This window comes from Pelobates fuscus, chromosome 9, assembly GCF_036172605.1.
Source record: "Pelobates fuscus isolate aPelFus1 chromosome 9, aPelFus1.pri, whole genome shotgun sequence".
Lineage (NCBI taxonomy): Eukaryota > Metazoa > Chordata > Amphibia > Anura > Pelobatidae > Pelobates > Pelobates fuscus.
Genome location: NC_086325.1, coordinates 140,500,506 through 140,620,484, shown reverse-complemented (window position 1 = coordinate 140,620,484; position 119,979 = coordinate 140,500,506). Strand labels below are relative to the sequence as shown.

Here is a 119,979-nt window from a genome sequence, read left to right as displayed (position 1 = left end):
TCATTCCAATTAAGACGGGACAGTCACAATAAAGGGTCCTGGCCAGCCATCCTGTAGCCCCATGTAGCCAAAGCGCAGCTAAGCGGAAAAGGGCCTTGACAGGGGTTAGGAGGCGGGCATAGGAGGAGGATAGGAAGTATGGAGTTATGGGTAAGTGGGATGGGATATTTAAATAGGCAGCCATTTTGAGTGAATTCACTTTTAATTTCCTACCTGACCGAGTTTGTCCCACCCACCCTCCCTGTATTTTGTTTCTGGTGGGGGGTTATCCCGTTTTTTCACAGCGGCGGGATAGGGGGCTGAAGGAGAAGGAATAGGCTCCCTAGGATGAACGTGACAGAAACGGAAAACTGTGGTTATTGGTGGTTGGTAGGTTTCGAGTCCTGTCGGTGGCTCAGAACCTGGTGGGGTAGGGGTATCCGGGTATACCCCTGCCATGGTTAACTTATGTTTGGCACTTTAAGTTGGTATGTTGGAATAATGTTGGTATATGTTATATATATATGTTATTTGTATGGGGGTCAATGACTTATGATTATTATTATTATTTTATAATTAATATATTATTATTATTCAAGATTGTTTAATAAAGCTGTGGACACATTTTCCCATATACTAGAGTGTCAGTGCGTTATTGGGTTAGGTATGTGGGAGGGTTGTCCTGGAGTGTGACTGCCCATATGGCGACTATACACCGGTCATGGGTTTGTTCCCTGTTGTCCTGCTTTTGGGTCTCCAGTGAACTGTCCCCAAAAAGCGTAACGCAAATCCACGTAATACTACGCTAAGGGCTCTAGGACCCGGCAGAGAGCAGTGAAACTGATCCCTGCTTGGTTTGCCCTCAGTGGGCCAGTCTATGTGAAGGGCAGCCTGGACTGCATTCCTGCCCTGCTGACCTGCCAGTTGCTCAGGCAGACCCTGTAGGCCTTTTAACCTGTTTGAGTTATTCACTGAAATTGCGTCACTTACAGTACCTGACACCCATCTTTTAGGTAACTTTACCATAAAATCAGCTCAACAATTCAAGCTGTAAGTAATGTGTGTGTGTGTGGTCATGCTCTGTGTAGCCCCTCTCCTGTTTGGCTTCACTCCATTGGACAATCCCTAGTCGTCCAATGGATGGGTCATACTCCCTGGTGATCTAGTAGAGATTAACTCTGCCTGTTTCTCTATTGGGGGTCCTGAGTCCCTGATGGTTCAGCGCAGAAGTGTGAGGTTTGCACCACTGGTGGATGCAGACCTCAGTAATCGCTTCCTCACAGTACGGTATTTAGCGAGTCAGGACGCAAACTAAGAACGTCTGGCGGCTGCACTCTGACTCACTAGATAGCACTGGATCCCAAGGAAGCCATTAACAAGGTCTGCACCGGCAAATGTCATGTTGCCAGCTATAAAGCCCCCACAAAGCAGGCCTGCCACTTATCCATAGCAGGCTAAATAATAAAACTAACTGCCACCCAGACACTGCTCAGTGGCACAAAAGCCGGTTAAGGTTGCCCAGCAGGGTGTTAACCAGGGTGACAGATAGACCTGTGTGTGTGCATTTCTGACTCAGTGTGTCTCTGGCACGGTGTACCTGTGTATGGGAGCATATGTGTGTGAGGTAGCTGCTTGCGCTGTGCTGTTTGTAAGGGGAGCTGTTTGTGCGTTTTTTGTTGTATTTATGAAGTGGCAGATTTTGGGAGGTGAAGGTGACTGGGTTGGGTGAGTGAGTTTGACAGAGTAAGGGGGTGAATTGGCAGGGTGAGAGTGTGTGAGTGTTACAGGGTTAGTGTGGCAGGGTGTGTGGTAAAGCTGATGGTGTGGCATGGTGAGGGGTAGAGCTTTACCTTGAGGACCACCAAGGAGGGACCATTTTTAAAGGGCTGTGCAGGGAGAACTTTTGATCTCCCTGCTGACTCGAGGGTGTCTCACTCAGAGCCTAGATACGCCGCTGCATTCATCCCATGGGCAGGCCTTCCAACTGTCTCGAATCAGGCCAGACAGTTCCTATTTCAATGCCCTGTCCTAGCATCCTAAATTTATCTGGTGTCCTACAAGTGGTGTGACTGGCCTGCTCAACCACATACATCTTTTACAGGGTGCCAATGTTTGGGTTGTCCATGAGTAGAGTGCTTTAACAATGCTCTTTGCAAATGCTGCTCTAAATGGGGCTTGCCAGCACAATGGACAGGCACACCAGGCTGACATGCCCCTTCCTCATACAGGCCATGCCTGTTGTTTCACTGGCATTCACCCTATAGACTGCACACGCCATCCAAGGTTCATACTTCCCAAGATATGACATGGTAATAGTAAATTCTTTGCAAAAGTAACAAAGCTGGAAAAGTGGCTAGAGTTAGAAAATAAAAAAAAGTCACTGTTCATTATAACAACTCTGCAATTATTATTGTTCCTGGTATTTATTTATATAGCGCCAGCATATGCCATAGAGCTTTATAGTATTATCAAAGGGGGAGATTTAACAATTAAATTAGAAAATTACAAAAACCTTCAGGAACAAAAGGTTGAAGATGGCCCTGCTCAAGCGAGCTTACAGTCTATAGGAGGTGGGGCGTAAAGCACAACAGGACAGGAGGTAGCAATCAAGCAAGGTGGAGTGAAGCAGAGCTGGAGGAGAGAATAGAGTGCTTCCCTTTAGGAGAGAGCAAGGGACAGGTACCTGAGGTTACTCTGGGAGGCCACAAGCTTTCCTAAAGAGATGGGGTTTGAGGCACTTTTTAAATGATTGAAGACTAGGGGAGAGCTTGATGGTCATAGGCAGGCTATTCCAAAGGAAATGAGCCACCCGTGAGAAGTCCTGCAAGCGTGAGTTGGCCGTATGGGTCCGAGCAGCGGACAGGAGAAGGTCATGGGCAGAGCGGAGAGACCGAAAAGGGGCATACCTGCGGATCAGTGAAGAGATATAGGAAAGGCTAGAATTGGTCAGTGCTTTATAGGTGTGGATTAGTACCTTGAATGGACTCTTTTAGGATACAGAAAGACAATGTAAGGACTGACAAAGGGGAAAGGTGTGAGAGGAGCGACAGGAGAGGAAAATCAGTCTAGCTGCAGCATTCATTACAGACTGTAGCAATAAAACTTTCGGGAAGACTTATTAGGAGAGAGTTACAATAATCCATGCAAGAGATTACTGGAGCATGGACAAGCTCCTTAGTAGCATCCTGTGTAAGAAATGGGCTGATGCGGGCTATGTTTTTAAGGTGGAATCTACAGGATTTGGTAACAACCTGGATGTGAGGCTCAAAGGTGAGGCTGGAATCAAGTATGACACCAAGACAGCACGCTTGCAAGGATGGACTGATGTGGAACCACTAACTTGAAGAGAGCAAAAGAGGAGGGTCAGTATTAGGAGGAGGAAAGACAATGAGCTCAGTTTTAGAGAGATTGAGTTTCAAAAGCGGGAGGACATCCAGTCAGAGATGGAAGAAATGCAAGCAGTGACACATTGCAGGACGTCAGGGGAGAGGTCCGGGGAGGAGAGATATATCTGTGTGTCATCAGCGTACAGGTTGTAGTGGAATCCAAAATAAGTAATAAGTTTGCCAAGAGAGGCAGTATAAAGAGAAAATAGAAGGGGACCAAGTACAGAGCCTTGGAGGAATCCAACCTAGACAGGACGAGGGGAGGAGGTATCATTAGAAAAGGAGACACTGAATGAGCGTTGGGAGAGATAAGAGGAAAATCACGAGAGGACAGAGTCACAGAGACCGAGTGATTGAAGAGTTTGGAGAAGGAAAACATGGCCAACAGTGTCAAAGGCAGCAGAGAGGTCAAGAAGAATTAGTATGGAGTATTCCCCTTTTGATTTAGCTGTGATTAGGTCGTTAGTGACTTTAATAAGAGCAGCCTCAGTAAATTGGAGGGGGCAGAAGAGGGTCAAGAAAAGAGTTGGAATTGAGGAAACAAGTCAGATGGGTAAAGACAAGTCTTTCCAGAAGCTTTGAGGGAAAAGGGAGCAGGGATAGTGGACGATAGTTAGAAGGTGAGGACGGGTCAAGAGATTTTTTTTAAGATGGGTACTACAGTAGCATGTATAAGAGCAGCAGGGACAACACCAGAAGAGAGAGCAGTTGAAGATGTGTGTTACGGAAGGCACAAGACAAGAGGAGAGAAATCCGATAAGGTGAGATGGGACAGGATCAAGCGGGCAATGATGTGGTGGGGCAATGATGCCACATTGTAAAGAACATAATGACTCCCTATATAATACTGAGCTTAATCACAGTGCTAGGTATATTTCTGTACCCTATTGCTTAATGATGCAGGATACAGCAGTGTACCCGACACTGTAGGTTTAGGAGAACTTAGAGCTAGAGGGCCTTCGGTTTAAGGGAAGCTTTGGGTTAGAGGCATCTGCATTAAAGGTGAACTGTACCCCTTTCACTCCCAGTCAGTTTTCACTCTAGTTACCTCAGAAGAAGCAGTAGGTGGAGTTCTTTGACACCTGGAACCTATTGTCAGGTTTATTTCCAAAATCCGTTGAGAGTTACTCCTCCCTATTGTAGCAGTGTAGAATTAGTTTGTACTGAAATATATATTTTTTTAAATTGTGTTAATATTATTTCTAGCTATGAGGGCTCGTGTTTTAGTGTTGTAATGTGAATATTTTTGGGTGCTTTCCTGCTCACAATACCAAACTGCAAACATGCATGTGTTTTTTTGGCGGGGGGGGGGGGGGGGGGGGGGGGCGGAGTGAAAGTCAGTAGCATAAATACTGTAGCCCACTTTAAAGGGACACACTAGTCACCAAAAACAACTTTTAGCTTAATGAAACAGTTTTGGTTTATAGATCATGCTTATGAACAGGGCCGGTGCAAGGATTTTTGCCGCCCTAGGCAAAATAAAAATTTGCCGCCCCACCCATATGATCTGCCATATGAACTAACACCAGTGCTGCACACAGTGTGTGTTTACATTAAAAAGCCTGCAGGGACAGGCTATAGACACCAGAACCACTTCATTAAGCTGCAGTGGTTCTGGGGACTATAGTGTCCCTTTAATGTGAGGTAAATTATAGATTAGTGTCACTAATAATATACTAGATTGCCTACTTACAACCAGATGAGGATGATGAGGCAGTCTGGCTCCACTGGTCTGGTGTAGAACAGGATCTCTGGAGGCTGTTTGTAACTGTGGCCACAAAATTCAATGTTCTGGGAGAGCGAGAAGCAGCTCTATTTTTTGGGGCCCCTTGCACAGCTCAAGATCTGGGCCCCCAGGGTCTGACGGTGAGTATGCCCATAAGGCCCACCCATAAATCCACCTACATGTTCCACCCATGAATTCACTCACAGGGAGTGGAGTGTGTAGGGGATGTGTTATGTGTTATTGTAGATTATCTAATGTGTGTACCTATGGAATGTAGTGTATAGGGATACCAGTTTGTGTAGGTGATGCAGTGTGTTTGTGTTTTTGTGTAAGGGATAGAAAGCAGTGTGTGTTTGTGTATAAGGGATGTATTGTGTGTTTCTGGTTGTGTGTAAGGGATGCATTGTGTGAATCTGTGTTTGTATGCATAAGGGATGCAAGGTGTGTTTCTGTGTATGTAAGGGATGCAGTGTGTGTGTCTGTAAGGGGTGCATTAAGTGTGTGTAAGAGATGCATTGTGTTTCTGTGTGTGTGTAAGGGAAGCAGTGTGTGTTTGCATGTGTGTGTAAGGGATGCATTGTGTGTTTCTGTGTATGTGTGCAAAGGATGCATTGTTTTTATGTGTAAGGGTTGCATTGTGTGTGTGTGTGTGTGTGTGTGTGTAATGGATGCATTGTGTGTTTCTCTGTGTGTAAGGGAAGCATGTTGTGTTTCTGTGTGTGTAGGGATGCATTGTGTGTTTCTGTGTATGTATAGGGATGCATTGTGTGTGTGTGTGTGCGTAGTGTGAAAGGGCACCTTGTCCTGCCTCTTGTCCTATAGAGCTCTCCCGTCCCTTAGAGCTCTCCCCTGCCCCTTAGTGGTCTCTACTCTCCTCCCCCCTTTAGTGGTCTGTCCTTTTCTCCCCAACTTTCCATTAGTGGTCTCTTGTCTCCCCCTTAGTGGTCTCTGCTCTCCTCTGCCCCCCCTTTCCATTAGTGGTCTCTCGTCTCCCCCCCCATTTCCATTAGTGGTCTCTCCCCCCACTCTCCCCTAGTGGTCTCTTCTCACCCCCCTTTCCATAAGTGGTATCCCCCCCCTCACAGTGGTCTCTCCTCTCCCCCCACCCTCCCCTAGTGGTCCCTCCTCCACCCCCCTTGCTCCTTTAGTGGTCTCTCCTCTACCCCATCCACCCCTAGTGGTCTCTCCTCCACCCCCCTCCCTCCCTTAGTGGTCTCTGCTCTCCCCCCACCCTCCCTTAGTGATCGCTCCTCACCGCCCCTTCCCTAGTGGTCTCTCCACCACCCCCTCCCTCTTTTAGTCGTCTCAACCCCGACATTCTCCTTAACACCCCACGTTCTCCTCATCCTCCCCTCCCTCCCACTTTCTTCTCACCCCCCCCCCTTAGTAGATTCCACCCCCATTCTCCTCACCCTCCCTCCCTCCCACGTTCTCCTCACCACCCCCCTCCCTTAGTGGACTCTCCCCCCCCATTCTCCTCACCACCCCCCTCCTTTAGTGGACTCTCCCCCCCCTCCCTGTGTTCTCTTCATCCCCCCTCCCTATGTTTTCCTCACCTCCCTGCCTGTTTTCTTCCCACCTCCCCCTCCCTGTGTTCTCTTCACCCCTCCTCCCTGTTTTCTTCCCACCTCCCCGTGTTCTCCTCACCCCCCCTCCCTGTGTTCTCCTCACCTACCCTCCCTATGTTCTCCTCCCCCCCGTGTTCTTCTCACCTACCCCCCTGTGTTATTATTATTATGTTATTTATATAGCGCCATCAAATTCCGCAGCGCTTTACAATGGGTGGACGAACAGACATGTAGTTGTAACCAGACAAGTTGGACACACGGGAACAGAAGGGTTAAGGGCCCTGCTCAATGAGCTTACATGCTAGAGGGAGTGGGGTAAAGTGACATAAAAGGCAAGGATAGTATTAGACTAGTGACAGTTGCAGAAGAGGAAGCAGTCGGGAGCTATTAACAGTTTAATTGATACGCTTTTATGAAGAAGTGTGATTTTTAACGATTTTTGAAGGAGTGGAGACGGGGTGAGCATCTAACGGAGGAGGGAAGCGAGTTCCACAGGAACGGTGCAGCCCTCGAGAAGTCTTGAAGGCGAGCATCAGAGGTGAGAGTACGGACAGAAGATAGACGTAAGTCTTCAGCAGATCGTAAGAACCTAGACGGGACATATTTGTGTATTAGGGAGGATAGATAGGTGGGAGCCGCATTATGTAGAGATTTGAAAGCAAGAACCAGAATTTTAAATTGAGCCCTATATCTTACAGGAAGCCAATGTAGGGACTGACAGAAGGGTGAGGCGTGGGAGGTGCGGGCGGACTGGAAGATGAGCCTCGTCGCCGCATTCATTATGGACTGTAATGGCTCAAGTTGGGAGCACGTAAGACCACTGAGAAGCGGATTACAGTAGTCAAGGCGAAAAAGGACAGTGGAATGGACCAGCACCTTAGTCGCATCTGGCGTTAAGTAGGGTCGGATGCGTGCAATGTTTTTGAGATGGAAACGACAGGATTTGGCGATAGACTGAACATGAGGCTTGAAGGAGAGGTCGGAGTCAAAGAGAACAGTGGTGGAGCTGATGGTAGAATGGAGGGAGACAGACACAGGAGTAACAATACTTGAGGGAGGAAAGACCAGAATTTCAGTTTTGGTCAAGTTTAGTTTAAGAAAGAGGGCAGCCATCCAGTTAGAAATAGCACAGAGGCAGTCAGAGACACTAGTCAAGAGGGACGGGGAGAGATGAGGGGAGGACAGGTAGATTTGCGTGTCATCTGCATAGAAATTATATTGGAAGCTAAAGGAGCTAATGAGTTTGCCAAGGGAGGCAATACAGATGTAGAACAGAAGGGGACCAAGGACAGAACCTTGGGGGACACCAACAGGAGGAGGTGGGGAGAAGAAGCAGAGCCAAAGAAGGAAACACTGAAAGTGTGCTGGAAGAGGTAAGAGGAGCACCAGGAGAGAGCAATATCTTGTAAACTAATATTGTGGAGGATGAGAAGAAGCTGTTGATGATCAACAGTGTCAAAATCCGCAGACAAGTCAAGGAGAATTAGGATAGAGTAGTGACCACGAGATTTTGCAGCGAGTAGATCATTGGATACTTTGGTCAGTGTCGTTTCCACAGAGTGCTTAGCAGAGAGTTGGACTCGAGGAAGTCTGTCAATTTTGCATACACAATTCTTTGAAGGACCTTGATGCAAAAGGCAGTAGCGAGATAGGACGGTAGTTGGATGGGGGGGTTAGGGTCAAGGTTGGGCTTCTTTAGAATTGGGGTTACAGTTGCATGTTTGAAGGGTGATGGAAATATACCAGAGGAGAAAGAGAGATTGAGAATTTTAGTGAGAGGTGGAGAAAGAGAAGAAGACACAGTACGGATGAGATGCGAGGGAATTGGATCAAGGGGAGCAGGTGGTGGGGCAGGAGGACTGGAGCAGAGCAGAAACCTCTTCCAATGTAGCGGGTGCGCATGAACATAGAACAGCAGAGGGAGTGAAGTTAGGGCAAGTATTGTAAGGGGAAAAAGAAAGATGAGAGATCTCTTCCCTGATTGTAGAGATCTTGTCAGTGAAGTGAGTTGCAAAGTCTGAGGTGGTCAAGTTAGTAGGTGAAGGAGGAAGAGCAGGGTGAAGAAGAGAGTTCAATGTGTGAAATAGTCGTTTGGGTTCACGGGAGAGTGTGGTTATGAGGGTATTGAAGTAATTTACTTTTGCAGAGGAAAGAGCCAAGCTGGATGAGCTCAGCATAAATTTAAAGTGGAGAAAGTCAGACGCACAGTGACTTTCTCCAAAACATTCAGCAGTTCTGGAGCATTTATGGAGGTATCGAGTCAGCTTGGTGTGCCAAGGTTGTTGTTGGGGTTGCCTGCGGCGTTTAAATGTAAAAGGTACCATGATGTCTAGTTGAGAGGAGAGGGTGGAATTGTAGAAGGAGGTTGCAGAACTAGGACAGGTGAGGTTTGAGATAGCTAAAAGGAGAGTTTGGAGATTAGTGGAGAAATGCTCTAGGTCAAGACATTGGAGGTTTCTGTGAGATTGATGTTCAGACGGTGGTGTCAATTGGGTCTTAGGTATGACAATGTCAAAAGTCAGCAGATGGTGGTCAGATAGAGGAAAAGGAATATTGGAGAGACTAGAGGCAGTACATAGGTTGGTGAAGGCGAGATCAAGAGTGTTTCCCGCTGTATGGGTTGCTAAATTGGACCATTGTGTAAGGCCAAAGGAGGAGGTTACAGAGAGCAGACAAGAGGCATCAGTGCAATTGGGGTTGTTGATTGGGATATTGAAATTCTTCTCATCTACCCATCTCCTCACCTTCCATTCCTTGTGTAGCGTGGCCGAGTTCCTCTCTGTTCCGTGGTACAGGAGCTTCTGTTTCCTGTACCCGGCCAGACTGACAGAAAGTGCACACTGATTTTGGAGGAGTCAGCAGGTTCCAGTAGTTCCGTGGAGCTGCGTCTGGGGAGCTGCATGGCTTTCCTTAAAAGACTCAAGTGGCATATACTAACATTAGTTTAACATGTTTATCCCACGCCTTACTTTATTCAACCTTTTTCTTTTTTTTTTCTCTTAACCTGGGCACTGTTTAGCATACTATTGGACACTCTAGACACTGGCAATCGATTTATCTAGGAACTGTATCCTACATGTGTTTCCTATTTTAACTGGGTGACTGCCTAATATCCCAAGTATTGCTTACTGTTTATGGAGCTTCAGTCACCCACTTGACACTGCAGCACTGCTGCGCTCACAGACTGACCACAGTGGATTCACTTGATAATGGTTCACTGCTAACACAGTGTCTAACAGTAACGTAGGATAGAGTGCCAAAGTGGCATAAACTTACAACCTCACATCTCTAGTCTATACACCAGGCCCAAAAGTACAGTCACCTGTTAAACATAACCGTGCCTGTCTAGCCAGTTTAAAAGTTCTCTCAGCCTACTCTTTTTGTTTATTTGAGAAAAAAAAAAAAGTGCGACATTCTTGCCATCCCACATATTGTATTATTGAAATTTCTCTTGTAATGTCTACTCGTGTGTTAATGCCCACAAAAGCATGTTTGTCTCTTATTGCACTTCAAAAATAAAGAATGTAAAAAAAAAATCCAGTAAAGTGACAGTTTTCCTTTAAAGTTATTGAGTTATTTATGTTTGTGTGTTTTATTTCCCAACAATTTTTTTTGTATCAAATGTACCAAAACTCCATTCTTTACATCAATACGTTTATTTACACAGAAATCATTAAGACATTGCTCTGTACAATGAATGATCTAGGATACTGTACATCACAGAGAGAAATAAAGCTCTATTTACAGATAAATGCTCAGCTATTTACACCCTGGCAAAGGGTTTCCCTTTCAAATGAGAACAGACATTCGGAATTCCAATTTAAAAAAAAAAAAAATCATATTTCAACTAGTATATTCACTAAACAGTGTACTGACAACCTGAAAACACATTGAGGCCACAAAAGCAGTGTTTGAAAAGTTATCGATCTCTCCGGTTTTGGCTTTGTTTTTTTTTTTGCATCTCAACTTTCAATTCACAATTACTGTTACCATTTAGTGAATAAACCCCTCCATAAGCTGTTTAATGTACGCTGTGTTCTAGCAATTCACAAGTATATAAAACTGTGGCTCTTATGCTTTCTAACAACTCACAATGCCCCTTAATGTTACCACCTGTATAGTAGTGCAACATGGGGGAGAGTTGTAATTTGCCATCAGCAGAGCCACAAATGTATCTGCCTCAAACTTTGCCTTAAAGAAACATACTGCACACCATAACCACTTCAAGTCGACAGAGTCCCCGGGCGCCCCCACATTTTGGCTCTCTTCCATAAGTAATGGAGGCAGACCTCAGGTAGCAAGTCAAACCGTTCATAAACTGTTTGATCCCTTACATTGGGGGGGGCTATTGGTTACTTCTGGCATCATAACAACGACATCATGCAGTAGTGGTTATGGTGCCTTGTTTGTTCCTTTAACTTCTGGGCACAAACTGCTCTTTTCTTTCTACACCCTGTTAAAATATTTTTACAAAATTATTCACAGTTGTTTACTGACAACATCACAATTAACGTCTTCAGTGATGAAATGGCAAAATATATATTTATGTATATATACACATTTGTGCAAATAATTTGCTAGTTCATTCTCCCATGCCCAAAACACCCCTTTAATCTCCTTTATATATGTCCCACCCTCTCAGGATTCCTGCAGTCATTATATCCTTTGACACAAAGAGACATTTAATTTACATTTTTAATGTCTTATATCAAAATATGGTGATAACTGTATAAAATAAAAATAAAAACCATGCCTGGAATTATATTTGTCACATATCGAATGCAAACACAGCAAGTCACTTAGTGACAATGAAGGCAGAATGCACAGATGTCCCCCAGAAACATGAGGAATGATGTGTGAAAGCATGATTTTACAAAATGTATAGTACATCCATGGAACAGCCTTCCAGCAGAAGTGGTAGGCAGCTATCCTGAAATATAAGTACAATGTCTGCAGATTGGATAGGAAAAAAAGCCGAATGAATGGGCCTTGTCCAAATTGTCTGTTTGTTTTTTTCTGGTTACGGAAGGCATTTTTTGGGAGGCAATAAATATCCAGAAGAGCAGTGTACCTACCATAGAGGTTTCTCAATTCTGACACTTTGCAGGTATTTATGACTTAAAAAGGTTATTTCTAGAAGATCAATATTGTTAAACAGAATTTTGAATAAAAAAAGCATATCTCTTTCTGGGATTCCTTCCTGTGATCTGCAGTGATAAAGGCATACAGGGCTAGTCACTAGAGCAGGTAGATCCCCAGATGTTTTAAAACTACAGCTTCCATGATGCTTTGCCATTCTACTGGCATTCCAAAGGCATGCAAAGCATCATTGGAGTTGTAGTTCTCCAACATCTGGGGATCTACCTTTTGGGTACCCCTGCACTAGAGTGAGAATTATTTGGGAATTGGGATTCAAATTGAAATTAAAGTGAATTTCAAAGTTTAGGGGAAAAGTTGTCGTTTTTCAGCTATTTTGGCCAAAAATGTGAACTTCACCTTGAATTCCAGACAATTAAACCTTTATTAATTATCCCTGACAATTACAAAAATAAAATCAAGAGGGCTCTCCCTGTGCTATGCCTGCAGTTGCCTTTACATACACTAGATGGCGTTTATAATCCATGCTAATTGTTTACTTAGTGCCCCAGTTGGCCACATAATGAGGCAAAGAGAATATTGGTACATTTGTTTCTGACTAAGCACAGTTTTGACACATCCTAATTCATTTTCTCCTCCTCCCACAGCAGGGCATGCTTTGACTGGCTGCCACGGAGATGCCAATCTGTCTGTAGACTTAGCAGTTCACCCTCTTCATTGTTAGCAATCCCAGAATGCTCTGCTGGGCTTTTTGCAGCAATGGGTCCTAGAAAAGAGGGGATGTGTCGCTGTGATAACCCGTTGTCTGATATTATTCTTGGCCCTTGTCATGTCTCTCATGTCCTGCCTGTTCTTTCCTTGCTGGTCCCCAATCTTCACTGTGACACCTTTTGTTATAATTCGCTGAAGCGCACTGAGGGTTCCAGTTTGTGCGACAGAGCAGTGAGCACTTTATTAAACTTGTCGTATCTCTCCGCCTGACTCCCAGATGCCCCTTTGCTGCCCCACAGCATCCGCATCTGGAATTCTGTACTGGAGACCTCCAGAAGATCTGTCCTGGTGTGGAAGCCTGGAAAAAACATGGAGCTTTGTGAGTGAAAGGTGAATGCAGACAACATCGTGCATGTATTGTTTTAAGGTAGCACTGCACTAATTAAAGCAGTCGCTATTCACATTTTATTTTACCAGGACCCAAACAACACGTAACACTAGCTTGGTCACCAAGTTGTCCATTAGATAATTATCAGTGACCCATTCATTGTGCTTAATATATTATTTATTTAAGCTCATTAGACTATTTTTGAAGGGCTCTCCATTGCACTGGGAATGACATGTTCACTACAGTAAACCATAAATAATATTATGACCCAGTTTTGCCTTAAATGGCCCTTAGCACAAAACATTTAGAAACGGAAGTGGGATTTTGTTCCCCTCACTGGAGTGAATGGCTTGGGATTTTTACCTAAAGGTTCCACATGTCATTTAATGAGAGGGACATGACTGTGCTAAATTAGAACAGACAACTCCGATCCCCATGCCCTTACAAGAGCTGCAAATGCAAGTAATATATAAATCACTGGACTCATATCTGGGATTCATGTGTTTGGTTACATCGCACAGTTACCGGTTTGTCTATAATGAGATAATAGAATGCAAACAGCATTAGGTATCAGTAATCTACTGAAATAAATAGATTATCGTCTTCTTCCATTTTCTCTCTTTTCTTGCCGTACTACTACTACTTTCTTTTTTCCTCTATTTCATTAACTATCTTAGAAAACCAGACATGTTCTATCTACAATTTGAATTTTAAAACCTCTAGGTCCAACTTTTTATAATGGGCATCTCGCTGGTAAATTTAGGTAGCATGACATGCCATGTGCCCGATTCATATGCGTTACTGTATTTATTATCTCTTGATTGCTTTGACTTTTAAATATAATTACAAAATGTGTGAAAACTGAAGCTACAAATGTTATGTGAGATCCATCAAGCAATACTTCGCTTTTTGTGTTCTTGTGCAAGTGTACTCATTTTTTCCATACATATGTAATTATTTTGCTATCTATGATACTTGTCACATCAAAAATGTAAAAAAAACAAAAGAAAGGAATACATTCTACCAGTTAAGTATTCAGAATATCAATGATAGCCTTAATTAAACACATACTAATGTACACCTAGCTTTGTAAGAAATGTCCAAGGTTCGTGTAATATAGGCTGAAAACAAGATTAATATCCACCTAGAAGGTAAGGTCTCTAAAATGTAATGATATATTCCGAATAAGGGTTTGGAAAAGAACCCCCAAGGGGAATCCATGCTTTCCTCCTTCTGCTTACCCTGAAGCCTCATCTCAGCGTTGGTTCGGTAAAGTCCTCCATGATGTGCCACCATCCGTGCAGCCTCCAGATGTGCCATAACTACTTCTACTCCATTGTCAATGCTGTCCCAGGGTTCTCCCCCGTCAAGCAGAGGGGTGTCTCGCTCCAGGAGGGTAATGAGCGGGATGATATGTGGGAATGTGGTGTTGCTTAGAGGAAGGCTCTCTGCAAACAGAGTTACACATTATTAATTTTGGATGAAAAAAAAGTCCATCCAGCAAAAACCGTTCACACATCTCTGTACTTCTGTTTATAAGGTAACTTGTAAAAGGGGTGTGATGATGAATATCTCATCTAATAGGATTCTAAATAGAGCGTTGTTTTTACTTGTTTGCTCCTGCTAAGCGCTATATAGCTTTCGATTTACTAACCTAAAATCTATTCTTATCCAAATATTTAAAAACCTTATTCAATTTGTTTGATTTTTTAAGTGATTTGCCATCACTGTGCCCTTTTGACAGGATAAAAATATATAACATTATAAAATGTAATTGGCCAAAGCGGGTGGACAACAGGTTGAAGATTTAGTGTCACTAGCAGGAAAGTGGGGCAAAGTTCTAAAAGAGGACTGATCACCATGGCAACCAATGGAATCAGCAGGAACACTCCAGTGTTTACTATAGTGATTGCTCCACCTCCACTTTAGAACTATGCCCCACATTTCTGTTAGAGACACTTACGACACAGAAGAAGAAACACACGCAAACATTGTCAAAAATATGCTGGCAACATGAAACAAGTGTTGAAATTGTGTGGTTAATCCTACAAGAGCCTCAACTGAAATTTCTGTTTGAAAATGAACACAAAAGCAGGGGAATAGGCTAATGATGATAAAGTCAGACTGATCCTGGGGTAATCTTTAGAAATCTGTAGCCTTCAGCAATTAAAAAACCTCAAGATTCTTGTAGAAAAAGGTTGATGAGATTCAGGGCAGACGCTCACCGTTTCCTTCATTGACGCTCTTCAGAAATGGTTTTAGCTTTTTCTCATACAAGATGGCTCCTTCTGTGTGTCGCTGCCTCAGGCCTATCCATGTCTGTTCCAGTCTGGAGATCTGAGAGTGTGGGATAGACAGGCTACGTTACTTCATGCAGTGAGGATGCATTAATCTGGCTGTGTTAGACCAACTATTCCTTCAAGATTATAATGGACCAGGCAGGAGGTCTTGTGGAGCTTAATTATAGTGACCGAACCTCCCCCCATAAGCTTATTACTGTGACAGCAGGGTTACCAAATGAAATAGCTTAATTTGTATGAACTATATGAAAATAAATTCAACTTGCTGTCAAATCTGAGGCCTACTCACGGCTAATTAAGATCAAATATAGCCATTATATTCACAGTGATAAGACTGAAAAATTTACATGTACATGTACATTAATATATATATTTTTTTTAAAGGAATTGAACTATCTGGAGTTAAATATCTCTGGCAACAAAATAATCGGGATTGCTGAACAAACTGACAGGGTTATTCAGTGAAGGGTCAATGGTCGGCCATTTAATTTTTTTTAAATGTGTTTTGATCTTCTGACAATTCATATTTTAGTGAACAATCCCGGTATAATAATTAATTAGTTTGCCGCACCCAGCTCTGACAAGAACGTTGGTGTTTTACCTGTGCCATTTCCAAAGCGTTCATTACAGCGGCAAAGCTGAACATATTTCCCATGGTGCCTTTCAGCTCAGCCGCCAGCTGGATAGTCTTGTGGAGAAGAGCCGCCCTTTCCTCTGTGCTACCCGTGCACCCCAAAATATCGACAGCAATCATAATGGACATGGTGTGAAACCTGCAACGTGCGGAGAAACAAGGTGGTGAGCCTGTGTGACGACAGCAATGGCGGCGGTACAGAGGTAGACGTGCAGGACTCTCAAGGACTATTGATATCGTCTGCACACTATTATGAATAATGTGCTCAATTAATTCATGTGAAAATAAAACATGGAATTCTAGAAATAACTTCTATAACCCTGGCAGGATTGTTTACTAAGGTGAGAATTCAAAGGGACTTCAAATGGAATTTCACATTTAAGGTCAAAATAGCTGAACTAGGAAAAAAAAAAAATCTGTAAGTCAGCTATTCTGACCTTTAATTTATAATTCACCTTGAATTCTCTGTTTAGTGAATAGCGCCAACAATCTCTCGAGATTTATGGAGTGGTTAGATAAGGTCAATACAATGGATCGTGTGAGATACATGCATTGTACATATAGGTACATGCATTGATAAAGCATACACAGATTGAGCCACATACACAAATTACACATATATAGGGTATATGATCTGCACACTAATATTTATTTCACACACAAAAAATGTGTACCAGACCAGGCGTTTTTAGCATTAAATCAGCCTATAGAGCAGGTAATTCTATACAAAAGATGCCTGAACCCAAATTAAATTTGAAATGAGATAGAATTAGAGACAGAAGTTCTTGGTCACAATTTATTGTCCAGCTTAAAGTTGCCATTGTCTTAAAGCAGTGGTTTTCTTTTAAGTACAGGCTAAATCACTACATTGCACAGTCAGGGTTGGAGCTCAGCAGTCTAGCTGATATTTTCTGCATATTATCATTCCCAAGAATAACAGCCAAATAATTGAGCTACTCTTCACATACCTTTCCAGAAGGTCAAGTCGCAGTTGGCGGCCATGAGGCAATGTCAGTAGCTCCATGCCGGAGCTCACCCCCATGGTCCTCTGCATCTCCTTGGTAACTCCGAGTATCCTGGCAACCTGGGAATGATGCAGATGTAGAGATTAATGTCTCCTAATTGGAAACAGATTACAGTCTGACAACGAGGAAAGAGGGCCCCAAGGGGAATCTAATCAACACGTCAATGACATTTTAAAAACTTTCCTGTCCAAAAAAAAATATTGCTGGCCTGAAGGGGGGGAAAACAGTCACTGTTTTTTCTCGAGAAGTACTGGCAAAAGTAGAACATGACATCATCATGACATCACTGGAGTTACTAAAAATAAATTGATGTCATTAAATGGCTTAGTTTGAGCCCTCCTAGATAAGCACGGTTGTGGTAAATGGAGTTTAAAAGCTGAAGTGTTCTATGTACAATAGTCACTATCCTGTGGCTATATATGTTGTTGAGCCCCACAGAATAAAACTGCTAACTATTAATCAGCACTGGATTAAACTCCAGAGGCTGCCAAATTTCACTATAACTCCTACCCGTTCAAAAAGCAGGCACCTGTGTCCTCTAATCACACAATGATCGGTCCCAGCTACATAATGCACAGTGACGTGACACTAAGTAGATCGGTTCTTCTGCCAGGAGCATTGCTAGGGCTGTGGGGACATCGCTGGATGTTGGGTGTATGAATATAGCATGTCAGCATGTTTTGTGTATTTTCAAAGAGTTAAAGACAGGCCCCAATCCCTTGTACCTAACCTACTGAGTAAAGAAATTGGACAGGGACTCATAAAGACGGCAAAGTGTTTAAGGTCATAGGCTTAGAGCTGGATAGTTTTCTAAGATTTTGTGAACACTCGGCTTTTCAGTAAGGTTTTGTCCTGACATCATGCAAAAGGGGGGATTTAACACCCTGACAAATTACCGTCAGAATTATAACTGAAGGTACACCAGTGCCTACACTCATTACTAAATTAACCAAATGTTTTTACACAGATGCATTAAGTATAAAGATTATATATATATATATAGAAGCAAGAGCCGAGAACACCGTTTATATACATTTCCTTTCCCGGATGCTCTAACTTCCAGCCAAAAACTACAAATTCCAAAGAGAGGCTCACTCAGGGTATTGTAATCCAAATATGATTGCTTTAATTTAACTAGTGTTGTGTTAGCAGAACGGAAACCTTGACTTTTGGTTTTCTACACTGATGGAATAAAGAAGGAGTCATTTAAAGCCCTAGAATGCTGGCTATTTCTTCACTTTAGTTAATTAGTGTCATTCCAAGCACCGGGCAGCTGAGGATCATGGGAAGTTGAATGCGGGGCTCTATATATATTTTTATATATACCTTAGTCTGTGTATAGCAGTGTACCCCTAATCTATAAAACATAACTCTGTAAAACTAAAGCACTCCAGCACCTAACACGCTCAGCCTGCCATAGCATCTGTAAACAGGTAGGTCAGCATCAATATTGACTTTTATATTGACTTTTATTTTTGCCATATCTTCTAGTGGTTATCCACGCAATGTCTCTCCTGTGCCCTCTGACATGTGTGCATTCTGCCTAACAGGAAAATCAATCCTGCTCTAACCTAAGGGCAAATCCCTAACCAGTCAAGTGTGATTTCTACCCCTGCTTGTCAATATGAAATCACCCTGCCTATAAATAACTCACCTGCTCTCAAGAACAGTTCTATCCATTGTGTTCTACCTTTCCCAAAAATATAAGTAATGACATAGTGGCTGGATTTGCCCTAAAATACTAAAATGTTATATTTTGCTGTCATCACAATTGTGTCCTGAAAACCTTATGTCATTATGGAGGGCCTTTCTTTTTTTTTAAAAATAGCAGGTTTGTATAGAGTTGTACATACTATCTAGCCCTTACGGGGTTAAATAAGTGTATAGCAAAGATACTTTGATCTAATTACTAAAACATCTAATTTGGCACAAAGATGAATCATATATTAGTCTACCATTCCTCACATATAATTAATGCATGATATCTTACAGTGTGACAAAGTCTTTGGCCTGTTCAATAAGGGAAGCATTGATTGTGTGGTATTTAAACATTTATCACAGAGGTGGTGGGTCCCACATTTAATGTTTTGCGACTAACTGCTTATGAATCCAAGCACCCAGAACTCCTCCCTGTATCTTATTGTCTTAGAGCTCAGTCTCTTACCTCACAGTCAGTTTTGGTAATGTGCTTGGCTATGGTTTTGGCATCCACCTCGGAAAAGAGCTCCTTGACTTTTTTAAGGATGCACATCTCCAGGGGTTTGTTGTCCAAAGGGATAAGAGTGGACTTGAAAGTCGATGGGTTGAATGAAGATTTGGGCTCCATGTTGGGGATAGTGAAACTTCCCCTGTCTCTTTCTGCATCTTCCACCCCACGGCTGCCCACAACCCTGACCCCCTCGTCAACTTTTAACCTTTCCACATAGCTCTTGGGAGGAAGAGATTTGATAGGAGAGTCATGTGAAGGTGAGGCTGGGCGAAGCTGGCAGTAGTGCCCATTTTCCAGATCTGTGTAACTGTTCATGGAGGGTGAAGGAGAGATGTGTGGGTATCCGTGACTTGGCGTAGAATGGGAGCTGTCAGCCATGTTTAGTGCAGCTTTGTTATTTGCAGGGCAAACATAGGGTTCGCTGGATCTTCTCAAAACTGGAGAAGCAGGAGTGACACAATGGGGCTTTACTCGGACAACTGTACAATGATAAAAGCAGCGCATTAATTTAAAGTGTAATCAACATGCACTTCATATTTTCCAAGAAAATAGAAAAATATATTTTAGTCACCTGCAAACACAGATACTGCTTAAGGATGTATTCACACAAAAAATGAATGACCTAGGCCAGTGATGGTAAAAAGTAAATGGACAACAATGGCATCTCTTAGAGAGTGTTTTGTGAGTTAGAGCATCCACCTCAAAAGAAGAAGGACAGGACAGAGGAAGGTAGACACAGTCACTGGCTTAATAGAAATGCTACATAATTAACCCCTAAAAGACACGTTCCCCCAAATCCCCATGTGTACACATTTTAATATTACTTACTGCATGAGCTAGCAATTATCAGGTTCTTATCTGATAACATTCAATGAACATTAACTGAACACTAGTGAGTATAACCAAGCATCGCACATACCTGTACTATATGCAGGGGATCCAGGTGTCTCAGCGATTGGAGACATGGGAGCGTGCAGGTCCTGGATTTGGTCCACACTGACAGCACAACTTCTGACAATATCTCTGTGATGTGGGGAGGAAATGCTGAAAAACAAAAAAATAAACAGTGTCCATATCTTATATAGAAGTCCAAAATATACAAAACTTCCCATTTGCATTTAGAAAGATGTATGATAAAACACTATCTTGTTTGTAGAAGAGACGATTGGCAAATTGCAGGCCACTTGATAAGGCTAGTCAATAGCTTTTAAAAGTAGCCACAGTCCTTAAGAATACTTTAATATATATGAAAAAATATACAATGACCAAGCCATAAAACGTGGAAGCGCTGGGACTACACGACCTAGTAAGAATAGAATCTCTGCCAAATTACTTTTCGTCAAATTATTCCTGATACCTCCTGTGGTTAAATGTGAAATTGCGTGTGATAAATTAGAAAATATTAAATACAATTTAAGCATCCCCAGAGCTAATTGTCTTCCTTCCCTGCTAGCTTGTAAAGATGGCAAGAGGCCAGAAAAATCTCCTAGGATCAAAATACAGATTTAACAAACTCTATCCAAGAACACTTTAAACCAGTATTCAATCACCGATAGTAGAAAAGGGAAAAGCTTTTAAATAGCAGAAGTGCTTTGCTAGCTGCCATACGCTTAAAGGGTTAAATAGATTGATACCTGAGCTTTGGTATGCTCCATTGACTGAGCTTGGCTCCTTCTGAACTATTTGCTTCTGAAAAGTTTGACTCATGTTTTAGAGAGAGTGTTTTGTGAATATTAAAGGTCTAGGAATGTTCTAGCTATTTGTACCTGTTTGGACAACCGTTGCCTTTGGTAATTTTGTCTGCGGTCAGCCCATCTGTCATTGTGATGCTCCTTCTTTTCATGTGTCCTTTTTGGGGGCTGTGAGACCCTCCGTGCCTAGAAGGAGCGAGTCCATAACTGGCTTCCAGATATCGCAGTGGAAATGTCCGGTTGATTGGGCAGTAGATAAGGGCACCGCTTTGTTCTGACACTGCCCGTCGGCTTCCCACATAGAAGCGCACCAAGGAGGGAATGTTATCGAAGCTCTCCTGCTCAAACAGATACTGTATCCGTGTGTAGCTATCACTGGTCTTTACCATCACCTTGTTGATCTTGAAATGCAGAGGCTCATTTTTCCAGCGGCTGGTCAAAACATAGTCACCCAGACTGGTCAGCGAATCCCGAATGAGGAAGTCTCCATTTTTTAAGACCAAACTCTCTGATACCTAAGAAAATAGGATAATTATTAATATCAAAATCAAATGGTTTATCTAAATAAATTACACTGGGCATCAAGATGGATGGTAAGTGACTGGCTTAATGCACCCAGTTGAAATCTTGTAGAGATATAAAATCGACCATATTGCGCCCCCCCCCCACACACCCCCGCTCTCAATTAGAGATCCCACAAGCTTAAGTGACCTTCAATCAGTTCTTTCTTATGTATATCTTCCCGCTTCATCTTCTCAGCACTGCCTGTTGTCCTTTTAGTGCCTTTTTACTTTCCACAGCACTTCATTATTTTAAGACCACATCTGTTCTGTTCGGCCCTTACTTCCTGAGAACCCCATTCCTTATTGTTGCCCCCCATGCTACATTTCCTTCTCAGGTAAAACCCATAAAAGATACTGTGTTTTGTTATAAAATGCTACTAATGCACCCCCCATATCCATTGGAGGCTATCTCATTTCACAGAATTCTTGCATTTGGAAACATGAGAATTGCAGCACTCCACATTCCCTGCAGTAATGAAAGCATGTTGAGAAAGTTGTACAGACATTAGCACCAAATGTGTCCCTCAGCAGGTTTAGTTGGCATACTGGGGGAGATATATTAAAGTGTCATATTCTGAAAAGTGACCCAAAGTTCTAAAAGTGGAACAACCACAATGGGAACCAATTTAATAAGAAGGCACATTCCACTAGTGACTTTGATTACTCCACCTTCACAATTTTTGGAACTCAACACTTTAATGAATCTTCCCAATTGTATTTCTCATATAATGCTGTTGTCAAGGTATCTAATGTAAGTAGTGTTGTTTCTGAGACCTCTGAAAAATGTGTGGGCATTCCACAGCACGTAACGAAAGACCTGGCCTTTGCCGTCCTTACACAACTCCTTACTGGAGAGCCACCTATACCTCTTTAATGGTGGCCATGTGTTTTAAATTCTTTGTACTGGACTTGCTTGCTTATTGCTATTTCATTCAGTGTATGCAAAATATCGAGTGAAAAATACAAAGAAATACACAAATGCAAAATACAGTTATCGTAACTTACAAGAGGTTTTTGTTCACTATGTGTGCTTTTGTAATATGTAGAAGAAGAATCTTATACAGAGACCTTCTCATATCAACCATCTCTAGTCTGTGACAGAGACCTTCTCAAATCTACAGTCTATAGTCTGTGACAGAGACCTTCTCAAATCAACAGTCTCTAGTGAGTGCAAGAACATGGGACTAGAATCACACACACATGTATACACCAGATTTACATACAAATCATGTCTGTGACTTTGTAATGTCAACTGAAGATGAATTGAGTGTTTCTACAGCTATTGTTAATAACCTGTCGGCCACTGCAGTGTAACTTTGACTCAAACAACATCACAACAACATTGCGATTCCATGTCTCCATCCCCAACTTACCTCCCGTGGAATGCGTCCGTGGTACCAGGCGTGGCTGCGTAGATCTGAACTGTTGAGCTTTAATTCCTCCTCTAGTTCTTTGTGTAACTTCTCAGGCGGAGTATCCAAAATATATTTCTCCTTCGAGAACTGGAAGGTGATAATCCCAAAATTAACAAACATCACAAATACATTTACACAAACAAACATAATGGAAACAAAAAGCTGTAACATCTCGTTATTTGATCCTTAATATGTTAGAAGAATATCCAGAACACGTTCAGACGCAGTAATAAGCTCCAGCAGTTACTTTTTAAGGGGTAAGGGTTCACGTTTAAAAAGCAATAGTCACCTGACTAAGACTTACCCTGCATCCTATGTATAAGTTTGATGATTTTATGGTCACAGCAACATCCAAACACATTCTGAAAGCGGAGTACCACGGGATTCTAAGTACTTACGCAGTAAAATGCTAACATACAGAAATATTACATATGATACACCATCCATTTAACATATTGAGTGTTCTGGGGCAAAGTTATAAAAGTGTAGCAGTCAGTAGGAACATTCCATCGGTTACCATGGTGATTCCACCATTAGTAGAACTCGATCTTTAAATTGCTCTTTATAAAACCAGCATTGTTTAGTTGCTTGTTTGGTTTTTATTTTTTGCGGTGCTCCTAAATTACAATGTTACACAAGATTTGAGACTGAAACTGGTTTGTAATCCTTTGATGCCCAATACTGTAAATCCAGGGTAATATTCCTCGAAGACAAATTCTATGCTTGATAAAGGAGTTCAATTACCAAGCCGGACTTTAGGGAAAGTAGTTGTCACAATCAAGGTGATAGACATCCTTACAATATATACTGGGGTTATTTCTAACACCACTGGCCTGATCATAGCCCACTCATCCATCAATGGGTGGCAGGGAATTAAATGTAAATCATTTCTACATTTTGCAAACCCGATGATTCTAGAACAGGGGTGCCCAAAAGGTAGATCCCCAGATGTTGTAGAACTACAACTCCCATGATGCTTTGCGTGCCTTTAGAATGACAAAGCACTCTGGAAGCTGTCGTTTTGAATCATCTGGGGATCTACCGTTTGGCACCCCTATTCTAGAATAACATAAATACTGTTTCTATAGCAACCTGAGAACAACACATAATAGAATGACTTTGCGGTAGGTATAGATGAAGACGCACTGCATGCCTTTTGTGTGCCATGACTACCATCTAAGCATAGCAGACATTATAATACAACAGGGATTGAAAGTGCTTTAATACAATGTTTCACCGTATAAAGCTTTGGGCAGCTACACTGATGTTTTCAATGTCTCTTTGTGATTCTTTGTACCCACTGACTGAAAGCTAACCTCATGCATTTTTCTTTTTGCCTACTGCATTGGCTTCAGACAGACACATCATCTTCCCCTCCATCCTTTAGTTAATGAATATTTTTTTCCCCCAAGTCTCTGTCTAGTCTCCATTTAACAGGATCAGATTTAGCCATTTAAATCTGTCTGAGGGTTTGACCTCATGTATGGAGACAGAGGAGGACTTGAGGTTTCTACCGTGTCGATAGACTTCTCTAGCATTGAATGGGGTTAAGCACTACACCAAAAAAAAAACATTCTGCCTCCTCGCTCCAGGTGTCCGGTCTTAGAATCCCCCCCTTTTCACTCCAGCATGAGATAATCCCCTTCTGCACAAAATCGTATCAAAGCTGGACAGGGATCTTTAATAATACAGACGGTTTAGAGCCATCGTCTGCATTGTAATGAGATTTCATGGACGTGGAAACACCTGAGCCGAGCCCCCCCTTCTCGTCTTGCACACTGTAAGAGTGATGATGTAATGCTTTGAGTCATTAGGATCCCAACAGTACAATTCTAGAAGCTGTGCTCACCCATACAATTAGAAGGAACGCTCCTTGCTGCTTCTTTCTCCCTACTGTTCCACATTCTATTTTCCTCAAATTGTGCTATAGAAACAGAATGGTAATGAATAGAATGGCACTTGGCCTATTTCAGCAGGCTAATTGCCCTGCCTGTTGACAGGTTGCATTAACACTCTCGGAAATAAGCAGGAAAAAAAATAAAATACAAATAATATTATATATTTATTTATTTTTTGTCATTATAAGAAGAAGAAAAAAAACTAACAAAAAAAAAAAAAAACACCCAAAGCATAAATATCAGATGTATTCACTTTACTGGGAATTGTGGAGAATTGACAAGCAAATTGCTAAATTTTGTTTAAAATTGCTGAACTGGAAATATATACTTAATCATTTTTCCCCTTTAGTTCAATTATTTTTGTGTAAAATTTGCAATTAACGAGAATACAATTACCAATTAGCTGCATAACCTATAAATTAAATAGTTATATATATTTTTTAAATTTATTTATTTTTCTGAATTGCTTGTCAACTCATATGAACATATTAGATTGTGATTTTCAGAATTAATGATGAGGTCCCTGTAACACAGCTGTGTACACATAAGTACTCAGCATATTTGTCCATCAAATCTCTGCTGATGTTCTTTCTTCCTCACCAGCTCCCATAAAAAAAAGAAATATAATCACCCCAGTAAAAAAAACAACATAATTATCAAGATTATAATACTGTAGCTTAACACAACGAGAAAGTTTAGCAAACCCCAGCATTATATTTCGGTTTGTCTGGCCTTGCTTTCAGTAGGAGCCGAGAAAGGGAGGTGGTCTAATTACTGGAGGGGACATCAGCCTAAATATTCCCTAGAGGGGAAAGAAAGGTTTAAGTAGATGCCGTTGCCATGCCAACCTATGCTTATTCAAGCACTATGTCTTCACTACCGTCTGACAGTGAGACTTCCCCTTCCATGGTTGGTTGTCACCACAAAACCATCCAAGGTCCATACATTGATTTTTTCAGCTAGCCGATTAACAGCTAGAGAATAAAATATCTGCTTTAGGGAAAGGTTGGAAACACAAAGATATTCTGGCCTGTAACAAGAGTCTAACTGAGAACCAACAATTTTTTCAGATACAACATTGTCTAAGGTACTCAATTCCAAATCCATGAGTTCCACAAGCATGGCATGAGTGTGTGGTCTAACTTGAAGGAAGGTCTACGCATGCCCAGCTGTGCCAGACAAGGATTATCTTATAGAGTAAATTTTTAGCACAGTTATTTACTAAACTGTATATTTTCAGGAATTAAAAACTTTACGCCAAAGTTGTCAATCTGGTAACAAAGCGCACTACCACAATAGCCACTTTAAAATCCCCACAATTCAAATTTTTGCGAATAACCCTGTCAATGTTTACAAGAACCAGGCCTCTGGGTGGAACAACCTTGTCTTGAAGCTTTTTTTTTTCCGGCTGGAAAAGTTTAGGAAATTTTTTCCAAACCTGTGTATAGTAACAAAATGAATTAGATTATTCTCCAGGACTTAATACAATAGTTTTCTAGATCTCTAGGCCCCTAGCTACTGACTTGTCAAACATCCTACAAAAATAACACATTTCTATACATTTCGACTGACCATGGTAAAAGTGGGCCAAAGATCATGTACGATGTTCACTCACAGTACTGTTAAAAGTATTTGTGCACAAGAGGCTGGGAATAGGTACATGTCTGGGCTTGGATTACTAGTGGGTTTATATAGTCCATCGCTATAGAATCTTAGATTCTTAGAATCTTCGTTTAGAATCTTGCCATTTTTACAAAGATTTAGCAATAGTATAAATTTAGGTAGATAAACCCATCTGCTAATAACCACCAATCATGTAAATTAACAGAATACCTTGTTAAATGTGCAAATTGAATTGACTAATAACCTTGAAAATTACAGACGACAAATTAAAAAGTGGTATGCGGAATTGCACACAGTAAAGCTTCTTGTGGGCTAGATTATATTAGATAAAATAAGCTTATCTGGTGCAAATGAATAGCATTCTTTTCACATATAAAATTCTCAATTACAAGAGATTACAAGGCTTGTACCATCTAATAGAATTTGGCCTAGGTTTGGTATGATCCTTCCCATTTACCCAAACTAACAAACTATACATTTTGACAAAAATATTGTTGGATTAAATTTATATATATTTATAGGTTTTTCATCAAACTAATTTATTAAAGTGTCATTGATAAGAAAACAATATCGCTTGGGATAAATCTGAAAATTGCCTGAAACCTGATTTTTCTGTTTCATTTCACACTAAATGCCACTTTACTGCCTTGCCAGGCCTAAGGGCAAAAGCTCATGTCATGGGGGAGCGCAGCCTGTGAGCAGGGTTCTCATTGTAAAATTTCACACCCTGCTGGACAATGTACACACAACAAACAGATTACATAATCCTGTTTTCATTTAACTCTTTCGTCGATCACCGCCATTTATTAACCCGTACTTCAGCAGGAATTTTTTTTTTTAAATGAGCTAGACCACGTTTAACGATCTGCATCCTATCTCACCCTTTTTCCAATACCCTCCTTCCCTATTGCTGCTACTGATTCTAATGATGTAAGAAACTGGCGTTTTTATTCTGGGGTTCTAAGATTCTCCCCCTGTTCGGATGCTGCATCTTATTCCTCAGCTGCTATTGGCTAAAAATGATGTCATGTCTCCCAGAGCTAGGTAGGTTTCTATTGGTAGAGGTGCAGAGATGTTGCCGTCACCGGAGCAACACCCAGTCATTCATATATATCTTCATCACCCATCCTTCCTCAGTAACCATTAAGGTATCAGAGGGCAGCAAATGTCTTTCCTACAGATTACAATTGGCGTGTTTAATGCAATAGATATGAAATCAACAAGACTATATAATATATAATGCAAATATATTTTAATTTTCTTCCTTTTTTTTGCAATTGTTCTGTTTATAATGACCAGCTCTCAAACAATGACCAATGATGTACACACAAATATAAGCACTTACCCTTAAAAAGCATGCAATTTCACTGATATTAGTGTCAAAGCTATGTCATTAATTCATTATAACCCAAGTCACATACTCTTTTAACAGAGATCAAAACCTACAACTCTTGTTACAAGCACATGGAAAAGGGCCTCTTGCCAAGCAGATGGATCATCTTGCTGCCAAGAGGACCAGCATCGTATGGCATAAATGGGTTTACCAGTACAAAAGCCACTTGCTACTGAATGACAATTGCTCGTGTAAGATAGAAAACAGAAGTGGCCATGCGATGGGTCCCTCCACTCCACTACCACCCATCTTTCCCACACTGAAAGTGTTAAAGCACTCTGCAGAGGAGACAATTTAATGACCCGTCTGCAGGGTCAATCCAGAATCAGTGGTTATGGTGCACAGATGCCTCGTTGTACATACAGAAATGCATGTGTTAAGCATTACACAGGCTGGGTTTAAAAAAACTCATGGTCAGCATAGTCAAGGCGAGGCGAGCTGACCTCAGCATGGTCAATATTTACCCAGTACTCAAACCAATGCATTACCGCAGATCAGTGACAGCTAACCTTTGGTGCTCTAGCTGTGGTGGAGAGTTTCCTATGATCCTCAGCCAGCCATTCAAACAGCTAAGAATCAAGGGAAACAAGCTTAAAACAACTGGAGTGGCAAAGGGTGATCTAGGAAGCTCTGTTGAGATTCTGTCGATCATTTACCAGGTAACAAGCAGGTAACAGACAGGTAACAGACAGGTACCGGTCTAGGTCATCCGGAACACTGGAAAATTAGTATTGCTTGTAAATAAAATTTAAACATATCTTACTACTTCAACATAGAATACTTAGAAATATCTCACACAAAATCTGTTAAATATTGGGGACCACTTACAAAATATTATCAGCGTATATTAAAAACAAATCTGGTACCAAAACCCACTACAGTGTCAGCTTCTCTGAGGTTCTTAATAGTGATGGTCATAAGACAAGGGTTAGGCTTAACCTATGTATAGTCAGAGAACTTGAGTTAGCAATTCATCTAGACCTGTGTGGGTTAATCTCAGGTGTTGCATGGGTTACTAACAGATAGATTGTATACTGCTGATAGTATGTATAGTCCATTCTAACCATGCCTCCTGTACACTGCAGCTTACCTGCACCTGCATAAACGAGCCGCGGTAAAAGCAGCATGCGGCCGCAGAGAGGGCACTCCACAAACTGCACCTTTCAGTCATTGTATAAAGGTATCCTCCATCCACTTCCAGGGGAAAAATAAAAAATAAGGTAAAAGGAGAGAGAGTCTTTTTCTGCCGTCAGCCCTGTTCACTTTCCCCTCTTGCCTTAGACAGCCTTGTCTACCCTACAGAGCGAGATAAGGCACTGTAGCAGCCTGTTCTGAAGATGCTGACTACTGGTGCTGATGCTGCTGTTAAATTGCAGGCTGATGCTACTTGCATTACCTCATCCCTTGTCAAGAGAGCATCAGGGGAGGAGTCCAGTTACTCACAGAAAATCAGCCATAGCTAAAGCCTTATTCCTATCACCAACCCAGCCTCCCCCCACCCATTCCCACCCCTCCCTACACCAATCTCCCAATTCCCTCTCTGCCTCTCTAGCCTTACACCTCCCCCTATGCTTGCATTTAGGCAGGAACGGAGGGATATTAAGCATGTGTATGAATGAGGGGTCCTTAGCGCTAGGCTATGCAAGGTGGGAGGTAGGGTTCATACTAAAGGTTAGCATGACAAGTGAAGCTATATGGTGGGTGTTCCAGGTGTTGCAATAAAAGGGTCTGAGCATATTTGGCATGCATTACCTTCCATCGTTAGATAGTGTGTTTGTGGCGAGGATATAAATGGCATTTTTGCTTCTGAAATTCACTTTAACCCTAAAAGCCTAACAATAGCAATATAACAGCACACAGGGTTAAGTGTACTTTCTCTGTACCGTACCGTATTCAAGACAAATGGCAAGGTGAGAATTTGCATGAAATAGTTTAAGGCATAGCCTGTGTTCAGGCTCTAAATATTATGGAAAATGGAAAGGGGGCCTACATGAAGTATCACTATACACTTCCTGTGAATGGTGGAGTACTAGACATGGGGACCTGCCCATTCAAAGGTAAAGGGGGCCTCCATGAAGTATCTCCATATGACCATCGCCCCCAATCCCAAACCTAAATTTCATCACTAATATATGGATGTGAATGATAGCGTACTACTAGACATGGGAGTCAGCCCATGCCAAGGGAAAGGACAGACGTTCAGCAAACTGGCAACTTGCCAATTTAAAATCAGTAACAAGAGTGACAGGGATATGGGGTGCAACTGGAGGGGTGACACTTATTTACAAGTCTAAGTACAAAAGTAACTTCTTAGAATAGTGGAATAAAGAAAAAAGAGAAATGACCCTTGTTTAATGTTCACTTCTGCTTGCTGTAAAACCACTTAGAGAATGGTTTATATTAGGCCGTTTACTCATAAGAACACGCATAGAGTGGTCATTTAAAGGAATGACTATAGCTGGAAATGAAAGCCACTCAGACTCTAGATGTAAACGTAATATATGGATCCTATTTTTAAAATGTGAAGAAGCCTTGTTAGCTAACAAAATCTTTATTCGTTAACATTTTTTTTGCCTTTATTTAAAATGACACATTTGACAATGATGGTTCCTAAGAGGACAGAAGCCTTCTTTCAAAAGGAAACTAACCTAAAGCTATAGGTTTGTTGCAACAGCCATCTATTCAGATTTCCATTTCTGACACCATCAGGGGAAAACAGTTCTCTTTGATTTCCAAATGGCAATTATATTTCTCCTTGGATCAATGTGCAGTTCAATGATTTTGCAAAACAAAACCTTTAAAATGTGAAATGTACAAAAAAAAGAAAGAAGCATTGCTCTATTCTCTCAACCAAACAAATCCATGAGAAGTATTATTATTATTATTATTATTATTATTATTAATACAGAAGAAACTCATTTTTAATATGGCCTTCAGTTTAATCCATTCTTTAGCTGAGCTATTGACTCAGGCGCCCATTCTTCCCTATTAGTTAAGATCAGATTAAAGGAACACTAAAGCGTTAGGAATACAAACCTGTAGTGTCCCCATCCCTAGTTATATAGGTGCTCCCTCCCCCCCCCCCCCCACCCCTGTGTGTGGAATACAAATAATAAAATAAATGTTTTTACGTCCCTTTTTCCAGTGCTGAGGCTCCTGCGGTGCTGCTTACCTCTCCTCCTCCTGTGATGCAATGGTGGAGGCATGGCCTGCTCAGGCATGGTCCAATCATAGAGGAGCATTGGGGATATGTGAATCAAGCATTGCGCATGAGTTCAATGTTCCCTGTCACTTCTGCGTCACATAACCGAGTTTTGCTCAGCAAGGGCAGTGGAAGCGCCTCCAGTGGCTGTCAGTGTAACAGCCACTAGAGGTTTTTTTTAATCCTTCAAGGTCAACATTGCTGTTTTTAGAAAAACGGCAATGTTTTATCTTGAATGGATAAATTGACAGGACCACTGCACCCAGACCACTTTATTGAGATTATGTGGCCTGGAATTTAGTGGTCCTTTAGATTCTGAATAGTAGCTCACAATATGAATAGTATGTCCCCTATCAGAGGGGACCCATTAAAATGACATAGGAATCCATTTTTTTGGTCCTGACCCTTGGGCTAAGATCCACTGATGGAGACATGCTGGTACAAATGTAACAGTGAAGCTTAATTTCCTTTTGCATTCACAGCACTGTTTACAACGTGCTAACTAGCAGAAAGTGATGGTACTGAGCATTCTTCAGCAAGGTCCAAACTACAACCTTACCAAAAGTAAGTAAGTACCTAGGGCAGCACAAAACCAGGATACACCACTGCCCTAGGGACAGTGGCCACTCCTTAGATGGCTGCTAGACTGTGTACTGTACAATACTTAGTACAGTGCACTATACTGTGCAGCATTGCCGTTCAGCGTCTCCACATTGTGCATGGAGACATTGAATTTTCCTCATAGAGATGCATTGATTCAATAAATCTCTAAGAGGAGGTGCTGATAGGCCAAGCCAGCATTTGGCCCCCTCCCACATCCCACGTCCTGGCTGATTTCGTCCAATCCAATGCTCTACCTGTGGGATAGCATTGGATTGACTAAAAATCATAAATTTTGATGATGTCAACAAGGAGGCGGATCGGGGCAGGGGCGGGACCAGCGTCAGTTTCTTGATTGGCATTGGAAATAAGGTAAGTGTTATTACCTTTTAAACACTTATTTCAAATGTGGAAGTATCAGCCACAGAAAAACAAAATACAGAGAGCTAATCTAATACTGCAGAACACAGAAGCTCAGGAACAAGGTCCAAGTAAACTTGTAGTCAAGAAACACAGGAACACTGGCACACTGGAACAATGGTAAAAGGTGACGGGACAAAGTCAGAGTCAAATACAGGACGGGTCGGTACACAGGATACTGGAACAAGACAATGGGCTAAACAAAATACAAGGTCAGGTACACTGGAAATCACAACTAGGAGCAGAATATTGCACTTAGGAAAACACAAAAGGGCACTCTAGTAGGGCTGAAAAGCCTAAGCCCGTGCACTAAATTTGAATCAATTGTGTGCAATACCAAATTTAGAATTCAAACTTTAAAATCCTGCAAAAGATGTTTGGGTTGCGGATCATGTCATTGATTCTAGTTTGGAATCAGAATGTTTGGACCTTGTAAAAATGAGGCTGCTTTGGTTTTGGCTAGAAGAATTAGAAATTGACAGGGGGTGGGGGGTGCCAATTTGGTAAGGATGATTAGCAGTAGGAACAAGATTTGACCCAGCTGCTTCATTTTCAGCAAAGAAAATGTTAATTTTGAGTGACTATTAGCACAAGTTATTTTTGACATGGATGCATCAAAATCAGGAATTGACCTTACACTGAGAACAAATCGTTCCGGTTGGATAAATTCTGCTTTACTACGTCCGTGTTACAGGTTTTGGTTAAAGTTAATTGCGTGGGATAATTTATTGACAATCGCTGACACTTTGTGACGGCCTTGCACCTCAGGGACCATGAAAAAAAAAGGTTTCCCTACGTATATTTATTTCACAGCTCCTGTAAACATATTGCCGTCTTTACACACAGATTTTATGAACGTGTCTTTAGCCTTGAACAGTCCTATCAGTAATGGTTGGCAGATGATGACGTTACCATTTCTCATTTTCTTTAAATAGCTCAGTTGGTTAATATACTTTAAAATAACTTTAACGCTCAAAGATGTCTCAATGATTCACTTCTTCAAGGTTCATAGAGGGAGTACTTTTATGTTGTGCAATATTAACATGGTGACAATATGTAAAATAAGTGAATAAATGGGCTAAAGAAAAAAACCTTCAATAATACTATATTCTAACAACAGCAACCAAATAAAGCACAACAGCTCAAACACTAAATAAAAACAGTAATACACATTGTGTTTGTCTTAAATGCACAGCAAACCTTATATTTACTATAATAGACAGAATGCACCACAACATGCTTATAAATGACAAAAAAATATGCAAACTGTATCCTCCCTGGTAAAATGTTTTAATATCCTTACGAGATATTTATTGCCATTATCACCCAATTAGAATGGGTAAAAAATGAAGCTTGGTATAGGATCGAGACGTTTCTGTCTACATCCACAAAACTACATTCGCTGGGGCCAGCTTTTGGCTGACGAATCAGAAGGGTATTAAACATCCAGATAGGGGGTCTTTGGACAGCATTATAATTAATAATCTGTTTAAGATTTGGGATAAGTTTAAAGTTGATTGACATCTCAAAAATAAAATTATTGCTGAACTCCCTCTTACCTTTTTGCGCATAATATAGAAGACCTAAATATAAAGAATTGGATTTCTGCGGGTATTCTAAAAATTGACAATTTACTGAAATATAATAAAATCTGTGATTTCTCCATTTTAGTTGGAATTTATAACCTCCAGAAGAGTGAAATATTTAACTATCTTAGAATAAAGAGTTATCGTGAGGAATACCTGAGTACAGAAAAGGCATCAAAGATACTACTTTTGGAGAAAACTCTTAAAAAAATCACGACTTAAGGGCTTAGTAGCGGACTCCATAAAGATGTTAACTAGTGAAGAAGACCCACTTCTACGACCGGTGATAAAAAAAAAATGTGAACATGACCTAAACATCAGAAACGAGGGATTGGATTGAATCATTAAAATGGGTTAACAAAAATGTTAAAGGGAATCTCCAGTGCCAGGAAAACGATCCGTTTTCCTGGCACTGGAGGGTCCCTCTCCCTCCCACCCCCCAATCCCCGGTTACTGAAGCGGTGAAAACCCCTTCAGTCACTTACCTGAGGCAGCGGCAATGTCCCTCGTCGCTGCCTCCTCCTCCGCGCCGCTCCTCCTCTGCATTGCGTCGGCCGGTGGGCGAGACTGATCCTGCCCACTGGCCGAGGAGACCTAATGCACATGCGCGGCAATGCCACGCATGCACATTACGTCTCCCCATAGGAAAGCATTGAAAAATTATTTCAATGCTTTCCTATGGGGAAATGAGCGACGCTGGAGGTCCTCACACAGCGCGAGGACGTCCAGCGACACTCCAGCACAGATAATCTGTGCTATAGAGCAGGAAGTTCCCTCTAGTGGCTGTCTAGTAGGCAGCCACTAGAGGTGGAGTTAACCCTGTTATGTAATTATTGCAGTTTATAGAAAACTGCAATAATTACACTTGCAGGGTTAAGAGTAGTGGGAGTTGGCACCCAGACCACTCCAATGGGCAGAAGTGGTCTGGGTGCCTGGAGTGTTTAAATTTAACTGAAACTCATTTTAAAATCTTTAAATAGGTGGTATTTTGTTCCTAGCAGATTGTCAAAGATTTACCCCAGCTATCCGGATGTATGTTGGAGATGCCAACTTCAAAAAGGCTCATTTATCCATGTATGGTGGTCAACCGCTCCAACTATTTTGGAATATTATTTATATAAAAATTCAAAAACTAGTTACAAAATTCTTTCAATTCGATCCCAAGCTGTTTCCACTTCATATCAATGTATTTTCTGACAGCTGACTGCTGCTAAACTCCTGCAAGCCAGAGATTGTAAAACGGTCGTAGCACCGTGCTGGCTGACAGTTAGGGAGCAGTTCATATTTAAGATCAAAATGGAAATGGGTATAGACTGATTCAAGACGAACTTGAGCAGTGCATTAGCCGAATTGTGACGATTTAAAGGTGTTCTATCTGCATCGGATAATCTCAGCCATCTGATACCCAATTACCTTTATCTTTTATCAGCATAGTAAACCTAGGCTTCTTTTATCTCCCCTTGATCCATACTGCAGGGACATGTTTAATGTTGTATATGTTTAATGTTGTGCCTTATTTGTAATTATTTTCATTTATGTACATGAGAATACGGAGAATGGGCAGCAGCTGAAATAGCCTGCCCTTCGTTGGGTCCCCGCTCAGTTCTCAAGCTGGTTTTATCTCATCCTGTGCCATTACAGAGAGAACATCTCTGAAACATATCAGACTGGTCCCACCCATCTGGGCAGTCCATATCCGAAATGCCTGCAAGTTCCCTCTGCACGAGAGACACAGCAACCCCAGACGATCGTTTCAGCCTTGTAAGGCATCATCAGTGAGGCATAGCGGATATCTCTCTAGGCACCGTGAGCATTATGTATTACATCATGTAATGCATGTATGTTAAAAAAAATGAGAAGGGAAGGGAAGAGGAAATATAAAAAGGGGGTGGGGGGGCGGGCGAAGGGCAAACGTGTTACAGGTACTACGACTGATGATTATTGTTTTATTATTCTTACAAATGGATCTTCTGCTCTTTTAAGTGAAACAATCTTACTTGCAGTCTATGTGCTTGTGCATTTTCTCACATGGAATATGGTACATAATATAAGATGTAAATGCAACACATTATACCTTTTAATGTGTTGCATGTCATAGTACAATGTCGAATGTATGGAATATCTTTCCCCATGATGGTCATCATAAGTATCTACAAATACAGTATGCTATCTATTATAAGGCAACAATGTATGTACTCAAGCTTGTACTGTTTCCATGTGTCCAATTGTTATACCATGAAAAAATCTCATAAAAATAAAATATAAAAAAATAGATGTTTATTACATACTTCTCAACATATCATGTTGACTTTGCGAAAGAGTACATTGTTAGCATTACTGAATCTGATTAAAAGTATCCCCTGCGAGGGGGCGTGGCCTACAGAGCTAAACGAACGGACGTGTCTCCCTTGAGCTCGGTTAGGGCCTGGGAGAATACTGAAGAAAAAAGCCACAAAACCGACATTCACAGCGAACAACTCGACACACCCCACACACAGAGACAATGGGGCGCAAACACAAGAAGATTCACCATCCAGAGGCTCCCCGGCAACGAGATATCCGGCTATCCTTTGAGAGGCCGGCGGCACAGCACCAGCCCAAAATGGCGCCGGAGGAGCAGGGGACGCCGGAGCCATCAGAGGCCTCCCAGGAGGAGGATGATCCGCCAAGCTCTCCCCGATCAGGAGTGGAGTCTGGCATGTCGGAGTCCGACGATGACGAGACACCCTCCACAAAGGGAGATATTAGGAGGCTACTGACCGACCTTCGGAAGGTCTGGAAGGAAGACCTCCAGGCAGCCGAGGCAGAAATAGGGGAGATCCGCCACAGAGTACAAGAGATAGAAGAAAGGGAGGCCTCCAGTAAGAAACACACACAAATCACAGACAACAGACTGGACAGCCTCTCCTTCCAAGTGCAACAACTGACCCAAGCAGTGACTACCCTAGAAACACGCCACAGACAAAAAAATCTGCGCCTCAGAGGAGTCTCAGAAAAAATACCTGAAGAGTCGATACTTACCTTTGTAAGGGACCTGATAGACACCATGGGCATAAAGGGAACCCCTGCCCAACACACGATCACCTCGGCATTCAGGGTGAGGAAGTCTGCCACGGCCCCAAGTGCCGCGCCTAGAGACGTCATAGCAGCCATAACTAGAGATATATCGGTGAAAACAGCGATTATGAAATGCTCCAAAGAGCAGGGACCGGCACAACATAAGGGTCAGGTGGTCTCAATATTCGCGGATATACCGTTCTCTGTCCTAACAGAAAGGAGGAAGCTGGCCCCAACCACCAGAAAACTCAGAGACAACTCTATAAGGTACCGCTGGGGACTAGGGGTCGCACTAGTGGTGACCAGTGGTGACATGCCAATGACACTGACATCAGCGGAGGACCCAGAGCCACTACTGCAAAGGCTCGGGCTCACGGCTCACACACAAGCCACCGCTGCAGAGACACCCTTAGAGACACTTAAGAAAGACCGAGAGCCCACAACGAGCAGCACCCGTGAACCCCAGCAGCGGCTTCAATCACCGACCAAGAAAACACACCCTACACTAAGAGGCAAGGACACGGGCTCAACCAAGCCTCGACACTCGGAAGGGCACTTTCAAATTTAGAGACTCACCTAACGAGACTTGCACCATGTAGGCTCTCTACCAGGAGCCACAAAGCCCAAGCTTCCACAGTCGCCCTGGCTCATACCACATAAGCATGAAAGGCTCAGAGAGGGCGTTAGAGGAAAGCCCTAACGCAGAACCACCCTCAATGGCATAATAATACGTTTTAAGGCACTTGTAATACACCCTGTTTTAAATAGTTCACACATACTGTTTTCCTATGTAATAATGTTACCTATGACACATACAATCTTACAATGCATACTAGGCGAGAATGTTATCTAGAATATGCAAAGTCAATTATATCACTACTTAACTGTTTAATTGCTTTACCCAGAATATGGTAATAATGTCTACTGTGAAAAATTTAAATAAAACTTAAATAATTTTTTTTTTTTAAAAAGTATCCACTGCAATGTAAGTTTAATGAGATGAATAGTCTAAAAGCAATTAGCCATTCCTATCTGTCCATCTATGCATACACTATGTACACACACAGCAGAAGAGCATTATATGGGTTCTATGCAGACAATGTCATGTTTAAGAGTTCTATTTATCGCAGAACTAAGGTATAATTGCCAATTAGTGCAGAGGCAATGTTGACATTAGTTCTGCCTCCATAGTCAAATTTTAGCGGTTATCTGTTGTGTAAAGAATCTGCTATGATAGCAGCCAGGGTTACTAATACTACTATTTTATTAGATGTCAACATATTCCGTATCACTTTAAAATGCAAACAAGCAGTAATGAACCTTATTTACACATACAGATTACTTAGAAGCTGTCGAAGAAGAGGATTCTGCTAGTGGGCCTTAAAGGATCACTATAGGGTCAGGAACACAAACCTGTATTACTGACCCTATAGTGTTAAAACCACCATCTAGCCCCCCTGGGCTCCTCATGCCTCCATAAATATAGTAAAAATCTTACTGTATTCAAGCTAGAAGCTGTAACTCTGCATGCTGTTTGCCTAAAAAGAACAAGCAGTCTGCTGACATCATCAGAAGTGGTAGCCTGATCCAATCACAGTGCTTCCCCATAGGATTGGCTGAGACTAACAAAGAGGCAGATCAGGGGCAGAGTCAGTATGATTCAAACACAGCCCTGGCCAATCAGCCTCTCCTTGTAGAGATGAATTGAATCAATGAATCTCTATGAGGAAAGTTTAGTGTCTGCATGCAGAGGGTGGAGACACTGAATGTTTGGATGCATTTTAGGCAGCCATGACCCAGGAAGGATCTCTAACAGCCATCGAGGAGTGGCCAGTGAAGTTATCACTAGGCTGTAATGTAAACACTGCATTTTCTCTGAAAAGACAGTGTTTACAGCAAAAAGCCTGAAGGTAATGATTCTACTCACCAGAACAAATTCAATAAGCTGAAGTTGTTCTGGTGACTATAGTGTCCCTTTAAGGGGACACTCCATACCACTAAAGCACTTCAGCTTGCCGAAAAGCCTTATGTGTGAAGATTGTGCCCTCTGTTTTTCATTTTACAAAAAGTGCAGATTTCAATAAAAATTGGTACTTCTATAAATTAAAATTGTTACACCCCCTGGGTTGTCAGTCAGACAACCAGCCCTGTTACGTGTTACTGGTTTGGTTTGCTCAGTGGACAGAAACACAAGAGGTAGCAATTAACCAGAGCACCAGCTTTGCAAAGACTTCTCATTGAGTTCTACTGGGAAGTCCGTGATTGGACAGCCACAGAAAGTCTGGGCTGGGGAAGAAGGGAATGGCTTGCAAAGCTATGGCAACTTTATGGTAAGTTCTTGCTCCATAGCCGATAATAGTCCAGCTCATATACTTGCATACTACATGGTTAAGTCATTGAAGTAATTGAGACACAATATAAGGAAGGTGGGCTTACCTTTACATAATCACTTCCAGGATCGAGGGCACTACAGGTACTGCAAGAGAGAAAAAGTTGCAATTAGAGGTGAAGCCATTATTAAATGTACAAGGAATATTGTCAGCATACATTTTAAAGGCAAAGATGACCAGCTATATACTCAAAAATTACAGCTCCCATGATACTTTGCCAATCTTAAGGCTCTACAACAGCTGTGATACGTCAGTTCATATGGTCTGGCATGGACATTATAGCTCCGCAGATGGTGCGTTGAATCTCTGCATGAATGTAGGAGCCTCAAATAAAATGTTTCAGTAACACAATTAGAGCACTGATCCTACCATAAATTAAAACATCACTAGAGAGACAACAGCAGTTGCACTTACCACAGAGTTATCTCACTAGCTTCATGACAAGGTATAAAAGTGTAAAATGGGCCGCTCTACCACTTCTACCTAAGGAAATAGTGAGGCAAATCAAAATCTGTTCAGGAACTTTCGTTTCTGAGCAGATGTCAAACTAAAGCACTACCACATCATGTGTAATGAGGCTTCCTTGAAGGACATGGATTAAAAGGGACACTCCAGAGCCCTAAAGCACTTCAGCTAGCAGACGTGTTTTATGTGTCAAGACTGTGTCCTCTTGTTTTTATTTTGATAAAAAGTGCATACTTCAATAGAAATTGCCACTTTTACGATATGTTGTGCGCTCAGATCCAGGATATAAGACTTGAAGAGGTACATGGTTGTTTTATGTATGTTTTGGAGTGTTGTAAATATTGTAGATTTTTCTGTACCTGAGAGATAATTTAAATATATGTTTTTATCCCAGGTAATTATCTCTCAGGCACAGAGGATCATGGGAGGGATTACCCTGTTATTTTGCGTGGGAAACCCCATGTAAGGGCTTTTGCATAAAAGACAGTGTGTGGCCCTGAATAAAACAGTTCACTCCCAGCATTCAGTCTTGACTAATGTCTGTGGGGGAAATCTATACCTGCTTTGGATTATAACTACTTGAGGAATTCTACTCTTTATTGCTACTAGTATTGGAATTGCTGCAGCAGAGTTCTATAAGGAGGGAAAAAGACATCCTTAGCGGCGAAACCCGTGTTCCTACCCGGATGGCCGCCACAATGATTAACTCTCTTCATCGCTTTATAAGACATGTATAATAAACCCGTGGGAATGAAATGTTTTCCCCTTTAATATGATAGTTCTTTTTAAGGGGACACTATAGTCACCAGAACAACTATAGTATGTTCCTGCAGGCTTTTCAATGAACAGCTGCCTTTTAAAAAAAAAGTGCCTAGTAACACCTCTAGGTGCAGTCACTCAGATGGCCACTAGAAGGGCTTCCTGAGTAAATGCTGCAATATGTGCAGCACCTACGTTCTGCGTCTCCAAGCTCTGCATGGAGGCACTGAACGTTCCCCATGGAGATGCAGATTGGTGCAGCGTGGCCGTTAAACACCAGCACAGCATGGGAGAAAAGATGAGTAGAATCAACTTTTTAGAATGATCTTAAGGGGGTAAAAGGGAGCAACAGCCACAGAGGCACTATAGTGCCAGGAATACGTTTGTATACCTGTTACTACAGTGTTCCTTTATATTGAAATACTAATGGTATTTAAATAAGATAATAAGATAGGGGTTTTAACTCATTGGTAAACCTACAAAATACTTTGTTTTGGAAACTTTTTGAAGCGTTAAATTTACTTTATAATCCTAAAGAACAATAAACTAAAACATTGCAGTATTAAAAGAATACCTCTGTCATGAGTAATATGACTTGGTGTCACTTTAAAAGAGAATACAATTCTATTTTAACATTGTGATAGCCAATTTTGTAGCAAATGTATAAATCAAACTTTCACCTACACATTATATGATCGTATATTTATACATGATTATATAGCGGAAGAGTTTTAGCACTTGCCACCATCAAGTGCAGACATCTCTCGGTACAATTAAAGCAAAAAAATAAACTTTTTTTTAAATTGTTTCTGTTTAGCTCCCTGTGTCTGAATTTATTTTTCCCCGCGTTCTCTAATTTTTATAAAACAGAAAATGAAGCAGGGACTACTTTTACTTATGTATAGCAGTCAATTTGACAAAACTTGTCAATGGGGATAACTTATGGCAAAGTTCTATTTTAGTTGCCAATCATATTTACCCACAATACATCAGTAAAAACCAATCTAGGCCCAGGAGAACAAAATGGCTGCTCCCAGATATTGAGATCCAGCACAGGAAGAAAAGATAATCAATATAAAATAAAACGACAAAAGGGAGAATATAATCATTAAGACACAGAGGGCATTAGCGATGGAAAAATTTAAGGGAAAAAAACAATCATGACAGGGCCACTTTAAGGGATACCACTTTGAGGGTGGGACTTTTGGGGACACAGTCATTACTTTAATTTCATAACGTCATCTTGGTTAATCAAGGGGAACTGGATGTAAATTTATCTTTTAATCCACTTACAGGCTGGCAATTTCACCATCACACTGTAAAGACATCATATATCCATCTGAATGTAAACCTGTCAACCACCTGATTTGTGGACGACATGTCCACTTTACGAGCAGTCCTGGGGCAAAGTTCTAAATGTGTTGAAATCCATGGATTCCATGGGTTTCCATAGTGCCTGCTCGCTCCACTTGCCCGGCTTCCACCCAGAATTGTTCTTAACACAAAACCTTTTATTTGTCGCTATGTATCATCCCATTTTTTTTTGGCCATCCCCATGGATTCAGTCAGCTCTGGGCTTTACAGGACACTGTGTTCACTAAGGTTTCCTGGCTCGGGGTGAATCATGCGAATGAGAATAATGGGGTCAAGTGACAGGGTGGGACTCCGGTGGGAGGTAGAACTCAGGAAACAGACTTTTCTATCCCTGAGTTTGGACAATGCAAAGCTTCCTTTCACCTCTCCTTACATCCTCTTACTGCAAGCAGGGGAAAACCATGTGTATCTGCACACGCACACGGCATGCACACTGATCTGTGTCTTATCTGACTCATGACCGAGCACTGACGGACACACTAAAAAAAAAATGAATTCCGTACTTGTGTTATTTCCTTTTAACATGAAACCAAGCTTAATGTACCAGGGAATTGTGCTGGCAACCTGCTACATCAATTGTTTCCCTTCTCGCCCGTATCTTTCCAACCATTATTAATTTGACTATGTTCATGCACATGTTAGACAGAAAAGTACCCGTACGTCAATAGTGTGATCGACCTATGAAACATTATATTGTTAAGTGGCTTTTTCAAATAATGCAATCCATTTCGGTTTGTGTGTTCAGATAGTTGTGGAAGGATGAACGTATGCAGAATTAGTTTAGTAGAGTGCTGGCAACACAGAGACGCCAAACTACAGACTCCGCAATAATTTGTCTGATGCTTCCTATATATTATTTAGCCACAGTAGGAACACATACTACGACAGACAGGCTTGATGACATCACACTGCAAGTGCACCTGTATTTTTATTTTGGATATATCCAACAGGAATTTGAGATTTCACGTGGAAATTTCAACTTTTGGAGTAGAATAGCCTAGCTAGAAAACTTATTCAACTGCACATGACAATGTGCTGCAGTGGTTATGGTCATTAGAGTGGTATTGACCTTTCAATCTTCTATCATATGTCAGCAGTTCCTAGTTTAGGGCATGAACTCCAATGTGATGTCATGATCTGTGATACCTGTGTAGTATCTTTGCCTGTGTGTTTGAATATGAAAACCAATTGTTTTGCTGCAACAAAGTCAATAAACATGCAAAGTTACCCTGCTACATGCAACTGGGGAAAATATTTTAATTGTTCGTAAGAGCAATGTGACGTAGGTTGTGATGTCACCGCATGTTTCATCCAAATTGGGACACTTGGTAACCAGGCTATAACTGCATCTAAGCCAACCACTGACCTATGGAGTAATTGTATTGCCCTCGGCTACTTGGCAACCATTCATACGGGCCTGACACCCAAGCAGAAGTCCTGACAGACGCAATCCACCGCTACAAAGCGTAATAATGCTCGGTTGTTAAAAAGACTGCATACTGATAGTTAATGTCTCTGCATTATTACCCCAACTTGGCTACCCAAGTATGATTAAGTCTTTCCAGCATTGAGGTTTTTCTTTAATTATTGTTTATAATAATTCTCTTTAAGAAATGGTGTTTGGTTCTCTTCGAGGGGCACACATATTGTCATAGATAGCTGTGACAAACAAATAGCTCCAGATATTGATGCCCAGCTGGTGTACCCAGCCAAATGCTGGCTGAAGGTTCTACGAGATGGTGTTCAGTAGTTAGAGCAGTCAGTTGGCTCTGGACAGATCAGATTAGTTAATCTATTCCTACAGTACTCATTAAATCACAGTGTTTGACTCTGTTCTAAATCTCCACCTAGTAGAATGACTCGACCGTCTTAGCTTTCTTCACATTACTTATCGGTTTATAACCCTTGTGTGCTGTGCCCTATATATTGGAAGCAATCTGTGTTATTGTTGGCCTTTGTAAAATATCATAACCAATTATCTATTCCCACTTTGTTTTCAATCTTTTATTTTGTTGCGATTGTTGCTCCCTCTTGGTTTAGTGTTTGTTTTGTTTCTTACTGCGATCACGCGAATTGGCACAGATACAGAATTTGTCCCAAGGGCAAGTTTTTAGACACATACATAAAAACTACGATTTACAAACACAGACTGGAGTTTGGGCGAGTATTTTACCAATCTAAATAAATAAATATTAAATGGCCGTGTTGGGGCACTTAGTTCTGGCAAACTAATTTGAAACAATTGAATGTTTCTTAAAGTAAACAAAAATGATAAGGTTACACTTTAAGGACCAAAAAGAGGAGGGGCAAGTACTATTATCAAAGGATTTTTCTAAAAACAAAGTTATACATAACATAGAAGCATAGAATGTGACAGCAGATAAGAACCATTCGGCCCATCTAGTCTGCCCAATTTTCTAAATACTTTCATTAGTCCCTGACCTTATCTTATAGTTAGGATAGCCTTATGCCTATCCCACGCATGCTTAAACTCCTTCACTGTGTTAACCTCTACCACTTCAGCTGGAAGGCTATTCCATGCATCAACTACCCTCTCAGTAAAGTAATACTTCCTGATATTATTTTTAAAAACAATAATCTCAGGTTACATACCACAATAATATAAATTACACAGTTGATACATTTCAAAACTGTATAAGACATAAAAAAACACGTCATTCTTGAGAGATCATAACATTTCTGTTATTGAAAATCGTTGTCAAGTGATATCCTATTTGTATGACTATCAAATTCCCCAACAAACACGGGCGTTCGCAACATGGGACAAGAGGGGCAAGTGCCTCCCCCTGGAAGGCTGTGGACACCTCATCTATCATACGGTTATTATAGCTAACTATTGAGTGTTAATACAAACTCTGGAGTTTATTCACTATACAGTTAATCATGGTACGTTAGAAAAAGTAGTTGAGTATGAGATTTATTTTTTTCTACAGTTCAGCTATTTTGGGCTAAAATGTTTCCAGATCACTGCCAATTTGCGGTTTGTACATAAAAGATTGCTTTCTGCACTTTTGTATAGCCTGGATAGTTTATTGCTTCCTGATGGGTTTGTTTTACTTTGATTAACCGTTATAGTATTTGCATTTAGTTTAGCGTGTCTTGGCATTGCTATCCCTCTGTAATTGCTTAACAGCACAAGGGGTGTACTGATTGATTTAAATTTTTTTCCTGTAGTTAATGATACTTATTTTTTTTTTTTTTTACTTGTTACGTTCTAATACTTGTGTAATTATTGATAACCCCGTATGGCTGCTGTGTACCGTTGTATCAATATGCTGAACTTGGAAAACATGCAAGGTTTTCAAAGTTCCCAGAGTGCGTGCGGCCACACTGAACTTAAGATACACAAGCTGATGGTACTGTGCGGTATAAATCAAAACCCACATGCTGTGTAACTGCCCAGAATGTTCAGACAAGGGAATGGGGAAAAAGTGAGGTCATTGAGCTTCGGATGGGGGTGGAAGCAGGGTGACCTCTCTACAAAAAATAAGGATTCTAATTGTAAGCAGATGATATGGGAGAGAATGGGGAGGTAAAGCAAAGTAACATTAAATGCCAGACAAGATGCAGATCTGAGAAAGAGCAGGAATGGGTCAAGAAGAAGAAGAAAGGGATGCAGGGCAAAAAAGAATAAAAATGTTAAAAAAAAAAAAGGAATAAAAGTTAAGAAAGCATTTGATTTAATACGTGTGGTTGATAGGCAACAAAGTCAATGAGACGGGTAAAAGATCCCCATTAAGTCTACAAGGCTTGTAAAGGCTCTAATAACTATTTCATGAGCTGCGGGAAGCAATGTATTGAAAAATCTCACTCTTAACGTCTTAGAGAGATGAACACTGTAAGTATTAGCCCAAAGCAATATGCCACCCTGTAGGATGTTTCACTACGATCACTCAAACAATTATCTCATCCCCATTAGAACACTCAAACCACTTGTCCCTTTTACAGTCTCCTGTGACCTGCTACCTTACCAGAATGTGATCACCCCTAGCATTGTCCCACATTCTGTTACTAAAACAAGGGGACACATGTTTTATTATCAATTTATATGAACGGAATCAGCCCTGTCTGTTCAGATTAAAGCAGGATGCACCAGGACCCACTATAAAACCATTGTCTAAGCTAATATTTTATTAATGTAGTTTACCCCCATTGTACAGCGCTACGGAATATGATGGCGCTATATAAATAATAAAATAACAATAATAATATTTCACTAAACTACAGATTACAGAATAGAATAATACCTGGAGCTGTATATTTTAGGCTCTGTCTAGACTAATCTTGTTTAAGCAGGGTTCTCATCTGCCTATTGTTCCTGTAACATTTTGTAATTGTCTCATTGATTGTCCCACATCACCCTTTATAATATTGTAAAGGGTTTCGGAATAAGTTGCCGCCATATAAATGCAAATAATTCTAATAGGCCAAAGTAGCAAGGCTTAAAAAATTAAGAGTTACACATTATTTTCATCTAGTTCTGTTATTTTGGCAATTTGCAATTCCCTTGTAAATTCCTGACATGTCTCACTTTATTGAACAAATTTGTATTCCGTGGACACTTTGACAGATGAATAGGCATGAAAGTTCGTTCAATAAATGCTGTTAACACAATATCACTCTCTGCATTATATAAAGTTATACGTTGAATTATTCTCCCCTGCCCCTTGAGAAACGTGTTAGGTTATCGAGGTAGCTGTATGAGTTCTCTTACCGGTAGCCCATGGGGTACACGTGCCGCCCTACATCCGTCATGGGCCTGAAATCCAAACTCATCTCTACGAGTAGTCAGTGCAGTCTGAGAAACAACCGTTTGTGAACTTGGGAAAAAGATTCCCTGGACACCAGCAGCATGCCTCCTCCTTGCACTGTGTCCCTCCCTCCCACTGCCCTGTTTGGAATGTAGAGCAGAACAAGGGGAAGTCTCCTCTTGGCTCTAGGAACGATGGAATTCCAGGTCATTAGCATGCTCCTGGCATCTCAGGGCCTCCTCCAGCTCTCGTGAAACAGAGAGGGAAAGTACTCTTTGGGGATGTGTTTTCAAACTTTTTAGGACATGCAAAAGAAAGACAGAGCCATGTTAACGGACTGTTAAACATCCACACATCAATTAAAGATACAAGTTACTGAACAAAGGAACAGCTGAACTCCAAAACAAAGTCACAAAGTGGCATTTATATCAAATGTCACACTGACACATGTTCGCACATGTTGAGTAAATGTGTCAGAACTTGCCTTTTATTTCTTTGTATTACAGAGAAATTGCAAGGGGGGGAGGGGGGGAGGGGAAGGACGGACATATATTTGAAAAGCTTTTATTTTGATCTATGTATGTATTTCGTACATGAACAGAGTAAGTCTATGTGTGTTGATGCTAATTATAAATAAAAAGGTAACATTTGGTGTATTTGTTTATTTTACATTTACAGCAGCTTTCTATAATTTTTTTATTTAGCTTTATTTTTGAAAATACTAAATAAAAGTAACATAAAAAATTATTACCACTTTAAGAACCAAAAAAAAAAAAAACCTATGTCCCACCACATAGCCAGAGAATCATGGAATCCTGTCACCTACGTGATCATAGAACTGTGAGTTTTTCTGTAAGATTGTAAAGGGCTAAATATGCCTATCCCAACGGAAAAATGTCAGAAGATCATTTTTTTTCTGATGGGGACTCAAGTGGGAGGTTCTAGATTTTTGGATTTCACACAGCATCACCTATCTCAGGGATGTGAGTTTCCCTGTGTAGTCTAAATGAATTGCCAAGCTAAAAGTCAGGCACCTGTAAATCGATCCTTTTAACCAAGAAAGAGACACAAATAACTTCTGAAACAGAATAAAAGCTGGTAACTGTGATGAATCTAGATCTATGGGGTGAATCCAAATTTAAATATCTACGCCAAGCATCATAACTACTACAGACTGCTGTAGCAGGTATGATGATAGGAGCCCTGACCTTGGCCCTATTTCCTGGTAATGGCACAAACTGTTTTTGGGCCCAGACCCATTTCTGCACTGGTGAAATGTTTCTGTCAGAAGCCGATCCAGTCTCCATTCACTGGCTAAGAACGTCAGCTGACCACTCTCAGCCACTCAATGGCACACTGTGCATGAAAAACGGCAGAAGTCCATTTCGTCGGCCATTCCTTGGTGGAGTGTGCCTGCTGACTGCTTTCAGCCAAAGAATGGAACTCTAGTTACAAGATAAGCCCCCAAGATAAGCTGCCAGAACTGTATGTGCAGCGTTTCAAAGCAAATCACTGCAAATACAGAACTCCAAAAACCATAACCAATTCAAACCACAGAAAGTGGACATGTTGCTTAAAAGTAACCATTTAGGACAGGCTAGAAAAACAGCCTGTGACAAACGTTTGCCACGGACTCCTGGAGGAGTGTGGTAGATGGCCTCCTGCCCACCGACTATGGGCCTGGTCAGCGACTGTAAAGACCCATAATTTATTCCCCCTGGTTCCCTTGGTTCGGCACTTTCCATTTGTGCGCATAGAACTGAACGCCAGCTCCCTGGCGGCCGTTCGCATGGACTTCAGGGTGACTTAACCTTTTGCTTAACTTAGGAGCTCAGATCAGGGGTGTTTGAGGATGTATAATTTGTGTGGTTATTATGTATTTTTATTATGTTTTGGGGTGTTTTATGATTTTGTGTATATTTTCCTGTAACAGAGATAATCGTATTAAGGTCCTTTAGACTCAATTATCTCTCAGCTACAGGAATTAAGGGGAGGAGTTAACATGTGAACCTGAAGGGAGACTGTGTATTGTGGGTGTGTTCTACATAATGTAATTATTGCTGTGCATTGTGTATAAAAACAGGCCATCTGGCCAGATTAAACATATTCCAGTTTGTACTCCCAGAACTATGTGTCGTCTGGTTACTGGGAGGGGAAAGGGCTAATCACTGTTCCAGTGTGGAGAATTCAACGGGGAAAGTCCTTGTAAGGACTAGAGCAACCAGGGCTGAGTGTCGTCCAGTACCTGGGGGTGGATAGAGTGAGTTCCCCATTCGGCTCCAGGAGAGAGCGGTTCCAGGACCCCAGTCAAGCCACAGCAACTGTGGGCAAAAGTGCTACAGTTTGTCCCCTGTTCCAGCTAGGAAGTGGTTCTTTGCGGAGGTACCCATCCAGGGTTACAGGGAGCTCCGTTACACAGCCGAAATTGGAAAATGTGGGCAGTAGGGCAATAATCACAGTTTCTTCACGCCATTTTTTTTTTTACATGTAAGTGTGCACAGACTTATTTTTATACAATGCAACAATGTGTAGTCAAAATGCAACATTTAGATTGTGAACTAGAACATTTACTAAGCAGATGCGTTTTTTGCACAACTTGATAACTAACTAAACGTTAGCCCCTGGTAGTGCCATTTCCAAATAATTTAAGAACGTGTCACTGGAAATGACTTTGTTGAGATTTGTAATGGTTTGCAAAGTTTAAAATTATTTTGATCTTGGTGTAATCATTGGGGGGGGCATTGACATACAACAGGTGGAAATATCTGCACCTACATTACATAATGTTACGGAGTTTTGGGCCAATTCATGTGAGGCCAGTGGATCCACAGTCTAGTGATATCGGTGATCACGTCAGGTAGGTGCAAAAGTTTCTACAAATGTTTTCTTTTAAAAAGTACTTGTATGAACCATTGATAGTTTTGTCTTCAGCTGTTGGGATACTTGTTCTGTTTATGGAACACAGTGTTGTCATGTATTATCACAACTCCATTCAGAAAACAAAAAGTTACACGGTGAGCTGACAGCCAGCAAGATAAGACAAAAAAAAAACCAAACCATAATAAATAATAAGAAAATCAAACACAACTGTTAAATAGAGAGGGGGTAACAAACTTATAAAAAACATCAAAACTGGTTATTATGGATCTTCCAAGTCAGTGGTGGCCTTGCACAATTTACTTATTAATAAAAGAACACCAAAATTATCTTACCTTTCCGCACAACTTTCATTGTTATTGCTTTGTCCGCTGTCTGGCGTTTTCTCTCCATCCCTTCCTTCCAGTTTGGGAATTTCAGGTAGCAACTCGTGAGCTGTACAAGAGGGATCCGTATTAATCTGTGCATGTTCATCCTCTGGTTTATTTTCCTGAGATTGGGATTTGGAATTCTCTATATTATTCAGTTTAGAAGAATCTTTGTGGATCCTTTGAGATCCTAACTTGCCTGCAGCTCTTAGGGATGGAACGACTATAATATCGTTTGGGTCATCGTTTAGTAGGTCATCTTGTGATCTCATGTCAGCCGGTGGTATATTGCTACTGCCAACGTGGCTTGCTTTTTCCTTCTTGGCTTTAGATGCACGTGTGGTGCTTAATCTGGGCATTGTTCCCATGTGGCTATACATGTCACATGACCTCGCATATGTAGGGCTTTTTGGTATAGATACAAGGTCATCCTGAGTCTTTTCAAACATGCGGTCTGCTCGGACATGGTGCTGCCGTATGTCTGTGTCTCGGGATTCCCTTCTTCGAAATGCACGAGGTAAACTACTTAGGCTGCCAAAAACAGTTAATTTAAACAACTCTGCAAGTAAAAAAGGAGGGGATTAGTGAAATATTGCACTGATAAAAAAACAACATTTAATTAGTTACAGCGCAATACAGAAGATCTAGAACACGGTATGTTCAGCAGCTTAAATAATTAAAGTATTACTAATAGTATAAAGTACCTGCAAATCTCCAGTATTGCCCAATAGAACAAGTTTCAAGTAAGTTGATACAAAGTAAAACATGACTTTAACTAGAACACTATAGCCTAGATTAAATTAGAGCCAATACTCTTTATTGGCTCCCGATAAGCCTTTTATCAGCCTGGAGCAATTAATTTATCAAATATCAAAACCGATAACTACAGTTGAGATTGAAAATATGCCACGATACGTGAGGTTCCTCAGCAAGATACAAAGCAGCCATCCATACCTGGATTTTCCTTCCCAAAACAGTTCCATAGATTTGGGCTGTGTGGCAGTTCACTTAGAAAAAACTACTAAGTCCCATTTGAATGCACGAACGGGCCCCGTTCGTGCAAATAGCACAGTGTAACATGGCGTTCGAATTGTCAAACGCACTTCGACTTGAGCCGAAGCATCGAAGTGGAGGAGAAGGTAAGGGTCAGCGGTGTTCGTGCATTTGTGTAGCCGATTTTAGTTCCATGGATTTACTAGCACACACCGCTGACTGCGTTCGACTAAATTAAAATGGCCGCCGCCACGTGTTCGTTTGTCGAATGGTGGCCACTTCAACGACTTCGGCTGCATCCGAAGTGCCATATAAAAAGTACCAATCCTTCCCCATAGTATTTAAAAGGCCAGAAGTAGTGAAATACACTCCGGTATGGCTGAATAATGTTTTTAAACGGCCCAATCTCCCAGGGGCCATAATCATGCGGAAGGAGGCTGGCAATCAGGCTCCTCCAACAGCCAGGGGAAAAGGGCAGCTTGTCACCCAACAATCCAGTGACAAAAGGCGTTTTGTCACAAATAGGTCCCACCACCGCTTATTATAAGATATGCCCCAACCACTATTCATAGGAAGGGGCTGGGGGAGGACACTATGTCCACCTGTTTATTGTATAATATCACTCACCCAACACTCATAGTTGGCAGATTGGGGGGAAACTTGGTCCTGTCCATTTATTGTATGATAGCCCCCACCTCCCGCTCATGGGTGGCCAAAAATTATTTACCTAGCACTGGGAATGCCATGATTCTTTTTCAGCTGTAGTATCTTATGTATAGCCATCCCTGGACTGCAAACAGTCATGAGCAATGGTTCTTTTTAGAACAATAAGCATATCATATTAAGTCGTCACAGGCAACTGTTTACAAAATATTAACTGTAGAGATGGAGACTGCCAACCCAGATACTCCATAAAGTCCATCTATATCAATAAAAAAAAATTTAAACCGCCAATGAATTTTGCAGGATTTAATTATGTAAAGATACAGAGAATACAATATACACTTACCAGTTGAAAAGTAACAGAGGACCCTGCCTTAGAACTTAAATGTCATGTCCAAAACTATGTTTGCTCTTTTTACAATATTAACTGATAATCAAATTTTTAGAGTAGACTCTATGCTGAGAAATGTATTGATAAAAGCTGAGCAGAGGAGACCACACACAAGTTGTCCTTGTGCTTTACACCGATAACAACTACGGCACATACGCAGAGGTTGCTATGGAAACTCTCTAGCCAGTACAGGGAGTATAGGAATGGAGTGACTGACAGTGTTCACACGCTGGCATGCTGGCATGGAAGCCAGCATGTTGGCGTCATGGAGGAGATCCGCTCTGCTTGGAAAAAAAGCCTCCCCAAGCAGGGCAAATCAGTGATGAGACCAAACAGAGAGCAGGCAGACCGGACCACCTCTGAGATTAAATTGCGGTGGGGGCAGGGTCAGGTAAGTAGTGAGAATCCATTTAAATCTTACATTTTTTTTTAAAGGGCTTAGCAAGAAGACTAGCGAGCTTACAGTTTGAAGGCTATAATGGGGGATTTTATGACAAGAGACTGCAGAGGGACCATGAAGCAAATTGCTGGAGAGTTTGAGGGCAAATGTACAGACTATTTCGGTTCTGAGTGGTTAAGGAGGCAGTTAGTGAAGATTAGAAATGTCTGGGTTAGCATTCTAAATCTTACGATGAAAGAAGGATGGGTGGGCCAGTGGCTGCATATTTTAGGGATCAGTTATAGGAGAGATAGGATTCAGATATTTGGGAATCTATCCCACCCACGTCTCATTACATGATCACCCAATTAACTAACTTCAACCCAAACTTTGTCACAAGTGGCACTGTAGTCTTCCTTGATCCTCTGATGAAGTGATCCCTGGATCACGAAACGCGTAAGGCGGCATTCTATTCTGAGTCCCAGGAGAGCAAGCTGGAACGCAAACCGGAGCCGCAGTGGAACGCACGCGGCTGTCAGCAAGTCTGTCCACAACACGAGGAGGTCCACATCTGATTTCATCCGGCCGGTGAGAAAGATTTTTACATCTCTTTGGACACTCGTAATTTTAACCAGACAGCAGTTGCTCTCCATATTTGGGAACTTCCATGAACTTTTATTGTCTTTTATATTTTATGTGTTAGTCCTTGACAGTTAATTGTTGTTAAATAAAATCGTGCATATTTTAACCAATCTGTCGGCTGCACAGTATAATTGACATAATTCGTTTTCTACTACAGTGGGATTACATACAATTTTTTCCCTAATTTATTTATCTTCAAGTGTATTGGTTAACACATATTGTGGAACCTCTACTAGATTATTTATATTCAGCTGATTTTATTTATCTTTCTTGCCCTCATATGGGAAGAAAAGATACAAACAGCTGAAACATTTGTTATACAATTTGGTTATCTTGTTATTTTTGGAAACTATATTGCAACCATCTCCACAGAGTCCTGCAAATCACTATTGATTTTCAATAGATACCCCATATTCCTTGCATCACTCCCCGCATAGAAGAAGGAAAGACCGTAGAGACAAAATATTGGTTTTCTAACACTGTCTGACCCAAGGTGCAGCATGTATATGTCTGAAGGGTCCTGTCACATACTAAAGGTAGGGATGGGTTTCTATTTTTTTTAAACATTTTTTTACAAATACTTCATTAAAAACAAATGTTGGGGGCGGAGCCTAGCAGCTAAGCTGAGTGGTTGTGCTAAGCCTCAGCTCCTGCACAAAACGACACAAATCAGGGGAGAAACCCCAAAAGAACTGGCACAAAGCACACTAAAGTGGAGCCAGAGAGACGTGGACACCCCGGTGAACTCTCTGATACATGAAACAAACGTGTGACCCACCGGAACCCTGCTCTGCTAACCTGAGGCCCACCGGAGATCGAGCTATGGAGAGGCGGCCGCTATCCATGCTGACTGACCTGGGAATGGATCCCTCGGGGCTCCCTCCTCCTACCCCCCCCCCCCCTCTAGACCGATGGGGGTCATCTCTGTCCACAACATGCGATGGGAGTGGTGGACATGGACCGGTTCGGCTGCCTGGGGAGCAACAGCAACGGGGCGGCAAAGCACATGGCGCTCCCAAGATGGCGGCGGCAAGCCTATTAAGTGAACATCCTCACAGACCTGAACTGGAGGAAGGCAGCGACATACAGCAGCGCAAAAACACAACCTTTGCCCGATTCTGGACCAGCCTCAGAGAAAAGATGCAAATACCCCAGGCAAAACCGCAAACCCAACTACTCAAGGGCAAGCGGAGCCACGAGCACAAAGAGCGGAGAGATACTCCCTGGAAGCAGTGGGAGACGAAACGGCAACATGTAAGTGAGCCACGACCCGCAATACCTATTACAAGGTGCCCCAAGCACCAGCTAGCCGCACGGACAACCCACACACACACACAAGTACCCCAAGCAGACTCCCCGGGATCCCCACCCGTGCACAGGCGCCAAACACCTAACCCTACAGGACCAAGCTTGCAGTCGGGGGGCCCGGAAAAGCACTAAATTAACACTGTTTAAACAAGAGGGCCGAAAATCTACACAGCACGGGAAAATACACCTCAGAGCCAGTCCCGGAAAGACAGAGGACCCGACCTTAATCAACCTGTAACCCACAGTATGGCGGCACACACCCAGACGGAACCCAGGGTCTGGTATGGGGCACGGAACCGGCGAGAGGCCACAGCCACACATCTGGACATTTATGCTCAAATTCTTCCCAAGCTAAACACAGGGCAAGGAGAACTTACACAACCACAGGTTGCTGAGCCTCCGGTGAGGGGCATTGGCTGAAGGAGCCGACGGCATGACAGGAGCTTCTCCCCCAGCCATACCTAACTCTTTGAACTGCCAGTCTATGTTATCTTACTCCCTTTATTACTTACTCCCTTATATGTTTCACGTACAACTCGACCGCACTTAGACACAGAGCATGGGATGCCTGACTACACTCTACGATCCACACACACTGCGCCAGTCGTACTCATACATCATTACTACCACCGACCCACCACAACGACACAACGGCTCTGGCATCACAATAAATACACATAGCTGTAAGATATAGCGACACTGTGTACCTCTCCCAGCCACATGAAACGGCTATTAAGCAACATATCCCACTTCAATAACACAGTCAGTTGACAAACCTAATGACCGCACTAACCTACTCACTGACTATCAACACTATTTTGTTCATCGTCTGTTACTCAAACTATAAAAATGTGCATTGTATATCATGCCTTAACACTGTTTTAATAAGTCACTCGGAACGCTGACAGTTGTTGTTGGGGCACTGTGAGCAATTGTACCGTATTACCTTTGCACCAAAAATAAAGAATTTTAAAAAATGTTAAAAATATATATGTTTTCTTTCAAAACTTGAAGAAAGGATTATATTAAAATAGCTTTTAGGCGACAGTTCTCCTTTTAATTTCTATGGTTTATATACGTATAATGTATACCCAATTTTTTATTTGGGAGTTGGTTTCAATAATTTTGATCTGCAAAGCCAAGATCAGTGAGAAAGGTGTGGGTCTCCACTGGGACAGACGTTTTACTGGTGAATGGTACTACTGCCCATGCGAGCCTGACGTCACGGTATGTGAGCCGGGAAGTAACAGCATTGGCTTTCATACCGTGAGAGCAGCTATTTGAAACCTCCAAACTATTAAAATAAAATGTGTTTTTTTTTTGGGGGGGGGACGGAAGGCACTATAACAACTTTAATAAGATTGCGTTCTTATAGTGCCTAGAGGGTTCCTTTAAGAGTTGCTTATCAGCATGCATCTGGCAATGCAAAACAACATCTCGAGGGGTCGTGATAGGTGATGAGAAATTTAGTAATTTGATATACCCCATCAAAAGATAATTGTTTGGCTTCTCTTGTAGGAATGATTGATGTTACCATGCGCCTAATAATATGAAGAGAATTCGCAATTGGGAATTTTCTTTTTTTTTTTTTTAATCAAACTGTATTAATTTATAACATTTCAAAAGCGCGTTTGTTATTATTTTTATAAAGCGCCAACAAATTCCGTAGCGCTGTACAATGTGTGGACTAACATACATGTATTTGTAACCAGACAGGTTCGACGCACAGGAACAGAGGGATTAAGGGCCCTGGTCAATGAGCTTACATGTTAGAGAGAGTGGGGAACCATCTATTAAAAAGTGAAAAAATTAAGCAAAATAACTTAACTTCACCATATAATTTAAACTCCCAAGGTCACCTCTCAGTCAGGTACCTTTAACACTTCAAAATATATACAAAAATCTACATAAGAAAAGAAAAACAATACATAGTGCAATTTGCATATGACAATTATTACTGTGCATCAAATGGTTGCACTCACAAGAGAGTACTAATTAAATCATTCTATGAGTGCCTCCCCCGATGACAATGGTGGGCCAGAACCTCCTTGTCCATCAGGAATCACCCGATACAAGATTCAGGACTCCAGATGAAGTAAAAAATATAACCATATAACCAACATAAATAAAATACATTTGGTAAAACTTCCTGAGGGACAGGGAGGTTCTGACCCTCCATTGCCATCGGGTGACACAAAGAATGAGTTACTTTCTACTCTCTTGTGAGTGCAACCATTTGATGTATGTGTAGGTTCAAGCCCTTGGCTCGATGGCAGCGCCAGTAGAGTCCTAAGAAAGGTGGCTCGATAGCCCTCAGCCTTTGCGGGGTACGGTACCAAAGTGTCAGGAGGTTATACGCAGACTCCTGTATCTTGCTTGCTGGACAAAAAAAAAACAACCAATGCTGCACTAGGTCGCAAATCACTGAAAATGTCAATATGGATGGAGATCTGCATGGCGGCCGTTGCCTCTCTGAGGTCTGCTTTAGTTGGTAGTGCGTGGATCAGCGAGATCCAGTCTCGATTGGCATGTGGGATGACTTACGTCTGGTCCAACGATTAGAGAGGTGCGGAATGGCGGTGAGGTAGTCCACAACAAGGGCATGAGGTGCCCTCCCTTTTGGTCCACATTACTCTGGGAGCCTGTGGGTCTTTCCCGTTTTGGTATCGAAAGTATAGAAATTAATGCTAGGTTGTGGTGGAATCTCGGTAAAAATAAATTTAGTAGGCCGAGATTACCACGTGGCATGTGTACGTGCATATGCTGACGTATCGATCAGTTGGTTGCACGAGGCAAGATACGATCAGTAGTGTACGGAGCATGTGCAAGAATACAGGATGTAGTATTCCCCTCCTCCATTGTGCTGGACAAGCCATGCGGTCAAGCAGGAAGTTAATTCTTATTTGTATTGATTGGTCAAGAGAATGTGCGGGTGGAGCTTAATATGGGAGGAGTTATGTGCCTATATAAGGAGCCTGCACTATTGTCCGGGGCTCAGAACTTGTGGTATTTTGGTGACGTTAGTCCCTCTGAGTCCCGATCGGTGATCCAATAAAGAATCTCTTCCTTCCTGAAGAAACCTGTGTCCATCTCTCTGTGCTTCGCTTCCGTCAGTTTCTCCGGTATCATTTGGTGCATTGGCCGGGAAGCTCATCGTTCAACGGTAGCTGAGAGGCAGAGGCGTGAGACGGTCTATCTTTGCCCACGTTCTCTACGGCTGCACCCCTGAACTTCTGCGTGGACCTCCCTTCGTCTCGGCGCCACTGGTCTGTTGTCCAGGAGATCATCGGCCTCTACGTGAGAAGTGCTGGGGTATCCCCGTCGATGAGTGTGAACTCAGGTTCAGGAACGAGGAGGTAAGACAACTGCTGTTTTAGACGGCAGACCCACTAGGGGTATACCGATTGTGCGGTAGGCCCATAAGGGGTTATTTGTGTATGGAATCTGCCCCCTCTGTCGGAGGGAAGGAGCGAAGGCGCACCGCTCGATCGAACGCTCTTTAGTCAGACCGTTTGATTTTGTTAGTCAGGCGGGGCTCTGGTGTAAATAGCCCTAGCCGGACACCGGTGTCTTGTCTAGACTAGCGTTCTAGGGTGTATATTTTGTTCGCTAGGTCGGAGGGACCGGGAGACTAAGCGGCGTCTGTGTAAATTCGGTTCGCTAGCTCTCAACCTATCTTGGCTAAGTGGGAAGGCGTGTAAATTTGGAACCCACTAGATTTTTGATAGTAATCGACTAAGAGGCGTCTGTGTAAATTCGGTCCTCTAGCTCGCTATATGTGGTGCTTGGGCAGTGTGGCTAACCAAAACGTATGTAGATTGTTTTTGGTAGTCCATTCAAGGTACTGGCCAATAGTTTAGTTGGGAATTGTAAATGTGATAAAGATTGTTTAGTAAAGTGTATATCTTGTTAGATAGCGTGAGCTCAGCCGTCTAGCGAGAGTGTTAATAGTGTGTTGCTGTATCATAGTGCACGGTACCATAACCCTGTATATTTACTGACACTGTATATAAGTACTAATCATTGTCGTCCATTGCATGTTTAACACCATAACCACTAATAATTGTATTGTGACCTTAACTTGTGCTTTGACCTATGCTAACCGTACTGTAACCGCTATTTGTAAAAGACGATGTTACTGGGGTGTGTTATAGACGGGTAATTCGTATATAGAGAATTATAGCGTGGGTGACTGTATAGTTTCGCCAAAGGGCATAATATTGATTATCTAGTGACTGGTGTAACAGCTGTGTGTATACGGGAATTCCCTGAGTGTTTATTGTGTTATTGTATACGTTTCACTCGGTAACTGTACCACGTGGTGCTGTTGCCAGAGGAAACGGGTGTGACTGTTGAATAGTACGCGTGCATAGTATTCGTTGTCAACGACGTTCCATTGATAAGTATGGGCGCGTCGCAGTCAACGATTCCGGATCCCTTAGGTTGTATGGTGAAGAATTTTAAAAAGGGATTCAAAACTTGTGATTTTAGGGTTAAAATGTCTCCTGTACGTTTGGCCACTTTGTGTACTAGGGAGTGGCCTACTTTGGTTGCGGCATGGCCGCCACGTGGCAGTTTGGATCCAACTCTGGTACAGCGCTTACACGTGGCTGTATCGGGTAGGCCTGAACTTTACGGCCAGTTTCCTTATATTGATTGTTGGAGACAGGCCGTAAATGACTCGCCAAAATGGCTTCAGACATGCCACGAGGAGCAATGTCGCCTCATGGTAGCTAGGACTTGTTTGTCCACTAGGACTGGTGTTAGGCCCATTTTGGACACGCCCCCTGAGTCCGAGATCCCTTTGCCGCCCCCTTACTTTCCGTTAAGAGGAAGTGACGCAAATGCAGGAAGTCCTGCAACCCTTCCCTCATTGCCCTCATCCACTTCCGCTTCCTCCTCCAGTACAGAATCCACCCCCTCTCGTACTAAATCTCCCCTTCCGGAACCAGAGCCAATCCCCATTAGATCTGAATATCCTGATTTGGCGCCACTTCAGACTTCCGGTCAAGCTTCTTCTAGCTCGGCTCGAAGTGTTTTATTTACAACCTTTTCCCAAAACCAAGCTCCCACATCCTCATACCCTATTTCTCCCCGACTGGAACCCATAACTGACGCCCCTCCACGTAGCCCCATACAAACCCGACAACTGACCGGTACCCAACAATTAAAACATTATCAGATGCCTCTTCGTCTGAATCCCGGGTCAGCCTATATCGATGCCGCAGGCCAAATGGCACATGCTGACCCAGTCTTCGTATATGTCCCGTTCACGACAACCGATCTCTTAAATTGGAAGACCCACAATTCCTCGTATACTGAGAAACCACAAGCTATGACTGATCTGTTCACCTCAATAGTACAGACACATAACCCGACATGGGCTGATTGCCAGCAGTTATTAATGACTTTGTTCAACAATGAGGAAAGGACAAGAATTAATCAAGCGGCCATTAAAGCGCTAGAGGATAAAGCCCGTACTTTAAACCAAGCCAATCCATCAGCATGGGCCGCAACACATTATCCTAACACCGATCCCGATTGGAATGTAAATGGTGCTGATATGGTTCAACTCAGAGCCTATAGAGACGCTATAATTGCTGGCATGAAAGCCGGAGGAAAGAAAGCCATTAATATGTCGAAGACAGTTGAGGTGATTCAGAAAAGTGATGAAGCGCCCAGTGTCTTTTATGACCGATTATTGGAGGCATACCGCTTGTATACCCCCTTTAATCCGGAAGACGCAGATAATTCCCGAATGGTGAACTCCGCCTTTGTCAGCCAAGCTTACGGAGATATTAAGCGCAAGCTACAGAAGTTAGAAGGGTTTGCAGGTATGTCCATCACCCAACTAATGGAGGTAGCGAATAAGGTATACATGAACAGGGAAACAGAAAGTAAGAAAGAGGAAGAGCGCAAGATGCGTAGAAAGGCAGATATGCTAGCGGTAGCGATCGCAGGCGTAGATAGACGGGGCCCAGATAGAGGCGATAGTAAGTGGAATGAGGAACCTCTAAGTAGAAATCAGTGCGCATACTGTAGGGAAGAAGGGCATTGGAGAAATGAGTGTCCTCGAAGAGAACAGTGTGAGAGAGACAGACCTAGGACAGGTTATGGAAACTTTAGAGGCAGAGCGAGAGGTAGAGGAGGCCCCGGAGGGAGTAATGGTAATAGAGGGAGCAATGGGAACAGAGGAAGTGTTAGGGAAGATAGGTATTTCCCAGCAGCGCAAAGGTCCCGCGATAGAGAAGGCAGGGACTTTGTAGGATTGGCTGACACGGTCATGGAGGACTATTGATACCGACCGGGCTCCATCCCCCTTGGTCGAGCGGAGCCTATGGTCGATGTATCAATAGGGGGAAAAAGGAGTGCGTTCATGATCGACACTGGTGCTGAACATTCAGTGGTGACTAATCTAGTTGCTCCTCCATCTGGAAGGACTATTACTGTAATAGGAGCAACTGGAAGAAGTGCTGAAAAACCGGTTCTTAAAAGTCGACTCTGTACATTGGGAGGCCACGTAGTAAAACATCAATTCCTTTATATGCCTGAATGTCCAGTCCAATTGCTGGGACGTGATATGCTATCAAAATTACAAGCGCAGATTACGTTCCTACCAAATGGAACAACATCCTTAAAGTTTAATGGACCTTCAGGTATTATGACATTATCCGTACCAAAGGAAGAAGAGTGGCGACTTTATACAGCGTTGACTAACCAAAACCCTAGGAGTGATGAGTCCTTATTCAACATACCAGGAGTTTGGGCAGAGAACAACCCACCAGGACTGGCCCGCAATATTCCACCTATTAAAATTGAACTAAAACTTGGGGTTTATCCAGTAAGCCTAAGACAATACCACATCCCGCAGAAGGCTAAGAAGAACATCCAATCTTATCTGGATAAGTTCATACGGTATGGTATCCTAAAATTCTGTACTTCCCCCTGGAACACCCCATTGCTGCCTGTTCAAATGCCCGGTACAGATGAGTATCGACCTGTGCAGGACTTGAGAGCAGTCAATGATGCGGTTGTTAGTATACATCCAGTTGTACCCAATCCATATAACCTGCTTGCTTTAATTCCGGGCGGGGCTACTTACTTTACAGTCTTAGACCTCAAAGATGCTTTCTTTTGCCTCCGAATTGCCGCAGAAAGTCAATGTATTTTCGCTTTCCAATGGGAGAACGCTGTCACGGGCTCAAAACGCCAAATGACTTGGACAAGACTGCCCCAAGGGTTTAAAAATTCACCTACCCTATTTGGTTCAGCTCTAAGTCAAGATCTACTGGATTTCGAGTCCATCCCAGGAGAGTGTGTATTGTTACAGTATGTAGATGACTTGTTGATAGCAGCAGTTACAAAAGAAATATGTCAGCAAGCAACGCACGATCTACTACACATTCTCTGGAAGGCAGGATACAAGGTGTCTAGAAAGAAGGCTCAGTTGTGTTTGCCAACTGTCAAATATCTGGGATTCCATATCTCTGAAGGTCAAAGAATTATGGGGCCAGAGAGAAAAGAAGCTGTGTGCCAAATACCGATACCCAAGAATAGAAGACAAGTGCGAGAATTCTTGGGGGCAGCAGGCTTCTGTAGGATATGGATTCCCAGCTACGCGATACTGGCAAAACCTCTGTATGCAGCTATCAAAGGTACAGAGCACGACCCCTTCTTATGGACTCAAGAACAGCAAACGGCATTTGAAGATGTGAAGAAGGCTTTGATGAGTGCCCCAGCATTAGGTCTACCTGATCACACACGACCATTCTACCTGTATGTACATGAGCAAAGAAGAATGGCTGTGGGAGTATTGACACAGTACTTGGGATCATGGCAAAGACCTGTTGCCTACATGTCTAAGCAATTGGATGCAGTGGCCAGCGGACTTCCACCTTGTCTAAGAGCCGTAGCTGCAGCCGCCCTGCTAGTAGCTGAAGCCGATAAACTCACTCTGGGTCAAGAACTTTATGTACGAGTCCCACATGCAGTACAGACGTTGTTGGATTACAAAGGAAATCATTGGTTTAGTAACAGCCGTATGACCAAGTATCAAGCAATGTTGTGTGAAAACCCAAGAGTGCATTTAGAGACTGTAAACACCTTAAATCCAGCTACCCTTTTGCCACAACCTACTGAAAGTCAACATGATTGTTTGGAAGTAATGGATGAAGTGTTCTCAAGTAGACCAGATCTTCGTGATTTTCCCATCCAGAACCCCGATGTTCAATATTATACCGACGGCAGTAGTTATGTGAAAGAAGGGATCCGCTATGCAGGATATGCAGTAACAACAATAGACAAGGTGATAGAAGCTCGGCCACTGGCGAAAGGAACATCAGCACAAAAGGCAGAATTGATAGCACTGACACGAGCGTTACAATTGGCTGAAGGTTTAAGAGTGAACATCTACACGGACTCCAAATATGCGTTTTTAACCACTCATGCCCACGGAGCTTTGTAAAAAGAAAGAGGACTACTGAATTCAGAAGGCAAAGAAATCAAGTACGCAGCTGAAATCCTACAACTATTGGAAGCAGTGTGGGAGCCGAAAGAAGTCGGTATCATACATTGTCGAGCGCATCTGAGAGGAGATGGTGATGTAACCAAGGGAAATCGGATGGCAGATAGTGCAGCTAAGCGTGCTGCTGAATCAGGAAGACAGGAATATGTGGGGCATATAGCTGCTCTTATACCAACTCCACTGTCCCAATGGACTCCAGTTTATACAGCTCAAGAAGAGGAGTGGTTAAAGACTGAACCAGGAAAGTATTTGGAGAACAAGTGGTATCAGCTAGAAGATGGAAGAATAGTCATACCAGCATCACTAGCGGTAGAAATTGTCCAAAATTATCACAACGGGACACATTCTGGGACAGCACAGAAGAATCTCTCAGAAAACATTTCTACATACCAAGATTGTCCAACTTGACTAAGGTCATTGTACGAAGATGTGTAACGTGTGCTAAAAATAATGCAAGACAAGGACCAGTAAAGCCACCAGGAGTCCAGTTTATGGGGGGACTCCCCATGTCCGATTTACAAATTGACTTTACAGTGATGCCTAAATCGGGTGGACATCGTTACCTGCTGGTAATTGTGTGCACCTATTCAGGCTGGGTAGAAGCATGTCCTACTCGTACAGAGAAAGCAGGAGAAGTTGTGAGATTCCTGCTACGAGAAATAATACCCCGATATGGACTACCCTGCTCTATAGGATCGGACAATGGTCCAGCTTTTGTTCATCAGTGCCTACAACAACTGACTCATATGCTTGGTATAAAGTGGAGGCTTCATACAGCATATAGACCCCAGAGTTCTGGTAAGGTAGAGAGAATGAATAGAACTATTAAGAATCAGTTGGCTAAAATGTGTCAGGAAACCCAACTTAAGTGGAACGTTCTCTTACCCATAGCTTTATTGCGAATCCGCAGTACCCCTACCAGAAGGATGGGCCTCTCTCCTTTTGAAATCATGAATGGGCGACCACCTCCCGTACTTGGTAACTTAAGGGGGGACTTGAGTCAGTTGGGAGAAGGAATTACCCGGCAGCAGGTTGTAGAGTTGGGTAAGACTATGGAGGAGGTACAGAAATGGGTACAAGATAGATTACCTGTGAATATTTATCCCCCAGTTCATAGTTATCATCCAGGAGATCAAGTGTGGATTAAAGAGTGGAATAATGTACCGTTAGGGCCCAAGTGGAGAGGTCCTTATGTTGTTCTTTTGTCTACCCCTACAGCGATAAAAGTAGCCGAAGTGACTCCGTGGATACATCACTCCAGGGTTAAACCAGCAGCAGTCGATTCTTGGCAAGTTACAGCAGATCCAGAGAATCCCTGCAAGATCCGGTTAAAACGTACGACTCAGTCGGAGTAACGAGGAACTATTGTGGATTACAAAATTTTATTATTTTTGGGATTTGGTGCGTGAGTGAGAAGGCCATAATAAAGCCTGTCCGCCCACCGACGTATAGTATATAAGCCAGGGAAAGTCTCGAAGGGACTCCTGTGAAGACGAGCAGAACTCCATTCCCTGCAGCCCTTACATCCTGGAAGCTGAGGTGCCTTCGCACGGACGAAGACTGAGGATGACGGCGAAAGATGTGTTGATGATAATGTTTATTTATGTGTATTTTTATACTCAGGAAGGTAGAGGTACCGACACTCCTAGCTGTGAGGTATGCATTAAGACTACAAGAACAGGTAACCATATTTCCCAAACCCTAATTTGGCATTCACAATACGAGTGTAAAGGAGATGTATCGAGATGTAGATACCTAAATATAGACTATAGTGTGTGCCATTTAGGAATAGGAGAACCTAAGTGCTTCAGTCCAGAGTATCAACCCCGTACAATTTGGTTGACTCTCAGGAATGGAGATCCTCAGGGGACCCTAATTAATAAGACGGTGTTAGAATCCGTACATTCTTCGGGTGTTCTGCTATTTGATGCGTGTAAGGCGATATCAAGTGGTAGAAAGCCGTGGAATGTATGTGGGGATCTTAGATGGGAAAGGACGTATGGGTCTAATGATAAATATATTTGTCCCAGTAGTAAAAATAAATATGTGAGTCCTAGATGCCCAAATAGAGATTATAACTTTTGCCCATATTGGTCTTGTGTGGGGTGGGCAACTTGGGGACAGACAGTAGATAAGGACATGATAGTGACTAAGTTGCCTACCAACCCATATTGTAAGTCTATGGAATGCAACCCAGTCCATATACTTATAAATAACCCCGATAAGTTCTTAGACAAATATGGCAATTTATTTGGGTTTCAAATATACGGGACGGGTTTAGATCCTGGGACAGTATTGTTTATAACGATAGAGACTGATACGGTATCCTCCCAAACTCATCAAGTATACCATTCCTTTTATGAAGAGATGAGCATAGATAATAAGATCCCCCATAATGCTAAAAACCTGTTCATTGATTTAGCTGAAAGTATTGCCGGTAGTCTTAATGTTACCAACTGCTATGTGTGTGGAGGTACTAACATGGGAGACCAATGGCCTTGGGAAGCAAAGGAGGTAATGTCCGGTTCTGAGGCAGTTGACCAACTAATATCTACACAAGCCGATTATCATATGAGTGTTAGAGGTAAATCTGAGTGGAGATTAAAGACCTCCATCATAGGTTATGTTTGCATAGCAAGGAAAGGAATAATGTATAATACTTCTGTAGGAGAATTAACTTGTCTAGGGCAAAAAGCTTATGATGATGATACGAAGAATACAACTTGGTGGTCGGCTTCAAATGTCTCAGAACCATCTAACCCGTTTGCTAGATACGCCAATTTAAAGGATGTGTGGTTTGATTTATCCATCACATCTACCTGGAGAGCCCCAGCAAATTTGTACTGGATCTGTGGTAAGAAAGCCTATTCGGAGTTGCCACAGGACTGGGAAGGGGCATGTGTGTTGGGTATGCTCAAACCATCCTTCTTCTTGTTACCGATTGAAACAGGTGAGACTTTAGGTGTTAAAGTGTATGATGTGAATCATAGGAAGAAAAGGGGACCCATAGAGATAGGTGCCTGGGAAGATAATGAATGGCCTCCCCAGCGTATCATAGATTATTATGGGCCAGCCACGTGGGCAGAAGATGGTACCTTTGGTTATAGAACCCCTATTTATATGCTCAACCGTATTATACGACTACAGGCGGTGGTTGAGATTATTACTAACGAGACATCACAAGCGCTCAATCTTCTAGCGAAGCATAATACTAGGATGAGGACAGCAGTCTACCAAAATAGATTAGCCTTGGATTACCTTTTGGCAGTAGAGGGAGGTGTATGTGGGAAGTTTAACCTGAGCAATTGCTGTCTTCAAATAGATGACGAAGGGCAAGCAATAGCTGAGCTTACTAGCCATATGGTTAAACTAGCGCATGTGCCTACTCAGGTATGGAAAGGGTATAATCCAAGTAGTTGGTTTGGTAGCTGGTATGAGTGGTTTGGAGGGCTTAAGGCAGTGGTAGGTGGAGTCCTACTGATTTTAATGTTGTGTCTACTCCTGCCGTGTCTTATACCCTTAGTAGTTAGGTCTGTGCAAAGCCTGATAGAAAATATAGCAGAGAGGAAGGCTGCTGCACAGATAATGGCAATTTATAAATATGAGGCTCTAGATCAGGGAGAACCAATGCAGGAAGATGAGTGTTGAAGATTCACGTCATAAGTCTGGTCTGGTTCAAGGTAACTTGCGGGGTATGCAAACCAAGGTTAAGTGATGCCTCAAGTAATTGTGAAATATCAAGAGGCATCAAAGGGGGGAATGTGGTGGAATCTCGGTAAAAATAAATTTAGTAGGGCGAGATTACCACGTGGCATGTGTACGTGCATATGCTGACGTATCGATCAGTTGGTTGCACGAGGCAAGATACGATCAGTAGTGTACGGAGCATGTGCAAGAATACAGGATGTAGTATTCCCCTCCTCCATTGTGCTGGACAAGCCATGCGGTCAAGCAGGAAGTTAATTCTTATTTGTATTGATTGGTCAAGAGAATGTGCGGGTGGAGCTTAATATGGGAGGAGTTATGTGCCTATATAAGGAGCCTGCACTATTGTCCGGGGCTCAGAACTTGTGGTATTTTGATGACGTTAGTCCCTCTGAGTCCCGATCGGTGATCCAATAAAGAATCTCTTCCTTCCTGAAGAAACCTGTGTCCATCTCTCTGTGCTTCGCTTCCGTCAGTTTCTCCGGTATCAAGGTAGCAGGTAATGGCTCAAGATTTTGCAGATTTTGTTCATCGGCAGCTCAGCCACACACCCCTGCAGTGTAAGAATTATTAAACTCCCAGATTTTAATATTCTTTCTTCTGTGACCCCTTCACGCCCCCCAGCACCTCCATGTGCCCCATTCTCTCCCCACAGCCCCTCCATGTGTCTCATTTCCTCCCCCCATAGCTCAGTGTGCATCATTAACTCCCCACAGCCCCTCCATGTGTCTCATTTCCTCCCCCAACATCTCAGTGTGCTTCATTAACTCCCCCAGCTACTTCATGTGTCTCATTCATTCCCACACGGCCCCTTCATGTGTCCCATTCTGTCCCTCCCCAAACCCTGCGACCGTGGTAGGTGCGTCACTGCCTATAGCAGTAGACTATGGGAACTTTTAAGATCTATGTCCCATCTCTGAACCAGTGAGGGCACAAGGATCTGAGCCAGCAGGTTCGATTTAATCCACTCCGGTTGTCCACTGTTGGGTAGGCCCTGGAGTCCGTCGTCGAGTCTGAACACCCAGGAATAAAAATTAAAAAAATAAGGCATCCACTTGTACAGCACAGTACCCTAAAGGTAATGTCAGCTATCCCACAAGTGGATGGGGAAGAAATCCAGCATAAAATGCAAGATTCTACTTGGAAAGTCCAGACTTGTCCGTGCTGGTGCAGTGCAGCACTGCTAAGCACCGCTTCAAAATAATGTCATATATAATGTCCCTCAGAAAAAGGTTGAGAACTACTTATCTAGCAAGCCATGCTATTAGAGTGCCACACTAAGTTCCATAACCTCTACAGCTAATTGTATGGTGCTATCAGTCCATTTTAGGATTTTGTGTCATACACCGTTTTTGAGTGGTTTGAAATAATGCATACATCCCAACTGTCCTGATTTTCACAAGACAGTCCCAATTATTGGTCTCCTGTCTCAGTATATAACCATCATTGGCTCAGGATTCCATCCGGAATTTTAACAATATATTTGAAAAAAAACTAACTGGACAACAGTCATTAAAATATATATATATTAAAACAACAGAATATTGGGTTTCATTTCTTTCTTTGTCGCTGCGGTTAATGATTAGCGTTATTTACCAACTAGAAAATTTCACCAGTAGCAACAGGGAGTTACCAACTATAACTGCTAAAAAAAACCATTGCTAAGTAGCGGCTAATGGCTCCTATTATTCTATATAGTTAGCACTCATGTAAAATACTTAGTTTATTTTTCGGACTTTTTTTTCAAGTATTGGCAACTTTGCATTATCAGTACGGCTGCAGAGGAGGAAGGCGATGAGTGCTAATGAGAGTCTAAAGTTTTCTCAGCCATTTTCAATGCCTCATCCTTGCACAAATTAGATATATCTACTCTACAAGATCACAAACTCTTCACACCTTGAATTACCACCTCCAAACATCATGTAGCCACTTCCTGAATACAGCAAGTCTGTATTGTATGCACGTTGACCTTTTGTAGGTTTCATTTACACATGTGCTAATTAAAATGTTAATGGTTTCGCTTGATTTGCAAGACATGTTAGAATTGCGTATGCAAACTGCTCTTTTGCATGTTTCTATTTTGTCCTTCTGAATTACTACCTGCCATTCATCTGGTTTGTCTTTCAACAACCTACAGTTTAACCAATATCAATAAACGTCTGAATATAAGTTGTTGGAATACATCAACATAATTATAGGGTTGTGATGATTAGTGTTCAAATATTTGCCACTGAGGCCCCCTAATTTTGAATATGGGGATGATTTCTTTGGTGGTGCAAATAATATGTTTACATGTAAGAGTTAATGAAGACCCCCCCCCCTCCCACACCCGTTTTCATTTGAGATAGGTAGCATAATTCTTGCCAAAAGAAAGGGAATAAGCCCTCTTAATTTGGAGTACTATCTAAATCCAACAGGAACCAGGACAGCTGGTGTTCAGTTCATAATTAAGCTTTTTTATTTTTTTTTAAGCCAGACACAAGCGCTCCCAGAACTCCTTGCTTCATAGCAGATAGAGGGATAATGCAGATTAGGTAGAGCCAAGAGCCTTTTAAGTGCAAGCTGTCTGCCCAGAGCAGCATCTCAAGTGGATACAGTTGCTATTATGAATATGACGCATTTGTTTATGGAGGCACTAAATGTAGCATAAAAATAGAAAATTTAAACCATATTATTGGAGAACAGCAAAAAAGTATGAATTTGTGGCTTTTTTTAGTTATTAAACGTCACCAGGTTAGAATGGTGGTTAATTTGGATTGTCTGTTTTTAAACAGCATTTAATAAAAGAACACTAAGCACCAAAACCACTACGTCTTAACATGGTGGTTTGGGTGCCTGGATACTCCCCCATTTCTTGGGCAATGTAAACCACTGCTCATTAGTTCAGACAGGTAATGAGTTGTTCACTATAACTGATTCAATGCTATCATCACCTATAGAATGTAATAGTATGGGGGGGGGGGGGGGTGGAGCCTGACTGTCTTGCTGAGTGGACGCATGCTGCCCAAGCTCCTGGGATCCACATGGCAATCTACCTAATATTTTAAGCCAGTCAGCAGATTTCACCGCATACCACATAGCGAGGACCACGGGGTACCGATCAATACCAAAATCTGAACCTTTTTGGTCCATACTGCCACTCATTGCAGCCTACAAACCGCTCACCAGGTGCTGAATCTTGCTACGTAAGCTGACTTCTGCCCTTCACTCCTTCTCCTCCTCCTCCCTTGGACCAGCGGAGGTCATCCCGGTCCAAGTAGATTACCCACCGCTACTCCTAGCACCTACTGTTACTGTGTGCCACGTGGCTCCCAAGATGGCAGCAAGGCTCCCAACCGGGTCAGCAGAACTCTTCCTCAACACAGCGAATGCCAGAGGGACTGGATACTGTCGATCTCCTGAGATCCAAAAAGCTCGGACCTGAATATGCAGCACTAAGGAGCAAAGCCAGGGCACAAGGCTATGGGACTTTTCGTTCCACAGCCCCTCAAGATGTTAACTCTCACCACGTGGAGACTCAATGACACTCAGACACAGGGCTGCAACCCACACTTCTATAGCATTTATACCTACCAGCCGGAAAACTCCTTACAAGAGCTCAGCAGTCCTCACATAAATTGGGAATCGGGAGAAGGAGCAAGGGTGCCCTTGCTGCTTTTGGGGTCGCGAACGCGATCGTGCCGGCATAGACGTTATCCCAGCTCACATATTTTGCGTTGAACTCCTGTCCCATACCAAGCTCTGTAGTTCATACGTTGATCCAGCTTACTTTTAGCCTCCACGCAAAGCTCTACATTCTACAATCTAGCATGCTTAATAGCATTTCTCTCTTCCTACTTATTCTTGTTTAGTTTTCTTGATTATTATTGTTTAATTTATGGCAGGCTATATATTCTTACTTATATATTTTTTAAGCCTACCATGTCTGAAATGTAATCTTCGTATACCTTACCTAAGTATATATGCTGTTTGTTTTTTGTTTTACTATTTTCATAAAATAGTGCGAATTCTCTATGTGCTATGCCAATGTGTCACCCTATAACTGTTGTGGCCTAACAAGTATGTCTGTATTAACTAGCACTGCATAGATAAAGAATGTATAAAAGAAAGAAAATGTAAAAAATGAATGCTATAGTACAGAAGAAAAAAAATCCGAGTGCATATAAAGACTACATTTTGCTCATTTGAGCTAAACTTGCAGACATCTTTAAAGTCATCTAAAAGTGCCAGTTGCAGTAATGCAATAACATTTATGGCAGGCTGTGCATCATGTGAAATGAAATTCACAGACATTAAAAGCAAATACCCATCTTATAAAAGAGAGTTGCACTTTGGTCAATGGTAAAGAGGTATGAACTGTATAATGGCATAAACCATGGTACTGCAAATATGTGTGGACTACATAATCTGAGAAAGTGAGTCCTGGCTTAACATCAAGGGAACTGTAGTCAATAAACAGCTTATGTGTGCACTATATTTAAGGACACAATATCAGTTGTTGCTTAGCCAGTCAAAATTATTTTCAAATTATCGAATCTTTTCAATAACTACGAAAAAAAAAAAATTTATCCTAAAAAAAACTAACAAAAAAACACAAACTATAAAATAGTTTTAAAACAACATTATAACAATTCAAACAATGTTAGGGAGTATAGGTTTCTATCTTTACATCAAAAATTAAAACGCCAAATGTTTACAAAAGTAAAATAAAATAATTTCACACACAGTATAACAATTTATAAGCAAAAATGAGTACAACATTTACCTCATGCATAATCTTAGTATAAGGGGAAGATCAGTTCACAAACAAATAGGGGATAAATATTAAAAAAAGGTAGTTCCCGCTGGAGTTTTCAGATCCTTTTAAAACTTTTCATGTAACCATTTAATCACAAATATCTGCCAAAACTATTGGTCATATACCCTTTTTTTTTTTTTTTAAACCTATTCATGCAGAATTTCACGGTCCTTGTGTCCCACTACTGTAAAGACCCAAGATTTTAACACTGCTCATAAGTATAGCAACACCCATATGTAGTAGACCAGGGATAGGCAACCTTTGTACTCCAGATGTTGTGGACTACATCCCCCATAATGCTGGTAAAGCATCATTAGAGGTGTAATTACAGAAAAGCCCACTACATTTTAAACCAGTCATGGGATAACATTTGCCAAACAAGCAAATATGGGCAATTTAAAGGGGTACTGTCACTCTTATGGATTTAGTTTCTTGTCCTACGCTGTGATAAAAGGAAATGAAAGCACCTCTTCTATGCAAAACCAACAGCGTCTGTGACTATACATTGTGAAAACAGTGTAAATTCTGTGATAAACAGGCACTTAGAAAACAGTGGTGACAATTGTAATAAAGCTGCTTCCCGTGCAAGTATCTCTTTCACTTTACACAATATACAAATATAATCAAAACCAACACAACGGAGTATGGTGGAGCTCGGCCATACAAGCTTATGTCGGTTTTGACTACCTATCAGTTTCATTATATATGTGAACATACAGATTGTATTTGTATTTGTTTTTGCAGATGTTAAATAGTAATGGATAACCAGATTAGCCAATTTAACAAAAATAAAGAAAACAATCTGGCTTGATTTAGTCTGCTTCCTATGAGGAACTGACCTACTAGATACACGCGGCGCATATAATATATGTTAGCTTTCCTCACTTAAAGGGACATTCCACTGCCAAATGCAAATTACATTTAATACAATCACTGTTTAATAGACATACTCTGCCCAAAGGCAAATTGAACCAGTTTTAATCATTCATCGCTATCAAGATGGTCACAGAGAATGGAATACTTTGAAATCTAACCAGTTGCGTATTAGCTCTGCAGTACCACTTTGCCTAACTGTGTAATTGTCATGGAAACGTGAGATACAGGGGATGCAACCAGCAGAGGGAAGTTCAGATGAGACACATACGTGTAACAGGGAGTGAACTTACATGAACTCAATAGTGCTAAGAAGACCTGAGTAACAATGAATTATATGAAAGGGGAACAGTCACACCACAAGATTTGTTAAATTATGTTTACTTTTCCATATGCTTAAAGAGAAACTCTAATGTTAGAAATACAAACACTTATGTTTAATGTTGGAGTTTATTCCTGGTCTTTCGGATTTAGCGTCCTCCTTTAAAATTGAAAATAATTTTACTCACCTTTAATCCCTTGCCAAGCAGGTCTTGCCGCAAGTACTTTTTGCTGAGATCCCATATAGATGCATTATTCCAATGCCTTTCTATAAGGACCATTCAGAGTGGGAATTCGCAGAACATCAGTCCTGCAAAGATTGCAGGATCTTAATAGGAAGAGCCTCTAGTGGCTGTCTGAGTGACAGCTACTAGAGGTGTCCTTAGGGAGAAAAAAAAAACACTCCCCTTTATAGTGTAGAGACAGAGAAGACTCTGCTCCAAAACCACTACATTAAGCTGTAGTGGTCCTGGTGCCTTAGAGTGTTCTTTTATTAAATTAAATGTAAAAAGCAGCACCTATCTATCCTGGTTTAGTCACCTCCATCTTTAGTCCTTGACAATTACTGTTATAAGCTTTGGCCTTTTGTGACGTCAATTGCAAAAACCTTTAATGTACGTTTAGGAGAAAATGGAGGAGTATCATAAGAAACTTGATGTTTAATTTAATGGTGTAAATTAAACTGTAAGTTTGATTACACTTCACCTCATTAGAAAAGAAAAAAAAATAAGCGGTGTATGTATTTTCTTTTAAGTATAAAGGATGCAGAAAATTAAACATTTACGATTTGTTCACATAGAATGGGTGTGTGTGAATACTATTTCTATTTTTCCCTTTATAAATGAAGAAGTGAAAACTATGATGTTTTTGTTTTAATAACACCCAAAACCACATTTTAGAAATTTGAAGCAGTGGTAAAAAATAGCCACTCTTCATGTCCCCACTTCCTTATTGTTTTGGACTCCTGTAGGAGGACACTAAATTATGTATCTCAGTACCAAATAAAGAGTGTCCGATCTCTCTTTTCAATCAACTGAACTTATAAATAGGTATGCTATTACTGTGGCCTGTGGTTGAAAAATGAAGATTTGTAAAATGGACTAATTTAACTAATCTTATTGATTTTTTTGATTGGGTAACAAAAATAATAGATCAGGGTGGTGCAGTAGACATTGCTTACCTAGATTTCAGTAAGGCTTTTGACACTGTTGCACATAGAAGGCTTATAAATAAACTGCAATCCTTAAGTTTGGATTCCAATATTGTTGAATGGGTAAGGCAGTGGCTGAGTGACAGGCAACAGAGGGTTGTAGTCAATGGAGTATATTCGAAGCTTGTGCTTGTCACCAGTGGGGTACCTCAGGGATCTGTACTTGGACCCATTCTCGTTAATATTTTTATTAGTGATATTGCAGAAGGTCTTGACGGTAAGGTATGTCTTTTTGCTGATGGTACTAAGATATGTAACAGGGTTAATGTTCCAGGAGGGATAAGCCAAATGGCAAATGATTTAGGTAAACTAGAAAAATGGTCAGAGTTGTGGCAACTGACATTTAATGTGGATAAATGCATCACTGCAGAACACTTACATTCCCGTTGCCCCCCAATAACGACAAGACACCTGAGTATTGGATAAGGGCAACGGCCACAGCTTTATTATTCCAACATATCAACTCAGCCAGCTTTTATCACCACCTGTCGGCTGTTGGGGTGACTACCCAACAGACAGATATACCGGATAATTCCAAGAGTCCGTACAGTCTGCCTTCTGCCATCAGCCCTGGCAGCTGCGACTTCCCAAAGCCTTGTCTTGCATTATTGCGCTGGCCAGGACCTCCGCCACCGCGGTGCCAACCCTGATCTCCATTTGTCGGCATTGCGCCCCCCGCAGACAGCGCCATTTCAATCCCACCGTGGATACCCACGTTAAGTATATCCAGCCCAATCGGATTCAGATGAACCCCATCAGCCCTCATTAAACTCCGGTTGTCCCCTTCCAACTCCGTGTGTCGAACCGACACACCGCCAAGGCATCGAACAAACCTCGAAATCGCAACATTAAACTTACGCCTAGCCCTCTCCAACCCTTTTGCATGCGGCAAGGCTTGCCAGCACGGACGGGGGACAATCTCTGACCACACCAAACAACACTCTGCAAATAATGTCATGCACCGAGCCAAGTCCCGCCGTACATCGTGTATTAAATTAAATTAAACCCAGACACAAACCTGCTGAGAGAAACGCACTCCGGATAGATTTGGCACCATGACAGACCCCGGATACCCCTCCAACGAACCCTTGCTAACTCGGCTGGGATCCCCAAATTTCGACCATAGGAACGTCGAGCAGCCCAATAGATGAAAGAGTGTCCTACAATCCAAACATACTGGGAAGAGCACCCTAAAACAGAGGACAAGTTACAGTAAATGAGGCCGCACGTACAGCTGATACCTACGAGATGACCACCTGCGACCCCGAATATCCCAAAACACTAGCCTGAGTGGCTGCTTCGATTCTAAATGAATGAGGAGAGAAACCGGTTGGATCCCGACCACAATACCGCCTTCATCGATGCGAACTGAAAACGCGTCAACAGAGACCCATCTGCATGAACCAGCACGGCCGAATGGCCAGATACTGACCAAACAGCCGCACCGGACACAATATCCCACCAGTACGCCCCACTCGCAACCACATGCCTCTTGCTGACTGATCCGTCTTAGACCTACGGATATGCAAGTCCACAAACATATCAGACCAGCGGACATCCGACAGCAGTAAAGGGGGAATCGCCTGCCGGGAAGGGGCCACCAGCTCCCCCACCCTAAGCGTGCCAAAGAAGCAAAAGGAGAATGCCACCTGAAACAGCAGACACTCACCTGGTTATACACAGACGGCCCGAAGAGCCGCCAACAATTGACCCAGCAAGTCGAAGGAGATCGGCCGATGTCTGTCCGGACCTCTCCGACTCCTCCAACCTCGCATAACCCTCTGTAAGCAAAACTCTCTGGTGATGTCCCTCCATCCAAGAAACCGAAACAGGAAAGACAGGGCAGACAACGCCTTGTCTGCCGCCGAACAAGACCTACCATTAGCGAGTAACGCATCCAGATACCTTAAAGTGATCTCCACCCGGGCCGCCTCAGATGACAGCCGCACTGACCCATCCACCAAAGCCAACCTACCCACCCATACCGACCTGTATGCCTTCCAAGTAGGGGCTGACAAGGAGTCCGACACCAAGGACATTAAGCCTCTGAAATTAGGTCCCATAAGAAGAAAGGGCAGCGAAGACCCTCGCGATCCGCCTCTGGAGCCAACTCCCGAAACTGGTCCCACTGAAACCGAGAAAGAGAGTCAACCACCACGTTTACGTACATGCCGGGCCTGCATCCACACATTAAATTGCAAACTAAGCAACACCAGATGCCGCAAGAGAGCCAAAACAGGAGGAGACGCAGAAGACGATCGGTTAATCACATGGACAACACTCATATTGTCCGTGTGAAAAACCACCACACGATCCCACAGGTCCCCACCCCACAATGCCAGAGCCACTACTATGGGGAAAAGCTCCAAGAAGGTAAGGTTACGCATAACATCTAAATCACGCCATTCTGGAGGCCATGCCGCAGCACACCACTTGCCCCTAAAAAAGGCCCCAAACCCGACTGAACCAGACACATCAGTGAAGAGATTCAACTCAGAATTCGACACCGCTTCATGCAACCAGCACGACCTCCCATTATATTTGCTTAGGAAGGAACTCCATACCTGTAAGTCCGCCCGCAGCTTGGCCGTGACTCTGATGTAAAGTGTGGCTCCCTGATACCAACCGTCGCCAACGACAGGCGCCGACAGAAAGCACGACTCATAGGTAGTACGCGACAAGCGAAAGCTAGATGTCCAAGCAACACCTGTAACATTCTGAGCTGGACCTTCCTAGCCCTTTTTACCAGATCTACCATCCTCAACAGAACCACTAAGTTTTCGTTGGGCAGGCGAAAAATCATATGAATCGAGTAGATTTCTATACCAAGAATCGACAATCTGGTAAGCGGCCCCTCTGTCTTCTGCTCCGCCACCGGCACACCAAACATGTGCGCCACTGCACGGAACGCCGACAATAGCTGGGCACACTCCACCCCCTCCCGAGGACCCACAAACAAAAAATCATCGAGATAATGCATAACTGACGCAATACCTGAGAACTGCCCATTCCAAAAACGAAGCAAACATTTCGAAATAGGAAATGGCACAACCCATGGGAAGGCACATGTCATAAAATTAAGACACTTGAAACTGAAAACCCAGAAGGTGAAAACATTCTGGGTGAACCAGCAATAACTGGAATGCCGATTCAATATCAGATTTTGCCATGAGTGCCCCTACTCCCGCTTGTCTAACCAGCGACAGAGCCCGATCAAAGGAGGCATACCGGACCCTGCTGAACTCTCTGTCAATTTCATCATTCACTGAACTCCCAGCCGGGTAAGACAAGTGATGAATCATCCGAAAAGAGCCAGCCTCCTTTTTTGGGACAAGTCCCAAAGGGAAGACCCGCAAGTTAGAAAAAGGGGGAATATCGAATGGCCCAACCATGCGATCCATCGCCGTCTCCTTAGACAACTTTGCGCCCAACAGGGGCTCCTTGCCCTTGTCTGACTGAGATTGTCAGCCAAACGCGGCTCCGGGGAAAAAACAAAGGGGATCCAAAAACCCATGGAAAACCCTTCCCCCAGCACCACCGCGTCGTGGCGTCACGGCAACATCCTTGCCACGCTCACTGGAGTCTTCCCCCTTTGCCCCGTCGTCCCGCCCCCCCCCGCCTTAGGCACAGGCTGTCTCACCTTCTTAAAGCACCGCATTGCGGGGTGAGCCCCTCCACAATGCGAGCACTCATGCCTAAACCGGCAGGAGGAGTACCACCTGCAGTGGCTCTCATTAAAGAGCCAGCACACTCCTTTCTTTGGACCAGCCAGTGCCCCTGAAGGAGCCCCGGCTGCTCCTGAAAAGGGGGAAGGATGACTGGGAGTCATTATCAGCAGCCATAGGCTACCATCCTGGGTACTAAAATCTAACCCGGGGCATGCCGCCATCTTTTGGCGGAACTGCTGGTCATACAGGTACCAGCTCTGACCGCCATAAACCTTATATGCACCCCAAATAAGGTCTAGTTAGCCGAACAAGGAAGTCGCCCGCTCCGGAAAACTCCTGGTTAGGATAGTAGCGAACACGGCAAAACCTTGCAACCAATTCCCAAATGTCCGTGGGAGTTGCTTGCTCTTCTCCGTGTCCTGGGGATCGCCACGACGTGGCCTATCCACGGAGTCCTTCTCAGGAGGGACCAGTGAGAGGAAATCTATAAACTCTCCCTTTAAAATCTTATCACATGTCTCTACTGGGACATGCATGCCCAACGGAGACAATTCACAGCCGGATAGCGGAGGGCGGAACACCCCTCCCCAGCTGAAGTGGTAGAGGTGAACACAGTAAACGAGTTTAAGCATGCGTGGGATAGGCATAAGACTATCGTAGACCTAACATAAGGCCGGGGACTAATGGAAGTATTTAGAAAATTGGGCAGACAGAATAGTATGCCTAGATTCTACTGATAGGGGTAAAAGGTACAGGTGACGGGCACACACTCATGAATAATATTCACTAATGGAAGCTTTGGATGTTCAATATAAAGTCAGTCAATGACCAAAGTGGTTTGACTGAATGTGAGAGAATCACACAGAGTTTGCTGTAGAATTCCTCTTCAGTTCAATTGTAAGCGTTAATAGCAATCTCTGTACCAGGTTGGCAACGAAATGTAATCTATGGAAAAGTTAAGACACATATGTGGTCAATGGTCACCAGGAAAATGCCAAAACAAATGACCTCTAGGTAATTAGTCATCGTTACCTAGCCAGCATTTCCATGTGTGCAACTGTAATTTAAGTTGACAAAGAGTAAGCAATATAGAAAGTTATTTGTATATTAGATACATGGGCAGTTAGGTAGGTTGAAAGGTATTATGATGGTAAATAGGGTTACTTGGGGAAATTTAGCATTCAATATTGGTGGTAAAGCTGTGATAACAATCTAGAATGTTAGGATGTAGTATATTTGTTTCTATGCTATGCCAAACAATGTGAGACGAAACGTGAATTCATTGAAATTTGTTTTTTGTGGGATTAATTCACTAAACACTAAACTGGATTTATTCATGAAACACTGAATTTAAAACCAGAATGTATTATAGCCGAGTTGGAGAATATTTCCAAATTACCAGTTTTTCTGATATTTCTTTTTTGAAAATACGGTTGTTGGTTTTTTTATTGGTAGACATTCAATAGGGAATAGAAAATCGCAATTTACCAAGCTTCTCAGCTTACAGTCAATTTATAGTTGATGCACCAAACGTGTCAAAGTCCCCTACATGACTTGAAACTTTGCAACCTTTTCTTTGCTGGTTGGATTAAAAAAAAAAGTCTTATTGAAATCACATAGTCTGTCTGTGACCCTAAAATATCACTTTTACTAATGTAGTTTTGGCAGAAACTAGGTTATTTAAATGCCAATATATACGTTATATACAACTGTGTCTCCCTCTCGCGGGCTTTGGGTTGCCAAATATTACTGGTCACTGAACAAGGCCTGGGAACAGATCTAATGCAAGTAGGTGTTTAGGGGGAAAATGATCAATGCTGGGAATATTAGGTTATAAATGCCAGTGATTTTCAATCTAATTTGTGGTTGGTAAATATATCTTCAAGCCTGGTGATATAAAGGCATCCTGTTATATTGATTAATGAAAAGAGGGTATTTTTCAGGTGAGAGGCCCGATTTTATCATTTCAATGCTAGGAGAATAATGGGCTGGCTGCACCCCTCCTTTGTATGCCCACAGGGTACAATAAAAGAACTGGACTGAGGGTGGAAGCAGCCTTTGCATAATGGTGATTAATGTATACACTTTCATTGCTAAACTACAAACTGCAGCTCTTTGCATGGTATTAACATAGAAACCCTGGGGATGTTAACATACTAACCCAAAACAAGAGAAAAGCAAACAAAAATGATGAGCTATAGCAACAAATCAACGGTGGGCTTAGAGGTGGGCCAGGCAATGACAAAAAAGCAACTGCAGACCAGCTTAGATAGTTATGTGCCAACTCTGCATCAGTCCAGTGGTGCCCCCCACAGGTCATAAATGAGGTGGCGTGAATCCAGCTTAGACTTTCTAGTTCTGAGTTACACAAAATAATAATTATATATAACTTTGCAATTATGTGTTTTTGCCTACGCATTGTTGAGAGTAAATCAGGCACAGATGCTCGCTCTGGCAGCCAACCGGCTTTTGATTGGCTTGACAATGGCAAGTACTGGCTGGCCTAGTTTGGAAGATCTTAGATTAAATTCTGACCATTTGCTACACGTAAAAAGGAGAGAGTCAGTTATAAGCCAGTTGGATCATAACTCCCATCACACCTATCCGGCATTGTACAGTGTCACATTTGCGGAAAACAAAGATCAAACTGCTGAAACGAGCGTTTAGGGAGTTAATCGTGACACAATGAACTGTGATGAGCTGTCAATAGAATTGCCAAAATAGCACAGCTGAAAATGTTTCCAGGGTACTAATGAAATAAGAGAAAAACAAATTGTACTGTTCCTGGTAAGATGCTTCAGAAACAAAGAGAATACATAAATAACCTAGCTGTAGAATGACATCAGCGCACAACAACCCACAGTTTAAGGAACACATTATTTGCCTTTTTATTACTGCACATGTGTCAAGGTGCTTTACATGAAGAAAAAAAATTGTGTTAATTTCAAGAGGTTAGAATGAGTTGACACAGATGTCACCTAGCTCTCTCTCACTCTCCAGAAAAACCGTAAGCAGTCAGATTCACTCGTTTAAATTATTCACACAAAACGTTCCTGGCCTTACCACAATCTGTTTCAGTATAATTTCACAAAGAGAAATGATAGTCCATTTTGGAATAAAGGAGGATTATTTTACCATTTTGTGTCACAGTTTGAAAATGCAATAAACTGGGTTTTTCCATCTTCTTTTGGGTCAACAGCAGAAACAGCGATATGAGAATGGCTAAACATGATGGCCTTTTTTTTAGTTTACGATACTATGTTACGTGTGTATCATGTATAGCTTGGAGGAAAGACGAGACGGGGGGATATGATAGAAACATTTAAATACATAAAGGGAATCAACACAGTAAAGGAGGAGACTATATTTAAAAGAAGAAAAACTACCACAACAAGAGGACCTAGTCTTAAATTAGGGGGCGAGAGGGGGGGGAAAGGTTTAAAAATAATATCAGGAAGTATTACTTTACTGAGAGGGTAGTGGATGCATGGAATAGCCTTCCAGCTGAAGTGGTAGAGGTTAACACAGTAAAGGAGTTTAAGCATGCGTGGGATAGGCATAAGGCTATCCTAACTATAAGATAAGGCCAGGGACTAATGAAAGTATTTTAGTAGAAAATTCAGCAGACTAGATGGGCCGAATGGTTCTTATCTGACGTCACATTTACGTTAATATGTATGTAACAAAAGGTAAATAGCCACTATGCCTTTGCCATTTAGTGTATTTGTGGCTGGTTAATCTATGAGAAGCACTGGATGGGACCAAAGATCATCAGCATTGATGATCTCTTTGGAGGAGGAGCGTGTGCCTGGTGAAGTCCGTATTGACGCAGAGGCTGACATTCTCAGCCAATATGCAAAGCCTTGCACTACATGGCTGGACTCATGAGAGCCACTGGAAATTCCTGCATAGGAACATCCGGCATTAGTACTGGAGATAGGTAGCGGCATACGGTGGTATTACTTTTTGATATTGTGTTGAACGTTTGATTACAATACGCAATGATGTACACCAATCAACAAAAGATAATACAATTAAATGTCCTTTATTCAATACAAATATACCGACAACAAAGTGAAGAAGGCTAAATAGTAAAAGCAGAACACAAATACCAACAAATAGCCTAACAAAGGAGATGTGTCCCATGAGTCCCCTGAAAATGTTAGTAATCTCATTTTATTTCATTCTTTACTCACGTATCCTCTGTATGTATATATATATATATATATATAAAGTATAAACAGGTAACGTGCACGTTGTTCTGCTGTAGTGATTAATACTATCATCAAATTCAATAGGTTTGTGCCCCAAAGCAATGCACCCCTAACATTACTATGAGCCTTTGACAGACTCCCATCTTACACTGTTATAAATCAAGTTTTGAGTCAAGTGAAGCGCAGATAGGCAGTGTCATCATCCCTTAGAAAACTAATTTCCTAAGACAAGCAGGCTAACCATTTCACAACAGAGGATGTGCCAGCACTGTTAAAATTGAACAGGAGTTTTCTGAAACCATTGTCATTATTATTATTATTTTATTATTTATATAGCGCCATCGGATTCTGTAGCGCTGTACAATGGGTGAAGTGGTTAAGAAATGGCGATACAAACACATTAACAAATAATCCCTTCTATGCAATAATCACAGACTGTTTATAGAAAATATGCCAATCGTGAATATCTTGCTTACTCAATGTTGCCATTCAGGCAATCCCTGATGTAAGGAGTTAAAGTTTGGTTTTAAAAATAAATAAATAAATAAAAAATATACTGTATATAAATAACGTTGAAATATTTCAGTTACAATCACAATTATTTATATAGTTACCAATATAATCCTCAACTCTGTACAACAGGACACAAAACAAACATTGATATCCATGATAGAGTTATTTAACAAACTATTCTAGAGACAAACTAATTTGTTTCACAATTTTTCGACAATCGTTCCAAAATTATAAAAAAAATTAAAATAAACAAAATAGTTCAATATATTAGCTTTTTATAAATAAGGGTTGCAATTAATTCCTTGCAGAATCAATGTAGCAATTATATGTATTGATTTAGCTGCGTCATTAGTTGCAAGACCTTTCATCAAGCCTACTGGGTATGGAATAAATCACTACAGGCTGGTAAGAGTTATGGGCTAGGAGTCTAGGACGCATGAAAAGTTATATGTAGTATGCTGTTTTTTTGGTTTTGTTTTTGATGGGATGAATAGCTGTTGGCCCCCTACCCAACTGCAACCTAAATAGCATTGTTATTAAAAAAAATGTTTCAGGAGGATGAATTGTTACATTATTGTTATTATTATCATTGCCATTTATATAGCACCAACAGATTCCGTAGCGCTTTACAATATTATGAGAGGGGAATTTAACTATAAATGAGACAATTACAAGAAAACTTACAGGAACATTCAGTCCAATATAATAATATAATGGAACAGAGATCTAGACAAGATTCAGTACCCCAATTGTTGTGGAACAAAAACTCTCACAATGTTTAAACCAGGCTTCCTCAAACCCCGGCCCTCCAGATGTTGCTGAACTACAACTCCCATGATTCTATGAATGAAACAGATAGGCTAAGAATCATGGGAGTTGTAGTTCAGCAACATCTGGAGGGCCGGGGTTTGAGGAAGCCTGGTTTAAAGGCTTGAAAACTTCTGCTTATATGTGCTCTATACCGGGGGGGAAAGGCAATTTTGCAAACACATCAAACGATAATTATTTAAGAATACAGAATTAATGCATTTATTTTGTTTCTTATTGTTATAATACTCACTAAATTTCTTGTTGCTCTGTTTCTTAGAATTCTGGTCCATTTTGCCTTAAGAAAATAGAGAGAAACTCTCATAAGCAAAGATTACAAACTCATTATGTTTGGCAACTCTAAAAGGCTGCAGTTCGTAAGCACTTCTATACACCCCCTCTTTCCCCTGAACTTTTTCATATTTGCTCATTTTCATACCCAATGCTTTAAGCTGATAGCTTCTTTGTGGTTTTGAGGCTGTCCTTTAAAACCACAAAATTTGAGAGGAGAACTAAAGAGAAGTGGCTTTCAGAGAATTTTTTTTTGTTTTTAAATCTATGACCTGTTAAGCTCTTTTGATCTTTAGAAAGTCATAATTGACATGTGGCTCTGGCTACGCCAATGTTTTATTTGGACATTTTGTCCGCGAATTTTGACTGGCGAGGTTCTGTACACATCATCCATGTCTTACCATAGCTTTGAGATAAAATTGTGACAGTTGTTGAGAAGATTCTCCTATCGGGTGTATATCACACTTCTTGATACTAATCACAACTTCCGCCTGTGCAAGTTTCCTGTCAAACACCAACATCTAACGAGGCAGAGATGAAATCATTCTCATTTTACTGTCATTTCATGCAAATAAACATTGTGTCCATCAGTTAGACTTTATCGAGTTACATTTAATGAATAATCTGCTTATTGCATCGTACATCATTTTTGTTTGTTCCCAATCAAATACCGCAATCAACAGAATTTTTTTCAAAGCATTTCTTTTCAATTTGCTTTTATCTAACCAGAACCCACAAATGGGAAATTTGCCCTTATTTAAATGTATTTCTCAAACTGTGCATCATTGCTAATTCCATCTAGATTTGCCAGAACCTTAAAAGGGACAAAAAAGGGCACCCAGATCACTTCATCTCATTGAAGTGATCTAGGTGCTGTTTCCCTGTCCCTTTTAGTTTTTTACTAAAACATTGCAGTTTTAGAGACAGCCTAAAACATTGCAGTTTTAGAGACATCTTCTAATGGCTGTCTACCAGACAGGCGCAAGAGTCGCTTCCTGGAGTTTAGATCTCTAGGTCGCCTAAACGACACTGGCAAACCTCACACTCTGCACGAGGACATCCAGCACCAGTGAAAGCCCCATAGGAAAGCATTGTGTCAATGCTTTTCTGTGGGGAGGGCCTAATGCGCTCGGACAATTGTCACACATGCGCATTAGGTCCCACCGTCGGGTGACGTTGAAGAAGGTGGAGGGCTGACCTAGCGCGAAGAACATTGGTGCTGGAATTGGGTAAGTGATTATAGAGTTTTTAACCCTTTATGTACCGTTTACGCAAGGGGGGCCCGCAAAGGAGGGGGAGACTAAAGGTCACTATAGTGTTAGGATTACAGATTTGTATTCCTAATACTATAGAATCCCTTAAAGCATACAACATTTAGAAGGCTCATATTAAACATAAGGGAATGATTTATTCATACATGAACTAAGAATTACTATATGTGCATTCACACGTTAATCTCAAATCAGTTTTTTTTTTTTTTTACTAATAACTATATCCTCCCCTTATCCTTTTATCAGCATTATGAATGTAGATTGTAAGCTCACGGGCCATCTAGCCAAGCACTTTGTATAAAAGAGCTCCAATGGCTAGATATCAGCTTACGGGCAGGGCTCTCTTACCTCTTGTATTTGTCTGTGTATATTGTACGTTTCTCCACTAATTGTACAGCGCTGCGGAATCTGTGTGCGCTTTATAAATAGCAATAATAAATAAATAAATAAATAAATAAGTGCACTGTAAGAGATATAGTTTACACAACATCTGAAGTAATGAAGGTTGCCTACACCAGTCCTATAACGGCATTCAGGAAAATAGGACTCCGCCATAGTATAGCCTGAAAAAAAAAAATATACAAAGGGAAAAAATATACACAAACCTTGAAATCCCAACATTCACTATGTATATATTACGGCTCAAAATTATTGCTTGCATCTGTGCACCATCTGAATGAACATCTGACAGCTCCAAAAGGGGAGTTTAACCCCTTAACCCCTTAAGGACCAAACTTCTGGAATAAAAGGGTATCATGACATGTCACACATGTCATGTGTCCTTAAGGGGTTAAAGGAACAGTACGATGTTATTAAAACAAACCGGTATTCTAAAAACGATAGCGCCCTTGTCTCCTTAGTTATATCCAGTGTAAACATTTTTACTCATCTTTTTCAAGTAATCAAATTCCCTCTGTGCTGCTCACCTCCCACAACGTCACCGAGGAAGCATGGCCTCCTCTGCCGAAGGTCCAATTAAATGCTCCTTATAGAGAAGCATTGGGGACCTGATGCGCAATTGCGGCAAGTGACGTGAGGGCTTCCAAGCTTCTCATCCTCGGTGCTGAAAAAAATGCCAATTCAAACATTTATTTTTTATTATTTTATATGTTTTTAAATAAGGACACTAAAGCAATAGGAAGAGAGGTTTGTATTCCTAAAGCTACTACCAGTGAGTTTACTCTACTTCTGATAATGGGGAGTTATACGTTATAACTTTGTTTGAATTGGTATCAAAATAGGTTGGCTATTTTAGACTCATTTTGTCTTATTTCATGCAGGTTTCGGTGCAATACAGAGTTTAGTATATCCATAAAAAATAAAGTGTGTATATATATATATATATACACACACTTTATTATACTTTTTTTTTTACATTTTCTTACCCTGTACACATTAGGGAGTTTAATTAGTGCTGTGTAATTATCATAATGTACCACTGAATGTAAATTAAGCTTGTAAACAGACTGGAAGGTGAGGTATCTGCCTGAATAAAGAATGTCAATAAAGGCATATTATTCATACTGATTGTGGCCATTCTCCTGGCCTGGAGCTCTCTGTATTCCATTTATTGTGCAATATACACAGTGTGTGTATCAGCCTCCCTCCCCCTCTCCACTCCCTCCCTCCCCCTCCATCCAGCAGCTCCATGTCCCTCTCATGGTGGTTATTAAAGGGATAGTAATCCAGCCATATTGTACGTTGGAGGAACCCGACCATCAGGATTTCTGAACCCACAAACAGCGGAGGGAGCGAGGCCTGGCTGCGCCCACAGACCGGGGACTGGCCTGGTTTTAGCTGGCCGACCTGGCCCTCTCAGGCCGCCGTACCTAGGCCCTGAAGCCTAACTCGAGTGATCGCAGGGCTCCCGGAGAGCGAGGCCCAGCCGTCTGCCTTCCCCCCCGCAGGAGCCTCGGCTTCTCCCCAGCAGGCAGCCTGAACTCCACGGCCCAGCACCGGGAGAGGCCGGGGGCCGGCGGCGGCGTGTGCCCGGAGCCGGATACCCGCGGCCCGGCTGCTCCCGAGCCCGCACCCTCCGCCTCAGCAGGGTCGGCCATGTCGAAAAACTACGACGCGGTGGAATTCCCGTTCTGCGATGAGGTGTCCAAGTACGAGAGACTGGCCAAGATCGGCCAGGGGACCTTCGGGTGAGTGTGGGGCTACCGGGACTGGCAGAGCTATTCACTAACCTGCGAGATATAACGCTGAATACACACAGGGCTATTCACTAACCTGCGAGATATAACGCTGAATACACACAGGGCTATTCACTAACCTGCGAGATATCGGTACACACAGAGCTATTCACTAACCTGCGAGATATAACGCTGAATACACACAGGGCTATTCACTAACCTGCGAGATATCGGTACACACAGGGCTATTCACTAACCTGCGAGATATAACGCTGAATACACACAGGGCTATTCACTAACCTGCGAGATATAACGCTGAATACACACAGGGCTATTCACTAACCTGCGAGATATAACGCTGAATACACACAGGGCTATTCACTAACCTGCGAGATATAACGCTGAATACACACAGGGCTATTCACTAACCTGCGAGATATCAGGGATTCTAAATTAATACCAGTTATTGGCCAAAATATCCATGGTGAAAGCACACAGGTTTATTTACTAAAGTGAATTTAAAAATTTTAGGCCGAAGTAGCCAAACTGGAAACATACCTGACTTTTTTTTTTTTTTTTTTTTTATATATAATTTTCCAGTTCGGATATTTTGGCCTGACATGTGAAATAGGCACCCAGACCACTTCAGCTTAATGAAGTGGTCTGTGTGCCAGGTCCAGCTAGGTTTAACCCTTTTTTCTATAAACCTAGCAGTTTCAGAGAAACTGCTACGTTTATAAATGGGTTAATCCAGCCTCTAGCGGCTTTTTCATTGACAACCGCTAGAGGGCTTCCGCACTTCTCACTGTGATTTTCACAGTGAGAAGATGCCAGCGTCCATAGAAAAGCATTGTGAATGCTTTCCTATGGACTGGCTGAATGCGCGCGTGGCTCCTGCTGCGCATGCACATTCAGCCGTGGAGGAGGAGAGCTCCCTGCCTGGCGAGAGGGGGTCCCTGAGGGTGGGGGCACCCTCAGGGCACTATAGTGCCAGGAAAACTAGTGTTTTCCTGGCACTATAGTGGTCCTTTAACCCCTTTAAAACCGGAGGGCGTACTATTACGCCCTATTCTAAGCGACTCTAAACGCCGCAGGGTGTAATAGTACGCCCTCTGTTTTTTTTTTTCCTTACCCTGTCACCGGTGATCTCGGTTGGGGGACCCCCGCGGCAGATCCGTCCTCCTGCAGCCCCCCGGCCATGTGAGATTCAGGTCTTTGCAAGGACCTCACAATCACATGGCCAGGTTAGTGTGTGTGTGTATGTGTTTTGTTTCGTTCTAACTGTATTGTGATATTAAAAAAAAAATATATATATATATATATATATATATATATATATATATATATATATTAATTAATATATATATATATATATATATATATATTAATTAATATTGCCTGGTGCCCAGTCACAATGCAATATACAGAAATAGAAAAATAATACAGGCACTCTAGGTCTTCCAAAATTCATTGGTTTATTGTAAGTCAATCCAGAGGGTCAACGTTTCAGCTCCCGTTTGGAGCTTTCATCAGGACACATAAAAATCATATAATAAAATGACAGGCTTAAATAGGACTAGAAATCATAGACACAAACCAAAAAACAGCTGCTGCTTATTTCCTCCGATGCACGGCGTCTATTCGGCACTTCTGCGCATGCGCGCCATTATAGAAATCATCTCCCCGTCATAGATCAGCTGGGGTCCTCCACGTGACCCGGCTGCGTCACGTTGCCATAGTAGCCGCAGTAAACACTGCGGCCAAAGGCAACATTGTGTGTCTGCATGCCTGGGGGGAGAGAACTACTCCTTCTATCAGTGAAAGATCCACCCAGAGAATAGACCGGGGATATATTTCAATTGCTAATTGCCGAGATCGCCATGCATGGGGGGGATAAAAGTTATGAATACATGAAAAAAGAAACGCGTTACTAAATATTAAATTCTATAAATGCAATACTACTGTGCATATATCAAAAAATTTAATACTGTATATGTGTGTATTTTGTGAGTGAAACCTGTATGATGTATAGTAATATATATATATATATATATATATATATATATATATATATATATATATATATAACTCTACACTTTATGTGATAATACATACATAGTTATAAATCTAACTATATTATATGGAGTGATAATATACATGTGATGTAATAAATAAAATAGTGATAGTAGTGTTCAGCCTATTGATAAAAAGAGTGGAAAAAGTGTCAAGTAAGCTATGTCAATTGTACATAGTACTATGAAACTGCTATGTTTACATTAGGGTTAATTCAACCTCTAGTGGCTATCTTCCTGACAGCCGATGGAGGCGCTTCTGCGACGCTGGATGCAAAAAAAAAATTCAGCGTGCAGAACGTCCATAGGAAAGCATTGAGAAATGCTTTCCCATGTACTGTTTGAATGTGCGCGCGGCTGCGCATGCTCTTGCCACGCATGTACATTTCGCTCCACTTGGGAGCTGACATCTGCGGGGGAGGAGAGGTAATCGGCGCTGGATAAAGAGAAGTAACTGAAGGGGTTTTAACCCCTCCAGCGCCAAGGGAGGGGGACCCTGAGGGTGGGGGGGACCTAAGGGTTATATAGTGTCAGGAAAACAAGTTTTGTTTTCCTGACACTATAGTGATCCTTTAACCCCTTAAGACCGGAGGGCGTACTATTACGTCCTTTTAAAAGCGGCTCTAAACGCCGCCGGACGTAATAGTACGCCCTCCGGTTTTTAGTAACTTACCCGGTCACTGGCGGTCCCACGCCGGCGATCGCGGTTGGAGGGACTCCCAGGGAGCCCCCCGCGGCACGTCCGCCCTCCAGGAGCCCTCCCGGCCATGTGAGTGAGGTCCTTGCGAGGACCTCACATTTACATGGCCGGTATAGCTGCATTGCCAGCAGGGGGACCAACTGTAATGACAGTTGGTCCCCCTGCTGGCTGAAAATCAAATAAAAATTTTTTAAAACAGTGTAAAAATAAATAAATTATATACTTAGATTATATATATATATATATATATATATATATATATATATATATATATATATATATATATATATATATATATATACACACACACACATACACTGTCTAGGTGTATTTTAATATTAATATATATATATATTAATATCAAATTACACGTAGACTGATACTGATTAAATATATATATATATATAATTATTGTTATATATATATATATTTATAAATAATATAAAAAAAATTAATATGTAAATACGTAAAAAAATTAAATAAAAAAAATAATTAAAAATAAAATATTAAAAAATAGATAGATGTGTTTTATTTCGTTCTAACTGTATTCTGATATTAATATATATATATATATTTATATCAAAATACACTTATAACGAAATAATATATATATCTATATACATAAATATATACGTATATATATATATATGTATATATACACATATTAATTCTACACATATATTTATGTAATAATTTTACATAATTAGGTATCCTAATTAATTACAATTAGCGGGACCTGCCTGACCACCCATGCCGAAAGTATAGGGAATTTAATTTGCTAGCACTATATTTAACCCTATAACTTTCCAAGACACCATAAAACCTGTACATGGGGGGTACTGTTTTACTCGGGAGACTTCGCTGAACACAAATATTAGTGTTTCAAAACAGTAAAATGTATTACAACCATGATATCGCCAGTAAAAGTGACGTTTTTTGCATTTTTCACGCACAAACAGCACTTACAGGGACGATATTATTGCTGCAATACTTTTTACTGTTTTGAAACACAAATATTTGTGTTCAGCGAAGTCTCCTGAGTACAACAGTACCCCTCATGTACAGGTTTTATGGTGTTTTCAAAAATTACAGCGTCAAATATAAGGCTTGTGTTTAATTTTTTTCACATTAAAATTCGCCAGATTGCTTACGTTGCCTTTATGACCCTATGGTAGCCCAAGAATGAAAATTACCCCTATGATGGCATACCATTTGCAATAGTAGACAACCAAAGGTATTGCAAATGGGGTATGTCCAGTCTTTTTTAGTAGCCACTTAGTCACAAACACTGGCCAAAATTGGCGTTTTTTGCATTTTTCACACACAAACAAATACGAACGCTAACTTTGGCCAGTGTTTGTGACCAAATGGCTACTAAAAAAGACTGGACATCGCTTATTTGCAATACCTTGGGTCGTCTACTATTGCAAATGGTATGCCATTATGGGTGTAAATTTATTTCCTGGGCTACTATACAGTCTCAAAGGCAACGTAACCAATCTGGCGAATTTCAATTTCAAATGTAACGTGCTATATTTGACCCTGTAACTTCCCAAAACACCATAAAACCTGTACATAGGGGGTACTGTTTTACACGTGAGACTTTGCTGAATACAAATATGTGTATTTTATTGCAGTAAAAGCAAACAGTATTATGACATTGACAGTTAAAATGTCATGAAGAACGAAAAGAATCGAAAAAAATCTTATTTTCTCCCATTTTTTTCATATTAAATTATGTTTCATAGCTAAATATTTGATATTAAATGAAAGCCCTGTTTCCCCTGAATAAAATGATATATAATAAGGGGGGGTGCATTTAATATGAAAGAGGTGAATTACGGTTGGACAGACATATAGCGCAAATGCCAGGTTTTGATTACGTTTTGTTTCGTTCACAACTTGTACATTTGGCTGCGGTGTTAAGGGGTTAAGGAATGAAGCTCTAGTTGGCTTTTTAGGGATTCCTCCTTGATTAATTGATTTCTTTCCTGGAGCATATGTATTGTTCATTTATACAGGTTAGCACTTTTCATGGAAAGTACATTACCATGCAGAAAGGGTTTGTGCCCAGGAACACATAGAGCTTTGTGTAGAAGAAGGCAAAAAGTTATATTAACCAGTTACAGTAACGTTGAAATATTATAACATTTGACCCAGAAATATATATCTATATGGTCCAATGTCTCTACTATCCCGTGAGAAAGACACCAGTAGGTGCTAAAACCTGTGACGTGTCATGTGCATCTTTCTTGTAGGCGGTTTGTGGAAATTTGCATACTGCTTTTGTTATTGACATATTTGTATGAAATAAAGGATTTTTTTTTTTTTTTTTTTTATATTCTTTATTTTTGGCGTGCATGTTATAACAGAATGGCCCATGGTGCCACAACAGCATTCCAGGGTTAAACATTTATAAAAATTGACAACGCGGCATTTAATAATTCTGCACATTTTTATATTCATATGTGTGAACGTTTGGTGGCCTGTAGTCTTAGGAGGTATGTGTGTCACGTCGGAGCAAGTTTGTTTTCAGCTTAAACATGCATACCTATATAGTATGATACGGTTATCTGGTCTATCCTCGCTGCTAACACCTTTCTGCAGATGCTTATAGTGTCAGAGTCGCAGTGTCCACTCGTCAGGTGTGCGGTATATATGTGTGTCCATATTGTGTAAACTAGTGCCGGGGCTATAGGTGCAGCTCCTGGTGAGAGGGCTGCTTGTGTTGTATAGTCGGTAGGCTATTGTTTATGCTACTGTGGGGGGTATTATTGTGTCGTCGTCAGAGGGTCGCTCAATATAAGAAAAAACAGGTAAAACAAATATAACTGTGGTCCAGAGCTCTTATGTTGCTATAACTACTGTGGGTAGCCAACATAACAAGTCCCAATCAAACGTTCGGGAGGCTGCCGTTGCGGACCGCGCCGCTGTCGGTCGGCGGTTGCCTTGGCACGAATGTGGTCACTTTCGCCAGGTCCCAACGGTGATTCTTGGAATCGGTTCTCTGAAGGCCGTTTGGGGGCATAGAGTCCATCGGGAGTCCCAGGGTGGGCAGTAAAGCCTTTGCTTCCATGACGTCGCTGACTGCGTGCCGGGTCTCGCCTTGGAGGATCAGGAGAGTGCGTGATAGACGCCATTGGTACGGTATCCCTTTCTGTCGGAGGAGAGCGGTAAACTGTTTGAAGGACCTCCGCCATGCCAAGGTGCCCCCCGAGAGATCTGGGTAAAAGGTAAGTTGCATACCCTCGAAGTTGTAGGGATCCTGGTCTTTGATGGCCTTGAGAAGTGTCGCTTTGTCTCTGCCAGTGCGGAAATGAACTATTGCGTCTCTCGGTGCTTCGGTGGGGGCTTTCGGTGCCTTCGGTATCCGGAAACAGTCCTCCATAGTTAAGGCTTTGGCCTGTCGCGGGGGGAGTAGCGCCATTGTGAGGCGTCTTAACATGTGGGGTAGTTCGTCCGTTGAAATGGTTTCGAGGACACCCCTGATTTTCATATTATTTTTTCGGCGCATATCTTCCATCATTGCAAATTTAGCGTTGTGTATCTCGTTTTGTTTCTGGAGCCCCAGAATTGTTTGTTGCATGTTGGCAATTTGTTGGGCTTGTTCCCCAGCTGTGACTTCCACCTGTCCGATTCGGTTAGTCAGGCCCCGGAGATCAGCGCGTAGGGTTGCCACATCAGCCTGTATGTTGTGTTGCAGTTCAGCTAGTAGACTTTTAAGCACTGCTGTTGTCACTGGGTCTGTCTCTGGGCCGCCCTTAATTGCGGCGGGAGCCGGTCCAGCCGGTAGTACAGGTTCATCGTCGTCCAGCGACAGTTCGTCTGACAGATCGGAGTAGGCCTCAGGGTAGTCGGCCATTTTGGGCCCGACGGCCATTTGTGCCTGTCTCAGCAACACACCGATGTCGTGGTTTGGCCGAGTCTTGTCAGGCTTTATCCGCTTGCTTTTTCGACCCATGTTGTGTAGTAAGTCGATAGCTTGTTTCTCTGGGTGGTTCGGCAAAGCAAAATTGCAGATTAATTGGGTAATAGCTTGCGATGGCACGGAGCTCTGGAGCCGTGCGACCATGCGGCTCAGTTGCTTGGCCACGCCCCCTAAAGGATTTTTTTTATATTTGTTGATTGTTGTACCACTCGCACATTGTTTCTATTTTTTTTATTTTTTTTTGGTCTGACTGAACTTCTATGGCACGCATAAATTTAGCAAGCCCTGCTTTTTTTCGAAACATGTTTGTTTTATTTTTATAGCGTGCTTTTATTATTTTGGATACAGAAATGTAAAGATCTATATAATGACTACCCAGTGTTGTGGAGAATTTAAGAAGGCAAGAGCATATATAGATGGAGAAAAAAAAATATCTAAAGTTTAGTAACTTTGGCCTCAATTTAGTATTGTTGGATACATTTTCCAGATTAAGATTTTTTTGATTTAATATTGTAATATTTATCTTTTTTTTTTATTTTTTTTTGGATGGGTTTTTATTTTTTTTTTATATATATTTTTAGATATTTACATTTTTAAAAGTTTATCCAAAAATAAATCTTTTTGGAAAGCTTATCCAACTATTAACTCAAGGCATTTGTCCTAAAATTTGCACTTCTTGATAAATTGTCCACATTTTCTCAATTTAAAAATAAATACCATTGACGCTTAGAATTCTGAAAAATTATGGTTAAAGTCTGGATGGTATGATTGTCATGCTTATTTTTTTTTAAACTTTATTTTCTGGGTGTACAGGGAAGTGTTTAAGGCAAAGCATCGTCAAACTGGGAAGAAGGTGGCACTTAAAAAAGTACTGATGGAAAATGAGAAGGAAGGGGTAAGTCTGAATGGCATTTTAATTATCAACGGTGAATTAATTATTATGATTAGCCACCAATTTCAGTATAAATAAGGATTCTGTCTAGGGATCGACCGATTATCGGTTTTGCTGATATTCGGTATTTTCGGCAGTATCGATATCAGCCAATATAGCTACCGATATTGCCAATAATACCTCCTAGGACCGCCAGGCTTATTACAAGCCCGGCGGTCCTGGGGGGGCGGGCAGCAAGCGGTTACTCACCTCGTCCAGCGCACACTACACACACTGCATTCACTATACGCACATACTGCGTTCGCTATACACACTACACACTGCATTCACTTTACGCACACTACATACACACTCTGCATTCATTATATACACAGTCACTGCATTAACTATACACACTACACAAACACACCCTGCATTCATTATATACACAGCTCCACTGTCTAAACACACTGCATCCAGTGCATGTGGCTTGTATATTTTGTGCATTTACCTTTTAGAAATAGTTTATTTTTTCAAAATGGTAAATGTACAGAATATTGGCAAGTTATCGGCTATCGGCCTGAAAGTTAACAGATTATCGGTATTTGCTCTAAAAAATCAATATCGGTCGATCCCTAATTCTGTCTCTTTAATTGCTTGTAAATTGGCAAAATATGGTTTATCTCCCACCCCTTGGAGTAAGCATGCTCCATATCACTAATATTTATTTTGTTTGTAAGGTATTCGTTTATGAATCCAACGTAAAAGAGAGAAATCCCAAACAAACGTCAAATTTTAAAATGGTATTATTTCTTGTAGTTTCCAATCACAGCTTTGAGAGAAATTAAGATTCTACAGCTGCTGAAACATGAGAATGTGGTCAATCTCATTGAGATCTGTAGAACGAAAGGTAAATATAATTCTTTTACTATTGCATGACTTTTTGGTGTATGTGTTGTAGGTGGAGGGATTAAGTGCATGATTGGGGTGCTTGGCAGTGGGGCAACACTGATGCATGGGGTATTTATTAATAATATACTTAGTAGAGATGTGATAGGGCATCTAAATACATGCAAGGCTTGTTCTATGACAACTCGTCCTAGTGTACTTGTCATGGTACTAATCAGGTTTAAAGGGTTACTCCAAGAACCATGACCACTTCACTGATGCAGCTTGGAGTCTGTATGTGCCACATTCCAATTTAAAACACTGCTCTTACAGAGTTAAAGCCATTTCCTTCCCGAGGTATAATTCCACCTCTGGCAGCTTTATAAGCTAGCCCAGAACAAGAGTTGTGTGCTGGCTACTAGATAAGTATCAGTAGCACTGGAGCTCTCTGGTAGAGGTCTGCTAACCTCCAAATATATCCACAATTAAAGAACCACAACCTGCACAGCTTAGGGTGAACCAGAGTTTTATTGGGGAATACAGAACAAAACAAGGATACGTTTTCCGCCATGATTTGGCCTAATGGGCGAAACGTTGTCTCCTTGTTTTGTCCTGTATTCCAAAATAAACAGATCTGGTTCACCCTACGCTGTGCAGCCTGTGGCTCTTCACTTCTGTCAGTTCTGTTTGCATTTGGCATCTGTCGTCAGCATGCCGGCAACAGACGAGCTAAAACAGAAAACCAACACAACCTCTGAGAATGGTGGCGGTGGAGTGAGGGGTAGGTTAGTATGAATATAACTGCTCCTAAAGCAAATAACTATATCACTAATCTTTTTATAAGAAAGCTTGAAAAGTATCCCACTTCCCATTTTTAGTAACATACTAACTAACTCATTGGTTGTGCTGCTTTAAATGTTTATTTTAAAGACGTTCATGTATTTATTTGAATGTCTTATGAAGATATATTCTGGCATACAATATAAATCATCATTAACTCATTTGTGGCACAAGACCAGTGCCTCATACATTGACATGCATTGCTGACACATTGGTGCACTTTTTGCTGAGCACTGTATGGCTGCCAGTAAACCCCTTCCAGAGCGTTTTTTAATATGATTAGGAAAAGAACTGTCTCAATTTCAAAGGCGACAGTTCCTCTTTATTTGTCTTATCTGACTTTCCAAACGTTGTTCATTGTTTTGGTTTTATTATTGTCCATTCAAACCTTCCTACAAATCCAAAAATGTGCTAATCGGGAATGATACAAGTGATATCCTTATTAAAAGAACTGAGTGCCTTGGCAGCGAACAGGGATTAAACGTTAATACTCATTACAGCTATAGGATTAAAAAACACAATCCTTTTTTTCGTAATGTTATCACGGAGATTTATAACGGATTTAGCTAACCTAACTAGCTATGAAACAATAGTATAATCTTAATTCATCTTAAACTTTTATTTGAGCAGGAAGGAGTTAATAGTAGCCTTCCTCTCATATGGTTTATATTAAGAGTATCCAGGCAAGCTAATTGTCCTGGCTAGATTATATGTCAGATTTTTATCTTTTTTTTGTTTTGTTTTTTTTGTTTGGTGATGCATGTGTAAAGGGGGGAAGATTTAGTCAGCGTTTCACATAACGTATTTCTTAGTTAAATTTATATAAGCATGCATGTGGTGAAAACATATTTGGGGAGATGTATAACAAACTCAATATATCTACATTGCTAAAAACATACGGTAAGCTCTTTTAACAGTGCTCATTTATTTGTGGAGCATTAGATACTTTTATTGGAGGTGCCTAAATAAACTTCTGATAGTTGTGGATTCAAAATAAATGTGTACAAATGTTATGGATCCTATGGCATTTATTTCTATTACACTAAAGTCAAAGTTTCAGACCCACTATTTCAATTCTTTATTCAAATCGTAATCTGCTGTTTCACTGACAAGTTTGTACGTAATATGCCAGCGCACAGTTTCTCAATTCTGTCAGTTCTATACATCTCCTCATTTTGTTTGGTGTTGGTTTTTTTTGCATGTTCCATGTGATTTGCTGTATAATGCTTATGCTGTGAATGTCAGAGCGTTTTCGAGACTTTTTTGCCCACCTAGTTTCTCCCACAGCAAACCAATACAACAGATGCAAAGGCAGTATTTTCCTGGTATTTGATTTCTGCGAGCACGATCTGGCCGGCCTGCTGAGCAATGCGCACGTCAAGTTCACCCTTTCCGAGATCAAGAAAGTGATGCAGATGCTTCTGAACGGCCTGTATTACATTCACAGGAACAAGGTCAGCACATGCCTAATCCAGGGATGCAATATATTGGTCTGTTTGCATGCTCTCATTTTGTTTGTACATTCTGTTTTAATTGACCGTTTGTTTAATAGATTTTGCATAGAGACATGAAAGCGGCAAATGTGCTCATTACAAGAGATGGAGTCCTCAAACTTGCAGATTTTGGCTTAGCGAGAGCATTTAGCCTTGCTAAGAACAGCCAACCAAACCGTTACACAAACCGCGTGGTGACCCTTTGGTATCGCCCTCCTGAGCTATTATTGGGTAAGGATTTCAACCATAAAAGCAGCAAAATGTTGCAGACTGTTGGCTTACATTTTCAGCAGCTTAGAGCTGTTTTTGCTGGGGGTGGGTGTATTTTCTTTTTGGTCAGTATCATATCTATATAGTAATATATTTATTTTTTTCACATAGAAGTGTTAAAGGCACATTGAGACATAGTTGAATATGTATATAAAAGTAATAGGATTTACCTTGTGCATTTTACTGCCTGCAAGAAACTGTGATTTTGAGAGCTGTGAGGGAGAGCCAAGAGGTAATTTAACTACCCCATGTGCAATCACGGTTTCCTTCTTTCAGTCAGAATGCGTGCAGAAGTCATTAGAACAGCTCACTGTTTGATATAAATGTAGACTTCATGGTGCAATAAAATTTAAAACCGATTTACAACATATGAAGAATGCCTGTCCAGTCTCTGTGCTACATTTCAGTGGCTGAGCCTAAAGGGTTACTCCAAGTAGGTTGTAATGGTTAAGATGCCTGGCGTACCCTGGCCCGATTCCCCAGTAATGGGGCAGACTGTTCAGCAACGATTTGTCCTCTTACCTGGGTCCCCACCAGTCACTGAGTTTCTTTTCTACACTGGTGATGCGCTCTGGCTTCTGTAGAGCTCCCGAAACCAGAACCCAACCCAGTCACCATTTATTGTCTGAGAGCGTCAGGTGACCACTCTCTGCCAACGAATAGCACACTGTACATGAAAATGTATACAGAATTGGCATTAGTCAGCACGGGATTCTTGTTGCTGGCTAATAGAAACATAGAATGTGACGGCAGATAAGAACCATTCGGCCCATCTAGTCTGCCCAATTTTCTAAATACTTTCATTCCTGGCCTTATCTTATAGTTAGGATAGCCTTATGCCTATCCTACGCATGCTTAAACTCCTTTACTATGTTAACCTCTACCATTTCAGCTGGAAGGCTATTCCATGCATCCACTACCCTCTCAGTAAAGTAATACTTCCTGATATTATTTTTAAACCTTTATCCCTCTAATTTAAGACTGTCATCTTGTTGTGGTAGTTTTTCTTCTTTTAAATATAGTCTCCTCCTTTACTGTGTTGATTCGCACTACTGGAGGTGGAGTTACTGGCAGCAAAGTGGTTAGACTTTGTATGTGAAGCATTTCATACTGAAAACTTGCACATAGACTCCAGGCAACATAACCGCTTCAAATTAATTCAGAGGTCATGGTGCTTGCAGTATACGTTAAAAGGGACACTCTAAGCACCATAACCACTGCATCTTATTTAGTAGTGGTTATGATATTTGGCAGTTGTCCCTAAAACCCTGCTTTTTATAACCATCTCATATTTGGGATTTTTAACTTTATTAATGATGCACAGCTTATGCTCTACGTTCACATATTATGTTAGTGGGATAAGAGGGGATCAACTTGTAGATTTTCAGGAACAGCACCATAGCATCATGATCACTACAAAAATCTTTGGTTATAGTGCTTGGACTGCCCCTTGACATTCAGGCAATATAGTATGTTATAAATAGTACAGAGTGTCTTCCTGTACAAGGTAAATGACTCTCAGTATGTACTTTGCGTGTTTGAGTACAGTGGGGTTACTAGGAGTGAATGAACTGGCAGAGTGCCCTTTACACTCGGGAGGCTTTAAAAATCACATTGCCTGAACAGTTCTAGTGTTTGCAGATCTCACTGTCCCAGCTGTTCTTTGATAATTTAATAGATTGATAAACACACACACTAATTGATTATTAAATTGATTTATTTCAGGAGAGCGTGATTATGGTCCCCCAATTGACTTGTGGGGTGCAGGTTGCATAATGGCAGAAATGTGGACAAGAAGCCCCATCATGCAGGGAAATACAGAGCAACATCAGCTGACACTCATCAGTCAGCTATGTGGGTCCATTACACCAGAGGTGAGTACAATCTTGATGAGAGCCTCTTCTAGCTTACCATGGTTGTTATTGGGCAGTTTACTCTTGGGATCTTTGGTACCATTTCCTATTAAACTTTCTCAGCATCATTGGACACATAGTTCACTCTTTTTTATGATGCGTTTAGTGGAGTTATTGTTAAATAAATGGGAATTTTAGATCCTAGCTTTTTGTCCTATCTTTGGCGGCAATTTTTTTAAAAATTTTTTTAATTGCACAAAAAAGAACTTTGGGATGTTAAATTCCATTGATTACATTCGATCGTAACAGACTAACAAAATCTGTAAAATACATTCTTTAATTATTTCATTAAATATATGCTATGACTGTCTTGCCATAGTACACTTATCCAAGTCTAGTTTTATAGAAGCTGATGCCATATCTTTTCTCCTCCTTGCAGGTCTGGCCCAATGTTGACAAATATGAATTATACCAAAAGTTAGAACTCCCCAAAGGCCAGAAGAGGAAGGTGAAGGAGCGACTAAAGGCTTATGTAAAAGACCCCTATGCATTGGATCTTATCGATCGGCTGCTCGTCCTAGATCCTGCACAGAGAATAGACAGTGATGATGCACTCAACCACGACTTCTTTTGGTCCGATCCAATGCCTTCTGATTTGAAGAACATGCTCTCTACCCATAACCAATCTATGTTTGAGTATTTAGCACCTCCCAGACGAAGAGGTGGTCACATGCCCCAGCAACCAGCAAATCAGGGAAGGAACCCAACAGCTGCCACTAACCAAACAGAGTTTGACAGAGTATTCTGAAGACATTGTAGACTGTACCCACTCCATCCTGTATTTTATTTTGTGCTTCCACAAAGATATAGAGGAAAGAAAAATCCTTAAATCACTGCCTTCAATGCAGAAATTTTGTTGTGCGGGAGGAATACTCATTTTATTTTTCAAATCACGTCAGAGACTTTGTGATGGACATTTTCGTCCGGTATACTGATCCTCCCTGGATTGTTACTGATGGGCAACTTCATTCAAATTCAATAGATGAGCACTTTTGCAATTACTTTCTAAACATTGGGAAACCCATCTTTTGGCACTATTAAGACAAATCCTGCTTTCGAAAAGCGTTTGATTTACCTTACCTAAAGAGGGGGGGGGGGAACCCTAATTTTTATTCCCCATTTATTATATACTTGAATTAAACAAATTGTGCTGTTCAGTTGTGGCGGGTGGAATCTCACACTTTTATATTGCGTACCGGACGCATGCTGTATGTACAGTGCATCGATTATGAATTTCAATGTTCTTTGTGCGTCGTTATATCTATGCATTTGATACTAGACTGTAAATTAAATGGTTATGCTTTCGTATTGGTCTTGTGTAGATGTCCAATTATTTTCTGTGATTCTCTAACACATCTGTGCTGCATTGTCAGAGGAGAGAAAAGGGGGTCAAACTAATTTTTATTTTATTATTACTAGATGCTGAATTTGATGGCTTGTTACTTCTAATGGAAGTAGTGATCATGGATCTTGGTCATGGACAATACAAGCAGTTGTCGTAATTTTTTTTATTTTTTTATTAAACATACCGCAGTGTTAGAGATACAAATTAACATTCTAAATTGTGTTTGTAAGAAGGATTTATGATATAGTAGGGTTCAAGTGGTGTTGACCATCACCAGGCAACATCAGAAATGTGTGTTAGGTAGAGCAGTGGTTTTCAAACCAGTCCTCAAGGCACACCTACCAGTCCAGGATTTAGGGATTACCCAGTTGTGTCAAGGTGTGTTTTTATTTTTTTCCTTTCTAAATACACCTTGACACATCTGGGTAATCCCTAAATCCTGGACTGGTAGGTGTGTGTTGAGGACTGGAAACCACTGAGGTAGAGTCTTTTAACTTAGAAGTTGCTAGATAATAAGTTATACTTCTCTTAAAGCATCCTAAAACTAGGCCATTGTTATAGACATAAGACCAGGACATTCCCTTTGGCAAAATACACAGAGCCGGTACACAATGTGAAATGCTCATTAACGTTAAACACAGGTTCTTAACACAAGAGTTGAATAAGCAGATTCCTTTTCAAGGAGAGTGTCAAAAAAGACTGCCCTGGGGGCGGAGCCTGGACACCATACTGAGCAGACGTGTCTAACACGGGCTCCAACCGAGCGGGCAAAAAGCAGGGGCAACATGGCCCAAAGTTCATCACGGGTGCACCACCCACGTCGGGGGTGCCCCGCTGAATCGAAAGACACTACCCCGAGGCCCGTCAGGGCAGGGAGCACTGAGATCCGGGCGCGGCCTACTGAAGCAGGGGAGAGGCGGACGCTCTCCTCGGCACTGAGGCCCTCCAGAGACTTGACTTCAGCCTGCGCCCCCCCCCCCCCCCCCCCGGACCGGTGGGGGTGATCCCGGTCCACCAAGCGGAGACGACCCGAGGCGGGCCGAAGCAACACAGGCCAGCTCGTGGGCAAAACGCGAGCACAGAGCTCCACTCAAGATGGCGGAAATCATGGCTGCTGAGAGCCCCTCCGACGCTTCACATGATGTCCTGGCGAAGATTGCCAGACACTTTGAAGAGTTTTGGCTGCGGCTAGAGTGCAGACTACTTCAGCCTGCCCCACCTCACGGTGATGTCCTTACCAGGCAGGACCCACGACCAAATAGCCGGCCAGCAGCCAAATACCAGGACACCCGATCGACACCACGGAAGGCGCAGAAGCCTCGACTGCCGCCGGGTCACCTTCGCACAAGGCGCAGGCAAATCGGTAACAGGCAGCAACACAGGGGGAATCCCCGTGCAGCAACGCGGAGTCCAAGACGGAAACCCTGGCGCACACTACAGCACCCCGGTCCTAACCAGCCGGGAGAGGGAATACTGCTACAGCGCGGAGAATACTCTGAGAGGAACCCAGCGCGTAACCAACTGAGCACCAGCATGGCCCGGATTTTGAGACAAAGCGGTGATACCCAAGCGATGCCCACTGATGGGCTCTCTCGCTGGCTATCGGGACAATACCTGTCGGGTATAGGCTGACCTGCCTACGGAGGGTGTGGGCTGAGTGGGGCCGCATGGTGGGACTCTCTGCTATTAACTCTTTCCTCACCCAATAGCTTATTATTTTGTATTTCTCAGTTTAGCAGTTAAACGTGACAAACTATCAAGCATATGACTGCACCTAACTCAAATGACAGCTACTATAACCTGTTAATGTTCATACTGTATGTTGTTAATCTCCTGATATAATTCGATAAGCCTGTTTATATTGCGCTAGTTAAGCAATGTTTAATCGTATCTAACCACCACTATATACACTAGAACCACTGTATGTTTCCTGACTCAAGTGTGATGACCCCACCATGACCCATCACAACAGACATACAAAGCTAACCTGTATTTAGCATGTTTATAAACTTAACCCCTTCAGGACCGCTGACGGTTCAGGACCGTCAGCGGTAAAACGTGCGTTTGGACCGCTGACGGTCCTGAACCGTCATAACGGTTTGGGGCTACTTACCTGATCTCGGTCGGTCCCACGGCGGCGATCAGAGCTCCACCCGGTCCAGGGGGACTGCCTGTCTGCCCAGGCAGTCCCCCCTCAGCAGATCAGGACCCCACGGCCATGTGATCACTCGATCACATGACCGCAATAGGGGTCCATGTGTCTGCCTGCAGGGGGACTGTCTGTGCTGACAGGCAGTCTCCCTGCAAGTGAAAAATCAAAAAAATGAAGTGAAAAAAACAGTGTAAAATCAGTGTAAAAAAATAATAATAATATGTGTATATATATATATATATATATATATATATATATATGTATATCTATATATAATATATGTATATGTATCATATATATAATAATATATACGTATATTAATATAAAAATACACTTATATTTAAATTACACACAAATATATATAATTGCTATATATATGGTGTATATATATATTATTATAAAATACAAATAATATGTTAATAAAAATAAATAACAAATTGACCGCACACGACAACAATGGGCTGTTCCCGAAGGGAGACCAGCAATTATAGGGCAACCTAGAAGACGATGCCATACAGCATGACCTACTGGCAGGCAGATACGCAAGGGAAGAGCACCCTGGTGAAGGAGAGACGGGGGAAAAAAAAAAAAAAAGGGGGAAAAAATAAATAAATATAAATAAAAATATTTAAAAAAAAAAAAAAAAGACTAGGGAGGACTGACCACAAAACACTCGAATAACGCTGCACAACTACCAAATGCACACCGGACACATTGGACAGGCCTTAGATGTGACGCCTCCCTGAAGAGCCGACAACGACTCACTTTATGATACGAACCCGGGACCCAGCATAGGAGCCATATATCTTACATGGGAACAACATTACAACCACAAATTCCCTACGGAGGTCCTCATAGAGGGTATTAGCACACCAACCGACGACACGTACTACCCTAGCTAGACGACTCGCAGCCAGAGAGTCACGGTCATTCATAATGAGCCAGCGGGACCGATTAGGATACTTACCCAGAGAGGAGCCCAGAAGAGGCAAGGGACCCGAAAGGGAACCCATTACCAAGGGAGCCTAAGAAGTTGAAACAGGTAGTCACACAATAGGCAGGGTTGTATGAGCACAAACCCGAGACCTGCGTGGCCTTACGCTCACACAATCTATTACAGTAGACATGCTTCCCCACACACGAAAATCGTTTTACACACCAGCAGAACACTGCCGGGTCATGCTGGAAGGGCATCGAAATTGTTACCGTGCATCAATGCAAGATATATGCATGTTGTCTGATGAACACTCAGTTTACCTTGAGACCTGTGTGTCCCCCTTACCATGGTCACACATGAGATCTGCGTATCTCGATTGAATAATTACTAATTGTTTTTCTTTTAGTTCATTTGCTCATCTGAAACCTACGCGTTTCTTAGCATTTCAACCTTTCTTGTTAACTATTCTGAGAATCTTTTCAATAAAAAGATATTTACAAAAAAAAAAAAAAAAAAATAACAAAAAATAAAAATAATTTTTAATAATTATAAAAAAATATTTATATATGCAATTTTATTCTAACAGTATTTTGATATATATATATATATATATATTTATATCAAAATACACTTAGAATGTAATGATATATATATGTATAAATAAATAAAAACAATACAAAATATACATATGTCCATATACATAATTACATAAAAAAAATCATAAATATACACGTAGACGTCAAATATATAAATATGTATATATATTAAAATTCTCTGTGCGTATTTATGTAATATTTTTACCTAATTAAGTAATTTTAATGATTGCAATTTGAGGGACCTGCCTGCCAACCCAGGCCGAAAGTCCAGATAATTTAATTTGCTAGCACTGTGTTTAACCCTGTAACTTTCTATGACACCCTAAAACCTGTACATGGGGGTACTGTTTTACTCGGGAGACTTCGCTGAACACAAATATTAGTGTTTCAAAACAGTAAAACATATCACAGCGATGATATTGTCAGTGAAACTGAAGTTTTTTGCATTTTTCACACACAAACAGCACTTTCACTGAGGATATTATTGCTGTGATACATTTTACTGTTCTGATACACTAATATTTGTGTTCAGCGAAGTCTCCTGAGTATAACAGCACCCCACATGTAGAGGTTTTATAGTGTTTGTGAAAGTTACAGGGTCAAATATAAGGCTTGATTTTACTTTTTTTTTTATTGAAATTTGTCGGATTGGTTAGGTTGCCTTTGAGAGCGTATGGTAACCAAGGAATGAGAATTAGCCCCATGATGGCATACCATTTGCAAAAGAAGACAACCCAAGGTATTGCAAATGGGGTATGTTCAGCCTTTTTTAGTAGCCACTTAGTCACAAACACCGGCCAAAGTTAGCGTTTCTTGCATTTTTAACACACAAACAAATATAAATGCTAACTTTGGCCAGTGTTTGTGACTAGGTGGCTACTAAAAAAAACTGGACATACCCAATTTTGAATACCCTGGGTTGTCTACTTTAAAAAAATATGTACATGTTAGGTGTGTTTCGGGGATTTATGACAGATAACGGTGTTACAAGGTCACTATTGATACATTTAAAATATATATATATATATATATATATTGAAACAGCAATTTCCTACTTGTATTTATAGGCCTATAACTTGCCAAAAAAAGCAATAAAGCATGTAAACACAGGGTGTTTTTAAACTCGGGACCAAATTTTGAATCTATTTAGCAGTTTTTTTCATTAGCTTTTGTAGATAAGTAAAAGATTTTTCAAGTAAAAGTCCAAAAACATGGTTTTTTTTTTTAAATTTTTCACCATATTTTATTATTTTTTTAAAATACAATATATGACATAATACAAATAATGGTATTTAAAGAAAGCCCCTTTTGTCCTGAAAAAAACAATATATAACTTGTATGGGAACCGTAAATGAGAGAGCGGAAAATTACAGCTAAACACAAACACCACAAAAGTGTTAAAACTGCTCTGGTCCTTAACGTACAAACATCGCAAAAACAGGCTGGTCCTTAAGGGGTTAAGTGTCCCCAGCCTGTTATGTTTTCCATTAAAAAAAAAAAAAAGTGCTGTTTATTTCTGCCATGACAATGTATGCCATCATAATGCCTGTAATTGCTGTCGTGGCGCTACAGGTACCTATGTTACGTGATCAAATGCACAAGAAAAATAAAGAATTAAAAAAAAAAAAAAAAGACTGCCCTCCCTCTACATAAAAACACATACCTTTTTTATGTACAGTTAAACAACACATGCCAGGAACCGCATAGTGACAAAGATCAGTATCTTGATGTATGCAATAAAAACATAGTAACCTGTAATTAGTTGCCTGCTATGGTCCGTTCAATCTACTTCTGACCATTCACTCTAAGGTGATAACTCAGCTTTACCGGTTTCTATTATGATCATAGAATATAAAAAAACAGTTTCTTATAATAATACTACTTGGAGCAAAGATCAGACTTGTCCATACTTAAAGGGATCCTATACTACCAGGATAACAAAGCAGTTTTCTTGGCACTATAGGGTTAATCGGTCCCTCCTCACTCACGTCCCCCCTTTCATGGGCCTGAATGGGTTAAAACCCGTTAAGCCACTTACCTGAATCCAGCACCGATGTCCTTCACGCTGGGTCAGGCTCCACCCTTGCTCGGCTGATGGCAATGGCCGCTCGCACATTAGACCTCCCCATAGGAAAGCATTATTCAATGCTTTCCTATGGGGAAAATTTGACGTTAGAGGTCAGCCACTGAAGGCAGACTTAGATCTGCAATGTAAACGTTGTAGTTTCTCCAGAACAGCAATGTTTTACATTGCAGCACTAAGTGCAAAAGGGTCACAGCACCCAGACTATGTCCATGAGCTGAAGTAGTCTGGGTGCCTGGTGTCCCTTTAACCCTTCAAGCACACAAAGTCACACAGAGGGCAAACGCGGCTGATATAAGAATAAGATGGCGGCTTAGGAGCTAAGGCACTATTTCAACATTCACAATAATAAAATAAATAACCTGCAATACCATGCCGGGTGTGCACAAAGGTAGATCCCCAGATGTTGTAGAACTACAACTCCCATGATGCTTTGCATGCTTTTAGAATGACAAAGGAACATGAAAGAAAAACATCCGGGATCTACCTTTTTGGCACTTCTGCCCTAAGCCCCCTCCTCACTCATACCCCATCCTCAAGGACGTCTCTGTCATGCAAAAAGCTTGGCTTTCTCTTCGAACTATACAGGTGGGCATACAGGCATAAGTTGCTAAAGTTGGAAACAAGTATGGGGAAATGTTGCGCTCACAGACATTCTGTAGCTTCTGCAAATAAGCTGGGGGTGCACTGTACTTTGTAGCCAGCCATTTATTTATTTTTTTATTCCATAATGGGGACTGAGCAGTTAAAATAAGTCAGACTCGGGGCGGGGCCTGACCGCCGAGCCGGCTGGTCGCATGATAGACCAGCTCCTACAACCTAGCCTTTGAACAGGCAATTTTAAGCAAAATTTTTCGCACAAAACTTGCCGGTACGGTAGCCCTTGGCGGGCAGAGAGCCCTGGGGCCCAGGGCGAGGCTGGCCCTACAGGCTACAGTCCCCTGGACGAAGAAACCTATCCGACCCTTTTTGAGGCCTACTCCAGAGGCGAGCGGGACGGACGGCCGCTGCCCTGCCACATACTGCTCGGGGCTTAGAGTCGGACCCGCGGGGATGCCGACCCCGTTCCCCCCCCTATGGACCGGGGGGGTGATCCCGGTCCACACCTTTGAGACCCAACCTACCAAGCCAGCATCCTGAGTCTCCCGCCCGCACTGCAGTCCGCATGTCGGGCCCAAGATGGCCGCCAAGCTCCAACCTGCAAACATGGGAAAGCACTTCCCGCTCAATCAGCTCACGTATGCCGAGACTAATGGTGGAGCACAGAACGCAGCAACACCTACCCTGTACTATCCACCTCACCTGGGAGAAACGGCTATTCAATCCACCAGGCGCATAGCAAAGCGACTTGTTCACCGGTGAGCCAGCCGTCGGACCCCCTGAGAGGGTACCTGCACTGCGACACGACGCCATATACCACACACCACGCAGAGGGAATCCCGACCGGGACTACACTAACCCTAGAAAGTCGACCGGGCTCCCTCAATCCCGGCGGGAGAACCCTCAGTCAAGCGGCAAAACACGTTGGAAGAACGTACACTCACCAGCTCCCGCCATGCCGCCAAGGTACGAGCCTACAGAGACTTATCCCACCCCAGCACCCGTTAAGAACTGCTTAAACCTCTCTGGACACTCCACAGCTGAACATAGCGCCTGGAGACAAGCATCTGCTTTACTGAAATGCTTCACCATATGCCGGATTAACCCATCCTGCAATTAAGTTATTTGCCTTAAATTGTATACTTTATTGGGCCACAGGGCAATAATGTTTTGTCAGGGCAGGGGGGGGGGAGAGACTCCGGGACACTCATGTCAATACTAGCGTGTAGCTAATCGCTTATTGTATTCGTAAACCTGCACGCTCTTACTATTCGTGATAAAACACCGAATCTACTACGCTTGGAATGCATAGAGCCAAATAGACTGGCTAGAGAGTATTATACAACCCCCATACGTATAGAAGGAACACTAAGAAATAATCGTCTGTCAACTAGATTGCTAACATATACACAAATCGTCTAGCTAAGCATGTATAACAAAAACATAAATTTTGTGCAAGTTCCTTATGCCACTGTTTTACGCATCTGTAACCTTATGAAAATGAACGCTGTTGTGGCGTATGACAATACTCTGTAATCACCTGCACTACAAAAATAAAAAATAAAAAGAAATAAAAAATAAGTCAGACTCAAGGCCCTTAAATTCAATATCAACAAAAGAAACAAAAATATAATAATCAAACGAGAAAAAAAAAATAAACTCCAAGAGGCAAATAATGATCCACATAAATTCCTGAGAAAAACAAACAAAACAAAAAAACAGCCCTTCTTTCCCTCTCTATATGCTGGTACCTTCTTAGCCCTGCTTGCAGGGAACTATGAACGCCTAGGGTTTGCCTTGGATTTGACTGGGCATCTATAGAGGCAAACACATGCTCAGGGCTGGAGGTGGGGAATGTACCCGAGTAGAACATGACTATACTGAAGCTGTGTCAGTATCAGGGGAGGGCTGGCAGCCTTAGGCCTGGGGGGCAAAACCAGTCAAGTGGCCCATTGCGCCACCCCCCCATGTGACATCACAATGCCCCACCCATATGATCTGCCATATGAACTAACGCCAGTGCTGCACACAGTGTGTGTTTACATTAAAAAGCCTGCAGGGACCAGCTTTAGACACCAGAACCACTTCATTAAGCTATAGTGTCCCTTTAATGTGAGGTAAATTATAGATTAGTGTCACTAATAATATACTAGATTGCCTACTTACAATTGGATGAGGATGATGATGGGCTGCAGTTTGGCTCCACTGGTCTGGTGTAGAACAGGACCTCTGGAGGCTGTTTGCAACTGTGGTCACAAAATTCAACGTTCTGGGAGAATTGGAAGCAGCTCCATTTTTTGGGGGCCTCTTACACAGCTCAAGGTCTGGGCTCCAGTGCCTGACGGTGAGTATGCCCATAAGGCCCACTCATAAGTCCACTTATATGTTCCACCCACCCATGAGCTCGCTCACAGGGAGTGGAGTGTGTAGGGGATGTGTTATGTGTTATCTAATATGTGTGCTTATGGTATGTAGTGTATAGGGATACCAGTTTGTGCAGGTGATGCAGTGTGTTTGTGTGTAGTGGAACAGTGTGTATTTGTGTATAAGGGATGTATTATGTGTTTCTGGTTGTGTGTGAGGGATGCATTGTGTGAATCTGTGTTTGTATGCATAAGGGATGCAAGGTGTGTGTCTGTATGTGTGTGCATTGAGTGTAAGAGATGCATTGTGTTTCTGTGTGTATGTAAGAAAAACAGTGTGTGTGTTTGCATGTGTGTGTAAGGGTTTGCAGTGTATGTTTCTGTGTATGTGTGCAAATGATGCATTGTCTTTGTGTGTAAGGGTTGCATTGTGTGTGTGTGTAATGGATGCATTGTGTGTTTCTCTGTGTGCAAGGGAAGCCTGTTCTGTTTCTGTGTATGTATAGGGATGCATTGTGTGTTTCTGTGTATGTATCGGGATGCATTGTGTGTTTCTGTGTATGTATAGGGATGCATTGTGTGTGTGTGTGTGTGCGCGTAGTGTTAAAGAGCTCCCTGTCTTGCCCCATGTCCTATAGAGCTGTCCCTTCTGTCCCTTAGAGCTCTCCCCTGCCCCTTAGTGGTCTCTCCTCTCCCCCACCCTCCCCTAGCGGTCTCTTCTCACACTCACCCACCCTCCCTGTGCTCTTCTCATCCCCCCTCCACCCTCCCTGTGTTCTTCTCACTCCTCCCTCTGTGTGTTCTCACCCCCCCCTGTGTTCTTCTTACCATCCCTCCTCCCTGTGTTCTTCTTACTCCCCCCCTTGTTCTTCTTACCCCCTTCTTCTTATTACTTCCTTCTTCTTCTTACCCCTTCCTTCTTCTTCTTACCCCCTTCTTCTTTTTACTCCCCCCTCTTCTTCTTACTCCCCCCTCTTCTTCTTACTCCCCCCTCTTCTAATTACTCCCCACTCTTGTTCTTACTCCCCCCTTCTTCTTCTTACCCCCCTCTTTTTCTTATCTCCCCTTCTTCTTACTCCCCCCTCTTATTATCCCCCCTCCCCTCTTCTTACTCCCTCTCTTCCCTCTTCTTACTCCCTCTCTTCCCTCTTCTTACTCCCCCCGCCCCTCTTACTCCCCCCGCCCCTCTTACTCCCCCCTCCCCTCTTCTTACTCCCCCCTCCCCTCTTCTTACTCTCCCCCCCTCCTTCCCCTCCCCTCTTCTTACTCTCCCCCCCTCCCTCCCCTCTTCTTACTCTCCCCCCTCCCTCCCCTCTTCTTACTCTCCCCCCTCCCTCCCCTCTTCTTACTCTCCCCCCTCCCTCCCCTCTTCTTACTCTCCCCCCTCCCTCCCCTCTTCTTCTTACTCCCCCCTCTTCTTCTTACTCCCCCTTCTTCTTCTTACCCCCTCTTCTAATTACTCACCACTCTTGTTCTTACTCCCCCCTTCTTCTTCTTACCCCCCCTCTTTTTCTTATCTCCCCTTCTTCTTACTCCCCCCTCTTATTATCCCCCCTCCCCTCTTCTTACTCCCTCTCTTCCCTCTTCTTACTCCCTCTCTTCCCTCTTCTTACTCCCCCCCGCCCCTCTTACTCCCCCCCGCCCCTCTTACTCCCCCCTCCCCTCTTCTTACTCCCCCCTTCTTCTTACTCTCCCCCCCTCCTTCCCCTCCCCTCTTCTTACTCTCCCCCCCTCCCTCCCCTCTTCTTACTCTCCCCCCCTCCCTCCCCTCTTCTTACTCTCCCCCCTCCCTCCCTTATTCTTACTCTCCCCCCCTCCCTCCCCTCTTCTTACTCTCCCCCCTCCCTCCCCTCTTCTTACTCTCCCCCCCTCCCTCCCCTCTTCTTACTCTCCCCCCTCCCCTCTTCTTACTCTCCCCCCTCCCTCCCCTCTTCTTACTCTCCCCCCCTCCCTCCCCTCTTCTTACTCTCCCCCCTCCCCTCTTCTTACTCTCCCCCCCTCCCCTCTTCTTACTCTCCCCCCCTCCCTCCCCTCTTCTTACTCTCCCCCTCCCTCCCCTCTTCATACTCTCCCCCCCCTCCCTCCCCTCTTCATACTCTCCCCCCCCTCTTCTTACTCTCCCCCCCTCCCTCCCCTCTTCTTACTCTCCCCCCCTCCCTCCCCTCTTCTTACTCTCCCCCCCTCCCTCCCCTCTTTTTACTCTCCCCCCTCCCCTCTTTTTACTCTCCCCCCTCCCCTCTTTTTATTCTCCCCCCTCCCCTCTTTTTACTCTCCCCCCCCCCCTTCTTCTTACCCCCTCCCCTGTAGGTGGCCGAGCTGCACTCCGGTCCGCGGTCCCGGCCGGAGTGATAGGAAGGTGCTCAGTGTGCACCTTCCTGTCAGTCCGGCCGGGTACAGGAAACAGAAACTCCTGTTCCGCGCGGAACAGGAGTTTCTGTTTCCTGTACCCGGCCGGACTGACAGGAAGTGCACACTCAGTGTGCACCTTCCCATCACTCCGGCCGGGACCGCGGACCGGAGTGCAGCTCGGCCACCTACAGGGGAGGGGAGGGAGGGAAAAGCTGCTGCAGCCGTCTGAGCGCTCTTTACAGAGCGCTCGGCGGCTGCAGCATTTAAAGGGCCGGCCCGCCGCGGCCGGTCCTAAAAGAATTTCGGGCGGCCTGGGGGGCAATTGCCTCCCTGCCCCCCGGCCCAGCCCGCCCCTGGTCAGTATTCATCTGATTAACATGATTCATGTGATGTTGCCAGTCAAATGTATTTCTTTCTTTGTTTTACATGTATATTAAAATTGGGTGGAACACCATATATTTATATGAACCTTCAAGGCTGATGTACGATCACCATATTCACCATTACCGACTGTTTTTTGTTGTGCTCTTATGCAAGATTCCTTTCTCTGCTGTTGCCTGAATGTGTTCATTTGATTTTATATATGATATTGTAACTGTTATATATGGTGTTGAAACCTTGTAATAAATAAAGAATTAAAAAAACAAACAAAAAAAAAAACAGCAACCCCAGACAATACACCAACTGTTCTTAAACAAGCTTAACTTAAAACACACAATATCTCCAGCAACTAACAGGATTTACTGCTGCACTGAACCAGGATTCCTACAAGAATAGGCACCAATGTGCCAAGAGAAGAGACAACTGTAACTAGCCTCAGAAGAGCTGCTTTTACCAGAGGGAGCTGAAATAGAGGCTAATGAGGTGTCTGGAACCAGAGAAACTTAGACCATAAACAGACCTGCAAGATCTCCACCTGGTTAACAGGCACCCAATATAGCTGAACAGGATACAAAGACTAATACTGAATAACCAGCTGTCTCAGCCTGAATGTAACGGGAACATAATGGAAATTAATCCAACAATTAACTGCTTCCAAAGTCAAAGGGAACTTGTAAGGACTTACCTCAGGCCATAGATGTTCCAAGCTGCCACCATAGGATTTCTACAGCAAAACCCCGGGTTGCTAAAGGGGTAACCTGCAGGGGATCGCCCTTGGTGAGGAGCTGTTTACTGCAGCTTCCAGAGGAGAGAAGCTGAACTCCAAGGAACTCCTGGTAAGAAGCCACAACATTGAGATTAAGTGGTCTGGTTGCCTATAGTGTCCCTTTATAAATGTTTGCCTATTCATTGAAAGAAAATTAAACATTTGCAAGTCAAATTATACCCCTGTCCTATGATAACTTCCAAATTCCACAAAAAAAACGTGACTTATTACAACATAAGATGATGGATAAAGTGGCTATGGACTCTGGGGCGAGCACTTGGATGGGCAGCCCGAGCAAGGTGTCCTGAGATCTTCTCTGCATCATATGATAGATGTGCTACAAAGGGTCAGGCAACCCCAGGGATCATGCATTCTCTTCTGTCTGACTTCCTGCTTCCTGCTCTGTGCCAGAGCTGTTATCAGCTCCCACAGGTGCCAAAGAAGGCATGGAACATAAATTGAAGTATTCATAGAATATCTTATGAGGCCGACAGGGTAAGGATGGTGTTACTATAGGGTACTACGAGAGTTCCCGATGCTCCCCATCAGTATCTGATGCTGTGTTCCCGTAGTAACCAGTCTAAATTGTCATCCTTTGGAATTCAGAATGCTGATAGTATAAGTGGAGATCCACCATCATCCCTCAACTCCAAAGAGTCTGCCACACTATTAGCAAAAGCCAGAAGGGCCTCCAGACCAACTGTTTCTGGAGCTCCACAAATCAGGACATATCAGCGTCGATGCCGCACCTCAAGAGAGTGAAACCTGTTGGCTGATTTTGTCTACCTGGGATTGAGTTTCCTTAAACTGGCCCTCGTGCTCACCTCTCTGGACTCACTAACGCCAATACGGCGTTGTAGACCTCCTATTTCCTTCAGCACCACTGCCAGATCCGCCTTCCAGACCTCTCTCAGGTCTAGTGAAAGCTTGTTTAAAGTAATTTCCCAATAGTGGAGGGAGAAGTATCTGCATTGGACTCTGTTCTCTGGTAAACTCTGCTAGAGGCCTGTAAAACAGTTGGTCTCTCTTTGTCCTGGGATGAATCTGATTCACTAGAGTCACGCTGTACCCCAGGTGCCATCTTAGACTGGGCCTACCGTTGCGGCCTGTCAAAGAACAGTTGGATATCATTGGGGTGGGAGACATCCAATGCAAGCTGATTTTCTATGCTTTCATCCCATCTCTTTGCTGGAAGGTAAAATGTAGTTTCATCACTGCTATCTTGCACTATATTTGTGGCCAAAATGTCTTATTAACCAGCAGGGCCGCCATCAGGGGGTGACAACCATAACGGTTGTCACGGGCCCGGCGGTCCTGGGGGGCCCGGACTGCTTTGGCAGTCCAGGGCCCCACACTTACTCTCTGCACCTATATATAGCGATGATCGCTATATATAGGTGCAGCCGCGGGCGCCCCGGCTCCCTGTATCTGCAGAGGGGGCCCAGCGAGCTGCAGCTATACTTTCCGGCATTTCCTCGCTCTAACTCCCGCGAGACGTGCGGCCGCTAGAGCGTTGCCATGGGTTACCATGGCAACGCTCCGCGCGCCGCGCACACCACGTCTCGCGGGAGTTAGAGCGAGGAAATGCCGGAAAGTATAGCTGCAGCTCGCTGGGCCCCCTCTGCGGGGGGCCCCACAATGGCACCGGACCACCAGGGATCAAAGAATCTTCCCCCCTCCCTGAACCAGGTAAGAAACAGGGAGGGGGGAATAACTTTCATTACATTTACATGCATCCACAACACTAACACATACACTGCATCCACAACACTAACACACATACACTGCATCCACAACACTAACACATACACTGCATCCACAACACTAACACACACTGCATCCACTATACTAACACACATACACTGCATCCACAACACTAACACACACACACTGCATCCACAACACTAACACATACACTGCATCCACAACACTAGCACACACTGCATCCACTATACTAACACACACACACTGCATCCACTATACTAACACACACACACTGCATCCACAACACTAACACACACACACTGCATCCACAACACTAACACATACACTGCATCCACAACACTAACACACACTGCATCCACTATACTAACACACATACACTGCATCCACAACACTAACACACACACTGCATCCACTGCACTAACACACACGCACACATACACATACACACTGCACTATGGAGTGGGGGCCCAGACCTTGTGCTTTGTCAGGGGCCCCAAAATTTCTGGTGGCGGCCCTGTTAACCAGTATATGGAGTCGGAACTTCTCGTAACACATCTGTTCAGTCAAAAGTTACTTTTTTTAAAACATTATAGTGTTAGGAATGCAAAACCCTTTCTTCACTCCGTGATCCCTCGGCACTGAATCCATCTCCTCTTCCAGAGAGCTGACATTATTAGGAAAACCTAATGCACATTCATGGCGAGCGCTTTAGAGTTCCCCCATAGGAAAGCATTGAGGACGTCCAACATTGTTTCATGGACTTAAACTCTGTAAAAAAAAATGCAGGAAGCACCTCTAGTGGCTGTCTGGAAGATATAATAGCAGAGTTTAATAAATTATCAAATTCAACTCTTTGCAGATATTTTGACCTAACGCACCATTTAGTGAATAATCACTACATGTAAAAAAAATAAACTTTTGCATGAATTTTCCCTTTATCAATGTATAACCTGTAGTTTTATGTTTGAAATACCTTGTGACCTATAGTCTACTGTTAAAAGAAATAGACGCGTCATAAAAAAATTCTATGAATTTGAATATAATAAAACACAAGTGTGGAAAAAAAACATTGTGAGGAATGTTTAAAGATACAAAAGTTTCTTCTTTTTTTTTTTTTATCAATCTTTATAAAGTTTTCATTTGTTTTTTAATACAAACAAAGGTTTTCCCACGCTGTGAAAATAACAGAGCATTAGTATGTGTGAAAAGATACACAGTATCCAGACAGCTCCGAGCGTAGATACACCCCGACACACGACCCTCTGCCGCCCACTAATCTCACCTTCACCGGTTAGCATCATTAACAGCTAGGCCTCGAACCTCATACCCGAAGCCCCAACGACAGACCCTCCCTACTAGACCTACACGCCGAGATCTGATACGAGTCACTACCAAGTAAGATACACAACTGAACACCCGTTCAACTGAGGAAACCCCACACGACAAGTAATGTGACACGAGAAACCTACCAGATATACTTACCCACCCCCAAAATAACACCCAAATCATACACCCCAATGGAACGCCAAAACTACCCACTACCGTGAAAATGTCCACACCCTACTACAAAAATAGACGGATCTGAATCACGCAACTATTATTGCAACACTGTTCATGGTATAAATATGGTGCAACCATCACATGCCGTAATGCGGTGATCAACTCGTTGAGTAGCCAAACTACACAGGCTCCTTCAGCCCAAACCATCACATGCTCTGTAAACTAACTGATACCATGTTATAAAATGTTACTCATGCACTCTGTATCTCCTGTAACCCTTCTCAAACTGCTTTGTAATACGAATTTATATATATAAAAAAAAAAAAGAAAAGATACACAGTATCATGTAAACATTATTGAAAACTGTCAATACAAAGATAATTTAGTGCCAGAATATTGTGTAAAGGGCCGGCGCTAAGCCTATCTCACTAAGAATAACTTTAAATAGGAGAAAGAGGGACGGGGGAGGAGGCACCCCATGGTAGGAGGCAGCAAGAAAGAAAGGGAATGGGGCAAAAAAAAGAGATTAGAAGGAGAGAAGAGGTAGGGAGGAGACCACCCTTCCTCTCTGTGGCTGCCCCACTCATGCCAGATGATCCTCATGGATGTATTAAAACCAAGGGTCCAGGTAGAGCCATACCACTCTTGTCTCTGGTACAGGGAGACAATCATATCCGTCATTCTTCATATTTCCTCGACTTTCCCTAAAAACTGTTGGAACGCTCTTCCAGAGGACCAGGATCAGGATTTTAGAAGCTTTCAAAAAGTAACAAGAGATATTTTTAGAGCCAGATGTTAGTTAGCGGTAAAATGAAGTAGGTACTCTGCAGGGTAGAATAGTGGAGGAGAGTGGAAGCCCCATTAGAACATCACTATTTCTGAACACTCTAACCATACATACAACAGAGTTCCTCTGCCTGTAGCGCAGCGCCAATAAGAGCTAGACTGATTTCAATAAATGACGTGTACCCGTTTGGGGGTTCTGTACCATCCTTAGAGGAGTTTGTGCTTAGCTTTCTATGTTTGAGCAGATGATGATGATGCTCACTGTTTATCGCTGAGAACCTGCCCCAGTGAATCCTCCCAGAGGCACGTGTACTTGGGTGGAGGTAGATTGTCGTTCAGTAAAAGCAGGTTACATAATTTAACCCCTTAAGGACCAAACTTCTGGAATAAAAGGGAATCATGACATGTCACACATGTCATGTGTCCTTAAGGGGTTAAAGAATCCTCTTTGGAATCTCTCACTCAGGAAACACTCACTGGAAGGACGCTTGCTGATCCTCCCCTCAGTGTACTGATTGAACAGAATGCTGCTGTAACGGCACCATGGGGATAAAGGGGTTAAACCGCCGTTTAGAAGATCTTCCCCTTCCAGAGATACAGGCACATCTACTGTAGAACACCAAACTCATACAAAATAGCACTCCAAACTCCTGAACTGGAACCTCACGAATAGCTGCTAGCAGACGAACAGGAAAAGCATCCAAGCGGCTTACACTCCTGGCAATCAGTCTCTAACAGCATATAGTAAATCCCCCCAAGAACGAGACAAGGCTCCGTGTTGGGGGTCAAGCAGTGGTCTGATTTATTCAGGGCTACCTGCCCAGTATTTATGCAGGTCTCCCACCTGGTGGACACTCCCCTAGGGGACCAGATGGAAGACTGTAACACAGACAGACATGTATCACATTCAGACACACAGACGTAAAACATCCCCACAATGCATCCTAATTTCCCTCCCTCTATCCTGGAGATAATTGGGAAGTAATCCAATTATCTTCCAGGACAGAGGCAAATCGCCATTACACACATGGGGACACAAAGACAGCAAAATACTTTAAAATATGCAAAGTTACATGTTATACATTTTATACAGACATGTCACATATCCCCAGATAACTGGGATCTGAGCGCACATAACTACCGAATAGTGCTCAGATCCTATTCACACAGTTCAATTGCCCTGGAGCCAAAGTCTTTAATTATACGAATAGGCTCCATGGCTGTGCTATCTGGGTTAAATGCATTCACTTAGTAAATGTCCTGATCCATCCAGCGTTCGGCTAAACAGCCACGAATAGAAGCAGGGAAGGCTGGAGGCTTAGCGGTGCCTGCACGTAAAAGTGTCCGCTTTTAGTGCACTGATTCCGGGCTGAGCACCGCTGCCCGTCCGGGGAGCTCCATAACACCGCCACCTAGTGGCCGCTAAGTGTAACCGCGGCCACCCAGTAACAGTCAATTAAGCTGCGGTTAACCGGAGCTACTGGGTGGTCAATTGACTGCACACGCCAGCTTCTGGGTGGCCAATTAACAGCGCCTGCCGGCTCCCTATGGCTCTGGGGAGGCTAATAGAAGCGGTTTGTGCGGTAGACTAAATCTACCGAACGGCTGTGCAGAAAGGCATGAATAAACCTTTCTGCACAGTAAAGTTAACTGTTTAACTGCCGGTCCATAATCCAAAGGCAGCAGGCGGGCAACCAGGCTCCTCCAATGCAATTTGGCGAGATTGGTCTCGTCACAGCTGCAATTAAAGGTAATAAAAGTAGGTAATTGATGTGGAGTAAAGGCTGACCCGTAAGTGCAGCTAAACTTTTTTAGGCTGTCAATAGAAAAAACTTTTGAAATGGAGAGTGGGAGAGGAACCTTGTGGCTGGGCATGGGAATCTGAATGGCTGGAATATGCCATATCAGTGAAACACATGTGAAGGGTTGCACCTGTAAGTGAGTGTTGGATTGCCTCTGTGTGAGCACCACTTTCTCCAGTCATAGGGCAGGGAGAATAAAAGTTTCTTAAAGGGACAGTATAAGCACCAAGATCGCTTCATCAGTTTGAAGAGAATTTGGATCACAGATGCTGTCCTTCAAAGTTTACAAATGAAAGTAGTGCTTTTTCTGTATGATTTACATTATGCAATATCCACTCCTACAAGCAGCCAATAGGGCCTTCCAACACATAGATTCACGTATTGATTTGACATCCAGCGTCAGCATGCCACACACGCTGATGCCAGATGTTGTGTTTCCTGTTGTCTGGACTCTTGGAGGCACTCCAGAACCTTTTCACAGCTTTTTATTGATATCAAAAGATAAAATCATCATTTCAAATCCCTATACAGGGCCAGTGCAAGGACTTCTGTCTACACAGACAAAGACACATTTTGCTGCCCCCAAAATTGTCTTCACCTGTCTTTCTAAAATTCCCCCTTTTGCCCCTCTTACCCTATTTTGTGCATCTTGACACCTTTTTCTTTCTCGTTTTCCCTTTTTGTATATTGAATCCCCTGTTTGGCATTCTATTTTTAATGTTTTTGTCTCTTCATCCTACTTTTCTTAACCCCCTTGTGTCACACACTCACTCGTACTTACACACACACACACACACACACACACACACACACACACACACTGCTTATACACACACTGGCCATTACACACACACACTGGCTCTAACACACACACACTGCTTATACACACTCACTGGCTCTAACACACACACACACACACACACACAGTCTCTTACACACATGCACTGCTTATACACACTCACTGCATACATACACACTGACTCTTACACACACTGACTCTTACACACACTGGCTCTAACACACACTGGCTCTAACACACACACACACACTGCTTATACACACTCACTGGCTCTAACAAACACACACACTGCTTATACACACTCACTGACTCTAACAAACACACACACTGCTTATACACACTCACTGGCTGTAACACACACACACACACACAGTCTCTCACACACTGCTTTCCACACTCACTGGCTCTAACACACACACACACACACACACACACACAGTCTCTTACACACACACACACTGCTTATAGACACACACACAGGCTCTAACACACACTACCTATTACACACACACACTGGCTCTAACACACACACACACACACACACTCTTACACACAGACTTACTGTTTCATATAATTGCTAAACAGAAGTCCTGCTGCACTGTAGTAGCTTTCCTCCGCTCTCCACAGCAGTTGGCCGC

At 42.3% G+C, this 119,979-nt stretch overlaps 2 protein-coding genes across 8 annotated transcripts; one reads left to right on the top strand and one right to left on the bottom strand.

The window, feature by feature from the left end:
* Nucleotides 1-10,312: 10,312 nt before the first annotated feature.
* SH2D3C (SH2 domain containing 3C) lies at nt 10,313-85,093 on the bottom strand. Of its 6 annotated transcripts, XM_063432571.1 has the most exons (14): nt 84,974-85,093; nt 83,178-83,297; nt 82,739-82,783; nt 49,444-50,035; nt 38,908-38,947; nt 22,651-22,779; nt 20,790-21,229; nt 19,943-20,067; nt 18,979-19,502; nt 16,758-16,873; nt 15,757-15,928; nt 15,081-15,192; nt 14,097-14,303; nt 10,313-12,825 (listed from the first exon to the last, which is right to left on the bottom strand). In XM_063432571.1, the coding sequence occupies exons 3-14, from the start codon at nt 82,776-82,778 to the stop codon at nt 12,650-12,652; spliced, it is 2,673 nt and encodes an 890-aa protein (XP_063288641.1). In that variant the 5' UTR covers nt 82,779-82,783; nt 83,178-83,297; nt 84,974-85,093; the 3' UTR covers nt 10,313-12,649. The 6 variants fall into 6 exon arrangements, with proteins under 6 accessions (XP_063288641.1, XP_063288645.1, XP_063288642.1 ...); XM_063432575.1 differs by lacking the exon at nt 83,178-83,297; XM_063432572.1 differs by lacking the exon at nt 84,974-85,093 and having other exon boundaries at nt 83,178-83,311.
* Nucleotides 85,094-85,660: 567 nt separating this feature from the next.
* CDK9 (cyclin dependent kinase 9) lies at nt 85,661-100,465 on the top strand. Of its 2 annotated transcripts, none has more exons than XM_063432579.1 (7): nt 85,661-86,194; nt 93,696-93,777; nt 94,573-94,663; nt 96,769-96,935; nt 97,034-97,205; nt 98,970-99,118; nt 99,537-100,465. In XM_063432579.1, exons 1-7 carry the CDS (start codon nt 86,103-86,105, stop codon nt 99,903-99,905), a joined length of 1,122 nt encoding a protein of 373 aa, XP_063288649.1. In that variant the 5' UTR covers nt 85,661-86,102; the 3' UTR covers nt 99,906-100,465. The 2 variants fall into 2 exon arrangements, with proteins under 2 accessions (XP_063288649.1, XP_063288648.1); XM_063432578.1 differs by having other exon boundaries at nt 96,757-96,935.
* Nucleotides 100,466-119,979: the final 19,514 nt, after the last annotated feature.

What these genes read in the sequence shown, in the direction of transcription:
- CDK9 (XM_063432578.1), top strand. Translation starts at nt 86,103, where the DNA reads ATGTCGAAAAACTACGACGCGGTGGAATTCCCGTTCTGCGATGAGGTG. An exon ending in ATCGGCCAGGGGACCTTCGG is followed by an intron (nt 86,195 to 93,695) that starts GTGAGTGTGGGG and finishes CTGGGTGTACAG; the next exon opens with GGAAGTGTTTAAGGCAAAGC. An exon ending in TGGAAAATGAGAAGGAAGGG is followed by an intron (nt 93,778 to 94,572) that starts GTAAGTCTGAAT and finishes TATTTCTTGTAG; the next exon opens with TTTCCAATCACAGCTTTGAG.
- SH2D3C (XM_063432571.1), bottom strand. Translation starts at nt 82,778, where the DNA reads ATGGACCAGAATTCTAAGAAACAGAGCAACAAGAAATTTA. An exon ending in ACAGAGCAACAAGAAATTTA is followed by an intron (nt 50,036 to 82,738) that starts GTGAGTATTATA and finishes TTTTACTTGCAG; the next exon opens with AGTTGTTTAAATTAACTGTT. An exon ending in GGCAACGGTTGTCCAAACAG is followed by an intron (nt 20,068 to 20,789) that starts GTACAAATAGCT and finishes TTTGTTTTTCAG; the next exon opens with CATTTCCTCCCCACATCACA.